The sequence below is a fragment of the Aquarana catesbeiana genome, linkage group LG06, assembly GCF_042186555.1.
Source record: "Aquarana catesbeiana isolate 2022-GZ linkage group LG06, ASM4218655v1, whole genome shotgun sequence".
Lineage (NCBI taxonomy): Eukaryota > Metazoa > Chordata > Amphibia > Anura > Ranidae > Aquarana > Aquarana catesbeiana.
This window is the reverse complement of record NC_133329.1, coordinates 334814521-334933065: the sequence shown is the minus strand read 5'-3', so window position 1 is coordinate 334933065 and position 118545 is coordinate 334814521. Positions and strand designations below refer to the sequence as shown.

At 42.2% G+C, this 118545-nt stretch overlaps 2 protein-coding genes across 2 annotated transcripts; one reads left to right on the top strand and one right to left on the bottom strand.

The window, feature by feature from the left end:
- Window positions 1-36286: 36286 nt before the first annotated feature.
- On the bottom strand, window positions 36287-95897 carry CIRSR (corepressor of RBPJ and splicing regulator). Its single transcript, XM_073635227.1, is given in 11 exon segments — window positions 36287-36944; window positions 49332-49426; window positions 53842-53948; window positions 68457-68574; window positions 69028-69076; window positions 71164-71219; window positions 78344-78346; window positions 78621-78631; window positions 81725-81798; window positions 87397-87491; window positions 95693-95897. Coding segments are annotated over 11 exon segments (1338 nt in total). The 5' UTR covers window positions 95765-95897.
- Window positions 95898-96370: 473 nt separating this feature from the next.
- Window positions 96371-118175, top strand: SCRN3 (secernin 3). Its single transcript, XM_073633866.1, has 8 exons — window positions 96371-96544; window positions 103482-103651; window positions 103750-103931; window positions 104026-104225; window positions 107225-107437; window positions 110680-110842; window positions 115166-115346; window positions 117872-118175. The coding sequence occupies exons 2-8, from the start codon at window positions 103496-103498 to the stop codon at window positions 118019-118021; spliced, it is 1245 nt and encodes a 414-aa protein (XP_073489967.1). The 5' UTR covers window positions 96371-96544; window positions 103482-103495; the 3' UTR covers window positions 118022-118175.
- Window positions 118176-118545: the final 370 nt, after the last annotated feature.

The window sequence follows — 118545 nt, the reverse complement described above, 5'->3', positions numbered from 1 at the left end:
AGGGACCCAGGAGGTCAGAGCCATGAGGGCACTTTTTCTTTAAAGGGGTTGTAAAGGTTCGTGTTTTTTCACCTTAATGCATCCTATGCATTAAGGTGAAAAAACACCAGTCAGTGACTGGCCTCCCAGCCCCCCCGTTTTACTTACCTGAACCCTCGAACTTGTCCCACGGGGAGGCACGCTCTCTCTGCCCGGGGTTCTCGGCTCTTGATTGGATAGATTCATAGCAGCGCAGCCATTGGCTCCCGCTGCTGTCAATCAAATCCAATGACGCGGGCGCCGGGGGGGGCCAAGTCCTGCATTCGGGCCTCTATGGACGCCGAATACTGGACTCGGGAGCGTGCCCGCAAGGTAACCCCCCCGGGAGAGCACTTCTCCCAGGGGGTTATCTGATGTGGGGAGGAGCCGAAAGAGCCGCCGAGGGACCCCAGAAGACCAGGTTTGGGGCCACTCTGTGCAAAACGAGCTGCACAGTGGAGGTAAGTATGATATGTTTCTTATTTAAAAAAAACAAACAAACAAACCTTTAGTGTCACTTTAATTTTGGCAGGCAGGCAGAACACAGGCGCCGCGGTCCTGATACTGACGTTATGTGCTGGCCAGCTGTGGCAGCACACAGCCCTTCCCTGGCCGAGTGATACTCTGGACAGTCTGGGCAGGAGTAAGAGGTGGCTGCGGGAGCAGGTGTGGGATTCCGGCAGTGGGTCAGGCAGCAGGACATTGAAGGTACAGTGATTACATAGTACAGCCTCAGTACCAACATATACAGCCATATATACAGCCACAGAGTGTTCCTACTGTGTATGGCTGTATATATTGATTCTATTGTGTCTAATGTGCAGCTGAGCTGCTTTTTTACCACCCCCCCCCCCCCCCAACAACTCTCCCCTAGGGCCCTTTCACACAACCTTTCCAATCAGGGTCCTCCTGTCTCTTTTTCAGGCAAACTGAACAAGTATGAATGTAAAAAACTGACATCTGTCCATTACCATACAGCTGTGAATCATCGGGGGATTTGCTCACAGGTCCCCTGAGGAATGGTGTGGACAAAGCCTGTGAGATGCCATTAAAGTTCATGTGCGTGTAAAGGCAGGCGTCACAATACTTTTGATAATATAGTGTATATGTGCTCCAACTTTAGAGACTCTCAAAATTTATAGAGTTGGGACTGCAGTACACTGGGGTGCCCTGAAGTGGCCCTGCAGCTTACGCATATATTTGCAAATGTGTGCAAACAAATCCCCTGGTTTTAACGTGAGTTGTTAGACAGCACAATTCAGTTTGTTGCAGGCTGGCTGGTAAGTGAGCTGGGAATTTTTCTTTGTTGTCTTTTGACATGCGTCACCCTTTCATGTGCTCCTTGCTGCAAAGGCCAGTTATAGGTTGGGGTGGTTGAAATTCTTTGTATTGAAGGGTTCATATATACTTTAAATTTAAAGTGACACTAAAGTTAAAGTTAAACCTTAAGAGTTTTAATTGGTATGCAATCAGGCAGGCTCTTGCACTGCATGGTTTTGGTAAATCTGAAGACAAAAATCTGCAGAAAATCTAATACAGGCGGACCCGATCAGTCCCCTCATGTGAAAGGGGCCTTACTCAGAAAACTGCCTTCTTTTGCTCTCAGTTTTCTCCAAATCTCCAAATTCCTTTTTTTTTTTTTTGCTGCTGTAATCTGACCTACTGTTAGAGCATGGCTACATCCATTCTCCACAACCCCACAGTATGTAGGAATGCAGCCACCAGGGCCAGGACAAGGGGTGGGCAGGAGGGACGTCTGCCCTGGGCGCAATCTTTTATTGCAGGGATGGGGGTACCCTGACACTAACACTAAGGGAAGGAGGGGGGTGCAGTTTGGCATCTTTACCCTGGGCACTGGATAACCTTGTCTCAACACTGGAAGCCACCCTTTCTTTATCACTTCTGAGATGGACCAGGGACTATGGGATTTGTAGTGTGGATAGGGTAGTGCACATGATGCAACTAACACAGGGGGGTGTGCCTAGCTAAAAAAGCCCCTCCTCCCTTTCTCCACATGAAAGAAAAAAAATGCCCATGAAGACTTCTGAGATATGTATGAGATCATTTTGTCCTAGGCCAGAAACCAGGAAGCAACTGAAGAAATGTAAAAAACAAAAGAAAGTTAAAAAAAGCAAATATAATATACATTCCTATTTACTAATGCTGGCAGCATAAGGCTTAAAAATAGTTAATGTTGACTGGGGGAGTGTAGTTCTGCTTTAAGGCTGTGGTTTCTGCTGAGCCCTGTTAAAGTAAAGCGGGTATGAAAGAAACATGGAAACTCATTGCTGGCCTCTTCTTATATGCTAGTTTCCTGGCTGTCATCATACTGACACTTAAGCACTTTGGGTCAGACCGACAATAAGCATGAGATGAGGGTTTTATATTTTCCATGACTTTCCTGATCTGCATTCTTGTTCCCGTCTGTGACTCAGAAAGCAATGAAGCCATTGTGGCAGCATTGTACAAGAAATGTAATTTCAGTTCCATTATAAACAGGACATGTTAAAGAATGCCGGCAATTGAAAGACTTTATTGTCCCTAAAAATAATATGTCTATTACATTGGTATCATAAGCAATGACAATGTTATTACTGAATACTCATACAAGGCTCACACCAGAAATGTAAAAATAGCCTAGCCTATAAGAGTATACGGGCATCGAAGCTCTAGAGGTAAAGAAAAACCATCATAAGAAAAAAACAATAAGCTGCCATTGATGACCTCTCCTTCTGAAAATGTTAGTTATCTAGCTGTCATGCTGACCCTCATGCTTCAATATTTTGAGCCACTAAGCTGAGACTTTTCTCTGACTTTCTAGATCTGTAGACTTGTTCCATGGTCAGTAACTCAGAAAGTAATAAATCCATTATGTCAGCATAACAACCAGGCAACTAGTATTTCTACAAAGAAATTGGCAATGGCAGCCCCCATATTTCTCCAGAGGGTCACTCCAGAGGCCATCTTCACGTAAGTCTTAATTTGTACATCTCCCCCTACCCCTTTCTAATACCTCTCTTGCTGTTTTTACTTACTTTTCGCCTTTTTGTAAAAAATATTTTGAGAAGGTTAAGTTCCATTAGTACCTGATCCACATCAGGGAGAAAGGGTCTGAAGACCAACCGATGTGGTGTAGCTGTGCCCAATATGGATAGCTTGGCTATTGGAGAGAACGATCACCCAGAGCACATATAGCCAATTGAGATGACTGGTCTGCCCATCAGTAAATGCTGTCTTCAGCACAGATAGGATGTAGCATTTCCTTATTCATTAGGAACAAAAGAGCTGGGACCAACTTCTTCCTTGCTAACAAAAGCCTGAAATCCAGCTATAACTATATTGTTTTAAACACTGGTCTTCCTACCACACTTACAATTTGGCCCTTTTCTATAATCTGTTTTTGTTCATTTTGTATAACAAAAAGAAAAGTACAGACATACCCCACTTTTAAGTACTCAATGGGGTTTATTTACTAAAGCTGGAAAGTGCAAAATCAGGCTCACTTCTGCATAGAAACCAATGAGCTTCTAACCCCAGCTTGTTCCCGGCTTTGGTAATAAAACCTGGAAGCTCATTGTTTTCTATGCAGAAGTGAGCCTGATTTTGCACTTTCCAGCTTTAGTAAATAAACCCCACTGTGTACTTAAAAGTGGGGTATGCCTGTATAGAGACTTTTATACAACAAAAGGTTGTGTCAATTATTTCCAAGATTAAACAAATTGGTTATGCATCAAAAACAAGCATGGTAGGTAATAAGAATCACATTCTCAGCAACAACACTGGATTGGGTAGAAGGAAGTATAGGAGCAAGCATGTAGTAATGAACAAGTACTCTCATCCATTGTGTAGTGCTCCAAATGTGCTTGATCGCATCCTTGACACATGGAAAAGGAAAACATAATAAGAAAGGACTAACAGGGAGACAGTGAAACAAGTGACCATGGTAATTGTAATTGGGGCAAGTATCTTTGGTTTGTACATAAGTCAGTACACGAGTGCCATACAAGTGATTACAGCATTATGGTGACCCAATACTCCAAAGAATTCCGGTTGCATCAGAAGTAATCAATGGACCTTAAAAAATGAAGTCGCCCACTGGACTAACATGGGGTCCAGAATCATGTCATGTATCGATTAAACGGGTGAGGCCATTTTACATCTTATTGCTAATTTCAAAAGGTTTGGCCCCTTTTTCATAACACTAGCATTGAGGCTTATTTCTTATAGCCACACCAATAAAATACAGGAAGCTGCAATTCTAGACCTCCTAAAAATGCTAGTCTCAGGCTTTAATACTTGGAGATATTGCCCTGGAACCAGCATGCAGATTACAAAGGTAGATTGGTAGTTTTGTCTCAGGTTTTTGTCTCAGGTCAGTGCCTCAGAAATTATTGAAATTAAATTAAATTAAATTAAAGAAATGATTGATCAACATGCATCGTCAGGCATTTTGAATTTTCAGGAGAAAAATAGCAATGGCAGTCTTCTCTTAGTAGAGGTTTTCCTGTAAAGTGTATATCTTGGTAAAATATACATAAAAAAATAATAATAAATACATCTTTCCATTACATGCATATTTATCTTTTAAAGTTCTGCAAGTACAAAAAAAAATGCCTGTTGATCTGCTAGAAATCCATTTTTTTCCTAACCTCCAGACTGAGCTAAGAGCACGGTGCTTGTACTAAAATGAAATCCCAAGCAGTTATGTCAACACTGCCTGATGGACAACAGAACTTCTTTTTTTTGTTGTTCTTTTTTTTTCTTTCTTTTTCTTCTTATTTTTTCCAAAACTTCACCTATTCCTTAATCCAGGCATTCTCAACCAGGATTCTGTGGAACCTTAGTGTTCCTCCAGAGGTTGCTAATGGTTCCTTGAGCTGTGGATAGTTGACCTTCTGTCTGATAGTGCCTTCATAGTTCCAGATCCATTGCCACTTGGCTGAGCCAGTAGCATGGCACCAATGATCTTTTTCAACTGACTGTAGTGTACGGGTAAGGGTATCAATTTAACCATCGCTGTAAGGGGTCATTCCTTCCACTGACCACCAATGTAAGGGGTATTTTCCTTATGACCCCCATATGACTAATCTTAGCAGGGGTTCTGGGACAAGGGTCCCTATGGGGTAAAAAAGATTGAGAAAGACTGCCTAAGCCCTCTGTTCCACTCTACATGCATACATTATTTTTTTCCCAGCAGAATAATGCCACTGCATTGTCTCCCAAAAGCCTGCCTACATACCGTGTGCAGAGAAAAGGCTTTTTGAGTTGTAGTTCTGGGGGTATACCTACGTTAATGGGAAAAGAGCTTCCAGCAACTACCTGTGCAAGAATTTCACAAGCCTGCTGATGATGTCACAGTTTCTTACTACAAGAACAAGGTAAAAGAAACACTAATGCTGGGATATGATCTGGAGGAGGTGAGTAAGATTTGGAGTTAAATTTGGGTCATGCGTGTGGATATTCCCTTTAAGATGAATATTAAACAGGCAGCTTCTGTTTTGGGTGCTATTCTCTCGCCAATAAAATGATTAAGAAATACAAGGAAGAGAGTTTTGGAAAGACAATTTCCTTTTATGTGAAAACAGAAATGTGTTCCTCCAGTTTGAAATTTAATGAAGAGTTCAGATTTGTAAATGTCTCCAATCAGACAGAATGACAGAACAGCTCTGCATATAAATATGTAACTATTACTGTTTGTGATGAATCAAAGAAATCTGCATCTGTGCACAATGGAGGAGGGAAAGCACAATAATGAAGGAAGTTAACTCCATAAAATGGGTGGCACGCAATAAAAGAACAGGTTTCTCTGAGTCTGAGGTTTGCCAGCTCTGGGAATTCTTCAGTATGGAAGTCAGTGTTGTCTCTGTTTTGGGTCTTCCCCAGATAAGGACTGATCTCCAGGTTCACTTTTAATCCCTGGGGTTTGAGAAGTTTGCAAATTGTCAACTTTTGTCAATTCACAGGCTCACTGTAATAAATAAAGAACACCATAAAATGAAGTGCATAGCTTTTTCCCTTGTCAGCAATCCAATAATCTGAATAATTTGATGACCCAAAAGAGCTCACAGCAGCCATATTGTCAGTGAGTGTTGGAGCTATTAGACAGAGCTTAGAACTCTGTGTATGGAAAGATGTTTTTTTTTTTACATTATTAATAGTTTTTTACACTTTGATATTGGTACAAGTCCACAACTGCACTACCTGGTTTCCCATGCCTTTAGACAATAACTTGCTTATTAGAACTACAAATCGCCAGAATGAGATGATTTGTCCCCCATTATTATTAGTATTATTATACAGGATTTATATAGCACCAACAGTTTATGCAGCACTTTACAATATAGAAGGGAGACAATACAGTTATAATACAATAAAATACAAGAGGATTAAGAAGACCCTGCTCAGAAGAGCTTACAATCTAATAGGGTGGGGCAGGTGGTACAAAAGGTTGTAACTGTGGGGAATGAGCTGATGGAAGTGGTAAAAGATTATTTGGAGTCCTGATAGGCTTTCCTGAAGAGATGAGTTTTCAGGGATCGCCTGAAAGTAGCAAGAGTAGGTTATAGCCGGATAGGTGGAGGTAGCGAGTTCCAGAGGATGGGAGAGGCTCTGGAAAAATCCTGGAGACGAGCATGGGAAGAGGAGACGAGAGCTTGAGAGTAGGAGGTCTTGAGAAGAGCGGAGAGGACGATTTGGGTGATATTTGGAGACAAAATTGGTGATGTAGCTCGGGGCAGAGTTGTGAATGGCTTTGTATGTTGTGGTTAGTTCAATGGGGTTTTCCAGAACTATAAGCAAGATAATGATGTGCAGAGATGGTACAATCCGATGATGAAGTACAGAGATTGTACAATATGATGATGATGTACAAAGATGGTGCAATCACATGATGATGATATACAGATATGATGCAATCCGATGATAATATACAGATATGGTGCAATTAGATGATGATGTACAGAGATGGTGCAATCAGATGATGATGATATTATTCAGATATGGTGTAATCAGATGATAATATACAGATATGTTGCAATCAGATGATAATATACAGATATGTTGCAATCAGATGATGATGTACAGAGATGGTACAGATGATAATATACAGATATGGTGCAATCAGATGATGATGTACAGATATGGTACAATCAGATGATGATGTACAGAGCTGGTGCAATCAGTTGATGATGATATTATACAGATATGGTGTAATCAGATGATGATGTACAGAGATGGTACAGATGATAATATACAGATATGGTGTAATCAGATGATGATGTACAGAGATGGTACAGATGATAATATACAGATATGGTGCAATCAGATGATGATGATATTATACAGATATGGTGTAATCAGATGATTATGTACAGATATGTTACAATCAGATGATTATGTACAGAGATGATACAATTAGATGATTATGTACAGAGATGATACAATCAGATGATTATGTACAGAGATTATACAATCAGATGATTATGTACAGAGATGTTATACTCAGATTATGTTTTACAGAGATTGTGCAATCAGATGAAGATTTACAGAGATAGTACAGTCAGATGATGATGTACAGAGATTGTATAATTAGATTGTACAGCAATTATGATTTTATATTCTAAATATAGCTACAGTATGTAATACAAGGGCCTGCCTGTCTGGATTCAAATTAAATGGAGGTTCTCACTTTACATAGCATTGGTCAGTTAAAAGAGGACTGTATGGGGATTGTACAATCAGACTGTAATGTTAATGGTGATATATTTACTATTTGCTTTCATGTGTTAGGCAGCAGATGTGCCAGGACTATTTGGTTACCCCTGGGAAATGCTTTGGCCCATCAAACATCTGGGTGTTTTAGAAAAAGAAACCATTATAATAAATGGTAACATACTGTAGGTAGCACTTTGTGAAAGTTTACCTTCAGATCTCATGCTACACCTTCAAAGCAATAGGGAGGGTCAGAGCTCCATAAGGTTACAGTCACTATCTGTAATACTGTCCATACACTTGAAGATTTTATTGCTTTCACTCTATTTTCAACCACACATATTTTCTAGTATCAAGTGACCAAGCAATAAAAACAAGTGAAAATTGATCACAAATACCTATTTAAGTGGCAATGAGATAGTTTCGATCAATTTTTGCCCCTTTTTCATTTTCAGGTTCACCAGGTTGCTGGAAACAAGAGAAGTATAGTTATTGAAAGTTGATTGAAAGCCATCAAATTGCCAATTCTATGGCCAGAATAACATTTGAAATCATGTTTCTTCTATGTGCTCTTTTTTAACACGCATATTTTTCCTGGTTTTCAGGTATTTTAAATTTAAATGCTGAAAACTGACGTCTGGCAGTCCTTGGCACAGGCATTCAGGCTATGGCACAGTGGTTTAGTGGTTAGCACTTCTGCCTTGCAGCCCTGAGGTCCCTGAAGTTTGCACGTTCTCCCTGTGCTTGCATGGGGCTACTCTGATTTCCTCCCACACTCCAATGACATATTGAAAAGTGCCTAGTATACACCATATTACCAAAAGTATTGGGACACCTGCCTTTACACGCACATGAACTTTAATAGCATCCCAGTCTAATGCCCTGTACACACGGTCGGATTTTCCGTTGGAAAATGTGTGATAGGACCTTGTTGTTGGAAATTCCGACCGTATGTAGGCTCTATCACACATTTTCCATCGGAATTTCTGACACACAAAGTTTGAGTTTTTCCGATCGTGTGTACACAAATCCGACGCACAAAGTGCCATGCATGCTCAGAATAAATTAAGAGACAAAAGCTATTGGCTACTGCCCCGTTTATAGTCCCGACGTATGTGTTTTACGTAACCACGTTCAGAACGATTGGATTTTCCGACAACTTTGTGTGACCGTGTGTATGCAAGACAAGTTTGAGCCAACATCCGTCGGAAAAAATCCATGGATTTTGTTGTCGGAATGTCTGATCAATGTCCGACCGTGTGTACAGGGCATTAGTCCGTAGCCTTCAATATTGAGTTGGCCCACCCTTTGCAGCTATAACAGCTTCAACTCTTCTGGGAAGGCTGTCCACAAGGTTTAGGAGTGTGTCTATGGGAATGTTTGATCATTCTTTCAGAGGCACATTTGTGAGGTCAGTCACTGATGTGGACGAGAAGACCTGGCTCGCAGTCTCTGCTCTAATTCACCCAAAAGGTGTTCTATCTGGTTGAGGTCCGGACTCTGTGTAGGCCAGTCAAGTTCCTCCACCCCAAAGTCGCTCATCCATGTCTTTATGGACCTTGATTTGTGCACTGCTCCAAATCATTTGGTGGAGGTGAGATTATGGTGTGGGGTTGTTTTTCGGGGGTTGGGCTTGGCCCTGTAGTTTCAGTGAAGGGAACTCTTAAGGCATCAGCATACCAAGACATTTTGGACAATTTCAGGCTCCCAACTTTGTGGGAACAGTTTGAGGACGGCCCCTTCCTGTTTAACATAACTGCACACCAGTGCACAAAGCAAGGTCCATAAAGACATGAATGAATGGGTTTGGGATGGAGGAACTCGACTGACTTGCACCTCCTTTGGGATGAATTAGAGCGGAGACTGCGAGCCAGGCCTTCTCATCCACATCAGTGCCTGACCTCACAAATGCGCTTTTGGAAGAATGGTCAAACATTCCCATAGACACACTCCTAAACCTTGTGGACAGCCTTCCTAAAAGAGTTGAAGCTGTTATAGCTGCAAAAGGTGGGCCAACTCAATACTGAACCCTACGGACTAAGACTGGGATGCCATTAAAGTTGATGTGCGTGTAAAGGCAGGCGTCCCAATACTTTCAGTAATATAGTGTATGTGGAACAGGGGGGACCTTAGGTTGCAAGATTCTTGAGGGCAAGCACTGATGTGAACATAGAGTATTTAAAAGCGTTGCCTAAAATGTCGTAAATGCTTATAAAAAATATATAATATGCTTGGCAAGAGAACATTCTCCACATCTGCCACCACTAACATAAACCATCGATGGAAGAGGGGATGGGATTGAAGCTTTATATACAAAATTCTGACTCTGACATCTATATGTTGCAGCAGATTTGGTAGACAAGCGTGCTACAGATCCTGGGTCAGAGGCTTATTAGGAATAGAAGGCAGCCAGGCAACTAGCATTTTCAGTAGACATCAACGGCGATGTGCATATTTGTCTAAGCACAGATTTCCTTCAAATAATGCAAAAGGACATGAGGAATGAATTGTCCCCTGCAACTTTTATGTCAATGGCTAATGAGCCATTATAAGCTGAGCCATTTTCCACTATTACTGGCTCATATTATATTGTATTTCCTAATTCACTTAAATAAACTCACATTATATATTCTTCTTTATGAAATCTTTTGATTATCTTGTCTCTAGGCCACAGAGACAAGCCCTTTCTCAACAAACCTTTTAACTTCATACACATGTGCATACTAGCTTTATGACCAGTTTAATATGCTATGTATTTATAAGAGAGGTCATGCAAACAATATAACAATACGTTGCCAAACAATGCAATGACAGATCCTATTTGTATATTGGTAAAGCAACAGCACCCCCTTCTGGACTATTACAAATTTGCTTGCGTGATGAAAACTGCTTAGCAGTGCGATGGGAAAACAATAAACCGCTGACTAACTACAGCGGACTTTAAAAAATAAGTCAGCTTGCCAGAGTACGTTTAATAACAGTTCAGAATCAATCCAGTTGGAACTGATTCAGGTTATAAAAGAAGTATCTGCTGTTCCAAACACTGAGGGTATTTTACAATACTGTCTGAAACATGAACAGTCTGTGTTACCCCATACCTACTATTCGAGTGCAAACTTGTCTGGAAAACGATCATTTTAGAATAAAAGGATGAATTAATTATACAAGGGTAACACAGACATCATTAAAGTGTATGTTAATCCTAACAATGAACTTATTTTATTTTGCTCCTATTTGATCTGTAATATAGAATACTGAAAGCATTTTGTTGCATATGTTTGTTAAGTGCAAATATGATCTACTGATACTATCAGAAACATTAAAGCGGAGCTCCACCCAAAAGGGAATGTTCCGCTTTAAGGCCCCCTCCCCCCGCCTCTAAACAAAATTGCACTTTTTTTTTGCAGAGGGGGGAGCGGGTACCTGGTTTTGACAGGTACCCACACCCACTTTTTCCTCCCTCCCTACAGTCTTCTGGGACATATCACATGTATCAGAAAACTGCGGGCTCAATCACAATGTGCAGCATGGCTCGCGCATGCGCAGTGGGCACCTGGCTGGGAAGCCGTAAGCTGTCACAGCCGGGTGCTCACAGTTGAGATGCCAGCGCTGGGGACAGAAGATGGTTGGAGCAGCTCAGTGAGCACATCGCTGGATCCCTGAACAGGTCTGTAACAAGGGGTTAAATTCCATGTGACATTTACTGACAGGTTCATATATATTTACCCTTCAGATTTGTGTATGAAGTACAATGATTGACACAACACACAAGTAGTATAGTAATAATAAAGATTTACTTCGCTTTGATTAAAGATAAATACAGCATTCAAACCAGGGGAGTTCATAACTCCTTCAATTGAAGGTGTTCCTGGAGACGATGGTCCTTGATTCAGACTTCCCTTCTGAATCCAACTTAAACCCAATCCCTGGCCCCTGGGTTATATATATGGCAGGGAAAACTAAAGCTACAGCTGGTGAAAAGAAAAGGTGAAGGTTTCCAAGTTCTCATAGCATAATAAAGCAGATGTCTCATGCATTAAGCATGTTGTATATAGACAGAAGTGACTACTTATACAACAACATAAAACTATTACAAAGTTTCTTTGAAATCAATAACTAAAATGAATTATGAATATAGACCCGTACTGCAGTATCTGTTTATTATAAGCCAGAAGCTACAGTTTTTGTAGCTGCTGATGTTTAATCAACATAATTATAACTGGAGCTCCTCTTTAAGAACTAACATTCCTGACTGCTGACTGTTGTCAGTTACATTTTTCCCAGCTCTCTTTGTGAACTACAGAACACCTTCCCACTATGTTATGGAGAAGAAGGGGGGGGGGGGTGTTCTGGAGTCCTAACTCTCCTAGAGTGACCACACTGTTCCTCCATAGATAGTGAATGTTGTCACGCTAGGACAGAAAGTGTGCAACTGGAAGGATCACTCGGTGAAAATAAAGGGGAAAAAGCCTGAATAAAAAGAAAAAAAATGCAACCACCAAATCTATAGACTGGTAAGCTGCAATATATTACATTTTTGTTCTTGGATTTAGAGAACGGTTAAAAGGGTTGTGCAGGTTCCCTTTTTATCTTTATAAAAATAACAAACGTGTTATACTTACCTGCTCTGTGCAAGGGTTTTGCACAGAAAAGCCCTGACCCTCCTCTTCTGGGGTGCCCCGTCAGCGCTCCTCCCCTTCATTGAGTGCCCCCACAGAGAGCTGCTTTTCACGGGGGCACCCGTGTGGGCACGTTCCTGAGTCCCACTGCTGCGTCCATTGACACAGACAGCGAAACTCGGCCCTGCCCCCCCCTGCTTCTGTGTCGCTGGATTTGATTGACAGCAGCGGGAGCCAATAGAAATTCCAATACCTATAATTTAATAGATAGTTATTATCAGTTAGCCATTATTTCAAATTTTCATGTTTTCGTTCTTTCAAATTTTCGGATTTTCTTATTGTCGGATTTTCTAATTTTCTAATTTTTGAATTTCCAGATTTTCGAATTTTCAAATTTACGTATTTTCGAATTTACAAATTTTCGAATTTACGATTTCTCAAATTTGCGAATTTACAATTTCTCAAATTTGCGGATTTTCGGATTTGCGAATTTACAAATTTCGATCATAACAAATGACCCAAGAAACTAAATAAAAACAAAAACGAATTAATGAAAATGAAAACAATCAAATTTTTCGGCAGTGCACATGTCTATGCAGTATTAGTTCCAGGGTAGTTTACTCTTGTGCACAGTGGCGGCTGGTGAAGTTTTAGGATGGGGGCGCCAGACCCTGCCCCTCCTTTTTGATCCCTTCCACTTCTCAGAAGCCCCACCATTTGCTTTCACCCATATTGTCAGGAGTATTTATCTCAGCATCACAGGACAGAGTATACAGCTTGAGCATCACAGGACAGAGTATACAGCCCCAGCACCACAGAACAGAGTATACGTTCAGCATCACAGGACAGAGTATACAGCCCCAGCATCACAGGACAGAGTATACAGCTCAGCATCACAGGACAGATTATACAACCCCAGCATAACAGGACAGAGTATACAGCTCAGCATCACAGAACAGAGTATACAGCCCCGGCATCACAGGACAGAGTATACAGCTCACCATCGTAGGACAGAGTACATACCTGCCAACTTTAGAACTTGAGAATGAGGGACACTTGAGGCTGATGTAAGCATGCGGCACGTTATGCCAAAATATGGGTGTGGCCAGACTATTAACAGTGGAAGGGGTTTAAGGAGCATGGTTAATCAAAACAAATCCCCCTAACCACCATCCCTCTCCCCATCATTACACAGGACCCCTTCCTCAACACTACCCCCCCATTGTTACACAGGACCCCCCCCCCTCATACTAACCCCATCATTAAACACAGAGGTTATTTGTTTTATTTGTTTAGAATGGAGAGACAGGAAGGGGGTTATTGTTTAGGGTGGAGAGGCAGGGAGGGGGGTTATTGTTTAGGGTGGAGAGGCAGGGAGGTGGTTATTGTTTAGGGCGGAGAGGCAGAGAGGGGGTTATTGTTTAGGGTGGAGAGGTGGAGAGGAGGTTATTGTTTAGGGTGGGGAGGGGGGTTATTGTTTAAGGTGGAGAGGTGGGTTATTGTTTAGGGTGGAGAGGTGGGGAGGAGGTTATTGTTTAGGGTGGGGAGGTGGGGAAGAGGGTTATATTTTAGGGTGGAAAGGTGGAGAGGGAGTTATTGTTTAGGGTGGAGAGGTGGGGAGGGGGGTTATTGTTTAAGGTGGAGAGGTGGGTTATTGTTTAGGGTGGAGAGGTGGGGAGGAGGTTATTGTTTAGGGTGGAGAGGTGGGGAGGAGGGTTATTTTTTAGGGTGGAAAGGTGGAGAGGGAGTTATTGTTTAGGGTGGAGAGGTGGGGAGGGGGGTTATTGTTTAAGGTGGGGAGGTGGGGAGGAGGTTATTGTTTAGGGTGGAGAGGTCGGGAGGGGGGGTTATTGTTTAGGGTTGAGAGGTGGGGAGGGGGGTTGAAACTGGAAGTGATGCTGTAGTGCTGACAAAGCACCGCCCAGTCGTCCTCTGGCCCTGGCCAATGAAAAAAAATAGACAAGAGCCAGGCACAAATCACTGGAGAGTGGGAGTGTTTGCGGGTGCATTGCTTGCGCCCTGCACATGGCCGAAACAGGGGCAAATTAGCTTCCCAGCTTGCAATCAGCTGATTGCAAGCTGGGAAGCTTCCCATAGACTGCCGTGTGTCCGGCGTCTGGCCACTCTTAAAGTGACTTTTTTTTTTGCCAAAAGCTTGGGGGGGGGGGCCAGCGCCTGAGCGCCCCCTATGGACGGGTCGCCACTGCTTGTGCAGTTGGTATATGGCGGTGTAGGTATCAGGCAACAAGCATTCTGACATTTAGGGCAAATACACACATGATCACAGAGCACCTGGAGCAATTCAATGCTCTGGTCATTGCTGGCTGGCTAAGGGACAGTGTGGTGCACGATTCAGCGCACTGCACCGTCCCTTTGTACTGCATGTCTGCATTTTATCGCAGCAAGCTGCAGTGCAGTGCTAGGCTGCTTTGCAGTGTGAATGGGACACATGGGAAACAATTGTGACCACGCAGTAAAACGTCTGTCACTGCACATAGTGTGAATTGGCCCTCAGAGACTAACTCCACCTTTTACCAAAATAAAAAATAATAATAATAAATACACATATATTTGCAGGACAAAAAAATGTTAATTTGGCATTGCAACCGGGATCACTGGAAGACAGGGTGCAATGCCAGGCTCCTGTAGACCCTTCCTCCAGCTCTTTGTCCATACCAAGATATGGAGGAAGTGTCAATGGACTATGAGTGCGGTAATGCACCAGATTCATGTTCCATTGAGATCTACAAGTACGTCTCCCTTAGTAGCTGTCACAGGAATGGGGTGGTTTGGGGGTCCTATTTGCACCTAAACACAGGTGTAACATGGTGTGAAAGGTGGAGTTAGCCTTTAAGCCATTGTTTCTCAAACTTTGCTGGTCACAACTTTTTCAGTGCCCACATCCCAGCTGACATATGTACCACTCACCTCTGCTTCTACAATACTGATTTCGCAGTACTGTGTTACTACAGAACCATTTTCAGGAACTCCTCCACAAGCTCACTTTTCTTCCTGCCTCACAGTGGGTTAGTGCCCTCGGTGTATGACCTTCATCCACATTCCAAGATGGCAAGCTCTTTATCCTCACAAAAAGCCAACATCAAATCAGGACACTGCGGGAGATTTGTAGCGTCACACAGGGCTTTTTTCTTTTTTCTTCTGCTTTGTTCTTCACTTAGCAATTGCTGAAAATGCTTTGTTGCAAAAGTATATTTTGCAGTGGAATATTTATTGCGATTTTTGTACAACATTGACAAGTGCGGTAGTTTAGCGTTAGTCATTAATGTGGAGAGTTTGAACTTTAAAGTATGTGTAAACTCAGTTACTAAATATCATTACTAAAACAAAAAGACAAAACTACCCTAGCAGTATGGCTCCCCCTGCACTGCAAGGTTTAAATACACATGCTTATTGCTAAATCCAAATCTGTGTCATAAATTGTACCCGGTGGACTGTAAATACTCAAAAAGAGGAACCGGATGGGAATTTAGTGGTACCAAATTGACTAATTTCACTATGGGGCAAATTTACTAAAACTGGTGCGCTCAGAATCTGGTGCAGCTGAGCATGGTAGCCAGCTTCTAACTTCAGCCTGTTCAATCAAGCTTTGACAATAAAACCTGGAAGCAGATTGGTTTCAATGCAGATCTGCACCAGATTTTGCACTCTTCTTCTTTAGTAAATAACCCCTTGTGCGCTGTCCTGGTATTGGATCTGTTGCTACACTAGAGGCGATCCTTGGAGCCCTGTTCTCTGTCACTGACTTGCATAAGGTCATTATTCCTTACCATCATTGAGGAGTTAGTTGAACCTTTGTGTCCCTTGTATCCTATCTGGTTTCCTATCTAGCGTCTCTCACTTGGACATGCTTTCCTCTATTGCTTTTATTAATGCATCTTGAAGTATGTAACACATTTTCCATCCGATGAAGACTCTTTAAGAGTTGAAACATGTAGAGGCTCTCTTGTTGCCATTTGAATGACACCTTAACCTAGGGGAGCCCAATCTTTTGAGGAGCAAGGGCCACTTTAGCAACTTGGTAACCGGCTGCGGGCCACAATGAGCAGAGCGGGCAGATGACAGGTCCATGTCCACTCTGCATATGCAGAGCAGACACGGACACAGCCCGCTCTACTATATGGGCCCTCCGATCCCCTTCTGTTTTTTCAAGTGGATCGGATTGGAGATAGGCGGGTGTAAACTGACACAAGTCCGTTTATATCTGCCACTCTATAGAGGTGAATGGAAGGTCCGATTGATCGGACCGATCCTGTAAAAGGGGCCTAAGGCTGCTTTTACACTGATGCTCTGCTGTTTACCTACACCTCAACTGACCTCAATCTTCCTTCTTCCTCAGGATTCCTGCAGGTATCGATGGCTGTTGCTGTCCCCCAGGGCTGGAACTGCTGGTGGGTATTGCTGGTGGGTACTGATGGTGGGGACTGCTGGTGGGTATTGCTGGCTGGTTCCCCCGAGCATCAGTGTGAATAGGGCCGGCGATGGAGGAAGCATGCGGCTTCATTAGAGAGCAGAGCCGATGCTTCCTGTATCTCTCCTGTCACAGGCGGAGTACATTTGGTATCACTCCGCAGGACACTCCTGTGACAGGAACCGGCGCTATACAGGAAGCATCTGCTCTGTTTCCTCAAGTGCCGGCTTCGTTCTTCCACTGATGCTTGGGGATGTCGGGTCGGGAAACCACAATCTGGGTTTGCCAACCTGCCATCCCAGAGCAGGAGATGGCGGGCCACATAAGAGCGCGCCGCAGGCTGGTGGTTGGGCACCCCTGCCTTAACCAGTTGCAGACTCTGGGCGTACTAGACATGCCCAAAAAATTTCATAATTGTACAGAGGGCAAGTCTAGCACATCCAGTCCTTCTGCCCTGTCCCAGTACACAGCAATTTAGCTCTAATTAATCACAGCTGCATTGCCGAGTACACTGAGAAGGTCGGCAGCAGGAGCTGTCAAAAAAAAAAAAAAAAAAAAGCAATCTGGCAAGCTACAATTAAATATTTTGTAACTTTCTGTTTATTCATCTACAGATCAAATGGATGAACTTCGATCTGCAGGTGAACAATTATTCACAAAAAGAAAGCATTGTTTTCAGCCCCGGAAGATTTTACCCCCTTCATGACCAGAGCACTTTTTGCGATTCGGCACTGCGTAGATTTAACTGACAATTGCGCGGCCGTGCGACATTATACTAAAACAAAATTGACGTCCTTTTTTTCCCCACAAATAGAGCTTTCTTTTGGTAGTATTTTATCACCTCTGCGGTTTTTATTTTTTGTGCTGTAAACAAAAAAGTGACAATTTTGAAAAAAAGCAATATTTTTTACTTTTTGCTATAATAAACATCCCCCAAAAATATATAAAAAAACCTAATTTTTTCCTCAGATAGGCTGATATGTATTCTTTTACATATTTTTGGTAAAAAAAAAAAAAAATCGCAATAAGCGTATATTGATTGGTTTGTGCAAAAGTTATAGCATCTACAAAATAGAGAACCCTAATCCTAGCCCTTAACCCTAACATTTAACCCTATCCAAAAACTGTCATACTTTCCTATAGGCCAAAGAAACCCCACAAAATGCAAAACTCATCAAAAAAGCATCGCTTGCAAGCAGACTATTGAAGTCTGCGGAAAAAAAAATCCCTTATCTCTTCCAAAAAAAAACTGCAGCTGAAAACGCATAGATGTGAACGTATCCCATAGGAAACCATGTTAAATGGACTCTAGTGCATTGATGCAAAACAGACTAAAAAACACATAGGTGTGAACCTAGCCTTATACAAAAAGTGTGTTTTTTACAAGATCACCAGATGAAAACAGGGTTAAAAAAAAAAGCAATGCAGCTAATACAGGATTATTAACCACTTGCCGACCGCCTCACGCAGATATACTGCGGCAGAATGGCACGGGCAGGCAAAGTAACGTATGGGTACGTTACTTGCCTCCCGCGGGCGGGGGGTCCAATCGGACCCCCCCGGTGCCCGAGGTGGTCAGCTTCTGTCCCCGAGCGATCAGAGGTGAGGGGGAGGCCATCCATTCGCGGCCACCCCCTCTCGATCGCTCCCAGCCAATGAGAATCTTCCTCTGCTGCTGTATAGTAAACAGCGGCAGAGGAAGTGATGTCATCGCTCCACGGCTCGGTATTTTCCGTTCCGGCGCTGAGGAGAGAAGACATCTGAGTGAGTGCACCGAACACTACACACACAGTAAAACACACCAGGCACACTTTACACCCCCCATCACCCCCCGATCACCCCCTAATCACCCCCCCCCATCACAGTGACACCAAGCAGTTTTTTTTCTCTGATTACTGCATTGGTGTCAGTTTGTGACAGTTAGAAGTGGTAGGGCAGTTAGTATTAGCCCCCTTTAGGTCTAGGGTACCCCCCTAACCCCCCCTAATAAAGTTTTAACCCCTTGATCACCCCCCGTCGCCAGTGTCACTAAGCGATCGTTTTTCTGTTCGCTGTATTAGTGTCACTGGTGACGCTAGTTAGGGAGGTAAATCTATAGGTTCGCCGTCAGCATTTTATAGCATCAGGGACCCCCATATACTATCTAATAAAGGTTTTAACCCCTTGATTGCCCCCTAGTTAACCCTTTCACCAGTGATCACCGTATAACTGTTACGGGTGACGCTGGTTAGTTAGTTTATTCTTTTTAGTGTCAGGGCACCCGCCGTTTATTACCTAATAAAGGTTTAGCCCCCTGATCGCCCGGCGGTGATATAAGTTAGGTTTCAGGGTAAGATAGAATCTGCGTCGCACCAGGCAGCGTCAGGTTAGCGCCAGTACCGCTAACACCCACGCACACAGCATACACCTCCCTTAGTGGTATAGTATCTGAACGGATCAATATCTGATCCGATCAGATCTATACTAGCGTCCCCAGCAGTTTAGGATTCCCAAAAACGCAGTGTTAGCGGGATCAGCCCAGACACCTGCTAGCACCTGCGTTTTGCCCCTCCGCCCGGCCCACCCAAGTGCAGTATTGATCGATCACTGTCACTTACAAAACACAAAACACATAACTGCAGCGTTCGCAGAGTCAGGCCTGATCCCTGCGATCGCTAAAAGTTTTTTTGGTAGCGTTTTGGTGAACTGTCAAGCACCAGCCCCGGGCAGCGTCAGGTTAGTGCCAGTACCGCTAACACCCACGCATGTACCATACACCTCCCTTAGTGGTACAGTATCTGAACGGATCAATATCTGATCCGATCAGATCTATACTGGCGTCCCCAGCAGTTTAGGGTTCCCAAAAACGCAGTGTTAGCGGGATCAGCCCAGATACCTGCTAGCACCTGCATTTTGCCCCTCCGCCCGGCCTAGCCCACCCAAGTGCAGTATCGATCGATCACTGTCACTTACAAAACACAACACACATAACTGCAGCGTTCACAGAGTCAGGCCTGATCCCTGCGATCGCTAACAGTTTTTTTTGTAGCGTTTTGGTGAACTGTCAAGCACCAGCGGCCTAGTACACCCCGGTCATAGTCAAACCAGCACTGAAGTAACACTTGGTGACGTGGCGAGTCCCATAAGTGCAGTTCAAGCTGGTGAGGTGGCAAGCACAAGTAGTGTCCCGCTGCCACCAAGAAGAAGACAAAGACAGGCCCGTCGTGCCCATAATGCCCTTCCTGCTGCATTCGCCAGTCCTAATTGGGAACTCACCACTTCTGCAGCACCCGTACTTCCCCCATTCACACCCCCAACCAAATGCAGTCGGCTGCATGAGAGGCATTTTCTTTATGTCCTCCCGAGTACCCCTACCCAACGAACCCCCCCAAAAAAGATGTCGTGTCTGCAGCAAGAGCGGATATAGGCGTGACACCCGCTATTATTGTCCCTCCTGTCCTGACAATCCTGGTCTTTGCATTGGTGAATGTTTTGAACGCTACCATACACTAGTTGAGTATTAGCGTAGGGTACAGCATTGCACAGACTAGGCACACTTTCACAGGGTCTCCCAAGATGCCATCGCATTTTGAGAGACCCGAACCTGGAACCGGTTACGGTTATAAAAGTTACAGTTACAAAAAAAAGTGTAAAAAAAACAAAACAAAAAAATATATAAAATAAAAAAAAAAATATTTGTCGTTTTATTGTTCTCTCTCTCTATTCTCTCTCTCTATTGTTCTGCTCTTTTTTACTGTATTCTATTCTGCAATGTTTTATTGTTATTATGTTTTATCATGTTTGCTTTTCAGGTATGCAATTTTTTATACTTTACTGTTTACTGTGTTTTATTGTTAACCATTTTTATGTCTTCAGGTACGCCATTCAGCTGCAGCGCGGATTTATTTATCTTGACAGCAACAGCGTTTGCTCCCACGATACATAAAGCCATGACTCCAGCGCTGTCGGAGGTGATATATGCCGAAGCATGGGGGCAGCAGGGGTGGAGGAGCGATTTACTCCTACCTTTTGCGGGAGGATGCCCCCATGCTTCGGCATATATAAATGGTGCATGTATGCCCATCATTAGAAGTGGGTGGATGAAGGGAGGTATTCTAATGGTGGGCATACCCACCGATCAATCTCTTTTTTTCGTTCAGCCCACAGGTTGCATGAAAAAAAAAGTTTACAATATATGCCCAACAAGGACCAGCAAAGTACTGGTATGTTGCTGGACTTTGAGTGGTTATACCAGAATGATGCCTGCAGGTTTAGGTATCATCTTGGTATCATTCTTTTCAGCCAGCGGTCAGCTTTCATGTAAAAGCAATCCTAGTGGCTAATTAGCCTCTGGACTGCTTTTACAAGCAGTGGGAGGGAATGCCCCCCCCCCACCATCTTCCATGTTTTTCTCTGGCTCTCCTGTCCCAACAGAGAACCTGAGAATGCAGCCGGTGATTCAGCCAGCTGACCATAGAGGTGATCAGAGACCAGAGTGGCTCCAAACATCTCTATGGCCTGAGAAACCGGAAGCTACGAGCATTTCATGACTTAGATGTAAACAGCGCCATTGGGAAATTGGGAAAGCATTTTATCACACCGATCTTGGTGTGGTCAGATGCTTTGAGGGCAGAGGAGAGATCTAGGGTCTAATAGACCCCAATTTTTTTTAAAAAAGAGTACCTGTCACTACCTATTGCTATCATAGGGGATATTTACATTCCCTGGATAACAATAAAAATGATAAAAAAAAAAAAAAATGAAAGGAACACTTTAAAAATAAGATAAAAAAGCAACCCTGTCCACCCCTGCTCTCGCGCAAAGGCGAACGCAAGCGTTGGTTTGGCGTCAAATGTAAACAGCAATTGCACCATGCATGTGAGGTATCACCGCGAAGGTCAGATCAAGGGCAGTAATTTTAGCAGTAGACCTCCTCTGTAAATCTAAAGTGGTAACCTGTAAAGGCTTTTAAAGGCTTTTAAAAATGTATTTAGTTTGTCGCCACTTCACGTTTGTGCGCAATTTTAAAGCATGTCATGTTTGGTATCCATGTACTCGGCCTAAGATCATCTTTTTTATTTCATCAAACATTTGGGCAATATAGTGTGTTTTAGTGCATTAAAATTTTAAAAAGTGTGTTTTTTCCCCAAAAAATGCGTTTGAAAAATCGCTGCGCAAATACTGTGTGAAAAAAAAATGAAACACCCACCATTTTAATCTGTAGGGCATTTGCTTTAAAAAAATATATAATGTTTGAGGGTTCAAAGTAATTTTCTTGCAAAAAAAAAAATTTTTTCATGTAAACAAAAAGTGTCAGAAAGGGCTTTGTCTTCAAGTCGTTAGAAGAGTGGGTGATGTGTGACATAAGCTTCTAAATGTTGTGCATAAAATGCCAGGACAGTTCAAAACCCCCCCAAATGACCCCATTTTGGAAGTAGACACCCCAAGCTATTTGCTGAGAGGCATGTCGAGTCCATGTATTTTATATTTCATATATTTTCATATAGTTTCATATATTTTATATTGTGACACAAGTTGCGGGAAAAAGACATTTTTTTTTTTGCACAAAGTTGTCACTAAATGATATATTGCTCAAACATGCCATGGGAATATGTGAAATTACACCCCAAAATACATTCTGTTGCTTCTCCTGAGAACGGGGATACCACATGTGTGAGACTTTTTGGGAGCCTAGCCGCGTACGGGACCCCGAAAACCAAGCACCGCCTTCAGGCTTTCTAAGGGCGTAAATTTTTGATTTCACTCTTCACTGCCTATCACAATTTCGGAGACCATGGAATGCCCAGGTGGCACAAAACCCCCCAAATGACCCTATTTTGGAAAGTAGACACCCCAAGCTATTTGCTGAGAGGTATAGTGAGTATTTTGCAGACCTCACTTTTTGTCACAAAGTTTTGAAAATTGAGAAAAGAAAAAAAAAATGTTTTTACTTGTCTTTCTTCATTTTCAAAAACAAATGAGAGCTGCAAAATACTCACCATGCCTCTCAATAGCTTGGGGTGTCTACTTTCCAAAATGGGGTCATTTGGGTGGGGTTTGTGCCATCTGGGCATTTTATGGCCTTCAAAACTGTGATAGGTAGTGAGGAGTGAAATCAAAAATTTACGCCCTTAGAAAACCTGAAGGCGGTGATTGATTTTCGGGGCCCCGTACGCGGCTAGGCTCCCAAAAAGTCCCAAACATGTGGTATCCCCGTACTCAGGAGAAGCAGCAGAATGTATTTTGGGGTGTAATTCCACATATGCCCATGGCCTGTGTGAGCAATATATCATTTAGTGACAACTTTTTGTAAATTTTTTTTTTGTCATTATTCAATCACTTGGGACAAAAAAAATTAATATTCAATGGGCTCAACATGCCTCTCAGCAATTTCCTTGAGGTGTCTACTTTCCAAACTGGGGTCATTTGGGGGGGGTTTGTACTGCCCTGCCATTTTAGCACCTCAAGAAATGACATAGGCAGTCATAAACTAAAAGCTGTGTAAATTCCAGAAAATATACCCTAGCTTGTAGACGCTATAACGTTTGCGCAAACCAATAAATATACGCTTATTGACATTTTTTTTACCAAATACATGTGACCGAATACATTTTGGCCTAAATGTATGACTAAAATTGAGTTTATTGGATTTTTTTTATAACAAAAAGTAGAAAATATCATTTTTTTTCAAAATTTTCGGTCTTTTTCTGTTTATAGCGCAAAATATAAAAAATCGCAGGGGTGATCAAATATCATCAAAAGAAAGCTCTATTTGTGGGAAGAAAAGGACGCAAATTTCGTTGGGTACAGCATTGCATGACCGCGCAATTAGCAGTTAAAGCGACGCAGTGCCAAATTGTAAAAAGTGCTCTGGTCAGGAAGGGGGGAAATCCTTCCGGGGCTGAAGTGGTTAAACTGCAATATATTACATTTTTGGGTTGGGGTTTAATATCACCTTGATTAAGCAAAGTGCATCTACATCACCAGATAATTTGTAAATCCTGTCTTCACTAAAACGTCCTTAAAAGTTCACAAAAATAAAGATACTTCTGATGTATAGGTCAATAAACCTTTCCTAAAAGAAATATGGGGACTACCATATGGGGACCGCCATCTGAGTTGTGCAGCTCTATGCTTCAATTAATTGCAGAATATTCACCACCCCTTCAATTTATCTTAGTAACCAGTGATGAAGAACTTGTACTTTGATGCTGGCCACGCAGGCACCGTCAATTCAACAGTCTTAACAAATTTTAGCTTAACTACTGATTCTTTTGTTCCATTTAAATGATAAAACAGTTATTCATTTTAGTGCATATCTACATATAAAAGCTCTAAAGCTGCCATTCCAAAAGCTGTAGTGATTAGCCTTCATTTTTAATGGCACATGAGGTTTAAATGTTTTTACACCAATATTTTCCAAAGCCACTGAGTATTGAAATTTTTAGACAAGCTGTGTAATTAAAGCACAAATACGACTTGTAGAATAAAAATTACATTGGACTATGCAGGACCCAATCTTGTCGGTATCAAGACTAAAGGAAATTGACATTAAAATCAGCACACAGGGTAGCTCATTCAGTCCACATGGAAATTATTACTGTATTGTTAATGGTGTCTTTTTTTTTTTTTAGCTTTTAATGAAAAGATCCCAAAGAGTCTCACTTAATACCCCCTCCTTTGTACGGATGTTGGAAACCAAATAGTTACATTGTTAATGAGTTCTGAAAATATTTTATATCATTTTTTTTTTCTTGGCTGAAAAGAAGTGACATCCAGGGGCTTTGAACAAAGCTTGTGATCAGGATAAAAAGTAAAAAGGCAATTTGTAAAATTATATATGTTTTCGAGACTGAGGAAAAGAAGGCTGAGGCTTTAAAACATGTTGCTATTTCTGCTTGGTGTTAATTGGCTCTATGACAACATAATGAACAGGTTTGCAGCTTTTATCCGATCAGTAAAGCCATTGGTGAACATTAGAAGAATGTGTATTGCAGCAAGTGCATTATCATGAGAAGTTCTTGTAAAAAAAATAAAATAAAAAAATATTCCAGGATGAGATGACCATGCAGGGTTCTTTCAGGTTGTGTTGGAATCAACAAAGAAATATAATGAGAAAGAAAATAAATCTGCTAAAAGCAATTAAAATAGATTTTTTTTTAACAATAAAAAAGAAAAAAAAAAAAGTAAAAAATGTAAAAACATAAAAAAAAAAAAATTAATAAAGAACTCACTGTTGGTGTAAGGACTTACAGTGTATATAAATTCTAGCTAAACCCCACAACAAAAAATGTAATATATTGTAGCATATCAGTTCTCACATGTGACTGCATTAGTCGTCTTTTCTTCTTTATGTCCCTTATTTTCAACTGGTGATTCTGCCTGTAACATACACACTGACATTTACAAAAGAAAAATAGTTTTAAATTGTTGGCAAAAGACAGTGCATGCAGCCTGGCTGACCAGGAAAGAGGGACAAGTGTGTGCCCCCTTTTCCCTGAACCATACCAGGCCACATTCCCTCATCATAGTGGGGGGTTCCATGTTGATGAGGACAAGGGACTTTTCCCCACAACCCTGGCCCAGTGGTTGTGGAGGTCTGTGAGTTGGAAGCTTATCAGAATCTGGAAGCCCCCTTTAAAAATAAGCAGGTCCCCAGACATCAACCCCCCACATGAGTGAGTAAGGGGTAAATAGCCCGGCTTATTCACCAGAAAAAAAAGTAACTAAGAAAGACACCCAAATGTTTGAAAACTCCTTTAATAATCATATAAAAATGTCCTCAACAAAAGTCCCTCATTGTAAATCTATTGTCAGTTTCCACCACCTGCTGAAATAAAAACCCAACAGACGTGGTGCGTACAACATAGGATTCACAGCTGTGTAAGCCAATGTGCTGATGATGGAGGAGGTTGCTAGGGACACAGCAGGTGTCAGTACCAGCTGATTCCTTAGCCTTCAGTCGAAACAGTAGCAATTCTGCTTATACACAATGCTGTGAAAAAGTATTTGCCCCCTTTCTGATTTTTTTGCATACTTGTCACACCAAAATGACTCAGATCATCAAACAAAGATAACCCGAGTAAATACAAAATGCAGATTTTAATTGATGGTTTCATTTATTAAGGCAAAAAAGCTGTCCAAACCTGCCTGGCTTTATGTGAAAAAGTAATTGCCCCCTAAACCTAATAACTGGTTGTGCCACCCTTGGTGGCAACATCTGTAATCAAGCGTTGATGATAACTGGCAATGAGTCTTTCACATTGCTGTGGAGCAATTTTGGCCCACTCTTCTTTGCAGTATTGTTTTAATTCAGCCACATTGGTGGGTTTTCCAGCATGAACGGCCTGTGTAAAGTCATAAAACAGCATCTCAATTGGATTTAAGTCCAGGCTTTGACGAGGCCATTCCAAAACCTAAAGTTTGCTTTGTTTGAACCATTTGGAGGTGGACTTGCTGTTGTGTTTTTGACAGGGTGGATATAAATCAATGATTAAAAAAAAACAACAAAAAAAAGCATTTTTTTAAAATTTAAATCAGATTTTTTTTTAATTTAAAATCGATTTTTTTTATTTTTATCAAATTTATTTTAATAAAATGCTTTTGGAGTAAAGATCTATCTAAAGCTAGTTTTCTATTTAAAATACATTAATTTTGTTTATTCAGCATGAAATTGAGCTTAGTTATGTAGCATTAGGCTGTATATTCTGCAATATTTACATTTTTAGTAAACTCATTCAATGAATCCAAGCTCTGCAAGCTGAGATAACATGCACTGCATTAATGCATTCACATAATTTTACAGTAACCATGAGAGAAATCAAAGTTCAGGAATATTCCTTTATCCCATTGTTTTGCAAATCTATGTACTCTACATACTGTATGATTAAAATGGTTCTGATAGCGCTGTTTTACTAATCTGACAGTTTATTATTCTAAATAGGAAACCTTCATTTTGTTTGCAAATATTAAAGATTCTAACTACCAGCAAGAATAAGTCCTTACATTTAAAGAGCACCTGTCATTTCGGATCCATCAAGGCAGCGCCTGTTAGTGGGCATCCACTCACCTGCTGCCGCCACGTCCCTCACCCTGTTGTGTCACTGCCACATCACCAGCCGTACCATTAAAGTGAATGGGACTATCGATGAGTCAACAGCGGGTTAGAGGAGGAGACACTGTGGGACAGAGATGGCAACTCTTTAAAAATTATGATTTAAATCAAGTTGATTTAAATCAAGCTATTTTACTAGTGATTTAAAATCGACATGATTTAAATCAAATCCACCCTGGTTTCGGATCATTGTCCTTCTGCATAACCCAAGTGCACTTGAGCTTGAGGTCATGAACTGATTGCCGGACATTCTCCTTCTCCTTTTCTGATAGAGCTCAGAATTCAGGGTTCCATCAATTATGGCAAGTCGTCCAGGTCCTGAAGCTGCAAAGCAGCCCCAGACCATCACGCTACCACCACCATGTCTGAATGTGTTGGTATGATGTTCTTGTTATGAAATGCTGTATTAGTTTTATGCTAGATGTAACGGGGCGCACACCTTCCAAAAAGTTTATCAGTCCACAGAATATTTGCCTAAAAGTGAGATGAGCCTTCGTGTTCCTTTTGGTCAGCAGTGGCTTTGGCCTTGGAACTCTCCCATGGATGCCATTTTTACCCAGTCACTTTCTTATTGTTGAAGCAAGAACATTGATCTTACCTGAGTGAGGTCTGCAGTTCTTTCGACGTTGTTCTGGGTTCTTTTATGACCTCCTGGATGAGTCGTCATGCTTCATTTGTGGATAATGGCTCTCCCCGTGGTTCACTGGAGTTCCAAAGCCTTAGAAATGGCTTTGAAACCCTTCCTAGACCGATACATGTACATTACTTTGTTTCTAATCTGTTCTTGATTTTTTTTTAGATCATGACATGATGTGTGGCTTTTTGTGATCTGTTAGCGTGCTTCACTTTGTCAGACAGCTTGTATTTATGTGGTTTCTTGATTCAACAGGTCTGGCAGTAATCAGGCCTAGGTGTGACAAGTGAAATTTAACTCAGCTTTCTAAAAAATGTGGTTAATCACAGTTAATTCATAATTGAGCAGGGGAGGGGGCAATTACTTTTTCACATAGGGCCAGGCAGGTTTGAACAGCTTTTTCCCCTTAATAAATGTAATAATAATTTCAAAACGGCATCTTGCATTTACTTGGGTTATCTTTGTGTAATATTAAAATTTTTTGATGATCTGAATCATTTACTGTAAGTATGAGAAATAAGCAAAAAAAAATAAAAATCAGGAAGGGGGCAAATACTTTTTCACAGCACCGTATATGATACTCAGCTCCCAAAAAATACGGGCCAAGTGGTCAAACGTTTGGCCTTTTGTCTGAACTGCCAAAGTTTGGTCCAATCCTATGCAGGCTACACATCTTTCTTCTGCAGGTGTTGGACTGTCTGCTGGGTATGGCATGGCACCACTGCTCGAGCTCTGCGATGCTCACCCGAGACAAAAGCTGTGCTCCTGTATGCAGCCTAACCTGTAATGGGCAGAGCTTGCCACCCAGGCAACCGGACGCCAACAATCAGGTTACCTGGCCACTGGCTTGGGCCTCAGCTCAGGGGTTAAATATCAAAGTGGGGGCCCAAGCAGGAGAGACTCTCTTCTAATCCTCCCAGGGTACACAGAACCCCCTCCTCTCCCAGGAGCCAGCAACCTGTCTCTGAAAGATCGCTGCCTAAGCTCTCTCTACTTGCCGTCCTGCTTGGAATTCCCTCTGCTGAGGCTGGTGCAAGCCAGTTTAACCCTCAATGTGCCTGGATTAATGCCCTGTGCTCTTGGATTTAACCCTTATTGTGCTGGATTACTGCTTGTCCATTGCTGTGTCTGGATTTGTGCCCGTGCCCTTGGATTGAATCTTTTCTGTGCCAGATAAGTGCCTGTACTTGTGGAATTAATCCTTGCTGTGCTTGGATAGTTGCCCGGCCAACTGGACTTTTCACTTGTGGGGAGCTGTTAACACCCTGTGATCATGCTACCTGCCCCCTTTGTGTCCAGATTGCTTCTCTGTGAACTTACTCCTGTATAAAACCCTGCTTGTTGAGCCTCTCAATAAAGAACTCCTTAGCCAAGGGTCCTAAAACTACCCCTGCTCTCTATGTGGGTTATGTTCTGCCCACACCTCCATCACAAACTGCTGGGGCAGTGGGATCAGAACACGGAAGATGATGGGGAACAGCATCGACCTAACTGTGGGCCTAACAAGGGGTTTGCGCGTATTGGAACTGAACTGTGGCGAGTTTACAAGAGAAGGCCCAGTGACTGGGTCTAACCTGAAGGACCGGTCCAAGGATGAGCTTGTCAAAGCCATAGCAGAAGCAATCCTTCATGAGGCGAGCAGCTTGGCCACTCTACTACCCAGGAATAAAAGCTCTGGGTCAGACAGCAGAGCCCTAGGAGCCCTTGATATGAGGGAAGGATGGCCATCTTTTGCCCTGAAACCACCTTGGATGACAAACAGGGAGCTATGCTGAGGTCTCACAAGAAAGAAAACATGGGGACTCGAGAAGACGAGATCCCCTCCCCATCCTACAAGCTATTGTGCCTGACTGCTCAAGGATAACTTATAAGGGCTTTAAACTATTCTGCGAAGCTGCAGAGGATGTGGAAGCATACTGGCAAATGGACCCCCAATGGAATTAGGACAATAGGGTCAAACAGACTGTGCTAGGCCATGACCCTGGAAACCTACAGGATTGAATTCTGAAATCTACTGTCACTCCAAGCATTCTTTCAAAATGTATGCTCACAATATATCGCAGGCATCTTGATGCTTGCTGGAGGAAGCGCAGGGCCTCGCAATTGTACATGTTAGCCAGACTTTTCTGAAAGAACATTTTTAACGTGAAATGCCCTGAAGAGGTCTGAGAGAGGGTGAATAGGAGGAACCCTGCCACCTTTGAGAGGGCTGCTTTGCTGGCTGATGAAGGCCCAGAACCCTGGCTGACCACTGCCTACCACCTCCATGCTAATGTTTGACAGTTCACTGCCTCAGCCAGTGGGCCTACCCAAACACCTTGCTACTGGCATCGAACCCTTGTGGATGCCATCAGACCCTTGTTGCTATGGTTGTAACCAACCTGGACACCTCTAGGCTAGCTGGCCCAGCAAGCTGCTACGCAGCACATAGGTTGCCTACACCAGTCTATTATGTCAAACTGTATCAGAGGGGAGAAAATTTTTCAGCACCTCCCAGTGAGTGGGTGACTCTCATGAAAGCAGACATGTTCACTCGCTTGTTACTACTTACCCTGAGCAAGGGCAGCTTCATCTTCAGGAAATCCGGATCAATGGGAAAAAACAAAACTACTGGATTCCAGGATACTGGGCCTTTCTCACCATTACTGATCACCATGTGGTAAAACTTGGAGCCATCAAACCTGGTCCTGAGTTCTTTATCAAACTGGTGGGGGGTTCCAGGAAACACATTCCAAAGGCTTTAGTTCCCCTTGGTTACAGGTTTGGGGAAAGGAGTAGAGTACTAGCTGATGTTCTGCTTGGCAATAATCCAGGGAATCTGAAATGCCATTATGTTGGGACTGTGAGAAGAAGCCAAACCAAAGTCAACTGGACAAGGCACTGAACTGGGTCCTCACCTAAATCCCAACTTGACCTGGGACTGTGAAAAAAACATACGATGAACAAACTTCCTGCCCAATCAGCTGTAGGAGAGTTATGCCCCATACACACGATCAGAAATTCTGCCAGCAAAAGTCAGATGTGAGCTTTTGGTCAGAAATTCTGACTGTGTGTATGCTCCATCGGACTTTTGCTGGCAGAATTCCAGTCAGCAAAAGATTGAGAGCAGGTTCCCTATTTTTCGGTCAGAAAAAGTTCCTATCCGAAAATCCGTTTGTCTGTATGCAATTCGGACGCACAAAAAAATCACGCATGCTCGAAAACAATTCAACGCATGCTCGGAAGCATTGAACTTCATTTTCTTGGCTCGTCGTAGTGTTGTACGTCACCGTGTTCTTGACGGTCGAAAGTTCAGAGAACTTTTGTGTGACCGTGTGTATGCAAGGCAAGTTTGAGCGGAATTCCGTCGGAAAAACCATCCAACGGAATTTCTGATCGTGTGTATGGGGCATTAGTGGAGGGAAGAGAACAAATTGTTTTGGGAGCATGGGCTCCTGTATCATCTTATGGATATCAACACCACAGACCAGCTCTAGACAGCGATCAAATATCCATTAATCCCCCAATGATTCAGGCTACCACTGCTACAAACTGCTCATGACATACTGTTAGCAGATATCCAGCATGTTACTGGCCTGGTATTTCACAGTCGCTCACTTCTGTAAGACCTGCAATATTTGTCAAAGAAAGGGGCAGCCCAGGGATCACCTCAAGGTGCCTCTATGCTCAATGGCCATAAATTAGGATCCTTTTCAGAGGGCAGCTGTGGACATTTTCAACCCCTTGGCTTGACCAAGTAAGGCGATAAAATTGTACATCCAGATTATAGTTGACTGTCCAGAGGCCATGACCCTGTCCAGCATGTTGACATCCAGCGGTGTGACAGCGGTGCTTATCACCGCCTTTTCCCGAGTACAGTTCCCCAAGAAGATCTTAACCAATCAAGGCCCCAGTTCATGTCTGATGTAACAGAATCTCTGTGGTGCACATGCAGGATAACAGATATTCAAACAACCTTATACGCCTAAACCAACGGCCTTTAAGAACCATTGATGGAACCCATGCTAAAATCCTTTGTAGACAGCGAGGCTGACTTTGAAGAAATCCTCCATTATCTTGTTTTCTACCAGGCAGTGCTGCATGAATCCACAGGCTTTACCCTATTTGAACTACTATATGGGCAGAGAGTTTGTGGTCCTTTAATCTTAATATAGGAGCACTGGGAAGGTATGGCTGAAAATACAGGCAACCCAATTGTATCTTATGTCCTAAAAGTGCGGAGAATGCCTATCCAGTGTTTCCAGCCTGGCCTCTGACCATCTAAGAGCTGCTCAGGCATATCAGAAGACAGAGTATGACCGGATCTCCTGCACGCTACCAAACCATCCACTCTCTTGATGAAATCCCAACTGGGCCCAGCTTAGCCCAAAGCAGAAATGGTAGATACAAAACAAGTTTGAAAAATGTGCCACCCCAGGGGACACTGATCTGGCCCTCTGCCATGTAGGAACCCACTGACAAAAACCCATACAGTAGGTGTCCTTCTGAGTACCCAAATCAGTGGCTGGGGGTCATCCTGTCCTCTCACGTCCCCTGGGCATTTTCGGTCATACTTGTGCCCCAAAAATGGTGGCAGCACCCAATTCTGCATAGACAACTAAAATGACTACACTATTAGTGATGCCTGCCTCATGCCATGCAAAGACAAGTTGCTGGACAAACTGACAAGTGCCCACTATGTTACCTTAGATCAAACTAAGGCCTACAGATCACCCTTATCAAAGAAGGCAGAGAATGCACATGCAGGATACACATCTTTCCCCTGCGGGTACCAGAATGTCCCAGTGGGTACAGCACAGGGCCACTGTTTGCGTTCTGCAATGCCTGCTGGAACCAAAGAATTTCCTGTGACCCTCCTGTGATCTTGTTGCCTGTGTGGTCCCGAAGCTGCGGCTAGGCCACACAAGAAATCCTCCTCTCCCAGAACCTAGCAACCTGCCTCTAGAAGACCTATCTCTGATCTCCTTCTACTGGCCGTTCTGCTTGGAATTCCCTCCACTTAGGTTGGTGCCTGATGCCTGCAGTGTAACCCTTGCTGTGTGTGTTTTCATGCTCTGTTGTCTCGAATTTAACCCTTGCTGTGCCAGATACCTGCCTGTCCCCTGTTGTGTCCAGAAAGGTGCCTGTACCCTTGGATTAAACCCTTGCTGTGTTCAGAGCTAACCCTCGTTGTTTCCAGATTGATATTAAAGTCCTGTTTTTTTTTTTCTTTAAAAATAACAAACATGTTATTTTACCTGCTCTGTGCAGTGGTTTTGCACAGAGCAGCCCCTATCCTCTTCTCAGGTCCCTCATCAGCACTCCTAGCCCCTCCCTCCTGCCTCCACAGCAAGCAGTTTGCTATGGGGGCACCCGAGCCGAGCAAGCTCCTCTGTCTCTGTCAAACAGGAGGGACAGCCAATGATCTCATGCAACATCGCTGAAATACTAACAGCCACCCCATTGATTATGAATGGGCTACCAATACACCTCAACAGATTTAAAAAAAAAAAAAAAAAAAGAAAAATGCGCCCCCCCACACACACACACACAATTCACAATATATAAAAGCTGTGGTTCACTGCATTGTGCTAGGCTCTACTGTACAAGAGCAGGTGTATTGCGCCAACACAGATTAAGGTGCACATTGCCACAATACGTGAGTAGGAATAGGTCAGCAAAGAGGAACCCCAGCCAGATAGAACATTATAAGAATAAAAGATCCATTCAATTTTTCAGCTCTCTGGACATGCATAGTATGTCCAGAGTCTGAAGCATGTAAAGCAAGCTCACGGCTGCAGTAGTAGCCATGAGCTTGTATCCGTTTTCTTCAACAGACACCCAATTTTAATGTAAAGTGATGCGGGTGACTGTATAATGTATTTTTCCCCAAAAAATCTAGATTTGATAAACAGTTGCAAAATATTGTGCGACATAAAAAATGAGATTACCATCATTTTATTCTACAGGGCCTATACATGCAGAAAATGTAGCATTTTCTAGGGTTTTAGGTAAGTTTATAGCCAAAAAACTGCAGATTTTAACATGTGTGCATCAAATGGAAAAATTGCTCAAGAGGGGAACTAGTTAAAGCGATGTTAAACCCTGCTTTTTCACTTTTCACTACAGGTAAGCTTATAATAAGTCTTACCTGCCTTGGAAATGGTCTTTGGAAACGGAAGTTTGCACCGTTTAGTAGATATTCATATTGTCTCAGGCCGGTGATGTTACTGGCACAGTACACTGTGCCGTGACAACACACTGCATGTGTGTGTGACCATTTTTAAAAACTTTTTGCTGTGTTTAATACCACTTTAAAAGATAAAATAACAACCATGGCATTTGCTGCAATATTCACCTTTAATCCAGAGATTTCCCTGCAGTACTTTTTTCTGGTGCTAGATGTCCTCAGTCCCATGGCTAACACTCAATTCACTTCCTATGAGAGCTCAGGTAGTCCTGGACAGGGAAAAGAAAAGCAGCACATTGATGACATCTCTCTGTCATTCTGCTTTCCTCTCTGCATGTTGCCGTCAAATTAGCGCCCTGTATTGCTCCTTCTCACACTCCAGCCCTGGTATACAGGGACTGTGATAGAGGCTGATACCAGGTCAAGTTTTGGTATACACCCAGTTGCATTTAAAAAATACATTCACATGAGCGGAACAATCCATACACCTAAACAAAGGGCTGTCTTTGGCTGCATGGGATGCGCAGGTGTTCCATGCATCCACATATAGGCAGTCTCATTTATGTCTATTAGGATGTAGTGGCTGCACACACACTTTGACAGCATACATTGACAGTGCATGTTTTTCAGGATGCACACAGTCTGCGTTCGGGGACACGCACTCACACAGCTGTAAAACTGGGACCTGCAGATGTGTCCGTGCAACCGCTGTGTCCCAAAACATTAATGGGACTGCCTACATGGAAAACCTAGTTCAAATGAATGAGTAGGAGGTCAGTTAAAATGGGTTTCCAATTCCAAAAAAATGATATCCAAGGCCAATGAGTGCTACGATATTAGTATGGAAGGACGCGGTTCACGCATACGTTGTTTTTGGTGCCAAGATCTTGGGTGAGTAAATGTACGTACCAAAAAAAAAAAAAACTTCCAGTGCCGATCTAAACAGGGTTGACTGATACTTTCAACACGCAACAAGGTAATATGATCTTGGGTAAGGTTAACATTTTGGGGGTTATTAGGTTTAGCTTTTCATTTCGTTTTGTTCATTTTAAAGTGTACCTAAAAATCAAAAAACCTTAGAGAGCGAGAGAGATAGGAGAGAGGTTTTCTTTTTTGATGTTTGCATCCATCGGAGAAGCTACACTATTAAGTGAAAGTAAAAGGTTTCCAAAATGGCAGGAAATCACATTTTTGGACATTGGTCAGCCAACAGGTTTCTCCATTGGAATATTTCTGCACTACATCTGTTCTAGTCCCAACTCTTAAATGTCATATGTCTCCTTACTTTATATTACTGTGACATTGGTCTCTAGGACAAAAACAAAAAAAACCTAGGATAGTAGGTGAGTGTAAATCTGTTTGACAAAGCCCCCATATGGGCAGTAAAAAAGCTTAATGGGGGTTCTAGACATACAATTTTAAATTAAATTGGTGCAAAGAGAAACAAATGGCTACAAATTGCTGACCTTTTTGGGTGCCTGGATGTTGTGCTGCTCACATGACTACTTTGAGCTACGGACAAGTAACAAGACTGCAGATAAAAGTTCATAAACCCTGATTGATAGCTAGGCAACTAGCATTTATAATTTTGTGGGGTTTTTTTTTTTTACTAACAAAGACAAATAATTAATTTTATTCTAAAATTCATTTCCTGGAGAGTGGGCAAGCTTAACATTCTAAACCGGAGGAGTTGGCTTTGCTAAACAGAAAAAAAAAAATAAACAGATAATTTTGTCCTATAGAAATCGGTGTAACTGAAAATAGCCATTTTGGAAGCATGAAATGAATCAAACCTTCTGTATGAGGCAATTCCTCCCACCTCCTGTGCTAACTTATTGGCAACAAAATGCAAAGGGCAGCCTTCCTGGTCAGTAGTAAGATACAGGTGTGGGAGAGGCAATTTCAATTATGAAATCTACGAGAGATATGAGATTTCTATAAAAAGTTGTTGGGTTGTTTGGATCCCACCGTGTTTAAGCCAATTCAAGCTTGGGAGGTGCTTGTTTTATGGACCTGAGGACTTTTTACAAGGTATACCCAACAGTTTTCTTTTACTTATTAAACATTTTTCCATCCAGTAGGAAGCCTGTATGCTACCAAATGACAACATTTGACATTATATATATATATATATATATATATATATATACACATATATATATAAATTTTAAATCAGCTGTCCAGCCAATAGTGGGCCAGAGAAGATCCTTCAGCATTGCTGCGTTAGTTTGAAGGGGGCTCACTATAAGGTGGCCTGACAAAGAGCCCGTCCGTTATTCTCCTCCCACAGCACATACATGCCCCTGTTAATGCAGGAGCACATGAAGCCTCTCTTTACGCCAAGCAGTGGAAGTTTAAAATGTTTCAAAACACACTAGAGCATACAGTTCCCCTATGTCAAGGATCATTTTAAAATATAGTTGCACTTTCAAAAGCAAATTTAGATCAACAAGTAAACCAGTGTTAAAAAAAAACTTGCACAAGACAAAATGGAGTACTAACCAACATTTTATACTTTAGGAGTCGAGAAGACAATCTTGTTGACTGCTTATACAAGATAATGTCTGTGTTGCATTACTGATCCAATTAAATGCTTTCCCTCTTACATTGTCAGTTAAAAAAAATAACAAAACAGTAAAATTTTATTGCAGTAGACAAAAGTCTGATTTCTTTCAGGGCTCCTACTACTTCTTCAGTCTTGGCTTCTGTTCCTCAACTCTCTGCGCCTCTTCTCAGAGTCATACTTCTTTCTGTCTTGATGGTCATATCTGTTTGGACTTCTGCTAGTATACCTGTTGCTTCTGGATCGATCATTACTTGGGCTACGCTTAGATCTAGATTTCTCAGATCTATGGCTTTTCTCAGGTCTGTCATCTCTTTGATGTGACCGGCTATGTTCCCCTGCCCTGTGATGTTCATGTTTTTCTTTCTGGGACCTTTGGTTTTCAGTTTTGAGGTTGTGATTTTCCTCCCAACCACTATAATCTTTTCTCTGGCTAGATGAAGGTTCATCTTCTCTTCTGCTCTTCTGTGACTCTGTTTTTTTTTCACAGTCACTACTGTTGTCATCAGATTCCTTGTCATGCTTTGTTTTTTTGGACTGTTTCCGATGTCTTTTCTCATCCTCACTCTCAGAGGAGCTGTCACTACTGCTAGAGGACCCGCTGGAGGAGCTGCTGGTCTTGTGCTTCTTCTGCTTACTTTTGCTTTTCTTCTTTTTTAGCTTCCTTTTCTTGTCCTTCTTCTTCTTCTTTTCAAGCCGATCTAGTTTTCTGGAACAGGAATAAATAACAAAAGTCAAACCAAAATGCAGCTTGTACAGCAACTTAAGGCAACACAAATTTTGTGAACTGCTAGTTTTGTCTGGAGCAATGTGCATGTGAGCTATCTCATTCAATCACCCTGGAGTTTTATACAGTTTTCCCATGGACCCTTGCAATCAGCTTAAAGTCCAAATGCAGACTCAAATTTTAATCCCCCCCACCCCCAAGTGGTTTAGGCTGCACCCATCATGGTAAAGCAGCATCACTGATCTCTGTATACAGCATGTGACCCAGTGTGCTCTGCAAATTACACTACAACCTTTGGCAGCTTGCTGACTTCCAGGCTGAATGACCTCTAGTGTCATCTAACCCCTCCCTCAGCAGGCAAGCTGTCATCACCATATCCCCATGACACATACTTCACATGTGTGTTACGAGAGATAGATAGATAGATAGATAGATAGATAGATAGATAGATAGATAGATAGATAGATAGATAGATAGATAGATAGATAGATAGATAGATAAAACAGCTTTCTTGTGTGAACATTTCTCAGACAAATGCCATTGGAACAATGTTTGCACATGCTGTCCTCTTATACAATGGGAAAGAGAGACTTTTGTTGTATATTGGGTTAAATGTAGATGATCCGATGGGCAATGTACACATTTTAGCTCCTTCCATTGTTCTGGAGGAGGAGTTCTGGTCAAACACTGCACCCAGGTTACACCGATAAAGGTCAGTAATAAGCTTGACCTTTTGGGATAGTTCTATATATGAGTTTGGTAATGGGTGCATTTACATCCTCAGAAGTGATAACAGAATTGCCATACTTTATCTTGTAATTCTATCAAAAAGGCAAACGTCTTAATTTAATAAGATGAATAGAAATGTGTTTGTAATGGGAAGCTAATCACCAACTTGTATACAAATATGCAAGGGTTATATAATGCAGGTTGTGTAATTAAAATGGTAAACAGACATGTGAAAGGCCATGGGCATTTCAAAGGGAAACCTGTTTACGAATATGCAGGGGTTAAAACTGGAGGAAACTCCGCATTGTGATTTTTATCTACAGGTAAGCTTATAATGAAACTTAACCGAAGGTTGAATGAATATCTCCTAAACATGCGCCATTTAGGAGATATTCTCTTGTTTGGCAGCTGGCGATGTCACCAGCGCATGCACTTTAACCACTTAAGGACCAAGCTTCTTTCTGAGATTTGTTTTTTTTGCTAGAAAAATTAATTAGAACCCCCAAACATTATACATTTTTTCCTTGAGAATAAAATGGTGGTCATTGCAATACTTTCTGTCACAATTTTTCAAATCTGCCGCAGAGACCACTATTATCTGAAACTGGACCGCCGGCTGAAGAAGAGGATACCAGGGTTATGGCAGCTAGCTGCTGCCATAACAAAGATATCCCACTTCAAAGTTAGGACGTATATTCGGCGTGCGGCGGTCTGGAAATGGTTAAAGGAAAGGCATACCCACTCCCTCAGAGCTCTGTGCCACGTCCGTGATGTCATCCCCGCCCAGGCTTTTTAAGCGGGCGCTGCCCGCGAATATGGAAAGGAAGACCGGGTGAAGATAGAAGCCTCTGCATTGGTGACAGCGTGCTGCTGGAGGGCTTTGTTTCAAGGTAAGTCCTTCATAATGCGCTAGTATGTGCTGCATACTAGCACATTATGTCTTTACCTTGAGGTGAGAATGTTTTTTTTTGTTTCAAGGTTGACTACCGCTTTAAATAATGCGCAGTCGTCTAATTATAAGGATAAATAGACATGAAGGGTCTGAAGTATTTAATAGGGTACCTTTTATGGCAAATAGCATTTAAAAGGGTAAGGCTGGTAAAGAATGCAATTTTGCCTTCAATAATACAAGAAGGATCTGAGGGATTTCAAAGGAAAACCTTTGTATGCAGCGGTCATATGCCAAGGAACATTTTTAACCATAAGATTAAAAGTACTTGTATTAGTAACAATCAGCTTCCTCTACAATCTCGTGAAAGAGGAGTAGGTGCATAGTAGTGGAAGCGGATTTGGCTAAAAGAGACAGAAGAACTGGGTATACTAAAGTGGACACCATGAGACCAAAGAAGATTATGCCAGAAAGAACGTCACCTCTGGGGATGACCTAGTGGAATACAGAAATCGTGAATCCACTATATTGACTTTTTAGAGTATCCCTATAGCATACAAACCATTGTCAATTCTCATTTGCCTACCATTGTAAGTAGTTTTTATGTGCAGCATTCTTATTCATTAAAATGCACATTAATATATTACAGGGGTTTCCGTTTCCTTGCTTTACCACAAAGTAAAGATACAAGCAAAACAACATGTGGGCATTACGAGCAGTAGTCTGCATGCCAATTCAACTCACTCAGTAGGGCCTACTCCCATGACGTTTCTGCTACGAATCACTGTCCATACAGACACACAAAAGCTTGCTCAAATTGCTGGAATCTCCCAACAGCCAGTCCACCAGATGACTGGTGACTTTTAGGGAGTTGTAGTCAGGCACAATTTGTATGTTACAGAATAGACGTAGAGTTCCCTGCCAGCTCCTACTAATGTCACGGGGTTCTGCGATATAGAATATCTTGGAAACAGAGCAAGACATGGGCTTTACATGCTTGCATGGGGGGGTGGAGGGTGGGGGTGTCTGGGGCTAATTGCATGGATTGACTACACTCTTCCGTTAAGCAAAGGCTTGAAGGTAGTTCTGAGAAAGACTGGAGTCTCTTCATTGATCCCTTATGTGCACTTTTCCATACCATCAATGCTTCTAGGAGACCCTGAAAACTCCCACTACTTACTTGCTTTAGAAAGTGCATGCTCTGCCTTTACAGATTTGTTTGTAAAAGCACACGATTTAGGGCTATATTCTTCCTTTACTACTTTGTAAACTGACCTGGAACAAGCATGTGCAGAGCAGACAATGAGACTCCTAATATGTGAAGCAATAATAGGGATGACAGCTCTGGAGCTTGCACCTTGAAAATCAGGTCAGGTCATTTTTTTTAACAGGTATCATTTTATGATTAAATGTAAGCATAATAAGAATAATAATAATAATAATAATAATAATAGATTGGTCCAGAGGCTTGCATTATTACAACAGATATGCATAGAAAGACTTAAATCGGGTCGGCAACCCGCCGATCACGATCTGCCTGTTGATCATGGATAGGTCACGGGTAGACTGCGATCCTTCGTTGCCAACCCCTGGAACTTGGAAAAGAGGGTTGGCATTTACTGGTACCTGTCCCCTTTCCTCCTGCAGCTGCTGAAAGCCACTTCTCCTCCTCTCTCCCCCCCACCACTGCATTCAGCTGCTGCAAGGGGATAGGTACCAGTAAATGCCACTCCTGTCCAAGTTCTGTGGGCCGGCAAGGAAGGATCGCAGTCTACCTATCAACGATTGATGGGTAGATGCGATCGGCGGGTTGCTGACCCCCACTTTAAGTCTTAATATTCATGTCCATTGCAACAATACAAGCCTCTGGACCAAACCAATATTATTACTCCCTGCAGCGCTGCCAGCTTCCCTACTTTTTCACCAGCTGCTGCAGGGAATGCTTCAGGATGGAGCACAAGAAAGGGGCCAGAAAAAATTTAACAGCCCCTTCCTTTTCTAAAGAACACAATGAGTGATCGGTAGCATTGCTCAGTGCAACGCAGAGTATTTTACAAACAAGATCCAAAATACCAATCATTGAACCAACTGATGTGGCTGCACTAAGCAGCGCTAGTTTACTAGCTTAAATGATCCGCCACATCAGTCATGTTGAATAACGTATATAGTATTTCTTATTTCATGTGCCCACATAATAAAAATAATAATAAAAGAAGCTTACGGGTACTTCATTGTCCAAGAAATAAATTCACAGCATAAAAATATTACTTGGCTTATGGCCTAAACTAGTTATATATTCCATTAAAAAAATCTGTATGTGTAATTTACGTAAACACCCACCATTGTTTTGTGTAATCCCAGCATCCCTGCTGTCAATACAAAGTTAACCAATAGAGAAACTATTCAACAACTCTGTGTCTAAATCCTATAATTCCCCTCATTCTAGGCATGGCTGAATATTTTCCCCTCAATGGACGAGCCAATTACAGTATACATTGCCACTTCACAAACGCAAGGATCACGCTGTTAAATAAGACTTTATATTTGTCTGCCACAGTACAGAACAAGCGCATGAAACTATTTAATAAGGACACCCATGTGGAACGGGTCAGATTGGATAAGATGCACATATAGTTTTATTCTAACTAAAGAATGAAATGTGTTTTGTTTGAGGGTATCCAAACAAATTATACATGACTGGAGAAAATAGTGACAATCTTTTCAGAGTTCTGCTCACAGCATTGATTCTCTCCGGGAATTCCTCAATATTTTTACAGAAAAAAATACATAGAATTTTAACTTGTAATAGACTGAACTGGTTTAAAGAAGGGAAATGCATAATGAGATACATAAAGGCTTGCTTGGAGCGATTACCTCTGGTTTCCTGTGATAGTGAAACACACAGGAAGTAAGTGGAATCTCCCCAACAGGGACACAATCTACTATACAAAACTGGCACAGGCACTTTCTTCCTCACTCTTGCATGCTTTTACGGTCATCTGTGTCTCAATTGGATAAATAACGTTAGCAATTGTTCAGCAAAAATGCATGTGGAAAAAAAGGGAAATTTTTACATCTGTCTGCATGGAACCTGCCATGAGAGAAATACCAAAGCTGCTATTGCCAGCCTCAAGAAAAAAAGGCAATTTTATGATTGTTATACTGATCCTCTGGTTTCCTTATTTAATCACTTCTGGACCACCCACTGTATATAAACACACACACACCATGACTTTGATGTTATATATGGTGGTTATGGCAGCAGAGAGCAAGGAGAGCCGATTGGAGGGGAGGGAAGGGAAGGGACACCCCTCCAGCACACAGGAACAGAGCTGAGGCTGTCAATCAAAGACTGCATGCTAGAGATCCTTCTCCGTCACCTTTTTTCTTTTGGTGTCAAGGAAACTTGTCAGAAATTATTAATGCTGATAGCAGAGGGACAAAGCAGAAATTACACTTAGTGCTCCTGAGACAAGTATACACTATAGAGGGATCTGCTTTGTTCATATTTGATGCCTGAGGTTTACAACAACTTTAAATAAAGAAAAAATTAAATAAAAAATGAAGCGACTTAGTCTTGGCATTGTTTTTGTGAAATATAAAAATTGCCAAAATCAAAAGGAGACAACTGAGAGCTGAATGTGGCCATTATGAATAATAATGCTGAAGCCCAAAGGAGATCACCAGATAATCATCATCTGCTTTTAACAGTCTGAAGCTCACTATACATGTTGCAATCTGACTGTACAACCTTTGCACAATTAAGTTCACCTTTAAAGAAAATCTTTAAGGTGACCTTACAATAGACCCCCTCCCCAACCTTGTCTTCACTGTCAACCAAAACTGTCCATCCAGAGATCAGTCCCATGACCAGAGAATGTTGCTGCAGGATTCTGCTGGAGTGGAAAAGGGAAATGGGAATTGCTTTGAAGGACGCAGGCCCGGGAATATCATGAAAAAGCACAGAGGTGGCTTCTGCACCTGGAAATGGGTGGTAAGTAGGAGGATAGATGATGCAGAGTGCGTGCTAATTAGGACAGCTGGTCAACTCCTTCCTGTGTCATGACAAAGTCTGTCCAGGAAGTAAGGCAGAAGTAATGGAGAAGTACTTTCAATCAGCCATGAGGACAGTGGGGTAAGCATGTGTAGAATAAATGGAAAGCTTTGTGATTTCTGCAAAAGAAGTAAATTAATTGTATATTGGTACATAGGGGAGCTGGAATTTTGAGAAGAAAAAAAAAAAAAAAGTGAACAAAGGTGAACTTTGCGTTTAAGCGACACAGAATCAGGGTCTCTGCAGCTGATAGTTCAGAAGCTGCTAGGGCTGCTAGAAGCAGAGGGCAACATTAACCATAAGCATCCTACCATGGAAAAAATGGGGAATAATATTGCCTTGTGACCTATGCAAAGAGGTAGAACCTGGTGCTCAACCCGGCCAGGCTACTCAGTGAGGATTTCAAAGACAGGGCAAGTGTTAGGGCAATGCCAGCAGATTTGAATACAGAAAGTGCTCTGCTGTTAACTTACCAGAACCAAGTCTGGAAAGCGTTCCATTTGGAACCCAGTGCCTGAGGGTCATTTTCAGGCTAGCCCTACACTTTTCAGCCCAGATAGATCTACATGCAGTGCACTAAAAACCAGACTGAGGTGAGCCATGCCGGATAGCTGCAATTGTAGAGAAAACTCCAGCAGTATTGTAAAGAACAGTTTTGATTGAAGAAAATAAACTCTCCCCCCCCCCAGAATTGAATTGCTAGCAAAAAATGTTAGCCCCCCCCCCCCCCCAAAAAAAAAAGTCATGCTGGTAGTATGAGGGGTTATTCTGGACTTGCCTACAATTCTTTTGTTTGCCAGTGTCCAGGAAGCAGTAGAATGTGAAGTTCAAAAGTAAAAGGAAAATTCACTGAAATACAGAACACTATACAGTCCCCATTCTCTGATTGGAGAAGTTGAAGCAATAACTTCAGTATTAGAATTAATGATGAGAGATGCAAGGAGGAGCAAGATCTAGTAAAACGGAAAATTCCTATCATAATACTTACCGTAATTTTCCTTTCCTGATGGACTCCATGGCAGCAACGTGTGGGTTAAGTCCCGCCTCTACTACCCTATAGGACACTACTCCCATAAATCTTTGCTCCCTGCCCCCGGCCGTGTTCGGTAACGAGCCTACTTCAGCCATTCGGGGAGGGAACTCCTGCTGCCATGGAGTCCATCAGGAAAGGAAAATTACGGTAAGTATTATGATAGGAATTTTCCGTTTTCCTGACAGACTCCATGGCAGCAACGTGTGGGAAATAACTCGCCATACACACCCGGGTGGGCTAAATGCTGAACAAAAGATTTATTTAACACTGTCAGCCGACAGCACTTTTAAACCAAATTTAACAGAAGATAAGGTTGCTGGCTCAACACAATAATGGGTCATGAAGGTATGAATCGAAGACCAAGAAGCTGCTCTGCAGATCACATCAGGAGCAACATGACGTGAGGCCGCCCAGGACGTCGAAAGACTTCTCGTAGAGTGAGCTGTAACCGCCTCAGGAGGAGCCAAGCCTTTCTCTCTGTAAGCCCATTGGATGGCTTGAACCACCCAAGCCGCGATGGATCTGACAGAAGCCCTAGAGCCCCTGTTTTTCCCATGGAATAGAACAAAAAGAAATTCAGATTGACGGAAAGATGCCGTAACTTCCAGGTATTGATTGAGAGTAGCTCCTACATCGAGAGGGTGTGGATCTGGACCTCCAGTGGATTTGAAGGTAGGGAAAGTGATATCCTGGTTCTCGTGAAAGACCGAGGTAACTTTGGGATTTGTCCCAAGCATTGGTATTAGGACCACTCTGTCCGGAAAAAAGGTGATGAATGGTTCCTTGGACCCCAGGGATTGAATTTCCGAGACCCTCTTCGCCGAAGTTATAGCTATCAGGAACGAAGTCTTGAGGGTTAATTCTCTGACTGAGAGAGATCTGTTAAGTTGAGCAAAGAAATCCAGGACTAACGGAAGATCCCATTTGGGGAATCTGAGTTTCCTCTGTGGCCTAAGCCTGACTGCTCCTTTGAAAAATTGCTGGACCACAGGGTGCTTGGCCCATGCGACTCCGGAGAAAGCTGATATTGCGGACACCTGGACACAAAGAGAACTGACGGACAGTGAGATGTCCAGACCCGTCTGCAGAAAACTTAGAACGTCCTGAATCGCCAGATTATCACAGGAGTTTGACCTGGAAGACATATGGCTGCTAAATTTCGCCCAGATCCTCTCATACACTCGGTTGGTACTATTCCTTCTTGAACTAAGGAGAGTGGGAATTACTTCATCCGGGCAGCCTAGCGCCTCCAACCTTCCCCTTTCAAAAGCCAAGCCCTTAGGCGCAGGTGATCCGGGCAAGGGTGTAGCCTCGACCCCTGAGACAGGAGGTCTGGTCTGGATGGAAGAGGGATCGGATCTCGGACACTGAGGAGTGTTAGGAGAGGGAACCAGGGCCTGTTGGGCCAGTAAGGAATTATCGCTAACACCTCTGCTGTCTCTGCCCTGAGCCTCTTCAGGAATTGGAGAATGATCGGAGTTGGCGGAAAGGCATAGGCTCTGTTGAACCACCATTTCTCCGTCAGGGCGTCCACCCCATATGCTTGAGGGTCCCTGTACCTTGAATAGTATCTTGCCATCTTTTTGTTGCAGGGGGAGGCGAACAGGTTGACTTCCGGAAGGAACCCCAACGAAAGAATCCACTTGAATACTTCTTCGTGGAGAGACCACTCGTTGTTGTCTAGGAGCCTCCGAGAAAGGAAGTCTGCCTGAACATTCTGAACCCCTGGAACATATGTCGCTGTCAGATCCTTCAGGTTTTTCTGGGCCCAGGACATAATTGGCTCTACCTCTTGTAGTAAGGAGAGACTTCGAGTCCCCCCTTGCCTTCTTATGTATGCCACTGCTGTGGTATTGTCCAGTCTGAGTAGGACCGAGGAGCCTTGAATGAGATGCCGAAACGCCAGAAGTGCCTGGAAGGCTGCTCTCAGCTCCAGGATGTTTGACACTATCCTTCTGGAGGGGAATTCCCAAGTGCCCTGAGCCACTTCCGCCAGACAGTGGGCACCCCAGCCCCTGTTGCTGGTGTCTGTTGTTATAGTCACCCAAGAAATGGGAAGGATGGAATGGCAGTTGGAGAGGTTCTCCCGTTGGAGCCACCATAGGAGAGAGTGCCTCATGGATGCAGTAATCCGAATCAGCTGGGTCTTGCTGCCCTTCCACTGGTGAAGGAAGCCCTTCTGAAAAGGCCTCATTCTCCATTGGGCCCACCTTACCATCGGAATCGTCGCCACCATAGTGCCAATGATCCTCAGGCATTGGAGAGCGCGAAGATGAGGAGTAGAAAGAGCTGGGTGGATCCTGTCTCTGAATGTCGAGATCTTCTCTTCCGGTAACTAAATGGTGCCTCTGACCGTGTCGAAGAGGGCACCCAAAAACACCAGAGACTGAGATGGGTCTAACTGGCTCTTCTCCTGGTTCAGAATCCATCCGAATTCCTGTAGTGTGGAAATCACTTGCCCTCTGTGTGCTATGAGTTGCACCCTGTCCTGTGCCAAGAGAAGCAGGTCGTCCAGGTAGTGATGTAGACAAATCCCCCTGGTTCTCAGGAGAGCTACTATTGCCAACAGCACCTTTGAGAAAACCCGAGGAGAAGTTGATAACCCGAAGGGAAGGCATGTAAATTGTAAGTGAAGCTTGCCCACGGAGAAGCGGAGAAATTGTTGAAAGTTTTCCGCGATGGGGACGTGAAAATAGGCGTCCTTGAGGTCTATGGACACCATCCAGTCCCCTGGTTGAACCGACTGTTGAATGGTGGAGAGTGGTTCCATCTTGAACCTCTCCTTTTTGATGAAGCGATTTAGATGGGTTAGGTCTATGACCGGCCTCCAGGCCCCACTCTTCTTCTGAACCAGAAAGAGGGGAGAATACATTCCCATGCCTTGCTGGCTGACTGGGACTGGGATGACAGCGCCTTGGGCCAACAAAGATTCTATGTAGGCTAAAAGTATTGTCCTTTTTTCTTCTGATGCCGGAAGAGTAGTGGGTACCCACCTGAGTCTGGGAGGGTCGGTAAAGGTCCAGGCATGACCAGAGGAGACTGTCTTGATTGTCCAGAAGTCGTGAATCGAAGCCGCCCAGACATGCCGAAAGTGGAAAAGACGGGCCCCCACACGGTCTGCCTGAGCGGGCCCACTTTCAAAAAGATTTGGAAGGTTGCCTCTCCCCTTTCGACTCACTACCTGCAGCCTTCTTAAAGGACGATTGCCTTGATTTCCAGGATCTGGAGAATTCCCGGCCTGGCTTGTAAGTACGAGCCTCTCTGGATCGGTCTTGATATTGCCTCTTCGGGAAGGATCTTCTTTGGCCTTGCAGGCGCCTATCCTGAGGTAGGAACCCCGACTTCCCGCCAGTAGCCCGTGTAATGGCCTCATCCAGCTTGTTGCCAAAAAGAGAAGAGCCCCCGTAGGGAATTCGGCACCAAACCTGCTTAGAGGCTGGGTCAGCCAGCCAAGGGCGGAGCCAAAGAGCCCGCTTGGCGGTGACCGACGAGAGCATTACTCGGGCCGCCAGACGAATGATGTCAATCGAGGCCTCACCCAGAAAGGCCGATGCTAGCCTTAATTCTTGAATAGGTGAGTTCTTCGCTGTGTCATCTGAAATATTCCTTAGCGTATCTTGAACACTATCCGTCCACACCTCCATAGCTTTGGACAGGGCTGCCAGGGCTAAGGCTGGTTTGCAAGCCATGCCTGCTGTAAGGTACACTCTCCTCAGATCAGCATCAATCCGTCTGTCCAGAACGTCTTTAAAGGACACTGTGTCCTCCAAGGGGAGTGTCACGTGTTTCACCAGCCTCATCACAGCTGCGTCCACCAATGGGGCTGATTCCAGATGCTTCACTTCTTCCTCCCTAAAGGGATAAAGCTTTGAAACTTTAGTAAGCATGGAGTTTTTCTTCTCCACCTTGCTCCATTCATCTGTGATGATCTCGCCCAACTCAGAAAAGAAAGGAAAGTTAACTCGCTCCTTCTTTAGCTGTTTAAAGAATTTTCTCTGTTTGGGAGGGACAGCCGTCGGATCCTCCCAATTTAAAGTTTCTCTAATAGCCTTGACCAAGGGAGGTAGCAGAGCGAAGTCAAAACCCACATAGGTATTATCTTCATCCGAGTCACTGTCAGAGTTGACCACTGAAGGGTGGCTAGGTACAGAGGACTCCCAGGTGTCCTGCAACTGAGTTTCCCTCACTGGGGAACCTGGTGGCTCTGCCTGAGGGGTAACAGGCCGGACTGCCTCAATACCCTTAAGTGATTCCTTCACAACCCTCTCAACTAGGGCTTTAAGTTGTTGGTCCGAATCACCTCTTTCCCTGGAAGCTTTGGCGAAGCAGGAATCGCACAGCGATTTACCGACAGGTACTTGTGATCTGCATCCCCAGCAGACACTTGATGAGTGGCTGGAGTGGGCCACTGAGGAGTGCGAGCGCTCCTCACTACGGTGTCCTGATTTTGAGGAGGAGCCGTAATGCTTAGATTTGGAAGAGGATTGCCGGTGATGCGATTTTGACGAATCACTTCCTTTGTGCGAGCTGCGACGCTGTTCTGACCTGGAAGGGCTAAAGCAAAAGACAGAGAACCACAGAAACAAAACAGAGCAGTTAGAAAGAACGATCATCTGCGGAAATACACCCCCCCCCACCCGCCTAAGGACCCTCGGCAATGGGACCTGCCCTGTACCTTGTGAGAGGAGGCTGGCCAGAGGCAGGCGGTGGAGAGCTCATGTCTTCAGAAATATCCATCTGACTGCAAAGTTAACGTAAAGCAAACAAATTAACTTGGCTATGAGCCAGGGAGCGACAGCCCTCCTGTATGTAAAGCTACTTACCAGTAGCTGATTCACTGGAGCGTGGGGAAGAGCCAAAAACAGCCTGCAGGCATTCCCAGGGTCTGCAGGCTATTTTCCCAGTTTAAATAGGGCGCCCCAGTGACGTCACCGCCCGTGACGAGCGAACGCCAGTGCGCATGCGCGATTAGCGGCGATTTGCCGCCATCGCGCATGCGCGAAAAACCAAGCCTCGGTTTCGTGCCGTCCGTGCATGCGCAGTACGGCCGAACACAAAGTGAAAGTAAAAACGGCGGCTGGAAAGCAGGAAGAACCAGCCGCCATGCCTACAACCACATAAACAGTAAGACGAAGGGGAAAGACACACAAGGGAGAGAAACAACAAGGAATTCCAACAGAAACTGCTGCCATGATAGCAAGGAAACATCTCACCAATCCCGCCACGATCATCAGGCCGAAGGTAAACACCGGACTTTCCAGGGGCAACAAGTGGTCACCTGCTAATAGCTGGCTATCCAACCCATGCGCGGCCTCGCCTGCCAGTGGCCAGGGAAAATGGCTTCTTCCTGCGCCTCTTCCAACGCCCCACTCCATACCCTGCTAATAGCTAGGGCTTAGCGGAGTAATGCGACTTATTCTGATCCAAGTCGCAGCTCGGCCAACCTTGATCGTGGGGATAAACATCTTCAGGTAGGAAGACCAACACTAGGTCTTGCGAGGAGGACAAAAAAGAACACGGCCGGGGGCAGGGAGCAAAGATTTATGGGAGTAGTGTCCTATAGGGTAGTAGAGGCGGGACTTAACCCACACGTTGCTGCCATGGAGTCTGTCAGGAAATTATTTTTTACTTCAAGATAATTTAGTCACTTCATAGCATTTATACCTTAGAAGTTTCTGTTTTTGTTTTGTTGTTAAGGATTTCAGAAATTCCACTTCTGGGTCATCATCTTCTTCCTCTGCCTCACTGACTACATAGACCTATAAAAAGGAAGAAGATATTTGGCTATAAACAAAATATGAAAATAAAAATTGAAAAAATAATAAAGTAGTTGTAAACTGAAAAAAAAAAAAATAAAAATGTTTAAAACTGAATATTGTATCTAACTGGACAAAGCAGAATAACTCTACTGTCCTCAGTCTGGCCAGGAAAAGAGCATCCTGCCATCTGCAATCATGCCTGCATTTCTACAGTAAAAAAAAAAATCTGCCCCCCCCCCCCCCCCCAAAAAAAAGTGTCACCACGCCCCCTTTCCTTTGAGTGACAGACTTCATGAGCATGAGGAGACTCACGCATGAGCATAAGTGGAGGGGTCTCCTGCAGCCTGACTGAGCACGGAGCTTGAAGTGCCTATGTACTGTCACTTCCTCCTCTGTGCACACACTTCCAGCCGCTGTACATGCTGCTAAGCCGAGCAAAGGAGAATGCTGGGGCATGTACAGCTGGGAGGGGAGTCCAGTGACGTCACAACTGTGCCTCCTGAACGCCGTGCCAAGTACACGCCCACGGATTGGGAGATATTCAGCGGGTTGAAACAGGCATAGACATTAAAAGGAGTTGTAAAGTCTCATGGTTTTTCACCTTAATGAATTAAGGTGAAAAACTTTCTGTGCTGCAGCTGCCCCCCAGAGCCTCCCTTTTTCTTACCTGAACCTGATCATTCCATTGACGGGCACGGGCCTAGCAGCTCCAGGTGCTGACTCAGGTCCTCATTGGATAGATTGATAGCAGCAGCAGCAGCAATCAAATCCAGTGACACGGGAGGAGGGGGCGGGGCCGAGTTCTGCTGTCTGTGTCAATGGACGCAGCAGCAGGACTCGGGAACATGCCCTCCATGGAAAGCGGCTCTCCGTGGAGGCACTCGATGAGGAGCAGCAGCTAGGAGCGCCACCGGGGGACCCCAGAGGAGGTGGATCAGGGCCGCTCTGTGCAAAATGCTTGCACAGAGCAGGTATGACATGTTTGTTATTTAAAAACAAAAAAACAAAACAACCTTTACAATCACTTTAAAATACTGAACAACAATAATAATAAAAATAATGCGCTTCTACATGTTCATTCTACAAACTGTAAGGAGATGTGAGTGTTTGATATTTGTTAGACATGGGGTTTACAACCACTTTAAAGGATATTTAAATCCAACAAAAATGTAATATATTGCGGCTTACCATACTTTAGATGTGGACTTTAGATGGTGTGGCTACTTTAATTTTCTTTATTCAGGGTAAAAACGTTTTTTTTTTTTTTTTTTTTTGCAAGGAATTCCTATTCCCCTGTATCTTCCTAAAACCATAGTATTAATTTTCTGATCTCTGCCATGAACCACAAAACATCTCCTCTCTATGCAACAGAGATGATGAGCGAAGAAGGCATTTGAAGTGCAGATCAGAAGAGCAGCCTAAGGGGACAATGTTGCTCCTCCATAAAAACAGTGCAGTGAGTCAGTGTTGTCACCCTAAGCCAGGAAGTGAGTTACTGGCAGGATCACAAAAGGTTAAAGTGGTTATAAAGGCTGAAGTTTTTTTTTTTTACCTTCAAGCATTTCTATGCATGAAGGTAAAAAACCTTTTGTGTACAGCAGCCCCCTGGCTCCCCCTAATAATTACTTGAGCCCCCTCTGGATCCTGCGATGTCCATGAAAACCTTGGCTCTCCAGGGACTCACACTCCTGATTGTCTTTTGGCAGCAGCGGGAGCCAGTGATCCAATCAAGAGACGAAGGGGCGGAGCTGTGGCTTCACGTGTGAATGGACACACAGAGCCGTGGCTCAGGAGCGCGCCTGCTTGACTGCCCCCACAGCAAGCTGCTTGCTGTGGGGGCACCCGGCAAAAGGGAGGTGCCAGGAGCGCCGGTGTGGGACCCGAGAAGCGGAGGATCCAGGCTGCTCTGTGCAAAAACCATTACACAGAACAGGTAAGTATAACATGTTATTTTAATGTTAAAAAAAAAAAAAAAAAAAAAAAGGAAGAAGGAGGGTTTAGTAACACTTTAAAATAAAGGAAAAAGAAAATTAAAGGGGTTGTAAAGTTATTTATTTTTTTTTTTTTTAAATAACAAACATGTTATACGGGTGTGGCCTATGACGCTGACGTCACCACGCTGTTCCTCTTTGCCGAGCTGGATGGGAAGTGTGTATACAGTGGGAAGCCTGCGGAGACGCCGTTACATTGCGATTGCCTTTATACTTGCTTATTGGATTCGTTTGTAAGTGCATTTTTTATTCATTAAATTTCTTATTGGTTGGAACGATTACACTATGGGAGCTTTTTTTGTTTTTATTCCCGGAGCCATACAGCTTTAGCCGCAGATCCAGTTGCTGGTATAGGTTATTGGGAAACCTCTAATCTCCCATATGCCTGGTCAGACCGTTGTGGTCTTTTGAGTCGGTAAGGAGCCTCATATTCACTTAGGTGTATTCACCTCTTGGGAGATTGGATCTTTTCATCACGGACTTTAGATCACCTTTTTATGTTTATGAACTTTACATATAATTAAAATTGCACTAATTGTGATGGGACTTTTTTATGATCACTTTTTGGCTTGTTTGATAAACATCATTTGAATGCACAATTCTTTGCACAATCTTTCAGTGGTTATAATAATCTTATGGTATGTTTTTTGTGGTATCATTTATGACATTATAGTTCACGAATTTTCCATAATAATTTTTTGTTCACAAACAAAAAATTTCTTTTCACTTTTTGGTTACTTTTAGCGCTGCATTATTTTTTATTATTAAACATGTTATACTTACCTTCACTGTGCAGCTCGTTCTGCACAGAGTGGCCCCGAACCTGGTCTTCTGGGGTCCCTCGGCGGCTGTTTCAGCTCCTCCCCGCAAGCATTTACCACCTTCATGCGAGCTCCCTCGCACGGTGGTGAGTGCTTGCGGGCGCGCTCCCGTGATATAGCCGCTCGCTGTATCACTCGGCCCAGCCCCCCGGCGCGCCGCGTCATCGGATGTGATTGACAGCAGCGCGAGCCAATGGCTGCGCTGCTTTCAATCCATCCACTGCAGCCAATCAGCGACCAGGCTGAGCTGCAATGAAGCTGACGAGGACGAGCAGCGAAGATTCGAGGCGTCAGGTAAGTAAAACGGGGGGCCTGGGGGCGGCGGTACTGTCAAAAGTTTGCTGCATGCAAGGTGAATATCTCCTAAACCGTACAGGTTTAGGAGATGTTCATTTTACCAACAGGTGAGCCTTATTATAGGCTTACCTGTAGGTAAAAATGTGCCAAAGGGGTATACAATCGCTTTAAGATGACATAGGATAGAATTAATCAACCTTGAAACAGAAGGAAAAAACTATGACAGATTCTGTATGCATTACAAGACAGATACATCAAAAATTGTACAATAGGCATGGCTTCAGTAAAAGCAACTGTTCTTTTGAGACCTTAAAAAAAAAAGGCAGCCACAGCTGCTATCAACGCAAATAACCCCATAATAATTTTGCACATTTTTCCAGAAGAGATGGCAAAAGTAGTAAAATGGTGAAAAAAGTGGACTTTGTTTATGCAATATAACAGCTCAGCTGTTAGCATGAAGTCTGTATTTCAAACATTCAACAGCCATAAAAGCCTTCTGTACAGCAGAGGGACAATGTAATGTGCAAGCAGATCACAATAAAATGGACAAGATACAAAACATGAATATAGAGTGAAAGTAATATGTTGCACTAAGTTTAATATCCCTGTCCTTTACAAAGTGTTCTAATGTGTTGCAGTTTGTGCCCATGCGGTGCTTTGTCTGTCTTCAAAAGCTCTTGACAAATCCATCACTAAAGTGGCTTGCGAACAGATTGCTCATGAAAAAAGCTTTATGGAGTGGTCATCAGGAAGCTCCAGCATTACACTTAGGTGTGTTGTTGCTGTGGAGATAGCTGCCTTTTATTATGAATATTCAATTACAGCAATCGCTGTGTCGGGATGATACAAAGCCTAATGCACCCAGTTTTTTTTTTTTGTAATCCCAGCAACATCAAGTCAACGTGGAGCACAGTTGATCACCAATGTGTCCATTTAGAAACAAATTCTCTCTCTATTGTTCCTATTCAAAGCCTCTCCGGGCCCAGCCAGCAGGTATTTGAGAAAGAACAATGTACTTTGGAATGACAGCCTTTACCCAGGTTGGCACTTTATATAACTTGGAGGAATGATGTTCAATTTATGCAAGATAAAATTAAAAAAAAAAATGTTTTCTTTGTACTTCCTTGATATAGCAGGTCTGAAAAAAAAAAAAAAAAAAAATCCTTTGCCAACATAAGCCATTTTAATGTTCTTTCACCGCCCTACGAATGCCAAGTAGCAATTTTCAAGTAATCGCATGTAAATTTATAGATATTTTCAGCTTACCGATATCAAAAAAAAATAAATAAATAAAAAAGATCATTACCTGCGATGGATCATTTACGGTCAGGTTTCTTCCCAGTACATTTTGTTTCAGAGCAAACCCACTGTTTCTCATCTCCGCCATTAACTCCGAGGGGTGCATTGATGGTCCTGTGAAGAGGAATTTTGGTATGAATGCATCACTGATATCTACCTATCTTTATTCTGACTCCGCGGTAGGAATGTGTTTGAAGCTTTGTTAAGTTAAATCGCAGCTAAATCAACTCAATAATCTTCTGCTGGGAAAAGCATCGGATATGATTTTCTAAAACAGCAGCCAGGAGATTCGGAATACAGAATAATTGCATTTGTGTTAAAGCGAGGAGCCGGATTCTCCTCTTATGTAACTTACTAATGCCTGGTGTATTGTGGAAGATTCTCATTACAGTACAGGACAACGCTGGAAGGGGTCCTGGTGTTCCCTAGATTAAGCAACGAGCTTCTTGGCAGCTTACCATCCAGTACAAAGCAACCATACCAGAAAATATGCGTCTGCCAGCTAGAAACTTTCATGTTCACTGCATAATACAGTGGTGGAATATGGGCCATACTTAAAATCCAGTTACTTGGAATGATCATTATTCCACTTAAAGGCTGGCACCCACAGCTCACTTCACTATTGGCAAGACATAAATTTGTGCCACTCACAAATGCCCTTTAAATGCTTATTTCATACTTGTTATCCCTGCAGTGAAGGCCATTATGAATGTACGGGAAACATTTCTGCTTATTGAAATAATTACAATAGGTTTAAAAGGCACAGGCCTTGGCAGCTTAGTTTGCCATCAGACTAAAGCATATGAGAATAACAGGCAACACAGGAACCGTAAAACACATAGGGGAAGGAATAGAGCTCTGATTGATACATTAATAGACACAGTCAACCTCCAAAATTGATCGGTCGTCATTTCTAAAACTTAGCCATTAATGTGCCACTATTTTAAACACAAAGGGGGCACAGAGGACTGTTAAAGAGGAGCTCTCAGAAAATAAATAAAAATATCTTTGAAATTTACACATTTCAAAATCATTGAATCATTATTTTCTCAGTTCAGCTAGTGAAATTACTTAAAAGCAAACCTGTCCGGGCTTACAAGATCTAGCAAAAGGGTTCCAAAAAGATATTTTTACACTTAGCTATTAATACTTTAGCTGCTATCTGCACTGTAGATAGTGGACGTTGAAATAGATCTAGTCATTCAGCAAAAGAAAGATAAACACCTTCCGGAATGTGCCCAAATAGGGTATGAACTTTCATTCGTAAATCTTGCATATTGACTCATACATTTTCTGTTAAGAGTAAGTCCCGGTTCACACTTGTGCGATGCGGAAACCCTGCAAAATCCACTGCGGGTTCACGCACCCGACTCACACAGCAGTTCACACGGCTATATGAGAACTGCTGGGAGTGTCAATACATTGTTAATGACAGCCCCTTTTCAGCTTGCATATCACACTGCGAACTGACAGACAACGGACATTAATCGGAGTCACACCCATGCGATCCGATTTTAGTGTGGACTAAAAAAAAAAAAAAAAAAAAAAAAAAAGGGTCCTGTGCGAGTTTGGTCCGAATGCAATGCGATATCAGTCACACACACTAATACACTAATCCGGTGATCAGTGCTAAAAAAAATATGCACAGTCACTGTACTAATGACACTGGCAGGGAAGGTGTTAACATCAGGGGCAGTCAAAGGCTTAAATGTGTTCCTAGAAAGTGCTTGCTAACTGTGTGGGGGTGCTTTCACGGTGGGAAGTCAGAAATCCGTGTTCCTGCTTAGCAGAAACAAAGGATCACTACCTTCCCTTGTCACAGAATGGCAATCTGCCTTATTTACATAGGCAGATCGCCGTTTTGCCTGTCTCCCAAACGATCCCTGGGTGACGGCGGATATCGCGTCCTCAGGACCTGCTGACTGGCTCCCGCTGTGTCCAATCACAACAGGAGCGTGTTGACAGCGGCACGAGTGTGCGCCCTAGACCGGGAGTGCAGAATCACGTACAGGTACACGATTCTGCGCAGAGGAGCTAACATCTCACAGTAAATGTACGTGGTGGCAGTCGGCAACAGGTTAAACAACCTTGTGAGAATGGAAAAACTATCAGCGCAGTTACACGTCTGACACTCTCATTTCCAAGACATATGGCTCCCTCAGACATCTTATGAAAAACCCTAATTTTGCAACCCTACTATCTTGGAATTCCTCTACCTGACCTCAAAAATTTCCATCTCTTTATACAGTATTGGACACATTGCTAACAGGCCAATTCCCTAGTGCTTGGCTTTTTCCCCTCTTTTTTCTTTTTCTCTCTACACCCAACCATGTTTGTTGGTATTCATCTTTTTAATGTATATTTGTAATTTTGTCTTAATATTTTCTATGATAACTTGTCACTAAATATACTTAAATGTACCTGCAGGCTCTATTGTACATTTAAGGTCTGTCTTTTCTCTTTTTTTTGTAACTCTTTATGATAAAGGTCTTAATTATTATTATTATACAGGATTTATAAACCAAAAAAAATATATATATTGTACAAATAGGGTGTGAACTTTTTAAATACCAAGGCATAGTAGGTCAGAAAAGGTAGGGAATTAGTATAGTTTCAATCGCTCATATTAGCAAATGTGATCAGATTCATGTCTGTCTGTATTATGTAGTGTAAATCAAAGCTGCTGAAATTGGTGAAAGGTACCATCTGACCATTGATTTAAGAGTCAGCAGTGTGTGGCATGCCAACCGCAAAAGGAATCCTTGACTGGACTGCTGCTGAATTGCTATTTCTGTAACCAATTTGCTGTAATCACCAATATCTTCCAAAGTAAAAAAGATAAGTACATCTCACTCTTTTAAATGTATGTTATGACAGGCTAACTGTATCTAAAATAAAGTGAACTAAACCTGCATAAATTAAATATCAGTTGTATGCCATAGCTGGGTTTTACATCTTATGTTTTAAAATAATCCTGCTGCTTCAAGGAAATCATTAGTGAAAGAATGCTAGCTGACCTCCCCTTCAAAATTGCCAGACTGTGATGTTGATCCAATTGCTTCAATACTTTGATGAAATAACCCAAAATAGTTATGCAGACCAGGAATTGTAGTCTTCAGTGAAAACACAAAATGTTCCAAGTCAGATGAATCCATTATATCAACATGAAAGCCAGCAAACTAGCTTTTGCAGAGGGAGAAGTAAGCAATATCAGTCTTCAATATTTCACATGCTGCTTCAGGCTCCACAATGACATCTCAGGTGCTGGCTCGGATCCTCTCCATCAAAGCAATCAATTGTATTACCAACAGGAATGCTGCACACCGAGAAGAAAAAACGAATCTTCCTTCATTAAAAGTAGCCAGCAGGAATCAATTCTATTCTGACATGTTTCGTGCTAGGCACATCACTCTCAAAGATTCTTTAAGAAAGTGCTGTGCCTAGATTTAAACATATAAAAAAAAATAGAATTTGTCCCTGCTAGCTATTTTAATAAAGGATAATTATTTTGCATCTTGGTGTGTGGCATTCCTGTTGCTAATACAATTAATATCAGTCTTATCCTCATACACAAAAGAGAGCAATGCTTTCATCAGGGTTCTGATAAAAAACGGAGAAATCGGTGCGCAGGCTGGCAGGGTCTTCCACTCACACTCGATGTAGAAATTCAAAAGGATGAACAGCCGGCAACCCAAAATCATCCAGTTGCAAAAGTGTTTACTAGCTACAGGATAAGTACAACATGAATACGCTTACACGTTTTGGTCATAAGGCCTTAAGCTGATGAAGGCCTTATGGCCGAAATACGTAAGAGTATTCATGTTGTGCTTACACGGTTGCCAATAAACACTTGGATGATTCTGGGTTGCCAGCTGTTCATCCTTTTGAATTTCTGTCCTAGTTTACTTCTGAGCACTGGTTTCTTTCACACAAGTTTTAGGAAGTAGGACCTGCTGATGTCAGGTGCAAACAGACTGCCCAACTGAACCTGACTCCACAAAACAGTGACTCTGCATCAACAGCCAATACTTTGTGTGAACAGTAGAAAGGGACGGGGGCTGCCATTAAGTGTTCAAATACTTTCAAAAAAGCATCTTTTACTGTTCTTAATTAGTGAACTTCAAAAAGCTCCATGGAAGCAAACTCAATCATTTCTACATCAATTATTATCGAATACCATCTGGGGGAATTAGATGAAGATAATTTTAACGGATTCTAGCATTTAGCCTTATGACAATTCCCCTTTACAAATTCTCTATTAAAAACACCCTACTCATTGCATAAAAACTATTGGTAACATGACCTGTATAAAGCCATGAATATGGGAATCTTTTTTGTAATATGCAGATTTATATGGAGCATGGGACTTCTGCATAATGAGGTTACAATAGATCATGTTTATCATCTCTAGTGCTGAAACACAATAGATTTTCAAACAATGTTAAAAAAAAGAATGTACGGTAAATTAAATTCTGACAAAAACCCATTACCTGGATCTACCAGGATTAGAGAACAGTCAGTTGAAGGGTTAGAGATTGTGTACAATGCATCTCAGTGTCATTGTACCTTCCACCATCTTTCATTTTCTTTGCTACTGTTGCCTGTAGGCTATTGGCAGACACTGCCTTCCTTTTTCATAGACTTATTGCTGGCTCCCTATATGTTCACCTGACATCTGTGGAGTGGAAAGAATATACAGGACCATTGTATGTACCGGCTCTTCGAGAACACTGAATTGCCATCCTTTCTGAAGCTTCCGAATTTCCAAAGACCAAGCCACCATGTAGAGATACCTAGCAAATCTTTTTCATCATTACAGCCTTGGATTTGAGCATCTCCATGAAGCCAGGCTGGCTGCGTCAAGAGGGACCCTCCCCTGACTCCTCATGCTGTTGGGTGGTGACCTTAACCATAGTCATGTGTATTTTTAGACCTACCCTAGCGTTTTTATGTGCTTTGTTTCGTTCTCTGTTATGTTATCAAAAAGAACCATTTTGACTAGATATTTAAAAAAAATATATCTATAAGAGGCAACAGAGGTGACTAGAAAAAAAAAAAAGAATCCAGGTTCATACATTTCTCTGAACACAAACGCTGTATTTCACACTGCTAAATGTAGTCGGGTCCATGTTGTTTTAGGTGGAAATTAATTCACACAGAAAACTTACAAAAAGGACCACAGGTTGGTAGCATACAGTGTAAGATATGGGTCTCAAAGTGGGTCAGTGTAAAAAATGTTAATCCTGGAAGCCTATATAAAACAGAGATTACAATTTATTTATAGAGTTGCACACATGATTTTAGAGACTACAGAAAGAATCCATTACAGCTTAATCCAGCCATAGATATCTCACCAGAGCTAGATGTAAGGAAATGTACATAAATACAAAACAATGTCTTGGCCACCCAACGGATATGTAAGCGGATATTGCTTGAGCATAGATGTACATTGGCTGTGTGCAGTTCAACCATCCCTTTACATTAATAATATACCAGTGTGCCAATAGTCTGTGGACTGGGCAGGTCTGTTGTCAACTATCAACATTATGCCTATAAAAGTAAGTGAGTAACTCTGTTATCCCCCATAATACTTGTATTCTTCCTTTTGTTTGCCATGGTTCCACAAGAAACATAAAAGAGAAAAGTGATTACTATGGGCACTGCAGTTTTCGTTTTGGATCCATTAATAAAATTACATTTGGTGCTAAGCAGTTTAGTCTAGATGTCCAAAAATTTTACAAAGTTTTTCTGGGACAGCAGTAGTGATGAACTCAAGCGTGTTCAGATCCTAGTCTGAATCTACGTGAGTGAGCCTCACCGGGAAGCTGTCATTGTACTGGGGCAATCCTAAGCGGCCAAGGCATTCTCCTCCCCACACAGCTGCACTCCTCCTGTAAATGTGGGCCTGCGGGCAGGGAATGCCTCAGCTGCTTATGATTGGTCCAGTACAGGTGACAACTTCATGGCTGGGTTGTTCAGATGGGTTCAGATTAGGATCTGAACAAGCCCAAGCTGATCCCTAGACAATATGAGGAAATCAGAGCATGCAAAAAACCATGTGAATATATAAGGGTCTATGTTGGCTAGGCAGACTGAAGCTAACAGGATTTCAGTGCTGCAAATGTGCAACGCTAGAACTAGGAGTTTACATTACTGAACAAGATGTACACATACTGTACATAAATACAAATAAAGCAAGCAGCGCAAAAAAATTCCTAAATAACCTAAAAACGAATGCAGCTAGCACAAAAAGATCATCACATAATCCAAGTAAAATGCATAAGGTAAGGTGCAGTGCAAGAACAGGTAAATTAAAAATAAATGATAAATGCAGTATTAAAAAGCAATCACAAAAAAGTCCAACAAGAGGGGGGGGAAGTCCCAGCAAGCACCAAGAGAATTTCATGTGATAATCGCACAATTCAAAGAAGATGTTGGTGACAGACCTTCCACCTTCAGAGCAATCGCTTTGCTCACCTTAAGGACTGGACCACTGAATTAACAGATGGCTCATAGAACTTGACCGCCCTGCTGATGAAGTTCTATGAATGTAACGCGTACAGGGGAGGAGCTACGCGCTGATGTCACCCGCTGCCAACCTGCATCTTACACACCACTCAGCCATCTGTGATAGAAATGCTGTTTTTTAAACAGCCGTTTGTGAGTAACCATTTTTAAAATAAAGCTGCATTGTAACTGATCCACAGTGAGCACTTAAGAGTTGTTTTTGCTTCACCTTTTGTATATTCCGGGGAATCTACTGGAGTTCCTGTCTTTGCCTGGATCATCTACCCTATGAAGGTACCTGCCTATTTGACCACCTGTTAATTCAGTGGTCCAGTCCTTCAGCTGAGCGAAGCGATTGCTCTGAAGGTGGAGGGTCTGTCACCATCATCTTCCTTGAATTGTACGATTGTCATGCTGAATCCTCTTGGTGCTTGCTGGGACTTTTAGTCCTCTTCCCCTCTCTTGTTGGACTTTTTTGTAATTGCTTTTTTAATACTGCATTTATCATTGTATTTTTAAATGTACCTGTTCTTGCGCTGCACCTTACCTTATGCACATACTGTACATACATAAAAGAAAATGAATACCTTTATTTAAAGCTGAACTCCAGGTAAAACATCTAAAAACAACATAGATGAAATTATATACAAAGGAGCTGCTTCCCTTACCAAAGGATTTGTGTTTTTATCTATAACCAAATGCATGCATTTGTTTTTTTTTTGCCTGCCTGCAGTTCAGCTTTAAAGAATGAAATTCACCAGAAAAACCTTGTTGGCTTATACTGTACACAGAAAAGACAAGAAACATAAAAAGGTACTGTGACAAATCTGGACACAAAACAAGCAGATTAAGAAAGTCAGAAGTCCTTATCTGCATACTTGCTCCCGACTCAAAATATTGAAATCACAGGGGTCAGCATTACAGCCAAACAAGCAAAAGATACTGTATATACTCGAGTATAAACCGACCCGAATATAAGCCGAGGCACCTAATTTTACCACAAAAAACTGGGAAAACTTATTGACTCGAGTATAAGCCTAGGGTGAGAAATGCAGCAGCTACTGTAAGTGGAAATGAGGGTCAACAGTGCCCATCTCCCTGCCTCACGTACCTGATCTCCAGAACACCGGCGCTGTGACATGCAGTCTAGTCGGCGGCCGTCCAGTGTAAAAAGCCCTGCCTCCTCCTCGTCCGTGATGGAAAACTGATTCAGTTTCCCAGCAGTGAGTCAGTGTTCCGCCTATCACGGACGAGAACGAGGAGAAGGCGGGGCTTTATTACACTGGATGGCTGCTGACTGCATGTCACAGTGCCAGGAGATCAGGCGCATGAGGCTGTAGATGGGCACAGTGAGGTAGGGAGACTCGAGTATAAGCCGAGGGGGGCTTTTTCAGCACAAAAAAAAAAAAATGTGCTGAAAAACTCAGCTTATATATACGGTAGGTTGCAATGACAACTTCCATGTTTCTCTAGTAAAACATGCAGTTTAGATGTGTAACACTCATTATAACAACCATAACAACAGAGGAGAGATGAAGTCATCATGCTCATAACAAAGAAAACCCTGGGATAATTAGAAATTAGAATTTAGAATTTATACCAGTGATTATTGGCATCACATGCAGAAGGAAATAAAATTTTTTTATGGCAACCACCAATAGATTCAATAGAAGGAAAAAAAAAAAGTCATGCATGCATTCTATGCATGAAGGTAAAAAACCTTCAGTGTGCAGCTTCCCCCTCAGCCCCCCCTAATGCTTACCTAATCCTGATCTCGATCCATCAATGTACACGAGATCCAAGGCTCTCCCTCTTGATTAGCTGCTGTCAATCACAGCCAGTGAGGCGGAGCTGAGCCATGCGCTCTGTCTTATGAACGCAGAGTCGGCTCGGGAGCAAGCACACACACACACACGAGTGCCCCCACAGCAAGAAGCTTGCTATGGGGACACTAAGCAAGGGGGAGGGGCCCAGAGCGCCAGCAGGGGACCCGAGAAGAGGAGGATCGGGGCTGCTCTGTGCAAAACCACTGCACAGAGCAGGTAAGTAAGACGTGTTTGTTATTTTCTTTTTAAAGCATATTTTTCATTTACAATCACTTTAAAGCTAGGACTTTTGGCAATTATTAATTATAATCCTGCCAATAAATTATCTTACTATTGATGTGCCCAAGCATGTGTGCTGATGGTTATGGAGAATGGCCATAACACTCCTTGGAAGCTGGGTTATTACAGAAGAATTAGTAGTAGTAAAAATAAATAAAATAAATAAAAATAAAAAACTCTGCTGATCAAAAGTTCCACCAGTATTTGCCCTGTCCACAAATATGAGGATCTCTGTAATGATTCTGAGGTTTACAATATAAATCAGCTAATTTTAATGTGCTGTGAATGGCAAATATATTAAGATTTACCAAAGAGATTTGTGATCATTTAAAAAAGGTACAAGGTCCCATGCCTTCTAATTACTACCACTAAATGCCATTTCCAGATACAGACCACAGCTTTCTTAATTGAGATTCTTGAGAGAAGCACTTCAATTAAGGCTGGTCCACATGGGCTGAATATCTGCTGCTCCAACGGAAACCGGACGATATTCGGCCTGCGACTACAGCAGCCTGTCTTATAGAAGCCGGTCTGACGACTGGCTTTAATCAAGCGGGCATGCTGGAGAACCAGCATCCACTTTGCGCTTGCAGCCAATGGCCATGAGCACAGGGGAGATTGGTGTACTAACATTGCTTGTGTTAGTACAGTGTTCTGTCAGTTTTTTTTTTTTTTAGTTCAGCTCACTGGGTTGAACAATAAAAAGCTCCCCGTATGTACCAAGCATTACTCAGCAAGTACAACAGATAAGCATCAACAACATTTGTATGCATTTACTGAAGATCCTCGGGAGTAAAAACAAATCCCACTAATGTATAGGAGCCAATTTAAGCCTTAATAATAGCGGTACAACTACAAGGCCCACATTGGTTGAAAATCAGTAGTGGCATTATTTTTACTTCTTTAGCTCATCAATAAATGTAGATGGCATCAACAATCACTTAAATGACCTGATGTGGTCATCTCTGTACACGGATACAGAAGAGGTATCCTCACTGTATACTCCAACAGTGATGAGTGGCAAACAGAAGTACCAATTCTTCACCTGTGACTAGAAGTAAAAAGAAAAAAAAAATTGGTAGAAAATTAGAGACAGATAAGTATGGGTGATTGCCAATAGATTTGGAAAGAGTCAGTCCAACAAAAGTGACATTTCAGCCGTGAATTCTTTATTTTCATGGGGCCTCAAGCAAAGCGGATTCTCTGCTGTGGCTCTTAGCTTTGTTTCCACTCACTGTGCAGTTTTGGTTGTTTTCACTCACCTGTGGAGGTTTCCACTTCTGTAGCATTCTCAATAATATTATTTTAAAAAGTCTAACAGGGAGAAAAGATGCCACAGGTGAACAGGGAACACCAGATTTCCTGATTCCCGAGACACAATTAGATGATTGAGCCGCAGTTCACACCGGTGTGTCTTTGAAATCGCACTACTTCAGCGCAATGTCAAAGCCTCTCCTCAGTGTAATTTGCACTGCTGATTTTATTGTGGCTTGCGACTCCATACAAACAGAAGTCTATGCAATTTGCAATTAAATCGGCAAAAAGTAGTGCAGGAACCTTTTTCTTAGTCGCATCTATTTCAACGTTTGGGGTGTGGTTTGTCATGCGATTTGAAACCGTCAATCGCACCGGTGTAAAATGAGGCTAAACATTACAGGATAGTCGAAAATATAAATTTTCATTTGCCAGCCCAATTCAAATCTTTATTTCAGCTGTCTAGGAATTAGATGCCAAAATGTACCATTTATAAAACTATGAGAAGAGTTACAAGATCGAATGAAGGCACATTGCCATGCTTAAAGAGGAGCTCCAGGCTCCCCCCCAAAAAATTAACAGTCAGCAGCTACAAATACTGTAGCTGCTGACTTTTAATATTAAGGCACTTACCTGCGCTGGAATCCAGAGGTGTTCTTACCCGAGATGATTTTTCAATCGGCTATCACGTGCTGGCGCTGCACTTTGGGAAGGGGTGGCAAACTTAGCCAAAAGTGGGAGCGAGTACCTGTCAAAACCAGACTAGGAGAGATTCCCCTTTTGGGTGGAGCTCCATTTTAAATTTCTCATCTCTTGCGATTTAAATAGTTTAGGGTATCAAGAGCAGATGCATAGGGAGGTTACATTAAAAATTCTCATTTATATGATTACCATCTGTGATGGAGCATTGAAGGTCTTCAATGGAGCCAATGATACAACTAAAGTGCATGTAAGCCCCAACAATGCACTGCTCTAAATTATATTTATGAAAATCTTCTGTTATAATCATTTTATTTTATCGGTTTGTTTCATCCGCTCTCTGCCTGTGCTGCACTCCTATCAGTTACATTTTTCCTAGCTAGATTGGTGAACTACAAAACAGCTTCAGTGCGTTATGGAGAACATAGGCGAGTTGAAGTCCTGTTCTAGGGATAGAACACTAACTTCAGGAAGTGAAGGGAGAGAAAATCATCTGCTCTAAGTGAAGGTATAAGAGCACTGAACATAAAATATGCACAAGGCATACAAAGAAACGAAAGTCTAAATTTAAAAGTGAATATGTATTTTTTAAAAGTCATTTTTTGCTTTAAAAATGCCTTTAGTGTATTTTTCACGATCAGGTTGAAGGTCTGTTTTTAGACCTGTCAGAGGCTAGGTTTGTACAACTAATTGCTTTAGTATGCAAATAAGCAATTATTTGCAATGTTCTGTAAGAAATAAAGCCAAGATCTACAGAAGGCAGCAATCTTGTATTACTGCAGGAGGACGTACTGTACCCAATAAAACAAAGCTTACTGCTGTAATAATCAAGGCAACCTGGAATTCAGTGATGCCATGATTAAAGTTCCATATGAATGCCATAAATGGACTTCATATTCTGCACAGATTTTCCTACTTCCCTTGTATAGTAATCCCATCTTATTTACCAGGCTGTTATAAACTGGGAACTGGAGAACTTATGCTGTTTTTAAAATTATAACTTCAGGATTTCCCCCCCAATTTTTTTTTGTTCAGACCTTCTTTTCTAGGCCAGCATTCATGAAAGTAATCCCCAAAATGTGTTGCATGTTTTTTTTTAAATTGAAAGCTGTGAAAAAAACTATATCTGGACTGTCAACAAAACTTGGCACTAGCTTTACCTTACCCATTAAAAAATGTATTTTGTATGGAGTTGCTCTTTAAAAGGGAAACAATTTTACAAAATGTTTTCTTTACCATCCAGCTTGACAGTATTATATCAAATCTAGCATCAGGTTGTTCTTCAGCTGCATTATTGGTATCATCTCATCAATATATTTGTATTTGAATGTTTTCCTTGATCTATAGTTGTGCTCATAAGTTTACATACCCTGGCAGAATTTATGATTTCTTGGCCATTTTTCAGAGAATATGAATGATAACACAAAAACATTTCTTTCACTCATTTTTAGTGTTTGGCTGAAGCCATTTATTATCAATCAACTGTGTTTACTCTTTTTAAATCATAATGGCAACAAACTACCCAAATGACCCTGATCAAAAGTTTCCATACCCTGGTGATTTTGGCCTGATAACATTCACACAAGTTGACACAAAGGGATTTGAATGGCTATTAAAAGGTAACCATCCTCACCTGTGATCTGTTTGCTTGTAATTAGTGTGTGTGTATAAAAGGTCAATGAGTTTCTGGACTCCTGACAGACCCTTGCATCTTTCATCCAGTGCTGCACTGACGTTTCTGGATTCCTAGTCATGGGGAGGCAAAAGAATTGTCAAAGGATCTGCGGAAAAAGGTAGTTGAACTGTATAAAACAGGAAAGGGATATAAAAAGATATCCAAGGAATTGAGAATGCCAATCAGCAGTGTTCAAACTCTAATCAAGAAGTGGAAAATGAGGGGTTCTGTTGAAACCAAACCACGGTCAGGTAGACCAATTATAATTTCAGCCACAACTGCCAGGAAAATTGTTCGGGATGCAAAGAAAAACCCACAAATAACTTTGTTATTTGAGAGCCTCATCCATAAATACCACAATAGACTTCAAGCTGTCATTGATGTTAAAGAGGGCAATACATGGATTTTAAGAACTGGGGTATGTAAACTTTTGATCAGGGTCATTTGGGTAGTTTCTGTTGTCATTAGGATTAAAAAAGAGTAAACACAGTTGATTGATAATAAATGGATTCAGCCAAACACTAACCATAAGTGAAAGAAAAGTTTTTGTGTCATCCAACATTCATATTCTCTGAAAAATGGCCAAGAAATCATAAATTCTGCCAGGGTATGTAAACTTATGAGCACACCTGTATCAGGACACCGCTCCTAAACTGCCCCCGCTACTGAAATCAATGGGCAGCGCTGCCGAAGTGCCAGCGGCAGTTTTCGGGCGATCTTAACACCTTGTTAACCCTTCTTTGGGGTTAAAAGTGCCCCGCTCCCACCCGCACAGCGCCAGTAAAGCGTCGCTAAAATTAGCTGTGCTTTACCGCTAACGCTCGGGCAGTGTGTGTGTGTGAGTGTGAAAGTAGCAACATATTGAAATCTAAAAGGAAACAATGTTACTAAATAGTTGCCTCCTCTTGCTTTATGCACCTGTCCAAAAAACCTTGATGCCTTTACTCCTCATTCCTTTGATCATGGCTTTGAACCCCAAAATTCAACATTCGTGAAATTAAATTCTCACACACACACCTAGAAATGCTCTTGTCGCTAGTGACTGGCTTCTTAAGTGCAGCGCCTATACTGTATGCCCTACCCCTGGAAGTAACAGAATTTCGAGGGTGCTGCAGTAAAGATATGGAAGACAGGAGTGATGGTGCAAAGTAAGGACACCAAAGGGAGGGGGACTCTGGGAAGTTTTATTTACAGTAGAGGATAGGTTCACCTTTTAAAAAAATAAATAAAATAAATGCAGTTTTTTTTTGCAGGTAAAAAAAAAATGCATTTATTAATTTGTTTATTGGGGGACAAACATTGCACCCACAATCAGCAGATGATGGGTGCAATGCAGGGCTCTTGCAGACTGTCTGTGTAAGCTGTCTACTCATACTTCACATGGGCAGGCAGTTACACACTGACAGGAAGAATCAATGAACTACCTTGAGCGCTCAACAGCATCCTGATAGTTCATTGAGAACTACAAGCTGACAGCTGCAAAGGTTGTCGGTAGTTGTAGTTTCCAATTCACAGAACTCTTTGAATGAATGACGCGGTCAGGTGAGCAAAGAATAGGGGTGTAACATGTTATAAAAGGGTGAACTTATCCTTTAATGATAGCTATGCAGACATGTAGCCTTTGCCCTGATCCTTGTTTTACTCGCAAGTGATTGAATGACCTCAAACACATGCACAGAATGAAAATTCCAAATTTACAAACTTAATTGGCTACAAAGCAGTGAGACCAGGATGATCGCCCTGGAGCAAATACAAAATGTATTGAGCAATAAATCCCACAGCTTGCTTTTGTATGGCGAATGAAAGCTTTTGTTTAAACATCACAACTGCTTCCGGCTCATGTGCACTGGGCATTTAGTGCTGGTACATGAGATCCCAGCATTTTTTTGCCCGAAAATGTCAGCTCAGACGCACTCTTTAGCTCCACTGCCAGCAGCCTGTAAAACTATTTGGAAGGCTGAAAGCTTATGCAACTGGATGATGCACTGAGTCGTACTAATGTTAAAGGACAAGTTTACCTTTTTAACAAAAAACTAGCGGGGGGCCAGTACATTTGTAACATGTTACAAAAGGTGAACTTATCCTTTAAGGGCAGTATGCACAGGGACTAATTTTTCGATTTTATAGGCTGCCTGCAGTGGGGCTGGACGGTGTGCTAGTGTCTTCCGCCTGCATCAAAATACAGAAATGTGCATAAGAACTTCATTTTTTCCCTGCAGGTGAAAACTCTACAAGAATTAATTGTTTAAAAAAAGTATATCTAACCTCATATTTATTTCATGTTATTATAAACTTTTAACAGACTTAAGGGAAGCAAAAACAGACTACCAAGTAAAAACATGCAGTTTTGCTAGTGATTAAGAAACAATGTGTCCCCCATACCTGACCCATCGGCAGTGACTGAGCTTGCATTAATCCCAGAGAGGCCGAACAGTGGACATTCTCTGTCAGTGTTCACATGACCCCACTTGTGGCATTTGATACACCTGACGTTGCGAACCTGAGGAAATATAAAGTAATACAGGAAATATAGCACAATTTAAATATAAAAACATGATTTTTTTCTTCCCTCTTTCAAATGGTCATTCACACGGGCACTGAGGCCCGTACACCATGAATGGGAAGTTTGTTAATGCAGCTTGAACTGTCAGGTGATGTGTGTAAGTAACCCAGGTAAGTCTATTGGAAACCCAAGCCCCTCTAATTTGACAGATGTGTGGGTGTGGATGAGCGGTCCCGAACAAAGACATTATTAAAGGATATTATGACAGATCTCTCTCTCCTGTGTTAATTAGGCAGAGAATACACCACGGAACACTGGAGTATTTACTGTGACCAGAAAAGGTCAGACCATGTTCCAAATGACACAACAAACAACTGTATCATTCTGCTACACAGGTGACTACACAGGGTCATTCTTGAAGCTGTCAAAAAAGCACAAAATGACTCTCACCTGTATGCCAAAGGGCTGATCTCGGATATTCATGTCATCTTTAGCATACCTGTAATAAAAAAAATGCCTATCTGTAGAGAACAGTAAATATTCTAACCTTGATTAACAATTTGCAGTATAGTAAATGCTACTTGGAGCGCGCAAATCTCTGAAAGACACACGCAATCCATACCAGTGCTCCCGATGCATGCTAGGGTTCCTCGCACGGGTTCAAACTTCACAACAGGATGTGGGGGGACCAAAGCATGCAGAAGAGAAGGGGCAAGTAATTGACAAATACAGATGAAAAAAAAAATGAAAAAAAGGGGGCAGGTGGGACTTTTAAAAAGGTACCAAGAGAAGCAAACAGATTGGAAAAATATACATTTTATTTAAACAATTCTTTAAAATCACAGTAAAATATTTACAAGAATCACGTATTATTTCTTAGGACATATACAACCACTTCTTACTCTACATGTTTCGCTCACAAGAGCTTCTTCAGGAGTTTTTTGAGAAGTGTTGCATGAAGTATAATATACTATAAAAAAAACAACAATTGTAAATGGATATGATTAAAATTGCCATTAATAAAATCACATCACATGTCAATGGGACATAATTACATGTTAGATTTTTTATAGAAATTTTGTTAACAAATTGTTGTTTCATTTATAGTATATAACACTTAATGTGACACTTCTCAAAAAACTCCTGAAGAAGGTGAGCGAAACATGTACAGTAAGAAGTGGCTGTATATGTCCTAAGAAATAATACGTGATTCTTGTAAATGTTTACTGTGATTTTAAAGAATTGTTTAAATAAAATGTATATTTTTTCAATCTGTTTGCTTCTCTTGGTACCTTAATTGTCCCACCTGCCCCCTTTTTTCCCTCTCATATAAATGGGATGTGGTACCGTATTCTAATCTCTTGTCACCCAGCACCATAATATTGACAAATACAGATGTACTGAACACCTGATACTGCCGGGGAGCAGGAAAGCAGTGGAGTTTGCAGACAAAAATCAGTTTACATGTTTTTCTTGTTGGCTTTGTTTAAAGCAGGGTCACTTTAAAAAAAATATGTTTGGCTATTGCTGACCTGAAAATGCAGACTGCCTGGCTATCACATTTCAATTCATTTCTGGGCCACAAAGAACAAGCATGAACAAGTTCTAACTGGCATACTTCTTGGCCACTAACTAAAAAAATACAGAAGGGGGGGGGGGGTCAGAGATGGAAACCTTTTTTCTTTTTATTCTAATGACACTTAAAAAAATCTAAAGCAATCAATTTTAGGTAACTCAAATGATATTAAAGGGTTTGTGTTCATTCAAAAGTATGTCTCCTAAATGTAAATCATCCTAAAAACAGTTGAATAGAACTGAAGGAAATTGAGCTCTGATTCACAGGTTCCCATAAAGGAAAACCCAAACTACCATTACTTATAGTAAATTTAAATAGATAAGAGCACTTTAATCAGTTTTCTGCATATGCTTTCCTCCCGACTTCATTATGCAAACCCCTCCATAAAACCCTATACCTCCCTTGCTGATCACCAAACTTCAGCCTGCCCAGGGAGGTGCATTGTGTGCTCTATTCTGACTGAAGCCACAGAACAGACTTTTAACACAGGCTACATCGGATATGTCTGGAGGCAAGGCCTGACATATGAAGATTAGCAAGAGTGTTAAATGGAGTTCTATGGGAGGGATTTTGTTTAGTAAGGTCAGGGGGAGAACATTTGTGCCAATCTGATTGGAAAGAAATCTGTAGGCTGCTGTTTCTGAACGACTTGGCCAGCTCACTGATCCAGAACAAGTATGCATCCAACAAAGCCAACCTGCTGATATTTGTTCCATATTAATGACTCAAACTAAACTAAAGTCAATTTAAGCAGCCATGTAACCAGCATTTCAGGTCAGGGATTGCATATTTTATATTCCTCACAACAAAGGTTCCATTCCTCAAATGCTACTTGTCTGACTGCAAATGGCAACCTTCTGCATTCAATACTCTCATTAATATGAATAAGGAATATACAAGTTCAGGACTTCTGACTTTTCAACAGTACAGCTTCTGTGACGTGGACACTTTGTTGGTTTTGTGTGCAGAAAAAATGTTGTTAAATTAAAACCAGATAAAATGTTCCTTACTTTTCTCGAGGTGCCATCTTCTGCCATTCAAATTTGTATTCAGTTGTCTCTCCTTCCTGTGAAAGAGAAAAGAATTAAAAAATGACATGAAAATGCATTAATATTGACGTAAAGTAATAACAAACCAAAAATGTTTAAAGGCTAACTCCACCCTTCAGAGTATGTTACATGTTACCCATTTGCAGGGTGTAACATGGTGGCAAGCAGACCTGCCCCACCTCCAAACTGCCCCTCCGACAACCAGCAGGGGTTTTTCTCTCGGGGGGCAGCTGTGCAAAGATTTCTGTGTGCAGAGAGCTAGAGAAAGAAAAAGTCAGCAGAGCCTGTGCATTACACCAGAACTGATCACTAATCATTGCACTGATCGCAGTTGCAATGTTTTACAGGTTCATTTGAAAAAAAAAAAAAAAAAAAAAAGTAATGAATGCACATTTTTTTCTGCAAACGTTGGTACATTTTCTGTTTTGCAAAAGGTAGACTTAGCCTTCAAAGCCTAAATTTATTGCTTGCCCTGTTATATATTGACAATTCTGTTAATATAATGCATTGGCATTTTCCGATACCCCCTTTGCCTCTTTTTATACATCTTCAGTTTGCTGGGTGACTCCATACACTTTTAATTTTATTTTTTATTCAGTGGTCTGTAGTCATTGTGATCTCCTATACTTAAAGCGTAACTTCCCTTTTGTTGAGAAAAAAACATTTCCCTCTGGGTGATCTATGTACATTGCAAGGATTATAACAACCTTTGTTGCAGATTCCTACCTTTTGTTATTCTGAAGTAATCCATGTGTGTTTGTCTGTGCCTCTGTACTGAGTGGCTCTAATGGGAGTGGTTTCATTATTAACTGTCAGGTGTACAGCTGCAGAGCACTAATGAGGAAATCTGCTGGGCCTGCATCCCTAGACAGGTTCCTATTGAAAGTATCTCTCAAAAAATTATGTTTTTGTTGCAAGGGATGCCTGAAATCTGACTTGTATCTTAGGCAGACTTCTGGGAAAATTGGTGAGCCAATCACACAAGAAGGAAATGATGTTTCTGGGGAGTGTACACATTCTGTGTACAGAAAACCCCAGGTAGCCATATTGCAATGTATTCTCAGAAAACTACATTGGCTGCAGATTGAAAAGGAAAGGTAATTTTTAATAACATTCAATTACAAAATGATTAGTGTCGCAATTATATCCGCTATATTATTTTTTCTTTATATGCAATTTTTTTTCCCCATGAAAGTGGAGTTACCCTTTAACCACTTGAGGTCCGGGCCATAGCCGAATGACGGCTAAAGCGCGGACCTCAATCTCCGGGAGGACGTCATATGACGTCCTCCCCTATGCACGCGCACCGCACGCATCCTGCAGGGCGCACGGTGTGTGTGCTGTGATCACCGAGTCACGGAGACTCGGATGATCACAGATCCGAGTAAGGGGCCGGTCCCGGCCCCTTACCATGTGATCAGCTGTCAGCCAATGACAGCTGGTCACATGATGTAAACAAAAGCTCGGTGAACGGTTTCGTTTTCTCCTCACGCTGACAGCGTGAGGAGGAAAAAAAAGCCGATCACCGGCTTATGTCAAAGGGACATCGGTCCCGAAGAGGAAGGAGGCACAGATGCCTCATCTGTGCCTCCAAGTGCCATCTGCCAGTGCCCACAGTGCCTACAAGTGCCACCTATTAAAGCCCACAAGTGCCACCTATCAATGCCCACAAGTGCCACCTATCAATGCCCACAAGTGCCACCTATCAATGCCCACAAGTGCCACCTATTAGTGCCACCTAGCAGTGCTGCCATCAATCAGTGCCAAACACTGCCACCCATCAGTGCCCATAACCGCCACCCATCAGTGCCCATCATTGCCACCTATCGGTGCCCATCAGTGCCGCCTCATCAGCGTACATCAACGAAGGAGAAAAATTAACTGTTTGCAAAAATTGATAACAAAATATAAAAAAAATATAATTTTTTAAAAAAAATTCTGTCTTTTTCAATTTTTTTAACAAAAAATAAAAACCGTAGAGGTGATCAAATACCATCAAAAGAAAGCTCTATTTGTGGGAAAAAAATGATAAAAATTTCATTTGGGTACCGTGTTGTATGACTGCGCAATTGTCATTCAAAATGTGACAGCGCTGAAAGCTGAAAATTGGTCTGGACAGGAGGGGGGTTTAAGTGCCCAGTAAGCAAGTGGTTAAAGTGATTGTCAATTTAAAAAAATAAAACGCAAAGGTTTACAAACATATCATACTTACCTCCACTGTGCAGCTCGTTTTGCACAGAGTGGCCCTGATCCTCTTCTTCTGGGGTTCCTCGGTGTCTCTCGTGGCTCCTCCTCGCATCACATAACCCCCTAGGAGAAGCGCTCTCCCGGGGGGGGGGGGGGTTACCATGCAGGTGCGCTTCTGAGTCCAGCATTTGCGTCCATAGACACGCCCCGCACCCTGACGCCCACGTCATTGGATTTGATTGACAGCAGTGGGAGCCAATGACTGCGCTGCTGTCAATCTATTCAATTAAGAGCCGAGAACCCCGGGCAGAGGAAGAGCGCGTCTCCGCCGTGGGAAATTCCAGGGCGCAGTTAAGTAAAACGGGGGGGGGGGGGGGGGGCCTGTTGGGGCGTTCACTGCCAGGTATTTTTTCACCTTAATGCATAAGGTGAAAAAACACGAGGGGTTACAACCCCTTTAACCACTTGCTGACCGGGCCATAGCCGAAAGACGGCTACAGTGTGGTCGGCTTATTCTGGGAAGGCGTCCATGAATGTCCTTCCAGAATCTGGCCCGCACCTGGGAATATGCGTGACCACTGGGTCCGGAGGACCTGGTGCATCACGGATCACAGTAAATAGCTGCTGACAGCGGCTGTTTACCACGTGATCATTCTGTCAAATGACGGAGCGATCACTTGTAAACAAACCGGCGTCATGTCCGGTTCATCTTTTCCCTCCTCGTACCGATCGGTACAGTGAGAGGGGAGGGGTCAGGTGCAGCAGCGCTGTGGGCTGGATGTGTACTGCCGACAGCGCTGATCTGTGCCCATTCCAGCACTCATCCATCCCATCCATACTCAGCCATGCTCAGCAATACTCATCCATCCATTCATGCTCAGCAATACTCATCCATCCATCCTCGGCAATACTCATCCATCCATCCTCGGCAATACTCATCCATCCATCCTCGGCAATACTCATCCATCCATCCATACTCAGCAATACTTATCCATCCATGCTCAGCAATACTCATCCATCCATGCTCAGCAATACTCATCCATCCATACTCAGCAATACTCATCCATCCATCCATGCTAAGCAATAATCACCCATCCATCCATACTCAGCAATACTCATCCATCCATACTCAGCAATACTCATCCATCCATCCATGCTAAGCAATAATCATCCATCCATCCTCAGCAATACTCATCCATCCATACATGCTAAGCAATAATCATCCATCCATCAATCCATGCTCAGCAATACTCATGCATCCATCCATGCTCAGCAATCCTCATCTATCCATCCATGCTCGGCAATACTCATCCATCCATGCTCGGCAATACTCATCCATCCATCCATGCTCGGCAATACGCATCCATCCATGCTCGGCAATACTCATCCATCCATGCTCGGCAATACACATCCATCCATGCTCGGCAATACGCATCCATCCATGCTCGGCAATACGCATCCATCCATGCTCGGCAATACTCATCCATCCATGCTCGGCAATACTCATCCATCCATCCATCCATGCTCGGCAATACGCATCCATCCATGCTCGGCAATACTCATCCATCCATGCTCGGCAATACTCATCCATCCATCCATGCTCGGCAATACTCATCCATCCATCCATGCTCGGCAATACTCATCCATCCATCCATGCTCGGCAATACTCATCCATCCATCCATGCTCGGCAATACTCATCCATCCATGCTCGGCAATACTCATCCATCCATGCTCGGCAATACTCACCCATCCATCCATACTCAGCAATACTCATCCATCCATCCATGCTCGGCAATACTCATCCATCTATGTTCAGCAATACTCATCCATCCAAGCTCAGCAATACTCATCCATCCATCCATCCATCCATGCTCAGCAATACTCATCCATGCTCAGCAATACTCATCCATCCATCCATACTCAGCCATACACGACCTAGCCATACTCAGGCCATACCCGACCCAGCCATACCCACTCAGCCATCCCATCCATACTCAGCCAAACCCAGCCATACCCAGACATCCACATTCATGGCTCAACCATGCTGAGTCATCCTCATCCACGGCTCATCTATGCCACTACAGTGCCTCAAAGTGTAATAGGTAGTCAAATTAGATTTGAAATTTATTCCCCCAGAACGCCTGATGGTGCTCCCTGCATGTTGGGCCTCTCTATATGGCCATACTGTGGAAAAGTCTCACACATGTGGTATCGCCATACTCAGGAGGAGTAGGAGAATCTATTTTGGGGTGTAATTTTTGGTATGTACATGCTATGTATTAGAAACATTGTGTAAATGGACAACATTGTGTAAAAAAAAAAAAAAAAAAATGCGTTTTCATTTTCTTTACACATTTTCCAAAAACTTGTAGAAAAAAATGACACGTTCAAAAGACTCAATATGCCTCATAGATTATACATTGGGGTGTTTTCTTTCCAAAATGGGGTCATTTTTGGGGCACTTTCATTGTCCTGGTTCTCCAGGGCCTTCAAAAGTGCAAGAGGTAGTCACGAAATTATATGTGTAATTTATGCTCCAAGAACGCCTGATGGCGCTCCCTGCATGTTGGGCCTCTGTATGTGGCCACACTGTAAAAGTCTCACACATGTGGTATTGCCATATTCAGGAGGAATAGTAGAATGTGTTTTGAGGTGTAATTTGTGGTATGCATATGCTGTGTGTAAGAAATAACCTGATAATATGACACTTTTGTGAAAAAAGAAAAAAAAAAATCTTGATTTTGCAAAGAATTGTGGGAAAAAAATTACAACTTCCAAAAACTCACCATGCCTTTTCTAAATACCTTTGAATGTCTACTTTCCAAAAAGGGGTCATTTGGGGGGTATTTGTACTGTCCTGGCTTGTTAGGGTCTTAAGAAATGAACTAGACAATCAGTACTTCAGGTGTGATCAATTTTCAGATATTGGCACCATAGCTTGTAAACTCTATAACTTTCAGAGACCAAATAATATACACCGATTTGTATTGTTTTCACCAAAGATATGTAGCAGTATAAAATTTGGCCAAAATGTATTATGAAAAATTACCAATTTGCAAAATCTTATAACAGAAACAAAGAAAAATTTATTTATTTTTTTTACAGAATTTTTGGTCTTTTCATTTATAGCGCAAAAAATAAAAAACCCAGCGGCGATTAAATACCACCAAAAGAAAGCTCTATTTGTGTGAAAAAAAAGGACAAAATTTCATATGGGTACAGTGTTGCATGACTGAGTAATTGTCATTCAAAGTGTGAGAGCACTGAAAGCTGAAAATTGGTCTGGTTAGGAAGGGGGTGCCCAGTGGTCAAGTGGTTAAGTAAATGGCTGCAGGAAGACATGAACTGCTTAGAACTGCTTATCACTGCAGATGAATCAAAGCAGCTTTTAAAGAAAAGCAAAGCATGCTGAGCACAGTTCAAACTGACCCTGTCGTGTCCATAAAAGATGTAAAAACTCACAACTTAAGATGTCTGCAAGTACCCAGATTAATTAGGTTTCCAGATGAGGTCCTTTGTGTCCGAAGACCCTAGAATCTAAGCCAAGACTGTACACAGGGCCAAGCTGAGATAAAACTCAAATGCTATCAGTGCTAAACTGCACCCCGGAAATTCAACTGTCAAACTCTCTATTAAGTCAACACCTTGTGTACTGTCGGTGTCTAGCAACTTCCTCAGGTGAAAAACAAAGAAAAAAATGGATCTCAAGACAACGGCAGGCACCACATGCTCCCAATATTACACCACCAATGTTAAGGTAGCCATATACTGAACAAAATTGGGCTGGTTCAGCAGGGACCAGGAGAATTTTGATAAGATTGCAGCCTCCCTTGCTTGACAGAAATCAAATATCGATTGACTTCTGTCAAACGGACACGTTGAAACATTTTTGGACAATCAGTGGCTGTAGCCAATCAGCTGCAGGGTCTCATGTCAAAATACAATGTCCCGGCAGGGAGATTCCTCCATCAACCTTATGGATCCACCTAAATAAAAAAAAAATAAATAAAAAGACTGTCTGTGGCCAGCCTAATATGTGGATTTTACAGGCTAGCTGAATCATAGAAGGTACAGAATTTACAAACACATGGAAAAGAAATAATGACACAAATAGCTAAATTTTCATTAGCACCAAAAGGGGAAAAAAGTAAATGGTATGCTATATGAAACAGATATGAGCCATCTTTTACACCAAGTAATAGCAGACCTTAAAAGCTCCGCACATTCTGTAATCCAACAGTGACACCAAGAGGTTATCATAAAGATCTGCAACCCAAATGAACCATCATTGACACCCGGTCCTCCACCATCAGTATGTTATACAGGAAAATACCTCACTATACGTTGGAGTGCTGCAAGAATGTGTTTTCCAAGTTAATGTTTAAATTGGAAAAAATAAATTAAAAAAAAAAATAAAATAAAACTGAATATTAAGATATGTTATAATGAAGTAACTGCTTTGGGTAAAAAGCACCATAAAGTGCCTGACCATGCCTTTCTTAGGACAAAAATCCCTTTGCCAGAGCCTATTGGACTTCTGAGATATGGAGAATACAGGTAAGCCTGTCCTCATAAGTGCCCATTATCAGGCCATGTGGGGTATACCTAGGATAATACAAAAACAGGATTTCAGGAAAAAAAAATGATTTCCACACTTAATAATAATAATAATTATTATTATTTTGGGTCTAGCGGGGTTGGAAGGTACCATGGGAAACCTCTTGATGCCAATCACTCCTCTGTTACTTTATACTAAATTTTTATTTCCCATTATAAGTTTACTTTAATTAGATCTATAAAACCAGAGTCACAAATAACCCAAATGTATTACTATAAAATAAATGCCAATTGTCTATCTATACCATAAAATGCAGAACAAAGACACACAGTAATAGAAAACAGTCTCATTTATCAAAGTGTTTTAAAGGCTCAAGATTTTTTTTACCCTCATACATTCTTCTCATTGTACATGTATACTACTGTTAGGATGTCAATGGTTTCTATTTTTTTTCTTTTTATATTTTAAAAAGGTAAAATTTCACGATCCAACATATTTCACTCATATATGTTTAGCGTTTGTGGACCATGTCTACTCCCTAACTCCTATACTTTATTTCCATGTTTATACCTGTAATATTCTCTTGGAAAATAATAAATAAATATATTGAAGCATAAAGAAGTTTTTAAAAAGGTACAGTGAGCACTATTGTATGTTATATGCTTTGCTTACCTCTTTTATTTCTTTATTGATGACCCACGGGGAGGAGGAAAGACACAAGATAAAAACAATTAAATTTAAAAAGACAAAAAAAAAAAAAAAAAAATGATGGCACACATTTCACCCTTATCAATATTCAGAATTGAAATAAAAAATACATTACCTAATGTAATATATGGCTTATTTTAATTCTTACTGTGTGATCACTTATTGCACATTAGCTCTTGCCCCCTTGATTGTTCAGAAATTCTTTATGGTAAGGCATATAGAGGAGAGTTTTCTGGCTATGAAATGTAACTGCAGGCATGTTTAAGGCTTCACACTATTGCAAACAGGATGCAGGGAAACCCGCATCCAAATCACAAGACAGGAGACTGGCTCTTTATGGAGCCGGTTTACACATCTCCGGAGTGAATTGCACAGGAGTCCTGTGCGTCTTCTGGTCCGTTTCAGGTCCGAACTCAGCCAAAAATTCGGACTGAAATTGGAGCTGCAACGGTGACGCACCGGACCCCTGCTGGGAGCCGCTCCATTCCTCAGTATAAACCCAGCCTTAAAATTTGGTTGACAGATTCACTTTTCAAAAGTGTTTGTAAACCAACACACATTTATGCCCAAACCGATGTAGGAAATATCCATACAAATACAAGCAGCAAGCACGGAATATTTAAAATTGCTCCTAAACATCTTTTTTTTTTCCTATGTTTTTAAAAAAAAACTATTATTTGAACATGGTTTTGCACAGTATGACCTTTATTATCTGAGGTCCACCTCCTTCGGCACGTGTGCCTTCCTAAAGGTGGTGGCTGGTGAACACAGTTGGATCACTGAGTGTGGATTATACGCTTGGGTTAATTTACTAAAACTGGCGAGTGCAAAATCTGGCGCAGCTCTGCATAGAAACCAATCAGCTTCCAGGATTTTTTTTTTTTTTAAGTTATAAGCTGATTGGCTTCTAACTTTGCACTCTTCAGTTTTAGTCATTCAACCCCACTGTGTTGTGAACATTTTTTGGGAACACTTTGGGGAAGGAGGCAGAGTCATCCTGAAGATAAATGCCTTTACAGCAAAGAAGCATTCATTATATAAAAATTGACTCTATAGCAACACAAATATTTGTAGATCACAATTAGGTAGTCCGCACAAATATATTTTAAATATTTTTAGGTTTTACATAGAGTGCTGTTTTATGTGGATATATATATATATATATATATTCGTTTTATTTACATGTTTTTGGTGTTAATTTTAATTTAACGTGATTATAAATGATCACCTTGTAAAACAACTCATTCAGTTTAAAGTGAATGTAAACCCAATGTCATCCTTTCTAAACTACTGCCATAGGGGTTATCTATAAGGATATACATGCCTCCTGCATGTATCTTTACCTGTCAAATGTCTCCCCTCTGTCTGTTATTAGACCCGAAAAACTGCAGATTCTGTGGGTGGGTCTGTTGTCTGGAGCTCGGTGGGTGGAGTCGTGATGTCAGTAGACTCTCCGCCCACCTCTACACTCCCCTTGTCAATATGCATTTTCTCCTGTGTATTTCTTACACTGAACTTCTGCTATGATCTCCAACATCCAGGGAAAAGACAGGAAAGTAACCACATGACTTCAGCATGCCAAATCATGCTGAGGTGTGGAACAGCCAATCCTTGCAGAGCTGCTGAAGAAAGGAGTGGGGGAGGGAATTAAAAAATACTGCATGTCTCTTAGGCTAGTGCACAAGATATGTAAATCTCCTGTCACTCACAGCAAGGGGGAGGATTTGACAAAGTTTTTCTCTGTTTGTCAATTTATATCTCACTGAACAATAAAAGAGGATTGCTCAGAGATGGATTAACTCTGTGTGGAAAGACTGGGATCAAATGATAGGAAATCTTATACTCTACAGCAGGGATATGCAATTAGCGGACCTCCAGCTGTTGCAAAACTACAAGTCCCATCATGCCTCTGCCTATGGGTGTCATGCTTGTCGCTGTCAGAGTCCTTCTATGCCTCATGGGACTTGTAGTTCTGCAACAGCTGGAGGTCCGCTAATTGCATATCCCTGCTCTACAGTATGATAAAAAAAATATATAATATAATATATATATATATATATATATTTGGGTTTACATCCACTTTAAATTATAAATGAAAGGCAAAACATCTGTGTATAGATATTAAAAAACATTATCAAACACCTTTTTCTCCCTTTTTTTTAAATTTTTTATAAGTGATCACATTCCCTCTGTTCTCAGCTGCATAAGAGCTGGGGGGAAGAGAAGCAATAGCACACTGAACTCTCCAGTAAATGGCTGTGCGGGGGGGGGGGGGGGGGTGTCAGGACAAGTCTGAGCATTGGAGGAGAGCAGGCCGAGTTCCCAGCATAGCTAGAGAACTGACCATAGTCTGCTCTCCTGCTTAGTTTTTAATAGAAAAGCAGAAGGACTGGCAGGAACACCAAGGATTTCACACAAAGGAAGCAATACAAAGAACAGGAAACATTCTCATACAAGTGCATGGTACAGCAGGCACATATTAGCGATATGAACTGTTTGGGTAACAAACACTTTAAGGCCTCTTGCACATGATACTCCTGTTTGAGCATCTAATTTTTCGGACGGGGGGGGGGGGGGGGGGGGGGGTATGCATTTTCAAGCAAATGCGTTTGTGCAATTTCCGCACAAATTCGTGCACATTTCCGCACATGCGCAGAAGTGTGTTCTCATTTTGTCATTATCAATGGACAGCCTGTGTGAATTTTCGCGCAAACGTGTGCAAATGCGTGCATGAGGTGTAATTTACTGACCAAAAATGCAGGTCTTTCTATTTATTTTTTTTCTGAAGAATACATAGCGCTTGTTTACGTGCCTGTGTGCATAGGCACATTACAATTATTGGGCTGTATTTTAGCTGTACTGAATTTTTTCAAGCTGCAGTATGCAAGAGGCCTGTTTACCAGATAACGTGATAATGTGGGAAGATAACAATTCATATTTACCCAACTAAAACAACATACTGCATACAAAATACAACTTGAAAATTCTATAGAATTTATTTAAAAAGAGTTTGTTAAAAAATGACTGATAATCATTTTAAACCAGAGAGACAATCATTAGTAATTTACCCTTTTCAGCTCCTGGTGGTGCTTCATACATGAAATTCAACCCACTCTTTACCTTTTCATCACCCAAAAGTAACCTGTTGAGATAGAAAATAAAAAAAAGTACATTTTAGAAGCAGTTTGGACCCCAAAGTGGATGTTATCAGAGGCCTGGCATTTCTAAAACTCAGGGATAAGTTTCTTCAGCAACGTGAAGATGTTTGTGCCTTTCAGGCCCACCGACCCAAAAATCAATGATGTCCAAATTTCAGTGACCCAAAATCACCCAACAGACTTCAGGTTTTAGGAAAAGGATTACTGCATTTTCTTCTGTGATTATCAATTAAATCAGCCCACCTTTTACACTTGTGTATAACAAGAAATAGCAGCTTACTGGCAGATGCCTATAAGAGTATCGATTGAATGTCAATGCCAGCACCAAAAAAATCCAATTCTTACTCTTACAATTCTTCTCAAATGAAAAGCAGAGTTTTTTGTTTCATACATTTGCAAATACAGGTGAAGCCACGTTGCCACATCAAGCCACCTCTGTAAAGTGTGGTCCTTAACTCCAAATTGTAATGCCGCGTACACACGGTCTGACTTTTCGTCTACAAAAGTCCGACGGACGCCGACGGACTAAAGCTGGCTGACAATCCGATCGTGTGTGGGCTTCCCCGGACTTTCAGCGGACTTTTCCAGCTGCAAATCTGACGGACTTTAGATTTGAAACATGCTTCAAATCTTTACGTCGTAACTCCGCCGGACCCAGAAATCCGCTCGTCTGTGTGCTAGTCCGACGGACAAAAACCCACGCTAGGGCAGCTATTGGCTACGGCTATCAACTTCCTTATTTTAGTCCGGTGTACGTCATCACGTACGAATCCGTCTGACTTTTGTGTGATCGTATGTAGGCAAGTCCGTTCGTAAGAAAGTCTGCCGCAAGTCCGCCAAAAGTCTGACAAAAGTCCGTCGGACAGGCCGTCGGACAGGCCGTCGGACAGGCCGTCGGACAGGCCGTCGGACTTTTGTAGCCAAAAAGTCCGACCGTGTTCCCAACTACAAGATTTATAGAATACATTAAGTGAGATCTGCTTACCTTAAGACGGCCCTTTCCTTAATATTGTGCTTCCAGTGTTGTTGTACCACTTAAGGACTGAGCCTCTTTTTGAGATGTGTTGTTTACAAGTTAAAAATGTTGTTTTTTTTTGCTAGAAAATTACTTAGAACATACATTTTTTTTTCTAACACCCTAGAGAATAAAATGGTGGTCGTTGCAATACTTTCTGTCACACTGTATTTGCGCAGCGGTCTTACAAGCGCACTTTTTTTTGGAAAAAAATAATTTTGTATTAAAAAATAAGACAACAGTAAAGTTAGCCCATTTTTTTTTATATTGTGAAAGATAACGTTACGCCAAGTAAATTGATACCCAACATGTCACGCTTCAAAATTGCACCCACTCGTGGAATGGCAAGGACCTTTTACCCTTAAATATCTCCATAGGTGACATTTAACAAATTCTACAGGTTGCATGTTTTGCGTTGCAGAGGAGGTCTAGGGCTAGAATTATTGCTCTCGCTCTACCGATTGTGGCGATACCTCACATGTGTTGTTTGAACACCGTTTTCATATGCGGGCCCTACTCACGTATGCGCTCGCTTCTGCAGTGAGCTCGGCGGGATGGGGTGCGTTTAAAAAAACATTTTCGTTTTCCCTATTTATTTTACCTTTTATTTTTTATTTTTACACTGTTTAAAAAAAAAAAAAAAAAAAACATTGTGTCACTTTTATTCCTATTACAAGGAATGTAAACATCCCTTGTAACAGAAAAAAGCATGACAGGACCTCTTAAATATGAGATCTGGAGTCAAAAAGACCTCCGATCTCATATTTACACTTAAATGCAATTAAAAAAAAAAAATTGTCTTTTAAAAAAATAATTAAAAAAAAAATGGCCCTTTAAGAGCTGCGGGTGGAAGTGACGTTTTGATGTCGCTTTTGCCCAGCTTTGCTATAGAGACGGGTGGGGGCCATCTTCCCCTCACTTGCCTTCATGCCCAGCCAGGGTGAAGATCCAATCTCCTCTGCCGATGCCGATGGATCTGGTAAGCGGCAGAGGGCACTGGAGCGTGGCGGGAGGGGGCCCCTCTCCCGCCGCCGATAAAAGTGATCTTGCGGCGAATCCGCAGCAGAGACCACTCTAGTCAGACACCGGACCGCCGGCCGAACAAGAGAATACTGGGGTTATGGCAGCTAGCTGCTTCCATAAAAACGATATCCCCTGTCAAAGTAAGGACGTATATTGGCGTGCGGCGGTCCAGAAGTGATTAATAGAGGAGAAAGATGCCTCCAGGTAGGCCTGCACTCACCCTATCCACTGTTATATAAAGTCATGTGAAGAATGAAAGCGTATTAAACCCAAAAGCAAACATTATATGGCAGCTTACCAATTTTAGATGTGATGGCTGCAATCATTTCCTTTTTAGGCTTGCTTCTAATTTCCTCTGTTGATCCAGCCAGTTAGTTTGTTATTTTAAAAGAACAAGCTTTCCATCAGAATGTATCAGTTACAGGGATAAGATAAACTATTTAACACTGACCGGGGTGCTTACAATGATCAGCTTTTATTTAAAAGCTTTATCCCTAAAAATGTTTTTGCTGTAACTGCTCATAAAGTGTTAGCTGTAGTTTGGCTTGAAATTGTTAGTGTATCTAAACCTGCTAGTAAATCTAACACTCCCTCCCATATACTGACAATGTTGCTGTCCAAAGGTGCCCCCTGTGCACCTTCATCCAGAGTCGGGGCACTTTAATACACGAGGTGTGTTACTGGCCAGATCACCAGGTAAAAACAAACAGAGGGAAAACGGATGAAACCACCACATGTAATGATTGGTAAGGTGCAATATATCACATTTTTGGTTTAATACTGCTTTAAGTATAATTCAAATTGTTGAATTTTTCAACAAGCACCGAATAGTTTTTCATTCAAACAGTGCCAACAGATAAAGGTGATCTTGAATAATAACACAATAATAATCTGTCTTTTAAATTGTTTATTCAACAACAATATCTATAGATGCAATGGTGTACTGGGGAAATATTAAGGGCATCTTGGCAAGGTCCATAAAGACATGGATGAGTGAGCTTGAGGTGGAGAGACTTGACTGGCCTGAACAGTGTCCTGACCTCAACCCGACAGAACACCTTTGGGATAAATTAGACCGGAGACTGTGAGCCAGGCCTTCTCGTCCACATCAGTACCTGACCTCACAAATGTGCTTCTGGAAGAATGGTCAAACATTCCCATAGACACACTAAACCTTGTGGACAGCCTTCCCAGAAGAGTTATAGCTGCAAATGGTGAGCCAACTCAATATTGAACCCTACGGACTAAGACTGGGATGCCATTAAAGTACATGTGTGTGTAAAGACAGGCCTCCCAAAACTTCTGACAATATAATGTATCACTATATTGTCCTGTAAGTTGCCAATTGCCATGTGAATAAATGATTTTTCTTAGTGCTACACTCAGATGTGCCCTCTGCTGTCCTTATCAAATACTGTAGAGAATCTTCCATCTCTTGAGAGGTGATGCACTACAGTGTTTTGGAGTCACTCCTCCGCCTCACCCGGACCCCACCAAGCCATCTCCCTGTATTGGTCACATACACTTCTGTGCCATATCTCTTCACATACAGTGCCTTGAAAAAGTATTCATATCCCTTGAAATTTTCCACATTTTGTCATGTTACAACCAAAAACGTAAATGCAATTAACACAAAGTGGCAAATAATTGTAAAGTGGAAGGAAAATGATTTTCACATTTTTTTACAATTAAACATCTGAAAAGTTTGGGGTGCATTTGTATTTAGCCCCCTTTACTCTGAAAGCCCCAACTAAAATCTAGTGGAACCAATTGTCTTCAGAAGTCACCTAATTAGTAAATAGAGTCCACCTGTGTGTCATTTAATCTCAGTATAAATACAGCTGTTCTGTGAAGCCTTCAGAGGTTTGTTAGATAACCTTAGTGAACAAACAGCATCATGAAGGCCAAGGAACACACCAGACAAGTCAGGAATAAAGTTGTGGAGAAGTTTAATGCAGGGTTAGGTTATAAAAACATATCCCAAGCTTTGAACATCACACAGAGCAGTACAATCCATCATCCGAAAATAGAAAGAGTATGGCACAACTGCAAACCTACCAAGATATGGCCATCCACCTAAACTGACAGGCCAGGCAAGGAGAATATTCATCAGAGAAGCAGCCAAGAGGCCCATGGTAACTCTGGAGGAGCTGCAGAGATCCACAGCTCAGGTGAGACCATCTGTCCACAGGACAACTATTAGTCGCGCACTCCACATATCTGGCATTAAAAGAAGAGTGGCAAGAAGAAAGCCATTGTTAAAAGAAAGCCATAAGAAGCCATAAGAAGTCCCGTTTGCAGTTTGAGAGAAACCATGTGGGGGACACAGCAAACATGTGGAAGGAGGTGCTCTGGTCAGATGACACTAAAATTTTACTTTTTGCTCTAAAAGCAAACTGCTGTGTGTGGCAGAAAACTAACACTGCGCATCACCCTGAACACACCATTCCCACCGTGAAACATGGTGGTGGCTGCATCATGTTGTGGGGATACTTTTCTTCAGCAGGGACAGGGAAGCTGATCAGAGTTGATGGGAAGATGGATGGAGCCAAATACAGGGCAATCTTAGAAGAAAAACTGTTAGAGTCTGTAAAAGACTTGAAACTGGGCGGAGGTTCACCCTCCAGCAAGATAACAGCCTTAAAACATACAGCCAGAGCTACAATATAATGGTTTAGATCAAAGCATATTCATGTGTTAGAATGGCCCAGTCAAAGTCCAGACCTAAATCCAATTGAGAATCTGTGGAAAGACTTGAAAATTGCTGTTCACAGATGCTCTCCATCCAATCTGACAGAGATTGAGCTATTTTGCAAAGAAGAATGGGCAAAAATGTCACTCTCTAGATGTGCAAAGCTGGTAGAGACATCCCCAAAAAGTCTTGCAGTTGTAATTGCAGTGAAAGGAGGTTCTACAAAGTATTGACTCAGGGGGGCTGAATACAAATGCACACCACACTTTTCACATATTTCACATTATTTGTAAAAAATGTTGAAAACCATTTATCATTTTCCTTCCACTTCACAATTATGTCCCACTTTGTGTTGGTCTATCACATAAAGTTCCAATAATATACATTTACGTTTTTGGTTGTAACATGACAAAATGTGGAAAATTTCAAGGGGTGTGAATACTTTTTCAAGGCACTGTATATGTATTCCTAACCACAAGTGGTGTCAAGCCCCTATTTGTACTATGTAGTGGAGCTGTGTAAATCTCAGGACTGGAAGGACAGAAGTACAAATTATTTGGCATGTAAAACAGCTTTCAAATATGTATTTCTTTGTATTTGTCTGTTTGCATGGAGTTTGGCTTTAAAAAAGGTAGAGTTCTCTTTATAGGATAAGCTGTGGATTCCTACAAATCATATATATTCCTTGTGGACATTCACTCATCCTGCTTTGCAATACATATAAATGTGAATACAGAGTCAGGTTTCCAGCATGTGAATTATTTTGCTTTTCCGAGTACAATACATGAAAACCATGACTTCTATTGGGCAAGGCTTTAGAAACGATCGGTGAATATAATCGTTGGAACATACCGATTGTTATAAGACTCTTGTTCTTTTAGGTACTGCTGCATTAGATCATCTTGCTTTTTCTGATCATAAGATATTTTCTGTTCTGCCATCCATACCTAGGACAAAAAAATTCATCAATAAATGGTAGGAAATGCACCAAGAATCAAAACCAGTCGGACAAATTAGTCTCAAATCACAAACCTTCATAAAAACAAAAAAACTAAATCTTTATTTTAGCCATGTGACTGTAATTTTCAAATACCACCAGATGATCCGGAACAAGAACAGTGACATTAAAATAAGAATCCCTTTGTAAATTGAGCCCATTGCTGTCCTGATTCTCTTTTTCTTGTTTTATCAAATATTTTTTTTATTTTTATAATCATACATACAAAACAGATAACATATCAAATAAGTTAATTAAATATGTGAAGTTATTAAATGATATAAAAAAAAAAAACAAAAAAACGAAAAAAAAAAAAAAAAAGGGGTAAATGAAAATAACAAAACAAAAACAAAAAACAAACATGCAGAGAGGGCAATCGTTAGGCAGCTTTTTCTTGAAAATACTAGGTTACTGGCTGTGATGCCGATACAATGACTTCACTATTTCTGGAACAAAAATCCTTGTTTGGACACTTGTCCTGGGCCAGTGACTAATGTCGCATACACACGGTCGGACTTTTCGGCTACAAAAGTCCGACAGCCCGTCCGACAGACTTTCGACGGACTTTTGGCGGACTTGCGGCAGACTTTCTAACGAACGGACTTGCCTACATACGATCACACAAAAGTCCGACGGATTCGTACGTGATGACGTACACCGGACTAAAATAAGGAAGTTGATAGCCAGTAGCCAATAGCTACCCTAGCGTGGGTTTTTGTCCGTCGGACTAGCATACAGACGAGCGGATTTCTGGGTCCGGCGGAGTTACGACGTAAAGATTTGAAGCATGTTTCAAATCTAAAGTCCGTCAGATTTGCGGCTGAAAAAGTCAGCTGAAAGTCCGGGGAAGCCCACACACGATCGGATTGTCCGCCAGCTTTGGTCCGTCGGCGTCCGTCAGACTTTTGTAGACGAAAATTTCGACCGTGTGTACGCGGCATTACAAATGATTGAGGTAATTCAGTCATCCGGCAGACAATCCAACCGTATGTGGGCTCCATCGGACCTGCAGCGGACTTTTCCTGTCGAAAATCTGACGGACCATAGATTTGGAACATGTTTCAAATCTTTCTGACGGACTCGAGTCCAGTCGAAAAATCCGCTCGTCTGTATGCTAGTCCGATGGACGAAAACCCACGCTAGGGTAGCTATTGGCTACTGGCTATCAACTTCCTTATTTTAGACCGGTCATACGTCATCACGTACGAATCCGTCGGACTTTGGTTGATCGTGTGTAGGCAAGTCCGTTCATTCAAAAGTCCGTCGGAAGTCCGCCGAAAGTCCGTCGGACCAGTCCGGTCCAAAAGTCTGCCCGTATGTACGCGGCATAAGTGTCATTTCTGTCTTGCTGCTTCTTTCCTCCGCTATCAGCATTAATCGCTTCTCACAAGTTTTCCTGACACCGAGCAAAAATGGTGACAGGGGAGGAACCTGCAGCTGATTGACAGCCTCAGCTCTGTACCTATGAGCTCTGTGGAGGGGGGGGGGTCTTTTCCCTCCAATCAGCTCTAAGAGCTCTCCTCACTGAGCTCTGCAGATTGTAACTTCAGCTCTGTGTTCCTTTTTTTTCTGACAGCTCAGAGAAGCTTTATAAATTCTGGACTTTGAACAGATGTAGAGAAGACTGCAGATAAACAGGAACAACTTATGTAGGAGGTTTTGTTTCATCTCTGTGTATCACCTTTGGCCAGTCACTTCACTGAGAAACCTAAACTGCAAGAAATATGGAGGTTGCCATTGTTGAGCACTCCATCTAAAAATGTCAGTTGCCTGGCCGTCATTAACCCCAGACAAGTATGAGTAGAGCTATTAACCTCCCTGGCGGTATGATTATTTCTGATTTTAGGTGCTGAAAGCGGTACAATTATTTTGCACAGAAATTTGGCATTTTATATTGTAGGCCTGTAATTCTTAGGAATAGTTCACTTAAATCTGTCCAAACAAGAGTCTAGTAGATATCCCGGGTATGATAAAGTTTGAAAAACGAAAAAAAAAATTATAATATAATAAATAACTATAAATAATTATAACAAATAATAATATAATAATAATAAAAATTATATAATAATGTAATCAAATCAAAAACACTGAAATTTGCTCAGTTGCAGAATTTTAGCTTTCGTTACTTTTAGTGTTTGATGACGGATCTCCCCACAAATCACTATCGCTCAATTCTGCAAGTGATTCTAATTTATTATCGCTTTTTTCTAGCTGCTCTAAAACCACTTTTGATGTAAAGAGACAGTTTTGGTTGCTATGGACAATCTCCAGTTTCCTGGCAGAAAGAACAGTTTTATACATATAAAACTGCATGCAGGACACTGGGCAGACCACTAGGGACAAAGGGGATGTGTCATTATTTGATACAGTACTGTAATCTGTAAGATTACAGTATGCTGTATCTATACTGTGTGTTTCACTTTTGAATTTACCGCCGAACTCCGTCCCCGTGCGTCGCAACGCTCGCAGGGAACGGAGCTCGGCACTGTGAATCGAGTGAGACACAGCGGCTCGCCGATCACAGCGGGGAGACATCGCAGGATCCAGGGGACAAGGTAAGTATGCTCTTCCTGGATCCTGCGATGCAAGCCCGAGTCTGGCTCGGGGATACCGCTTTTGGTATAAAAAATCCAACCCGAGCCAGACTCGGGAATACCGCCAGGGAGGTTAACAACTTACCTTGTTACAGGTTTGTTCTGGGTCAGTTATTCAGAAAGTATTTTAGGCTGGGTTCACATCTCCGACAGATGCGGCTCGTAGCAGGGGGTCCGGTAAGTCCCTATTCTCTGTATTAGGGACAAATCAGGGCTGAATTTTTGCCTGAATTCGGCCCTGAAACGGAGCCAAAGACGCACAGCGTCTTGTGAATGTCTCCATAGACGTGACATTCTCTTGTCATGCAAATAGGATGCAGGTAAATGCCACATCCGATTCACATAGGCATGGACCCAGCCTTAAAGTGGAACTTTAGTCAGATTATGAAGTCCTGCTACATCACGTCAGGCTGGCCCCCTTTGTAGGTATAGCTATGAAACACATGAAAGATAAGTGTCTATACTCTATACTGTTTAAAGTACTACACTGTATCACCCTGCACTGCACATGCTCAGTTGCACTCCATTTTTAGGCACTGCTAAGTTTGTAGAGGCCGATCTGCTGACAGCCTTAAACCCTCCTATTCTTTACAGCCAAGCAAGCTGCTTCTGTTTGATCTGCAACTGCCATGATGCTGCACATGTGATCAGTCATGGTACCAGCTAGTTGCTGGTTTGACAGTTTGGTTGAGGACACAAGCAAATGTGACAGTTGGCAATCCCAGCATTCCAGGAATGTAACCGTTTTTTTAAACCGTTAAATCGATGGGTTTAGTTCCGCTTTATGATTTACTGCTGTTCAGGGGCTCTGGGCTCCAGCAAAATGGCAGCCTCCAGCAAGAAGAAACAGGAGCAATGCTGGAGACAATTTACAGCACACACTAATTTTGGTAGCAGAATTATTAATGTGGACTGTATGATCCCTGCTATTGAACATTTTTTTTTTTTTATCAAGTTGTTATGGGTAAAGTTCTGCCTCCCCTTTTGCCAGACACAATTAAAATATAAAAAAAAAAAAAGATACAGTTACAGTTTTGTCCATCTGACATCTTTTAACCGCTTAAGGACCGCCCCACATAGATTTACTGTGGCAGGGCGGCCCTTTAGCGCAAAATCACGTACCTCTGCGTGATTCTTGTCTTCGGCTCTGGGCCGCGCGCCCCCGGAGCCCCTCTCCCACTGTGACTGGATAAAGCAGGAGCCAATCAGCGGGTCCGGTGGCCACTGGGAACCCCGCGATCGTTCGCAGAGAGGCAAAATGTCGGTCTGCCTATCTAAACAAGGCAGACCGCTGTTCTGCCAGAAGTAAAAATAGAGATCTCATGTTTTCAGAAACAAAGATCCCAGTTTTCCTTTAGTCAAAGCACGCCCCCTACAGTTCGAAAGCACACATAGGGAACACATTTAACTAGGGTTGTCCCGATACCACTTTTTTAAGACTGAGTACAAGTACCGATACCTTTTTTCAAGTACTTGCCGATACCGATACTTTTATTTTTAATGTCACGTGACAGTGTTTTTTTTTTTTTTTTTTTACAATATTTGTTTTTTGACAATGCTTTTTTTTGGGGGGGGGGAGGGGGTGGATGGTGTCTGTGTGTTTTTTTTTTTTATTTAAATTTTTATTATTTTTTACAATTTGTTTTTATATTATTTATTGCAATACTTTGTGTGTTTTTTTTTGTTTTTTTTAATCAGCCCTGTTGGGGGGCTTTGGTGAGATATCAGGGGTCTTAACAGACCCCTGATATTTCCCCCTTGAGAAAGAGACCGAGGATAGAGATTCCCCAGTCCCTTTCTCTGCAGCCTTAGCTGCACTGAAAATGAATGGAGAGAAGACAGCGGCTCCTCTCCATTCATAAACTGAGACATCACAATCACAGGAGGTTACAATGTTTCAGTTATGTGACTGGACAGAGTCAGCTGACTCTGTCCACACAGAAAGGGAAGGAGGAGGACATAGAGGGGGACAGCAGAACGGAGGGGGCATGGAGGATGCGGTGACAGTCAGCGATGATCGTGTGTGGGGGGAGTTACAAGCACCGATCACCGCTGTATAGATTTCACTAAAGCCGCTGGAGGAGAAGCTTGTAACTCCCCCACGTGCCGATCACCACTGACTGTCCAGGTATCAGGTGAAGTATCGGGAGCATTTGCCCGAGTACAAGTATCGGTGTTGGGACAACCCTACATTTAACCCTTTGGATGCCCCTGATGTTAACCCCTTCCCTGCCGGTGTCATTTATACTGTGATCAGTGGTGTCACTGGTCCCCAAAAAGAGTCACTTAGTGTCAAATTTGTCCATTGCAGTCCTGCAAAAAAAAATTTTAAAAAATTGCTGATCGCCGACATTACTTGTAAAAAATAAATAAGTCCCTAAATCTATCCCATTGTTTGTAGATGTTATCCCTTTTGCGCAAACTAATCAATATACGTCTATTGGGATTTGTTTTACCAAAAATATGTAGGAGAATACATATTGGCCAAAATTTATGAAGTTTGAATTTTTACATTTTTTATTGGAAATGTTTTAAAGCAAAAAAAAAAATTAGTTTTTTTCAAAATTGTCGCTTTTTTTGTTTATAGCACAAAAAATAAAAAGCGCAGAAGTGATCAAATACCACCAAAAGAAAGCTCTATTTGTGGGAAAAAAGTACATCAATGCTATTTGGGTACAGTGTCGCACGACCGCGCAATTGACCGTTAAAGTGCCGTATAGCAAAAAATGGCCTGGCCAGGAAGGGGGGGGTAAAACCTTCCGGAGCTGAAGTGGTTAAAGTGGAACTAACCCCTCCAATCATTTCAGCCAACGAAGCCGCCATCTTGTAACCTGTAGAAGTTTTTAAACGTCACCTATGGAGATTTTTAAGGGTCAACGTTTGTTGCTATTTCATAAGCGGGCGCAATTTTGAAGCATAACATGTTGGGTATCAATTTACTCGGCGTAACATTATCTTTCACAATATAAAAAGAAATTATAATATTTCTAATAACTTTTTTATTTTTTAAGTCAAAAAAGTGTATTTAAAAAAAAACAAAACAAAAAAAACGTTTGTAAGAGTGCTGTGCAAATACGGTGTGACAAAGTATTACAACGACCGCCATTTTATTCTCAAGGTTGTTTGAAAAAAAAAAAATATATAATATAAATATATATATATATATTATGTTTGGGGGTTCTAAGTAATTTTCTAGCAAAAAAAAAAAAAGATTTTAACTTGTAAACAAGTGTTAAAAAAGGTCCTTAAGTGGTTAAACAATGGGTTTACTTCCACTTTAATAAAAAGGGACCAGAATTTTTTTTTTTTAATTAAAACAATGTGCCAAATAAATGATTCAGTTATGCCAGTTAGCCCGAGAGTTATTGAGGAATTAAAGCGGAACTAAACCCATCAATTTAACAATTTCAATGCACAGTTTAATTCCCGGCATCCTGAGAATGCCAACTGTCACATTTGCTTGTGTCCTTAACCAAACTGTCAAACAATCAAATGACTGGTGTCATCACTGATCAAATGTGCAGCGCCATGGCAGTTGCAGATCAAACAGAAGCTAAGCTGGCAGCTTCTTTGGCTGAAAAGGATAGGAGGGTTTAGTTCCACTTTAACTGGCACAGCTACATTTAGCCTGGTTATACAGTCATCAGTGATGAGTTTGGGTGTGTTTGGATTAGGATCTGAATCCATCAAGAAACTGTCACCTGTACAGGCCAATCATCTGTGACCGGGGCATTCCCTGCAGCCACATTTTTTTTTTAGTCTTGGATAGAGTAGAGAGGGATTAGAATCCCTGTTAGGTTTTTATTGCTGCCTGTGCTCCGGTTAGAGAGATTCACCCTCTCTATTTCTCCTGCTTACCATTATCATTGGAAGTGAAAGTAAAAGAAAATACAAAATTTTGGGTTGTCCCTGAAAAAGTAATTGAGAGGAAATCTTCTACTGGGGACTTTGATGGTCCCCAAAGAATTCCCTTAATTTGCAGGGATTACCTCTCACTTCCTGTTTGGCTATGGGACCGGAAGTGAAGAAAAATCTCCACAATGGGACACAGATGGTGAATAAAAATCTCTCATGCATCATAACCCTCCCACGCTCTATCGAAAAGGGAAAAAAAAAAAAATGATGCATTTGTCACCAGACCAGGAATAGAGGGTAAATCTTTCAATGGGGACACCTGTTCTGGTGACAACTAAGAGGAAATTGCCCTCACTTTGGAGAGATTTCTGCTTACTTCCTGTTGTGTCCCCAGGACATGAAGCGAAGGAGGATTTCCCCAATGGGACACAGATAAATAAACTGGCAGCACTTGCTTCCTCGGCACTTAAACCCCCTTCCTGCCCAGACCAATTTTTAGCTTTCAGCTCTGTCTCTCTTTGAATGACAATTGCGCGGTCATGCTACAGTTTACCCAAATGAAATTTTTATCATTTTTTTTTCACACAGATAGAGCTTTCCTTTGGTGGTATTTAATTTCTGCTGTTTTTTTTTAATTTTTTGCTAAATAAAACAAAAAGGGACCGAAATTTAAAAAAAAAAAAAAAAACTGTTCCAGTTTGTTATAAAATTTTGAAAACAGGTAGTTTTTCTCCTTCACTGATGTGCACTTATGAGGCTGCACTGATAAGGCGGCACTAATAGGTGGCACTGGTAGGTGACCCTGATAGGCAGCACTGATCTGTGGCACTGATTATTAGCACTGGTGGGTACTGATAGGTGGCACTGGCAAGTGACACTGGTGGGCACAGCCACGGCTTTCTTAGTGAGGGACCGATGTCCCTCTGACAGAGGCCGGTGATCGTCTTTTTTTCCCCCCTCACACTGACAGCGTGAGGAAAAAAAAAAAAAGAAAAAAAAAAAAAAAAAAAAAAGGATTACCGAGCTCTGTTTACATCACGTAATTAGCCGTCATTGGCTGACAGCTGATCACATGGTAAGGGGGCGGGATCGACCCCTTACTCGGATCTGTGATCAGCCGAGTCTCACGCACACTGCGCTTGCTCAGGAGGACTTCCATGGACGCCCTACTGGCAATTAAGAACTGCACTGCCGCCGTCTTTCGGCTATAGCGTGGGCGGCAAGTAGTTAAAGTATAACTAAATGCAACTTTTTTTTTTTTTTTTTTTTAGTTTTGGGTAGAGCAGAGAGGGATTAAAACACCTGTCATGTTTTTATTGCTGTCTGTGCCCCTGGTAGGGAGATTCGCCCTCTCTATTTGTCCTGTTTATCGTTTTCACCAAGAGTGAACGAAAATCCTGAAATTTGGGTTGTCACCAGAACAGGAATAGTGGGGTTATCTTCTATGGGGACACTAGTTCTGGTGACAAGGGATTCTCTCATTTTAGAGGGATTTCTCTCACTTCCTGTTTGGTTATGGGACAGAAAGTGAAGGGAAATCTCCCCAATGAGACACAGATTGAAAAAATAAACCTTACAGAGGTTACAACCCTCCCTTACTCAATCCAAAAATAAAAAATAAATATTTGCCATAGTTCTACTATAAAAGGCTTGATACAGACGTCAGTGGTAATAGAATAATAAGAGGAATACATTTTCTCACCTTCTTGATGTTGGATTTGGATGCAGGGTGGAAATCCTTCTTACACATGAAGTTGGCAAATGACTTGCCCATGGCTGCGGCTCTCCAGGGACGATCTCCCTACCAAACCTCCAGATCTGTCACTGCCAACACCAGGCAGCTACCCCAACCACAGCCCAGGGCCCGCCCACTTCCTGCTGTATCCTTCCGGATGAGCGTCATAGAAAGGGGCTTTGAGAGGAAAACGTCCTCAAAACAATGATACACTTATTTTCCAAAAAGATTCATGTAATGGGAAATTTGTCAAAAGTTTATTATTTCCGTTTCTGAGGTTATTTTGTATATGATAAAACTCACTACATCACAGAACTGTGTACTACGGAAAAATGACCGCCATAGCACATGATAGTACTAAAGCGGAGACAAGTTTTACAACCACTCTCGCCACCCTTCTCTTCCTTCCTCACTTGGCTGGTAATGAGTGGATGGCCGACTCTAGTTTTCCAGTCACAACATGACGCCTTTGGCACAATTGTGTCTCCGTCTCTGCGGCCATTTTGTATGAGATGACATTCTCTCCATCATAGTAATGTGAACTACAGAAAAATGGCCGCCGTGACATATTAAGGTACTAAACTGGAGACACGTTTTGAACAATCTCTCCCTCCTGTCACTCATGGAACTTTTACGCTTTGTGATAACGTCGTGACGTCTGGACGCTATTGGTTGGCAGACAGCCGTTTTCCAGTCACAATATGGCGCCTCTGGCTTAATTGTGACAGCCAGCTGTTCGTCTCTTGTCTGAAGGGGAATCTGCTGGACACAAGCAGGGAGATCTCCCCACCACAGTGCCGGGTCCATAGGTGACTGAGGGTGTGTTCTCTGTGTTTATTATCTCATGTATCATTTGTGCGGTGCTGTGCTACTGAGTGACATCATTCTTGTATAGCAGCTTTGTGTATTAAAGTGTATCTCCAGGGAAAAGATTTTTATTTTAGTTATGGAAAGAGTGGAGGGAGGGTTAGACCCTCTGCCGGGTTTTGATTGTCTGTGTCCCCCATGGGGGAGAGTCACCCTTCTGTACTGGTGACCAGGAAACAAAGTGAGCGGGGGAGGGGTTAACATAAAGGAGTCCCCAGAACAAAGGGAAGTCTTCCAATGGGGACACCTGCCCTAGAGGGGATTCCTAACACTTTGGGAGATTTCCTCTAACTTCCTGTTCTGTTTCTGGGTCAGGAAGTGAGGAGAAATTTCTGTAATGGCACACAGCAAAAAAAAAAAAAAACCCCAAAAATATGTTGCTGGACGTCGGGTGGTTATACCAGGATGATGTCACTGCTGCAGGCATCAATCTGATACCATTTTGTAGAGCTGGCGGCCTCTAGGCTCTCTTGTAAAAGTAATCCTAGGAGCTAACTAGCCGCTGGATTGCTTTTACAAGCAGTGGGAGGGGTCACCCCCCCTTCCCCTCTTGCGGCTTGCTAGGGCTCTACCGTCCCCATGGGAGACCTGAGCGATCAGTCGGTGCATCCGCCGGCTGGTCGGAGAACATAAAGCCGGGATCGGCTTTGATCAGCTCTCGGCTATGGTAACCTGGAAGTGACAACCTGACATTACTTTCAGTTTACCCCGGTGTCAACGGTGCCATTTTAAGAAAATCAAAAACTATCGAAAACACAGATCTTGGTTTTTGGAAAGCTTTTAAGACCCCTTTCATACTGGGGCGGTGCGGACGCTTGCGGTAAAGCGCCGATAGTTTAAGCAGCACTTTACCGCTGTTATAGCAGCGCTTTTTGGGCGCTAGCAGGGTGCTTTTAACCCCCGCTAGCTGCTGAAGAAGGGGTTAATAGCGCCTGTGTATGTCACTTTGCAGGTGCTTCGGCAGCGCTGCCCAGTCATTCTATTGGGCAGGGGCTTTGTAGGAGCGATGTGTACACCACTCCCGCACCGCCCCAAAGATTTGGCTTGCAGGACTTTTTTTTCCCATACTGCAAGCGCACCGCCCCAGTGTCAAAACACTCCGGCTTTCACACTGGGGTGGCTTGAGAAGCGCTTTACAGTCGCCAATTTTAGCGCTAAAATGCCTGAAAAGCGCCCCAGTGTGAAAGAGGTCTAAGGGCAGAGGAGGCATTTGGGGTCTTATAGATCCCAGATCCCTCCATAAAGAGTACCTGCACTGCCTATTTTTGTCACAAGGATGTTTACATTCCTTGTGACAGCAATAAAAGTGATCAAAAAAAAAAAAATGAAAGCAACAGTGTGAAACTTAAAAAAATGAATCATTAATAATAAAATAAAAAAATGTAAAGGCATGCAAACAGCGATTGTTCCACACATGTGAGGTATCACCGCAAACGTCAGATCCAGGGCAGTAATTCTAGCACCAGACCTCCTCTGTAACCTGTAAAGGCTTTTCAAACGTCACCTATGGATAGTAAGATGTACATAGTTTGTCGCCCTTACACGGACGTGCGCAGTTTCCAACCATGACATGTTTGGTATCTATTTACTCAGTGTAACATTGTCTTTTATATTTTACAAAAAAATGGGTTAAATATTGTAGTGTTTTTTTTTATTTTTTTGCATTAGCAGCGCACTCTACAGGGAAAGCCCAATTCAGTAGTAAGATCCACTCACATGTGCCCAGGCTCAGTGTGTCCATTCCATTCAGAACAGGATATGCAGAAAGATGGAGCCGGCAACACTGTAATCCGCAGTGTTAATTTTGGCAGAAAATTTCGATTTACTTTTAGTCTTTCATCTAAAATGCCATTTTAGTCATCTGAAATTGTTTTAGTTTTAGTCGTATTTAGTCAACTAAATCTGCAGTACAATTTAGTCGACGAAAATCATTTTAATTGATTAAAATCGAATGGGTTTAGTTGAATTGTAATGCATTATTTAAACATTTCTCTAGAATTTCCAACCCTTTTCTATACTTCCTGGAGCAAAAAATTGTAATATCATGTTATTATTTATGGTATTAAGGTTTAAACAAACTCACAGATCCAGATTTAGCCTCTCTGGATGGCCAGAGGAGGCCTGTAATGCTGCACAGTGCTGGATGGTGGTCTCAGGTCTGGGGGATGGCCTGTAATGCACAGCGCCCTGGATGGTGGTCTCAGGTCTGGGGGATGGCCTGTAATGCACAGCGCCCTGGATGGTGGTCTCAGGTCTGGGGGATGGCCTGTAATGCACAGCACCCTGGATGGTGGTCTCAGGTCTGGGGGATGGCCTGTAATGCACAGTGCCCTGGATGATGGTCTCAGGTCTGGGGGATGGCCTGTAATGCACAGTGCCCTGGATGGTGGTCTCAGGTCTGGGGGATGGCCTGTAATGCACAGCGCCCTGGATGGTGGTCTCAGGTCTGGGGGATGGCCTGTAATGCACAGTGCCCTGGATGGTGGTCTCAGGTCTGGGGGATGGCCTGTAATGCACAGTGCCCTGGATGGTGGTCTCAGGTCTGGGGGATGGCCTGTAATGCACAGCACCCTGGATGGTGGTCTCAGGTCTGGGGGATGGCCTGTAATGCACAGTGCCCTGGATGGTGGTCTCAGGTCTGGGGGATGGCCTGTAATGCACAGCGCCCTGGATGCAAGTGGTCAGAGGAGGCCTGTAATGCGCACACAGTGCTCTGGACAGACGGTGGTCTGAGGGGAGGTCTCAGGCTTGCTGTATTTGTAATGTACTACGCAGTGTAGACTCTCACCATGGGTGCTCTCTGCTCTGGACGTGGGCAGTCGTCGTGACTCGGGAGTGGGACTCTCATCGGGACTCGGAAGGTCTGTAATGCACAGTGCTGCTCTGGTCTCTGGCAGTCATCACAGTCTGAGGACTAGGAGGCCTGTAATGCTGGCTGTACACTGGGGAGGAGTTACAATCACCGATCTCCCTGTATACATTTCAATAAAGCAGCTGATAACCACTTCTCCTTCTCTCCCCCTCCGCAGCTTTCAGCTGCTTTATTGAAATCTACACAGGGAGATCGGTGATTGTAACTCCTCCCCAGTGCCGCACGATCACCCCTGACTGTCCCCCATAACCTCCTCCGGTCCCCCTCCGTGCTCCTCCGCGGAGGAAGGAGCCGGTAAATGTCATTTACCGCCTCCTTTCTTTTCTGAATGCACGGAGTCAGTGATCACTGACTCTGTTCATAACTGTCACTGAGCATCATAAACTGTGTTTACTATGCTTCAGTTTGAATGGAGAGGAGCCGCTATGTCCTGTCTATTCATCTTCAGTGCAGCTGAGACTGCAGAGAAAGGGACTTGGAAATTTCTGTCCTCAGTCCCTTTCCCTGTCTCAAAAGGGAGAGACCCCTGATATCTCACCAAAGCCACCCCCGAACAGGGCTAATTAAAAAAAAAAAAAAATTGTAATATTGAAAAAGTTAAATTGTAAAAATAATAAAAAATAACATAAAAAACATGTACACTCCCCCCCCAAAAAAGGAAGCATTGTAAAAAAAAAAAAAATTGTAAAAAATAATAAAAAAAAAAAAAAAAAATTGTAAAAAATAAAATTAAAACTACTGACACAGTCTAAGCATTAACAGTGCTACATATTAGTGCCACTGTCACATGACATAAAAAAAAGTATTGGTACTTGTACTCGGTCTTTAAAAAGTGGTATCGGGACAACCCTACTGCACACAGTCGCTTTCTTGCTGGGAGCCGAAGCAGACGGAGCTCTGTGGAAATTGGAATTTAGTTCACGAGGGTAAATGTCCCTGCCTCACGTTTTCGTTTCATTCGTTAACAAAAACAGAATTGATTTTCGTCAGTGGATGAAAATGTGCTGTACTTTTCATTTAGTTTTTGTCACTGTAAAAATGGCGCTGACAAATTTTGACGAAAAAATGTTTGTTGCCGAAATTAACTGGTAATCCGTATGCATATTTATTGACTACATAAGCGTTAAAAAAACAAAGAAGCTGATGCGTTTTGGTGAGAGCCTTAGGCTACTTTCACACTGGGGTGTTGGGGGGGGGGCGTCGGCGGTAAAGCACAGCTATTTTTAGCGGGGCTTTACCGTTGTTTTTTCGGCCGATAGCGGGGTGCTTTAACCCCTGCTAATGGCTGAAAAAGGGTTAAAAGCAGTGCTTTGCTGGCACTTCAGCGCTGCCCATTGATTTAAATGGGCAGGGGCGTTTTAGGAGTGGTGTATACACCGCTCCTTTAGCGCCTCCAAAGATGCTGCTTGCAGGACTTTTTTTAGTGTCCTGCCAGCACACCGCTCCAGTGTGAAAGCACTCGGGCTTTCACATTGGAGTAAAAGGAGAGTCTCTTTACAGGCGCTATTTTTAGCGCTATAGCGCCTGTAAAGCGCCTCAGTGTGAAAGCAGTCTTAGTTTTAGCATGACTAAGGCTCTCGCCGAAACAGGTCAGCTTCTTTGTTTTATTTTTACTCTTATGTAGTTAATAAATATGGATTACAGTGTTGCCGACTCCATCTTTCTGCGTACCCACCAATTTTATTCTTTAGGGCCTTTGCGTAAAAAAAAAAAAAGTATGTATATATGTATGTATGTATGTATGTATATGTGTGTGTGTGTGTGTGTGTATGTATATATATATATATATATATATATATATATATATATATATATATATATATATATATATATATATCTATCTGATTGTTACAGTATTATCTACAGATCTGAAGACAGCAGTGTTGTATGCTACGGGTCCAGTCACACAGGTTTGATTTTCATCTGTATGTTCACTGTGTTAGAAACTAGAAAAACTCTATGCCCAAGGACTTGCGGGTGCAGCATATTTCAGGTTGTACACATGTAACAGGCATCATGCAGAGTCAGTCCCCGTGATTCTACACGCTGCCACATGGATGACACCATCAGTGGGAGATGTAAACATCAATAGTGTGTAATCAGCAGCACTGCTGGCTACACATTGTTGATATTGACATGTCAGCCCTGAGCAGTGATGGCAGCCATTGGGATCTCTGTATGCTGTATGTATGTAAACATTAGCACAAATATCTTGCTGGCAGTGGGGCTGGTTCACATCAGCTGCTGCATTGCAGGGCAGTGGCTGGTGTGTTGTGCGATCCGTTGAGATCAGTGCAATGATCAGTGATGCAGCAGCCATTGTAAATCCACATCATGACGGGACTCTGTGACAATGGACTCTCCATAATGTGTGATGAGCAGAGGTTCAGTGACATCACTGTGTGATTGATTTGGAGGGGAGGACACACAGGTTACTGCATGGGAATCTGGCCTTCTCAGGCTCTGACAGATATGAGCACACACTGGATGATTCACCCACCTTCGCCCATCCGAAACTGAAATGTCACATAATTGACCATTGTGAGGTGCGTTGCGTACAAATGCAGCATGTATACATTTTTATGTAGTGCATCTCAATGCAGCATTGTGGTGAGCACTGGGCCGGCATTCATCTGTGCAGATCAGCACAGCTCCAGGGAGATAGTGTGAATGAGGCCTAAAACTGAGGGGTGTCACATTGTAACGCCATGCCTTGTCAGGACTTGTGCCCGCCATACACAGCTCGAATGTTGACCAGTTTGCCAGAAACTGGCCGAGATTCGAACCATTAATGGGCAGGCTGAATGTACCAAGTTGATCGGTTGATCCACATGGGTACAACCAGCCTGCCAAATTCGCTTCCAATTATCGCAAGCGGCTGCAATAGTCACTAGCCAAATTCACTGTCTTCTCCCAGCGGGGACGGCTACCCCCCCCCTCGCCGGGTGCAGACAATTCCCCTGTCAGCACTGGCTGTGTTACTGCAGTATGTGCTGTCTATGCAGCCAACTTACATTGGCTGTACAATATACTACCACATGGTTAAAATGACTCTAAACAATATCTTTTTTTCTTCAAAAATAATCCGTACACATCCACTACTTAACGATCCTGTAATCTGTTTTAGGAAACTGTTTCTATGTTTTTCCACCTCCTTGTAATGTCCTCTGTCAGCTCCTGAACCTCTTTTTCTTCCCTCTGTCTTGTTTTGTTTGGAACAAGCAGTTCATGTTAGTTGCAGATCTGACTTCCAGTTAGAGGGTGTCTGCGTTCATTCTCCAGGGTCCTATAGTAAATAGGAACGTAGCCATCCTCTCTTGCTCACTCCTGACATGTTCCAGGGACTATGGAATTAGTAGTGTACATAGAGCAGTCCACACAAGCAGCACAGTGGCAAAAAAAAAAAAAAACAATTAAAAAAAGGATAAATAATTATGCATCAAATATAGCGTGTGCCATTGCTGACCTCCCTTTAAAATGCCATATGCCTGGCTGTCATGCTGATCCACTGGCCTCAGTTTATACCATGAACTCCAGCTTTCCTTGCTGCTTACTCATTTCAGGTCAATAATTGAAAACATATATGGGCCTATGGTTCAGCATGACAGCCAGACAACTGGCATTTTCAGAAGAAGTAAATCAATATTTTGTGTACCTCCTCATGTGAGTTTTCTTTAAAAAATGTTATATTATATCATCCATCAAATTCAGTAGAAGGTGCTTCTCCCTGCTGTCATTGCTGTGTTTGGCCACCAGGTGGCATATGAAGTTGATTTCTATGCCAAGCTATAGTATCGGCTTTGCAAGTTGTCGTTTATTTTATTTAATTACCTTTCATATTAGACGTGTTGTTGTCCCTAGGGCTCGGGTGCCATTGTGAACAGACTGGTATTAGAAGCGTTAGATTTCATAAATGCTTAAACCGGATAGTTATTTAATGTAGAAATGTTAATACAGTGCATCCAGCATTTGTAGCCTTGATAATATATATAATTAATTCTCTAAATTATATTCCAGGCGGTGGGGACAACATGGAACCTTGCTCATGTGACACTTTCGTAGCCCTCCCACCTTCCACGGTTGGTGCCCGGATTATCTTTGGAAAGAACTCAGACAGGCCCAGTGATGAAGTACAGGAGATTGTATACTTTCCTGGAAGGTCTTATGGAACAGGAGAGGAGCTGGAGGTAATCATTCTTGAGATGCAGAATTTGCTTCATAGACATATAGGACTTAAATGGTTAAGTTTCTTATTTTTTTTTTTTTACCTCTACTTTCCTACAAGTGCACATACATTAAGATTGAGCAAGTGGGGAAGACGCATGCCGTGGTATTGAGTCGGCCATCTTGGTTGTGGGGAGCTGAGATGGGAGCCAACGAATTTGGTGTTTGCATTGGAAATGAAGCAGTGTGGGGAAAGGAAGAAATTGATGACGAAGAAGCACTTCTTGGCATGGATCTTGTCAGGTTGTGAAAATAAACATACTTCTAAAGCTAGACTAAGTAATCGGGAGGATATTTTTTTTTCATATTCTTTACTATATTTTCATATCTCTTGTAGACTTGGTTTAGAGAGAGCAGACACAGCAGAAGGAGCCCTGGATGTCATTGTTGGCCTGTTAGAAAAGTACGGACAAGGAGGCAACTGCATGGAAAGTCCGATGGCATTTACCTACCACAACAGTTTCCTGATAGCGGACAGAAAGGAAGCCTGGATCCTGGAGACTGCTGGCCAGTACTGGGCTGCAGAGAAAGTAGATGGTAATTTGTGCTACTAGTGTGCCTAAAAATCACTGTAAGCTTGTTCTGAGTGATGTGGCATTCATTTGTATCTCTCTCTTACCTTGTGGCATTTAAGGTGCTTCTTTATGTTTCTCTTGGTTTTAGAACTGAAATGATATACAGATAATAGATAGATGTTGGTAAGTAGATAAAGCCCCTCCTTCTTTCAGTTATTGGGCAAAAAAATATCCCTCTATTGAAAATGGAGATGGAAAATACCCCATGAGAAAAGTTTTCTTAATGGCTTGTGAATTTTGTAAACTTTTTATTTTAGGGGTTCAGCGAAGCATGTGGAGAATTGGTTGAAAGGCTGCTACAAACAACATCACAGGGAACTGAAAATAGCATATGATTCTTGAGGAATGGCTTTGGGATTGTCACCTTAAAGTGATATTAAACCCTGATTTAAAAAAAAAAAAACATTTAATTCAAGTATATGTTCTTAACCCTCCCAAAAAAGGACCCTCTTTTTTGCACATCTCCTCCAAATTCCTTTTTCTTTTCTTAGCCACTCTCTCTTGGCAGCTCCTGACATGGACTATGGATAACGGGATTTGTGGTGTGTATAGAGCAGTGTGCATGACCGCACCTAATCTGCACTACTTATTCCAAACAAACAAAAGTGAGGAACTTATGGAAGACATTACAAGGAGGCAGAAAAACACACCTAAAGTACGATTTGATGAAAATGAATTGCATGGCTATTATGTAGTGGCTGTGTATGGATTATTTTGGGAAAATAAGGATATCGTTTAAATCCGGTTCACAACTCAAAAACGCACTCCAGTTGCATGCGGACTGGTGTGTTTGTGATGCGTTCCAGTGCTTTTTTCCCCTCCCTCCCTTTCTTCTTCTTATTTTTTTTTTTTTACCAAAGTTTCCTAAAGCCTTGGTTGTTAGGAGCCAGCACCCAGATCCATTGCAGTGTTTTGTATGTGTTTTGCCTGCATTTCCATGCAGAAAAAATGCAGCATGTTTTAATTTTTTTGAGTGCACTAAAACGCATTGCATTGGTTTGAACTATGCCATTGAAACACATATAACCTACTGGCCATGCATTTTTGATGCAGAAAAAAAACACACTGGACTGCATCAGGTGTGACTTGGCCCTTAGTATCACCAGCTTGTAATACCCCTTCATTACCAGGCCATTTTTCACCTTTCAGTCCTGGGAAAGATCGATTGCCAATTATTTGGGTATGCAATATTGTGCCCAAATTAATTTTATATTTTTTTTGAGACATAGTTGTATTTTGGTGGTATTTAATAACCACTGTTTTTTTTTTATTTTTCACTATATAAAAGAAAAAAACAATTTATAACTTTTCTGAGGTCCTAAATAGGCTCCCAAAGCTGTTTCGTTTAAGCAATAACATATACCAGGGATATGCAATTAGCGGACCTCCAGCTGTTGCAAAACTACAAGTCCCATCATGCCTCTGCCTCTGGGTGTCATGCTTGTAGCTGTCAGAGTCTTGCTATGCCTCATGGGACTTGTAGTTTTGCAACAGCTGAAGGTCCGCTAATTGCATATCCCTGACATATACACTAAAGCAGTCAGAGTGCAGTGGTCAGGACTATGTAATGCACAGAATAGCTTGCAGATTTCAGTGGTCAGAAGTTAGTACCCTCTTAGGCCTCTTGCACACTGCAGCTTAAAGCTCAGCACAGCGTTTTTTTTTTGTTTGTTTTTTTTTTTTACTGATCTAAAATGCAGCCCATTGTTTACAATGTGACTGTACACACAGGCGCAGAAACAAGCACTGTGTACTCTTGAGTAGAAAAAAATAAAAAATAGAAAAACCTGCCTTCCGGGTCAGTATTTTGTGCCAGTGCTCACAAATACACGCATAAGAGCATAAATATTTTACATAGGAATATATTGTGTGCGCAAATATGCCTATACGCTCAAGTATGCGGAAAAAAAAAAAAGTGCAAAACAAACACATGAAATTACATTCAGAAAAGCAGATGCTTAAACATCAGTACCGTGTTCAAGAGGCCTTATAATTGGTTGCCAGTGGTAACTGCCCCTTTAAATGTTGTTAATCATTGGTGAGTGCCGCATAACTTGGTCAGTGGTATTTTTCCGCATCAGTAGTCAGTGTGTCCTCTTTACCATCCATATGCCCTCCTCTGTTCCCCCTTGCTGCTCTCTGTTTGTCAGTGTGCACCCCCCCCCCCATGCTGCTCAGTGTGCTCCCCTTTTGTTGATGGTCAGTGGGAACAGTTTTACTTATAGGATCAGCAGGAGAACCGCTGAAAGAGGAGAAAGGAAGAAGATCAGGAGAATCAATGGTAGAGGAGGAAAGGGCGGGCTCTCAAATATAATCATTAGTACTGTTTACATTTGTGATTACTGTGATTGGCCTTCCCAGCAATCACAAGGCACAGAGCCACTCCGTTTGGCTCTGTGCCTTTAGTATGTGATCTGAGCTGTGTAATGACGGCTTGATCCAAAACATTTTAAAGGTCCGTGCCTTATTTCTGGAGTGCCATTTATAAACTACACTCCGCAGATGCATGTCCAGCATTTCGTAATTTTAAAACATACGGAGGTAATGAAGTGGTTAAAAGTGTTTTATCTGAGCAATGAGGAGGTGCCACTTTGGCTACATCAGAGACATCCAGGCAGCCAGTGTATAATTCTTGTTATTTATCGAGTGTTGCATACTGGATCATAGTAAAATCCTAGGCTCTGTTTTATGTACCACATTGCTTGTGTGCATCAGACAATGGATGCTTCCAGTGACTGTCGCTGTAAAGTAATATAAATCTGTCATAATAAAAAATGAGGGAACTGCCAGTGCTGAGCTGGTGTAGGTTCTGGGGCTTTAATCCTCATATTCATAGGCACAGAGCTACTTTGCCTAAAGGTAACCCTGGCCCTGCTGACAGGTTCTCTTTATGTGCATGTGATCATAAGAAAAGCATCATGGAGTATCAGATGATTGTAATTTTGTTGTATTTTCTGACAGAAGGTATAAAGAACATATCCAACAACCTCTCTATCACCACCAAGATTGATCGTGAGCACCCAAGAATGAAGGAGTACGCCAAGACGAAAGGCTGGTGGGATGGGAAAAAAGAGTTTAATTTTGCTGCGGTGTATTCCTATTTCAACCCCTCTAGATCGTCATCTTCTGGAGACAGATTTTGTGAAGGCTACAAACTGCTCAGAAAACACAAAGGTGAGCTTAACTTGGCACTAAATGTGATATTTTATTGATGTGATTGTGTTCATGAGTTTTTCTCAAAGTGCAGTAAAATATTTGTTGAGAATTTTGGATGGCTGTTTCCAGAAATACCTCCAAATTCTTATGTGGGAAGTAGAGAGTATGTTCTGTGAGCAAATAGTTTGAATGACTATAGCAGAATTTTTTTACCTAAAAGTGTTATCCTAAAAAAAAAAAAAAAAATGGATCCTGTTCCCTTTAGAGCATGTTGTTATACAGCACAGTGCCTGTGCTGTGTAATTTGGCCCCCTGTATCACCTGAAATACCTGGCTGATCCTGCTGGTTCTGCCCTCCCCTCTGTAAACTGACCACGGTATATCAAGGCTGCTGAGCCCTGTGGTCAGTTTATGTGCCTCCGTCATCCGCAGCCCTGCTCTGTCCTCCTCTCCCCTCCTCTCTCCCTACCTGTCAGTTCTTACCAGTGCCGCTCAGCTCCCCTTCCCCCTGCTATAAAACATTGTGAGGTTAATACAATAGCTTCTGTTGGAGAACAACATGTGCCCCAGTGTCTGTGTTCTATAAAAAAAAAAAAAAAATGTCCACCTTATTTCAGAGCGCCGCTCGGCACTCACGTGACTGCTTTCCTCTCTCCTCCTCTCCTTCTCTTCTCCTCTTCTCCCGGCTGATGTCAGCGGGAGTTCTCTGCCCCTCCCACTGTAGCTGTCAGACTGGGAGAGAACAGAGGTGAGCAGTCACGTGAGCGCTGGGAGAGGCTCTGAAATAAGGTAGAAACCATATTTTTTTTTTATAAAGCATATAGAGTGAGGCACATGTTATCTAACAGAGGGGATTGCATTAACATTGCATAGTTGCTTTACAAAGAGACAGCAGCGGCTGTTTCGGGTCGGTTTGCAGGCGCTATTATTAGCGCAATAGCGCCTGCAAACTGCCCCAGTGTGAAAGGGGCCTAAGGGCTTGCATTTTTTTTTTTTTTTTTGTAAATAAAATCGACCTCCAGCACCAAGCTGCAATACTCATGTGTTGATGCCAGAATTGGTCTTTAACAACTGTTGAGATAGTGGAGCTGATTTACTAAAGGAGTTGAAAATCTTTCTTAATAAATTGTGTGAACTTTTACTTGGCAAATGTGGTGAGGTTTCACTTTTTGTAAAGAATACGCAGTCAGTTGCAAGAAAAAAAAAAAATCTTGCACATGATTGGATGATTGAAATCAGCAGAGCTTCACCACATTCACTACGCTCTGGGGAAAATTAGTGCAACTGCACTTGCACAGTCTGTTTTGACTTTTAGTAAATCAACTTCGAAGACTTGTAAAGCATCCACATCCACTGCGTAGCACTCCAAAGTAAGAACCATTGTAGATATATTTTTTCAAAACATCCAAGCCCATCTCCACCTGACTGCTCATTATAACCAAATTAATAAAATGTTTCTTTTCTGTTCTTGTAAGGACAACTCTGCTGCTGTAAACTTTTTTGGGGGCAAGGAATTATACTTAGACCCTAATAAAGACTTGACAGGGAGCTGAACCCAGCTGCAGCCCAATCATGGCAGAGAAATTATTTTTTTACGGAGAAGCGTATTTGCTTATTGGGCCTTTATTAATCCCATAATGAGGTCTGGGCACCCCCAAAACAATATACCGTGGTACCCTTATTCTGTTCAAAAAATCATATTCTGACATCATATTGGTGGCACCACTGTAAAATATGACACCGCTGTCATTGCATATTGGTGGCAGCACAGTGGCATCTGACACTGCTGTTGTCACAGGCACTTCAATACTAAAGGTCCTATGATGCCACATTGATAGTTTAAAGGTGCGCTGATTCTATGTAAAGGGTGGGAAAGCCCACAGTGATATAAAATATAATGCACAATAATATTGCCCAAAGGGTACATTGGAAACAAGTGTGTGTGGTCTAGATTGACCTGTAACACATGTGGATAAGCAAAATTTCTTAAAACTGTATTCGTATAATCAAAAAATATAGACAGTGCAATTCAAACACAACATGTATATAATCTAAAAAGGAAAAAAAAAACTGACGAGAGTAAATATATATCGGCAGTCTCTCTCAGGTTCCAAATAGTCTATGTGAAAGCCAATCAAATTCAGCAGAGTGAACGGGCTGAATTGAAAATACATCCAATTATCTTGTGAGTCCCAAAGCGAACAGATGCTGATCTCAATGTGTGTGGACTCATTAGTATGAAGACACCACCATGCTCAAAAGTAAATTGGCTGCTTACCAGACCCACGTAGGTCACAAGCGTGTGTGCTGATCCACAATTCAGGCATGCATTCCTCTATCTGCCAAATCTCAGAGATTCACGATGGACAACAGCTCCCAGCAGACCCCAATGGATGAGTAAGCATGGACGCTCATCTGCGGCTGATAAAATGGATTCCTCTATACCTTGATTTGCTTTCACATAGACTATTTGGAAAGAGAGACTGCTGATATATATTTTGCTCTCTTGTCAGTTTTTTTTCCCCTTTTTAGATTATATACACGTTGTGTTTGAATAGCATTGTTTATATATTTTGATTATGCACATACATTTTTAAGAAATTTTGCTTATCGATGTGTTACAGGTCAATCTAGACCAGTGTTTCTCAACTCCAGTCCTCAGGGCGCCCCAACAGGTCATGTTTTCAGGATTTCCCCCCAGATGAAACAGCAGTGGTAATCACTAAGGCAGTGAAAGTGACCAAATCACCTGTGCAACATAATGGAATGTCTGAAAACATGACCTGTTGGGGCACCTTGAGGACTGGCGACTGATCTAGATCAGTGGTCATCAACCCTGTCCTCAGGGCCCACTAACAGGCCAGGTTTTATATATTACCTTGGGGAGATGCAGACTAGAATACTGCAATCACTGAGCAGCAAATGATATCACCTGTGATGTATTTCAGTTATCTTGCAAACCTGGCCTGTTAGTGGGCCCTGAGGACAGGGTTGATGACCACTGAGCTAGACCACACTCTTGTTTCCAATGTACCCATTGTGTTCACATTGGGCAAAATTATTGTGCATTATATTTTATATCACTGTGGGTTTTCCCACCCTTTACATAGAATCAGCACACAATTACACTATCGATCACTCTTTATTCCTGGTATTCAGGGTTTTTCAGGTGCAGCAGACTTAATTAATTGCATTGTCAGTGCTTCCCTTCACCTACACACTATAATGCCACATAACTGCTCTGTCTTCATGTCTGTTAGGAAACATCACGGCTGAGAGTATGATGGAAATTCTGTCAGACAAGCCAAGTGGCATTAATATGGAGGGCGGTTTTATGACAACTGGAAGCATGGTGTCCATCCTGCCACAGGATCCATCCCAGCCCTGCTGCCACTTTTTTACTGGAACTCCAGACCCCTCCAGGTATGTGTAGAATATGGAGGGAATGGTGGTTGTAATCTGGGTCTGTCAATTTTATAACTATGGAATGACACAAATAGATGAATTTCTTAAACAACAACCTACCATTGAGCCCGAGCACTGTCACATGGTGGGGGTGGGGGGTGGATTGTGCCTAGACGTATGTAAATAAAACAGAAACATCAGGATCTGTACAGCATCTTTCGGGACTTGGGGTCAATTTACTAAGAGATAAATGCCACATGAATTTTTGCCTTACTATAATACCGCGTACACACGACCGGACTTTCCGGCAGTAAAGGTCAGATGGAACGAATCCGTCGGACATTCCGATCGTGTGTGGGCTTCATCGGACCTTTTCTGTCGAAAAATCTGACGGACCTTAGAAATAGAACATGTTTCAAATCTTTCCGACGGACTCGATTCCTATAGAAAAAAACGTTCGTCTGTATGCTAGTCCGACGGACCGAAAACGACGCAAGGGCAGCTATTGGCTACTGGCTATTGAACTTCCTTTTCTAGTCCGGTTGTACGTCATCACGTTCGAAATGATGGGACTTTGGTGGGATCGTGTGTAGGCAAGTCCGATTCATCGGAACTCTGTCAAAACGTTCTTTGGAGTTCAGTCCGACGAGAAGTCCATTCGTGTATACGCGGCATAAGTCATTATTATTATTATACAGTTCATTCAATAAAATGTGTTATTTAACAAATGCGATACTTAAATTTTAGCGTTATTTTTTTACAGGCTAACGCTGCACCAGAGGGAGGTTGTTCTGTGAATGAAGGCACTCTGAAGTATTCTTTATGTGCCTACACCGCATTCATACTCGCTTCCCTTGTGATCTGCATGCTGGTGTCAATGTATTGTTAACAGCGCCCCAGAAGCAGATCAGAAACGTGATGCATTTATGAGCACCAGATCGTATGGTACTGTGCAATTTGGTGAGGCACATTTTTAAAAGTAGTGCATACTTTTCCCGTGTTCCAGTGCGAGTTGCAGCCCATTCAAATGACTAGGCTGTAAAATCACATCGCACGCGAATGCACAGGTTGGAACCCCTGTGATCCTTGTTTGAACCAACCCTCACAGAACGATCTCCCTCTAGTGCGATTATTGCACGTTATTTACATTCCAAGTGCATAACGGTACCACACGAATACATTATTTCCTTTTAACTTACTGGCCATTGGAAATTTTTGCGCATTTTAGCTACATTCCTAAAATATTGGCAGCTTACACCATGAGATGAATAACAATTGTGTGTGTGTGTGTGTGTGTGTTTTTTTTTGTTTTTTTTTTTTTTAATGACTTTTCGCAATTTTTTTTTTTTTTTTGCAGTATTTACCAATATTTTTTATTTTTTTTAACTGCAAATTTGATATTTTACTATGATGAATGAACTCTTTTATAATCACATGTGATATTTCTAAAAACAACACAAACTTTCTCATATGATAACTGTTAGTGAATCCTTATTGAAAATTCTCACACGGCAGAATACAACTTCAGAAGTGACGTAATGTGTTGACTAGTTTTGTATGTGTTTTTTCGTTGCTGAGCATGCGTAGTCTCGCTCTTACGATTTTTTTTTCGTACGAAAATCGGACGTTGCGTTCATGTACGGCAAAAATTTTATAGTCTGCACGTCCAGCTTTTGTCTGATGAAAAAACAGAATCGGCTGTCGAAAGCACCATACTGACGATCCGAAAATCGGCAGATCGTTCGGACGTAAATTTTCTTCCAATTTTCGTATCGTGTGTAGGGGCCTTAAAAGTGTAGGTTTACCTTTACACTTGACATCCTCCCCCCGATCCTGCTGTACCAGTGGCATGTGATCCTGCTCTGTCAGAGACGGGTATGCCGCTTCACTGGTCCGGGGATTTTAATACACATAGGGGTAGTTTGATAAAAACAGGTCCTACTGATCATATATGGTGTAACAACTTACTTTTCTAGTGTCATGTCCAAAACATAAATTAATATATGTGTAAAATGTAGACAATATGGACATGATACTAGAAAAGTAAGTTGTTGCACCATATAGGATGAGTGGGACCTGTTTTTCTCAAACTACCCCTATGTGTGTCCTGACGAAGAAAACCAGCAAACCATGTTGACGCACAGGGGCTCACTCATCCTATATTGGTGTAACAACTTACTTTTCTACTATCATGTCCACATTGTCTACATTTTACACATATGTTCATATATGTTTTTTAAACTCTATGTCTCTGCCTGTTGCTTGAAATCTTTTACTGTATTACAAGTAGGTACCAATAAAGTTTATATATTTTTTATATTTTTCATGCTGTCTTAATTGCCTTTTAAAGTCCAAACCTTAAGGTCTTCCCCCTTTTTTCTATCTCAAATATTACGGATGTGGCAATAGGAGTGATTTTAATATTTACAAACATCCCTTGTAATAGTAAAAGGGAATGACAGGACCTCTGACAGCGAGATCTGGTGTCTAGAAGTGCCCAGATCTCGCCTCTAGGCTGGAGATCAAAAGAAAAAACGATCTTGGCTTCCCAGCCGAAGAAACGGCAGTGTTTACATCTGCTGAGGCCCGGCCTCCGTAGGTCATAGAGATGACCGGGGACCATCTGGTCCTCAGTTAGCTCTATGGTAAATGGCTGTCGTTGGCCGATTCATTCTCCAGCTCGCTGATCGCATGGGTGAGCACCGAAGGGCAGCGGGAGGGGATGTCCCCGACCGCCACCTGTAAAAACAATTAAGCAGCTGAACAGCCACTAAGATTGTTTTTACGGTGCAGGGAATCGCCGGCCGAAAAAAGAAGATATCATCATTCACGTGTCCACAACGTCATATGACGTCGTTGGGCGGGAAGTGGTTAAGGTGCTGGAATTGGAGAGTCTTCCATGACATGTTGCAAATGTATGTTTCTCTAGTATATGGATATTTAAAGTCCTTTTTTTTTTTTTTTCATTTGGTGGTACAAAACTATGCTACAAATTTTCCGGAATGATTTCATTAGTGTATCAGCTGGGAGAAGGGAGATACGTAAACTTTGGCATGTTTGGCCTCATTGTCACAGAGCCATCTTCTGTAACGTAGAAAGGATGGAAAACATTGGATGGCTAGAGTGATTTTAGATGGTTATACACCGATCAGCCATAACTTTATAACCACCCACATAATATTGAGTAGTTCCCCCTTTAGCTAGCAAAACAGCCCTGACCCATTGAGGCATGGATGGCACTATGCTGTGGTATCTGGTACCAAGCCATCAGAAGCAGATCCTTTCAGTCCTGTAAGTTGTGAGTTGGGACCTCCATGGATCAGACTTGTTTTTCCAGCACATCCCACCGATGCTCAATTAGATTGAGGCCAAGTCGACACCTAAAACTCGTTGCTGTACCTAAAACTCGTTGCTGTTCCCAAAACCATTCTTGAACCATTTTTGCAGTGAGGCAGGGCCCATTCTCTTGCTGAAAGAGGCCACTGTTATCAGGAAATACAGTTTCCATTAAGGGGTGTACTTGGTCAGCAACAATGTAGAGGGTAAGCGGTACGTGTCAAAGTAACATCCACATGAATGGTGGGACCCAAGGTTTCCCAGCGGAACATTGCCCAAAGCATCACACTGTCTCGGCCTTCTTCCCATACTGCATCCTGGTACCATCTCTTCCCCTGGTATTCAATGCACATGCACCCAGCTATCCACATGATGTAAAAAAAAATAAAACGGATTCATCAGACCAGACCATCTTCTTCCACTGCTCCGTGGTCCAGTTACGATGCTCACGTGCCCACTGGAGGCGCTGTGGACATGGGTCAGCATGAGCACCCTAACCGGTCTGCGGCTAGTCAGCCTCATACACAACAAACTGCGATGTCTGTTTTTTTTTTTTTCTGCTTTCAACACATCAACTTCAGAGACAACATGTTTACTTGCTGCCTAATGTACCCCACTGACTTTCAGATGCCATTGTAACGAGATAATAAATGTTATTCAATTAACATGTCAGCACTTATAAAGTTATAGCCGATCGGTATATACTCTTTAGAGGCCACAATTGTCGATTTGTCTATTGCAGCATACTGTAATGCAACCAGTGAGTCATATACTTTTTGTTACAAGCTGTATTGTTCATGCTTTAAGTGTTTCAACAAGTCAAATAAATTTGTGCCTTACGCTGGTTTTCTAGAAATTTCAACTTCCTTTGGATTGCACCAATTAGTGGTGATGCTGAGATATATACTCTGCCAAGCTGCCACATATTCCACTTAACCTCAGTATTTAAAAAAGCGGAATCAATGGGAACTAATGCTTATTCTTCCCAATTTTATTTCTTCCTAGATCTGTGTTCAAGCCCTTCATTTTTGTGCCCCAGGTTCAGCAGTTTGTAAGTACAGCTTCACCCGTGTTGGGCTCTGATGATCCTGTCAAATTAAATCCAAGGTTCCAGACAAGTCCAGACAGGAGGCACGAGCTTTATAAGAAGCATGAAAGCGCTCTGAGGTCTATGGAAACATCGCAGGTAGATCTATCACAGTTCATAGTAGAGGCTTCTGTACACCACACGGAGCAGTTTAATTTCTTTATTAAGCTCACAGATAATTTTGAAACCAGTTTTAAGGAAAAGGGGTAATTAATCAGTGACTTGCCAGTACTAAGCAGGAAATAGCACTGTGTAAAACAGAAAGTCTATCCTTCATCTTATAAAAGGCAGCATGCCTCAGATCTTCACTGAAAATCTTCAGGATGTGACACTTCCAGGAATGTGGGATGTTTGGTCCCTCCTGCTGGCTGTTATGTCACTACAGAACAAAGTGAGGCGGACAGGTAAGTATTATGCCTTTTTTGTTTTACAGGTTTTTTTTTTCCCTTCAATAGTTATTTTCAAAATGTATTTGTACTTGTAAATGTTTTTTATGCACTTTTTTTAGTGCATTTAGTTGCATTTTCTAGAGGGAGGGAACTTCTTTGTACCTTTTTAAAAACACATGCCTATTACATCTGTTACCAGTCACCATCACCGGGCCCTATACAGCCTACTACAAAGCCAGGAGTGGGTGGGCTGCGCTGTGTTGTTCTCTCACTTCCTGTCAGAAGAGCATTCATCTATACAGTACGAGACAGGATCGCTCTTACTGTAGATAGCATTGCACTGTACACACATAGTTTAATTGCCGCCCCCTATCTCCTCCAAGGGCTGCTCACCTCCCGGCAACAGAAAATATGGATAGGGGGCAGTAATTAAACCTGGTATGTGTACAGTCCAATGCGATCTACAGTAAGAGCGATCCTGTCTCATGTGCTGTATGGAGGAGTGCTCTCATGACAGGAGGGGAGAGTACAACACAGCGTACCTCCTCTTGGCTCTTTCCTCTCTGCTCCAGCCTCCTTGCCCTGGTCCTAAGTGCGGGTAGGGGCAGGGAAAGGAGCTCAGCGGCGGCTGGTCAGGCACAACATCCAAGAGAAGCCAAGCCGGGGGGGGGCAGAACTGAAATCTGGGTGGGTACAACCAGTGGCGTCACTAGGGTTGGTGTCACCCGGTGCGAAAAAAACATGGCATCATCCCCCCCTCCACCAACTATAGTACCCCCTCAATACAGACCCCCCTACCTCAGAATAGACACCCCCCCCCTTTCTGTACAGTTCCCCCCCTTCAGTACATTTCCCCCCTTCAGTACAGATGCCCTTTCAGTACATTTCCCCCTTTCAGTACATTTCTCCCCTTCAGTACAGACGCCCTTTCAGTACATTTCCCCCCTTCAGTACAGACGCCCTTTCAGTACATTTCCCCCCTTCAGTACAGACGCCCTTTCAGTACATTTCCCCCCTTCAGTACAGACGCCCTTTCAGTACATTTCCCCCCTTCAGTACAGACGCCCTTTCAGTACATTTCCCCCCTTCAGTACAGACGCCCTTTCAGTACATTTCCCCCCTTCAGTACAGACACCCTTTCAGTACATCCCCCCCCCCCCCCCCTTCAGTACAGATGCCCTTTCAATACATTCTCCCCCCCCCCCCCTTCAGTACAGACGCCTTTTCAGTACACCCCCCCCTTCAGTACAGACGCCCTTTCAGTGTGCATTGCCCTCTTCAGTACAGATGTCCTTTCAGTGCAGACCCCCCCCCTTCAGTACAGTCTAAACCCATAATGTACCACAGATCAGCGTGGGAAATGCACAGCAGGTCCCCTTCTTGTGTGTGGACATAAACAGAGAGGAGGGGGAGGCAGCTTCACTCTGCTTGGCTGTGTGAGACAGCCGATGTCCTGTCGGATAGTGCCTGCTATCGAGAAGTGCATCCGGCAGGACACCGGACAGAGATAGTGACATGTGATAGGCTCAGCAGGTAAGTAAAAGGAGGAAGGACACGGGTCAGGCCAGGGCAGGCTGCGGCGCTGGAGGTGTTCTGGCTGTGTCGGCTGAAAAAAAAATGACTTGCTTTCCTTAACCGCGGGAGAGTCAGGATGGTGTCGCCTGCGTGCGGACTGCACCCACACCCCCCTTAGCGACGCCACTGGGTACAACCCACCCCAGCACCCCCTAAATCCAGCCATGTGTGTCTCACCCAGCAACTGAAAGCCTGCAGGAGGGAGAAACCGTCTTTCAGTTGCTGGGTGAGAGACACACAGGGCATTGTTCTATCATTCTTTATTCTCTGCTCCTCTGATCCTCCTGCGGTCTGGGCCCTCTACCGGAGGATCAGTGGTCCACCCCCTCATCATCAGCGGCCCTGACCATCATTCCCAGAGAAAATGAACTCTTGGTACAGTAGATGTCACATCTGTCATGGTTAAGAAGAAGTTATAAAAGAAAGAAAAATTACTTGAAAATTCACCAGATGGACAGTTCTGAGATATACTTTTGTGTAATGTAAGGGCTGTAGTGCTTTTAGAAACGTACACAATATGTGTATACTACGGGTCAAGAATCAGTAAGGCGCAATATAGAATTAAAAAATAAAAAATGACCTGTTTCCACTTTTGTAGATTTTTGTTAAGGTGTGTTCTTCTATAAAAGCAGATATCTGTGAACTTTTTTTTCATTGCAGGTAAAGGATTTGTTGAAAAAAATTAAAAACTTAGAAAAACAGAAACTGGAAGAAGTAGACTTATTGCTACAGAATGGAATTAATGATACCTCTGCTGTAGCTTTACTGTTTTCCAAATGTGTGGAGGAAGAAATGAAGATCTATGAGTGATTGCAGCATGACACTTTGCAGAATTAAATATCATTAAATAGAGTTATCAGCAAATTCATGTAAAACAGGTTTGTGAATCTGAATAGGATACGATAAAATTTGCTTCGCCGTCTGTCACTCATTTATAAATAAAGTATACTGTGTATATATACAGCCCTGTGACTTGCACACTAATGGGAAGGCTTTCTACAAAATATTGTAGTGTGTCTGTGGAATTTTGTGGCCATTAAACTAGAACAATTTGTGGTATCGAGTACTTGTGTTAGATGAAAAGACTTCTCGCAATCCCATGTTCCAAATCCTCCCAAAGGTGTTCAATAGGGTTAAAGTCAGGGGTGTCTGTGCAGGCCATTTGAGTTTCTCCACACCAAATATCTCAAGCCATAGTGCCATTGGCTATTTTGGATCAGCTACTTACCTTTTTTTTTTTTTTCTTTAGTAACAGAGAAATATTAATAAGATATGTAAAAAACGGTACATATAATCACTAAGGGTCGGTTCACACAGGTTTGAACCCCCACCTT

What these genes read in the sequence shown, in the direction of transcription:
- SCRN3 (XM_073633866.1), top strand. Translation starts at nt 103,496, where the DNA reads ATGGAACCTTGCTCATGTGACACTTTCGTAGCCCTCCCACCTTCCACG. An exon ending in GAACAGGAGAGGAGCTGGAG is followed by an intron (nt 103,652 to 103,749) that starts GTAATCATTCTT and finishes CTTTCCTACAAG; the next exon opens with TGCACATACATTAAGATTGA. An exon ending in GGAACTCCAGACCCCTCCAG is followed by an intron (nt 110,843 to 115,165) that starts GTATGTGTAGAA and finishes ATTTCTTCCTAG; the next exon opens with ATCTGTGTTCAAGCCCTTCA.